The sequence below is a fragment of the Lemur catta genome, chromosome 8, assembly GCF_020740605.2.
Source record: "Lemur catta isolate mLemCat1 chromosome 8, mLemCat1.pri, whole genome shotgun sequence".
NCBI classification, from domain to species: Eukaryota; Metazoa; Chordata; class Mammalia; order Primates; family Lemuridae; genus Lemur; species Lemur catta.
The window spans coordinates 57,904,650-58,048,828 of NC_059135.1; the positions used below are offsets into that span (position 1 = coordinate 57,904,650).

Sequence of the window (144,179 nt, forward strand, 5' to 3'; positions counted from 1 at the left end):
AAAATTATTTCCTGTCTTTAGTAGACTTGATTTCTAGAGGATTGAGGCCCAGTACTTCTCAGCACTTCTCATATGTTTTCATGGCTCTTGTTTTGAATATGAGTATCACACCTGTGGCTTATTTCTGATCTCCATTAAATTTGATTTTGCTAAGATTTCATATTATCGTTAATACCTGCAGATTTCAAAACTTTTACATGAGATTTGGAAATCACCCTTGGTTCTCAGTAACATTTCCAGAGAGGAAAAAAAAATGCATTGCACTTCTCTTTTACTTTAACATCTGTCTCTATTTTTCTGTAAGTTCATTTTCTTGGCAATGGGGAAACTTTTCTACTCAATTGGACAGTAACCAGTAACTATCAAAACACCACAGAGAAGGCATTTTTTTCCCCTATCTTTCAGTTTCTTAAAAAATTAATGTGCCTTTAGAAATTACTCTAGAGATGTTTGTAGAAAATTGTTAGTTTGGGAGGGAATATGCCAGATGCATACACAATGGTTGCACATTAGGGAATGGGTGGTAAGTTTGCATTATTCAGTTTTACTGCAATGTGGGAAAGCCATTGTCCCAATACAAAGAATGTGTTGCTCAGGGCCCCAAATCTGTCACAAGGATTGATTGTGTGGAAGCTGCAAAAGGAGACAATTCAGCACAATTTTCTGGGGAATAGAACATTTTTACAAGATTTGTTGGGAGCCCCAATCTTAAATAAATAATGCCAAACCCCTTATATGCCAAGCTCAGCCATCACACAGCCTCCTCTGGAATGGTGTTTGTTCTATCACGGGCCCATTTCATTCCTTTGTAAGAGAATTTTTTGCATGGAAATATTAATTTTTACAGTACAAGTCTATACATTATATAGTTTCTGTGATATAAGTCTCAAGTGAAAAATTATTGGGAAGTTATTTAATAATATTAATAGCCATGAATTAAAACTAAGCCTTAAAGATTAAATGTGGTTACTACTACTTATGGGCTGAATTGTGTCCTTCCAAAATTAACATGTTGAAATCCTAACCCACAGTAACTCAGAATGTGATGTCTTTTGACACAGGGTCTTTAAGGAAATAATTAAGGTAAAATGAACTCATTAGGGTGGGCTCTATTCTAATATGTGTAGAGTCAGCAGAAGAAGAAATGTGAACACAGACACATAGAGACTGAAGACCATGTGAAGACACAGGGAGAAGGTGGCCATCTACAAGCCGAGTGAAGAAGCCTCAGAAGAAACCAATCCTGTCAACACTTTGGTATTGGACTTTTCTAGCCTACACAATCATGAGCAAACAAATTCTTGTTGTTTTAGTCACTTAGCCTGTGGTACTTTGTTATGGCTGCCTTAGAAGAATAATTTACTTCTCGTAACAATAAGAAAACTTAGTGAATTTTTGATTTGTGTGTTTAACTATATTTTAGTTCCTAAAGCTTGCTCTTTAGCTGGAAAATTTTGTCATAATTAGAGTAAACCTACTGCTAAATAAAACTGTATTTGGATTTCTTAAGCATATTTGAAATTTTGCAAACTCCTACATGCCATTCAAAAAAGTGATGCAGGCAACAATTATGATACAATACTCTTTCTAAGAAGATTTCAAAAAATAATTTGTTGAATAAATGAAAGGTAAACAGAAGAAAAATCAATATGTTCATTGTTTTTCCTGATATGGGCATTAGCTAATTTTAGTCCTACATTTTACCATAATTGACAGAGAACAGGGCTACCAAGATTAAATAGACAGAGTCACAAGAGAGGATTTTTATAAAGCAAGGGCCACTTTTTAAAAAAGGGATCACTGACTTAAGAAACTATGCATTAAGATATTATGTCATTGAGATTTCATCATTTTTATCTATGGAAACTTTTGTGTTATCTTAGCATAAATGATTTTAGAAATAATGCTGTGTCATTAAGAATTCATGAAGAATATTGCAAAGTGTAATAATTTAATTTAAAGAAAAAATTTTCTGTTGTAGCCCCACAGTTTGCTAGACTTTCATAGTACTCAGTTGTGTAAAAATTTATGTTATGAACTGAACTGTGTCCCCACAAAACTTGTGTGTGGAAGCCCTTAACCCCCAATGAGACTGGATTTGGAGATAGGACTTTTAGAAAGGAAACTAAGGTCACATGAAGTTACATGGGTGGTCTCTAATCAGAAAGGAGTGGCATCCTTATGTAAAGAGGAAGAGACACCAGGGGTTTGAGTGCACAGAGGAAAGATCACATTAGGACCACAAAGAGAAGGTGGCCATTAGCAAGCCAAGGAGACAGGTCTCAGGAGAAATCAACCCTGCCTTCACCTTGACCTTGTACTGCCAGCTTCCAGAATTGTGAGAAAATATATTTTTGTTGTGTAAGTCACTCTGACTGTGGTATTTTGTTTTGGCAGCCCTAGTGAACTAACACAATGTAGTTCTTAGATATCTGTTGGGAACACACCAGCAGGAGGGAATTTGGTATACTTTCTAAAACAAATAGTTTCCAACACTGCATTTTGGTTTTATATTTATAGAATGTCAATGGTTTGTGTTTATGTAGGAGAATATATGTACATTCCAAATTTATGCAAAGCCACCCATTTGTATTCATGTTATTTTTTTCTTTCAGAATCACCAAGCTTATTTGAGGAAAGGCAAAATCAGCAGAAAATCCAGAAGCCAAATTTTCAAAAGAATATGTTTTTGTAACAGGAAAACTTAATATTTATGAAATACAATAATAAGAAAACCTGAAAAACTGTGGTGATATGACTATTATATTTATCATTTGCATAGAGTAAGCAATAAAATGTAATGTGCATAATTTATGTAAGTAAATTATAAAATCTTTCTAGTTCAGTTGATTTCTGAGAGACTGTATTTGGAGATAGGTAGATAGATAATGTGCACATTATTCTGGAAGAAGATTGACATTTTTCATTAAATGTTGATAGACACATCCCATGGTAGTTTAATAAAGGTAATCATTTAAAGAACCATAAAAACCCTCATATCTTTAAAATATAGGGTTAAAAAGAGAATGAAAATTTTATATTTTCCATTAATACTGTGGCTTCAGTTTAGTATTTTTTTCCAGGATTATTTTTGTGTGTGTATAGAAAATACTTGCCCCAAGACAAATAGTTCTTAAATCATAAAAAAGATATCTACTTAGAATGACAATACATATGTGGAAAAAGTTTACAGAAGTATTTTTGTTGCACCCCAGGTGATTCAATTTTATTTCAGCAAAATTATAGAGAAGGTATAAGAATTGCAATAAATATCAGCAGTATACCCATGCTGTTACACAAGAAAACAGAGTGATATAAAGTGCTATTTGACAGGAAAACCTAGCCATGTTGTTTCATCTCTTCTTTTCATTCAGAACAAAATTAAATTTAAATAAATTATGAAAAAATGACAAAGTGTAATACAAGAAATATCCCATTGTGATAGACATGAGATTTCTGAACATTATGTTTACAATAAGTTCAACAAAAAGTTATCAAAATCCATAAAGTTTTATTTCACGACATCATTATCTCTCAGTGCCTGAGTATGGACTGCAGGTGGCCAGAGATGTGTCACTCAGTGTCACTGTAGCACCTATTTCTTTTAATCTGCTCTTCCACAGTGAGTTGTTCAGACTGGACCTCCACTCTGGGAAATGAAGGCTTAGCTGCACATTCACGGCTTGGAGCCTCAGAACTTGTGTTTCCGTTCCTGCAGGCTACTCCTATTGTTTCACCAGGCCAATGTTTAATGTCCTTTCCGAATTCGCTTAAATGCAAACATGACACATTTTTTATTTGATCTACAGAATCTGTGAAATCACACTCAAAAATGTTCTCATTTTTCTTGGAAAAAGCGGTGATTTTCACAGTGTTAGAAAAGAAAAAGTGTAAATTTTTGTTATTTGAATGGTTTCCTTTAACGTTTAAGAGATCTGTATCAGAAGAGGCGATTGAACTTCTCCCCTTTCCCATGAAGCCCCCGTTGAGGCCTGGTTTCACAGCAGACTGCACAGGGCTGCCAGCAGCCGCTCTGCCAGTCTGTTTCTTGAGAGCTGTAGCTAGAACATTCCTTGAATAAGTCTGTTCAGATTCAAATATATCAAGTAACTCTGAGATTTTAGAGGCATTTTCTAACTTTCCAATTTGATATTCATTTGCAGTGTCATTTGCTTCATTTGACAGGGGCAATAGCTTAGGAAATTCTAAAATAGATGTCTTCTGCCTGCAATTATTTAGAAATGAGACTGCTACATAATTGTTATTATTATTCTTATTCAAATTCTCCTTATGATTTTCTGGCACCACCTCATCATCAGTGTTATTAACCTGTAAAACTTCTGCACCATCAGGTTCATTAGTTGTTTCATTTTTCTCCTTGTCAGCACTCTGCACAACCACATTGTTGTTGTTGTTAAGATCCATTTCACTTTTTCTCTTATTCTTTGTATCTTCACCCTCACTTACCTTATCTTGCACATTCTTATTTCCTTCCCTCTTTTCATCTTCGTTTTCTTCATATTTTTTCATTTCTTTGATTCCTGTAGCATCCTCTTTCTGACACACATGGGTGGACTGCAGATATGGTTGCAAGAAAGGAAGGTGATCTTGTTCCTGTCCTTTATTTTCCAGAGTTTTAATGTGTTCTAGCAGTGATTCACTTTTAAATTCAGGGGATGTAGGGGTTGTCATTTCAGGTGGCCATTTAGGTTTAACCATTTTGAGCTCATCCTCAAGGGGGAAGGTTTTCTTAGGCATCTCCCTGGAAGGAGGCCAAACAATTTTTAATTTTCCTCTTTCCCCTAATTTTCTCAAATCATCCCTTTGCCTTTCATTGTTACCAGCATCTAAACGTTTATTAAGATCACCAAGTATGAGGGTGTTTGCTACAGTGTTTTTACACAGATGTTGCTCTTCATTGGGAACAAAGTCCACCGAGTTGCTTTGGTTTTTGCAATTCCATCGATCTTTATGTCGTTTGTGTCCAAAACCTTCATCATAATTTCCTTTAGATTTGAAAAGTTGTCTAAAGTGAGGTTTACAATATATTTGTCCATGAAGTGATGCATAATTTCCCAAACTGCCAAAAAAAAAACATTTAGCATTTTGTTTATTTACTGTAAATTCACAGGGAATTAGGGGATTGATTATTTCAATAATGAGTTATAAACTAAATTAACTTAACTTAGTAGCAATAGGAATGACCCTATTAACTGAATATTCCTGTTAGATAACAGTCACCCACATGATATCTGTCTTGCTGTGTTTATAATTTCATAATGTAAGTCAGGTATTGGTATAATAGGCATTAGAGTGTAATGCACATGTAGTTATAAATGGTGTAGAATGATAAGACTAACTAAACCTGTGCTAATTAAATGATTTATATGACAGGTTGCAATTTTTAATAAATCCTGAATAGCACACACACACAAATCAATTATGCGAACTTCCTGGTTAGCTGGATTTTGAATGAATTGGAAAGCTTGCCATGCAATTGCTTATCTGACCTCTTTAGGGAGATCAACAAATAGTGTGCCTGTTAAAATTAAAATCAAATTTAGTCAGAGGCAGCAGCATAGATTTTGAATATCTTTTCATCTATGCATAAAAACAGATAGATCAATTAGATAGTGAAACTTCAAACTCATGGGTAACATTTATAAGAAAACTAAGCAACCAGGTAGCCTCACTGATGTCAAAATACAGTGCGGTAGGGACGAACCCCCAACAGGCACAAGCCCAGCATGGTAGTATCGCCTGTATGGGTGAGAGCAGAGGGAGCAAGGAAGGTGCCTGACGGACCTGAAAATATGAGACCACAACATAACCAGCCAATATTTTTTGGAAAGTATCAAATGCCAATCAGACAATGGTGGCTGAAACTGGGAGAAGTTTTGTCCTCTCCCATAGCCAGTGAGCACAAGGGACCTGTGGTAAGAAAGACTAAGAGACTAGATAGGCTGAACCCTCAAAACTGACCCAGTGGGGTTCCCTCTTAGAACAAAACCCCAAACTGAGAAAAAAATATGAGTGGGATCAAAATTGATCAGGTAATGACAACAGAAGTGAAAAAGAAGGTACTGACCAACATAGGGGAGAGGAACCAAGTCAGGAAGTCCCAGAAATAAAGCGGCCTTATCTTTTTGAACAGTGTGTGAAAACTAGAAGCGGTAGCGCTATGCAATTAGAAAGGTCATCTCGAATTTTCATCCTTCTGAGATTTTGGAAAACTAATTTTATGTAAAAATGAGCAACACAAATGTACCAACGTAAAATCTTATACAGTTATTATAAGAAAATAGAAGAATAATGGGTGTTATCCCTGCAGATAATGAAAACATGCCAGAAAAATATACCTTAAAAAATACCAAATATTTAACCAACTATTTCAAAATGAGCTAAAATACATTTAGAACATAATAAAAGATCTGAAAAAACAACATGAATCAGAATTTCAAAAACTTATAAATGAGGTGCCGGAAATCAGGGAAAAAAAATAGAAATAAAGAAAAAGAATCTCAGCAATAAAAACTAAACTAAAAGCACAAGAGCAAATAAACACAATAAAAGTGACTTAAAAAGAGAAAGAAAAGAATAAAAAGATAAAATTTTAAACAATCAAAAGAAATAAAGATAAAAGGAATTGGAAAGAGACAAATATTAATGATAGGCAAAAATATCCAAGGTATGGATGATGGGAGTTCCTGAGGAAGAAAACTACAGTAATGAAACAGGTTAAATATTAAAAAGCTATAATTAAAAGAAACTTTCTTGACATAAAGAAATATGCAACAATATATTGAAAGAGCACACTGAATAATTAACATCATTGATCCAGAATGACAAATGCTAAGAACTAATCTAGTAAAATTACTGGACTTTAAATAACAATAAAAAGAAGAAAAAATCCTTACGTATCTTTTAAAAACGTGTATATCTTATAAGGAAAAGAAAATTAGATCATTATCAGACTATTCCAACATTTTATGCCAGAAGAAAATAAAATTATGCATTTAAGATACTCAATGAAAAAAAGGTTAAGCCAAGCGTTTAATTTCAGAAACACCTACTTTCTACTATAAAGGTCACAAACAAATTGTTATCAGTATGTAAGAACTCAGGGACTACAGTTTCCATGAGCTTTTTCTATAGAATCTACTAAAAACTAAGCTTTAATAAACAGAATGACTGCAGAAACATCAACGTAATGATTGGCGGTGGCCATTAATATCTTACAACCTGTAAACTAAGATGGAATCAGGGCAAAGAGGAAGATGATATGGTACATAGTGGCTAGTGGCTGTATGATCTGAAACTGAAGATACAGCACAACATTATAAAAAATGGGCCATGGGAATGAGGAGAGCAAATGTAATTTTTTTAATGTTTTGATAATCGAATTAGTGGTGCTAATAGTTTTGTTATTCCAAGACTGTTGTACAAATGAATATGGTCTATCCTAATTCTATTATCTCCTTTGTCTTTGAGGACCAGAGGTCTTAAAATGGACGAAAGGAGATACAGATGTAGTAAAACAATGGCTAAGTAGAAGCAATGCAGTTTTGAATTTGACTTGGAAATATCACTATGAATATATAGCATATTTTTTTCTTTACATGCAAAGATTTACTAGCTCTTTCCACTAAAGCTTAGAAATAATGGCCAACCCAGTAGGAAAAAAATCAAGATTGTTATGTTAGACATATCACTTCTTACTAAAAGAAACCAGGGCTTAGAGAAATGACTGATTCTAGATCTGGGGCAGAAAATGTATAAGATGGCCTGAAACATCTGGTCCTATCAAATAATGAGAAAGTTTTCAAAGACTAGTGTCATATCATAGGACTCAGGAGACAACTTGAAGAGGTGCTCACTGGCCAGGGACAGGGAAATCTGAGCTGCAATAATGATAATCATATTTGATTGAAACTAGTTAAATGTATATAAATCCACGAGTCTGTAAAGATATTATTTTTAATAGGAAATTGGTTACCCAGAGGGAATAATAAGGAACAATTCTATTATGCTGTTAAATAAATAACAAATATGTTGGCAAAGTTGGTAAATAAAGGCTAAAACATTGTGAATGTATTCTTTCCTCAATCGACCACATTGTATAACCAAATAGTAGACGAAAGGAAGCATTTTCTTATAAAAATATTCTAACTAATAAATGAAAAAGAAATAACAGAATTAGAATATCAATATTTTGCAGACATCTATGAATGGATATAGGTATTCAGCCTCAATATTTGCTATGTTCACAAAATGAGAGACAACCAGACATTATGTGCTTACTTATACTGTTGGTAACACTATCTATATTCTTGCGAAAAGTATCAAATCTGGACCTTGGTCCAGCTGACAACTTGTAGGAAATGCAGGGGACAAAAGTGCATGTTGAACTGCATTATGAGTGAGCTATAAGCAGGTCCAGACTGTGGAAATCTCTACAGCTCAAACATCTGGGTTCTTCACAAATACACTGAAAGGAATGAAAGAAATGGAGGGGAAACCTATAGATTAAAGAAGACTTACCAGACATATTGAAGTTTTTTAAAAAATGGACAAGACTAAAGTATAGTGTTAAGGAAGGTACATTTGGATAACAAAACAATAAAAATGTAAGAGAGTGATCATTGAAAAGGATACCATTTCATCGTGGGAGAGAAATAGTGGGTTGTGTAGGATGGAGGTACGTGAAAGGGACTTCTAAAGTGGCTGGCAAAGTTATATTTCTTTACCTTGTAGTGGATACAAAGTGTTTATAATAATTTATCGAGCCATGCATTTGGCTTGTTTGATTTTTTATGTCTGTTTTGATAAAATATATAATTTTAAAATTATGTCATTCATATTTTTGAGTTCTTCTTACATGTCAGCTTTTACTAGGTGTTGGCAAGGAGAACCTTAAGACAATGCCTATATTGGGGACAATTACATCAGAATGTATTAGATGTGGGGCAAGCACAGAGGATGCTATGTGAGCATATGGGAAGCACACCTGACCCATACCCGGGATTCAAAGCAAGTTTCTTGGAAGATACAGTTTCAGTCGAGGTCTGAAGAATGAATGGACATTAGCATGGTAGAGAGCTGGTGGAGGAGCATGGGAAACTTCTAAGGAGTGGGGATAACATTTGGGACCAGCTAGATGTGAGAGAGGAAAATAATGCTTTTGAAGAACTTAAAGTTCAGTTTGCATGCAAAGTTACATAGAAATGGGAAGGAGTAGGAATGGCAAGAGTGTTGAGAGAGGAGCAGGGACCAGATCCTGAATTGCCTTTAAATTCATGCTGCCATGTTAGATGATTTTTTTCTTTTAAATAAGGGAAGCCATTATATGTTTTAAACAGCGACTGCATTTTAGAGAGATCATTCTCATTACATAATGGAGCACAGCATTGGGGCAGACTGTTGGTGGTGGTGGTGGTAAGAAATACTGGAGGTAGGGAGATCAACCAGTTAGAAAGGCATTAGTTCAGGTGAGAGATGATACTTGCTATGAAAATGGAGAAAAGTGTATAGCTGAAGAGATATTTATGGGGCAGAAATTACAAAACATGGTGATGGCTTGGATATAGGGAATGAAAGACAGGAAAGAGCTACAGATAACTTTTGGTTTTGGTCATTGAGTTAATGTTAATGTCATTTACTAGACAGTGGCATACAGACTGTATCATGGAAGAAGGAATTTTGGTAGAGAGAAGAAAATGGGGCATATTGAGTTTACTGTACTTATGGAGAAGTCTCATTGGAGAAATAAACTAGACATTAAGATATAAGCATCTTATGCACAGAGGAGAGACCTGGGCTAGTGGAAGAATAAATTCCTCTGAGGGACTCTAACATCTCGGTAATGGATAAAGAGTCACCCACACGGGTGCCTGAGAAGGAGCACCCAAAAAGTACTGGGAGAAACCAAAATACTGTGTTGTCATGAAAACCAAAGGAAAAGAATATTGCAATGAGAGGTGTTTGATATTGTCAATTAAAGTCAGGAAAAATATAGTCTGAGAGATGCACATTAGATTTAGGAAAAAGGAATCCATTTCAGCATCTCAGACTACAGTCATACCAAATGTCACATTCACATTAAATGTGTTTACTTCAAGAATTTTAGAAAATGAGAGTGTTTGTAACTGTGTGTATAGCGTGCTTCTATTTCTCTGGACAAAATAAATAAATAAATAAAGACACGAGTTTTTCCCAGACCTGTCAGTGATATTATCCTAAATTCCATAGTCTAGCTTGAATATAGGCAAATTCTGATGCACCACCTGTTTTGGTATATGAAGTTTTATTGGAACACAGCCAAGATGATTCATTTACAGCCATTCTCATTTGTTTAGTCATCTGTGGCTGATCTTGTATCCTAGTGGAAATTGAATAGTGAGTGACACAGGCAGTATGGCCCTCAAAGCCTATTATTTGGTCCTTTATAGAAAAAGTTTGCTGACTCCTGATCTAAGTCTAGCTGTTAAAGTACTAACTTAAAAATCCTGATTTGTACACTATCTCTTGATTTTTCTTATCCATGTGATTTCCACATGAGGTTGTGTTAACCGAGGGCAGCAATAAGATCTGGAAAAATCTGTACCTTCCTAGAGACATGATGTTATACATATATTGCAGGCTCTTTGAATATTTGTGTCACAGACCACAAAACACTTTACCTTAGTTTACTGTTACAGTGGTGGCATCGGAAGCAGGACTTATGAAAACTCTGCTTGTCTGCTACTAGGCACTCCATTGGATAAACTGTCTTTTGACAAAGTATACATATTTCCTTGTCTTGAAGCAGCAGTTTCTAAAAATAAAAATTCACAAAGGTTTATGTAGTGTTATTTTCAATCACACTGTAAACACATAACAAAACAATAGAACCACATATTAACCGGCCATGCAGTTAAAGCGGAAAACTCTTAAACTATTGTCCTTATATTAAGTCTCTGCGCGTGGGCTATCCCCTTGTCAGTTTTAAGGCTCAGCTAGGATGATCAACATTACCCTAGTGCCTATACTATTTATACATTATACAAGTAGAATTTTATTATTTAAGAAAATATACATGAGTCAAATATGTTCATTAACTTTAATATATTAAACAATATGTATAGCAAACTCAGCCATGGAGAACCCTGAGAGAACTTATCATTCTAGATAGCTGAACTTTCCATGTATATAAAGATTTAAACCTAACTTGGCCTACAGTTTTAATTTTTTTAAACCATTCTGGATAGATCTTTACAAAATGTATATATATCTTTTTAAGTCAAACACATTCAACCTGTTTAAATACTTTCTTGATGACTTAGGGGGATGACTATAAGACACCAACTCTTGCCTATAATATAATGAGACTCCTGAATACACTGATATGTTCAGGGCCATTTGTCCTAATCTAAAAGGCTTTATGTTTTAGAGCCTTTTGGGTTCTTTTCATAGTTTTCCCACTTTTCTTGCTCCAAGGTTCCCACAGTCACGTCCTGCTGCTTCAGCCCCTATGAATAACAGTAATTAGATTACTAACCAGTGTTTGAATAGTGGTTTAAAACTAACTCAGACTTTTCTTTCACTTCAGCATGCTTTTGATCGTCACAATGATCCTGTGAGAATAACTATGCTTTGATATTAGTTTTATATAAGAGAAAATATGTTCAAGGTTCTTTATAAAAATAAATATATATACTTTAGCACCTAGATGTTCCATCTGGGCCTCTGAGAGGACTCCTTTGCTTATTTGGTTCTAGTAGAGGACACATTCTTATATTTGACAATAGTATCTTTGTATTTTCTGTGTGTTTTTCAGCTATCTTAACAGAAATTGAGCATTTGAAATTAGGCAGCTTTGCTTAATTATGCCAGAAGCAATCACATTAAGAAACATATTAACCTGATAAACTGGACACATGTTGCAAATATGATAGAGGCATAATTATTAGTTTCAGTGGTTTTTATTTTGAAGCTTGCTATTTCTTTCAATCTGCCTAAAAGGATGGAGTACACTAATGATGCACATTAATTATGCTAAACTTTTTTATCGTGAAGCCTCATTAATTGTAAAAAGTAGAGAAAATATAAAGAAATGATATGTTCTCTAATGTTAAAAAATATGTACCAAGTTCATATGATTTAAATCTCCCTCCTTTCAAATACAATAAAATTTTTAAAATGTTGTTCATGTTCATCTGTGAATGAGGTCAATTGAGCTATCATTAGGGGTTTATTTTCAGAAAGGTGAAAAAAATCAGCTATAGTAAAAAAATGTGGCATCAGAGGAAGCTAACTCTATTCAACTCAATTAAATACATAAAAGGTCTAATTCCACACCTATACTTTAGTCGGAGATACAGATCAATAAAAATCCTTAAAGAACATATGAAGAGCGTAAATTTTTTCTTGGATTATTAACAGTCTACATCGAATTCAATGCAAAGACCACTTAAGTCTAGCAGTTAAAAACATGCCAATAGTAGGTAAAGGGGTATTAACTAATATTGTCTAAAACAATTGTATCAAGTAATAACTTTTAATAAGAAATAATAATGTGATATGTTCTATAATTAACAAACATAACTATATGTTAATAGAATTGTTACTACTATTACAACAATTATTGCTATATCTGATGCTTTATCCAAAACCTTGTTTACCTTGTTTACCTTGACAAATTTGTGTCAATAATTTATATAATAGTATTTGTTATTCTCGCACAGTGCAGGTAAATCATACTGGATGCTTTTGTAAAGGGAAAGTAATAAAAGCAAACATATGAAGAAGATACAAGCATACGGGGAAGCTGTTAGTTTTAGGTTATATTGTTTGGTTATTTCCACACACTGTTTTAACTGCAAATCATCTTGGATATGGAACACATGCCTTTAAATAGTCAATCTTCTTTCACACTTTGCAAGCTCATTTACCACTTATAAATGCAGATTCCTCTTGGAAGGTGGTTCTCATTTCAGCTGCAGAAGAATCTGAGGCTGCATATCCCAGATTTTTAAAAACACTTTCACTCTCCTGCCATGTCTTTTGAAAATTTTTTCTGAGTGCTTCCGGTGAATCAGAGATATCTAAAATATGGCCAGCAATGACATCTTCATAGGTTGGTGGGGCATGCTTGAAGTCAAAGCCAGATTTGCCAGCTTCTGAGTTATATGATGAAGAGGTTTTCATCTTTGACTCAACAATCTGACTGTCAAATGCATCCATGCCTGAGAAACGTTCAGTTAGAGACCTTGTTTCAGTGCAGACCCGGGGCTGCTTAACAGAAATTTTTTCTTGCACCTCTCTAGGATGTTTGCAAGAAAAGCCTGTAAAACTAGTGTTTCCTGAAGATGTTAATCCAAATTCCTCTTTACAAAATGTACGACTTTCTTGTTTTATATTATGGTTGGCTTCTCCGTTTGCATAAACTCTATTTGACTTTGCTTCAAAAACTGGGCCGTCTTCGAATTCTCTGAACCATCTGTTTATTTCATTTTCACGGTCATTCACAAAATTTTCAGCCATTTGCACAGTTCGGTTGGCTGCTTCATATCTGTGTATGTGCTCTGACAGGTGAGGCACCTCAACCTTGCGGATGATTTCCACTGCATCGTAACTTTCCGTATCCGGCACCGTACGGGCAGCGGGATTTCCCCCATCCTTGTGAACGTAGGTGGCTCTTTTCTCTACTTGCCTAACTTTCTCTTGAGCCTCCATGGATTCCCTGAAAGAGCCACTAGCTGCATGATTTACACTCACAGGTATTGTGATTGTAGGAGAGTCCCTACCACGAGTTTCTATCTTAATTTGACGACGCAGCGTTGCAGGAGACACGATGATTTCAGACCTCTTCTCTACAATCGGAACCGGGGTGACAGACCGAGATGGGATGGTCCCTCGGGATAACTTTGCAGTGGTGTCTTTCAGTTTGACAAGTTGTTCCGAGCGACTCCTGGGCGGAGAAGGGGAGGTGTTTGCTCTGTGAATTCTCGATGTTTGTGACGTGGGCCTTCTAGGTGGGGGTTCAATGCAACCGTCCTTCTTAGGGGACTGAGAGAGCTCATCCTTAGCAGAAGTTTCTGTTCGTCTGGCAGTGGATTCGATTGTTATAAAAGTAGGCGATGGTGGGCGTGTTTTTATAGAGGGAGGAGAAATCTTGCTGTCCTCGAGTTTAATTTCCTGATGGGTTTTTGCATGAGTTTGAGCAGTTGCTTCCTGATGAGTTGCTACTTGGTGGTGTACTGTTTTTTCTTCTGCTGTTATATTTTCTTTCTGTTCAGTGTTTTTATTATAGCTGACATTAGCATTAGATACTTTCCAAGATGTTTCATTAAGACTGGTAGGTTTATTTCCTTGCTTTCCTGTTTTGGAGGATCTCATGGCTGTTTGAATTATATTTTCACAGGACACAAGCATATCCTCTGCTTGAGTTTTAATATGTGTTATTTCTTCTTTCACTTTTTCTAAATTATTCTCCATAGCAAGGCGAGCTCCATAGTCTCTTTTCTCTTCACTTATCAGCCATACGGGGATAATATTTAACAGTGTCTGAAATGTTTTAAGGCCATTTTTATTTGGCTCTGCTTCAAACTGTTTTACTCTAGACAAAATCTCTTGTAGTTCTTCACGTTTTCTCAAGAATTCCAATATATTTACGGCACATTTTCCATCAGGCTGCTGGGATTCTTTCACAGATGAAAATAAAGATTTGTTCTGTGTAATCTCTTGCTTTGAATCTTTAGTATTAGAGAAGACTTGTTTCTGTTGTATGCCCTGGACTTCAAGACATTTTTCTTCCTGCAGACTATTACATGGCTGGGGCAATTTTTTATGTTCAACTTTACTTTCAGAAGTCTGTGTTTGCTGAAAATTCTGAGTCTGTGAATCAAGATATGCATCAATAACCTTTTGCTTGACGACCTTTGGTGCTGACTTAGTCTTCGAATGTTCTTGTTTTCTTTCAACTATTAATCTCTCTTCTTTTAAACCAATCACTGATAATCTCTGATTTTTTTCTTCACTTCCTGGAAGTTTCCCTTTCTCAGATTCCCTAAATTCTCTCTGCTTCTCAGGGACCATCTTGAGCTTACTTTCGTGGTTCATTTCTGTGGATTCTGTAGGCACTTTTATTGTCACTCTTTTCTCCTTCTTAGGTAACTGATGATATTTTTCAGCCACAGATTGTTTATTACTATATTCGGTGCTTGCTTCAATTTTCTTGGTTTCCTGATTCTGTTGTTTGGTAATGGTTTGAACCTCAACTTTGGATTGCTTCTTATGACATTCATGGCTGTGGTCTGTTTCATTTAACGTATGATCTTGAGTTGGAAGCTTGATAGTTTTAACTTTGAAACTTGGGGAAACTGGTTTGTTTGGGGGCATGTGCAACTGCTCCAGGTATTTCTTCTGTTCTGTTTGTTGTGTGCTACATTCTTGGTGAGTCTGCTTAATTTCACAAGCTGCTTTAGATTGCATAGTGTCCCTTGAACTCTGTAAAACTTCGTTTTTCATGTTTTCTTTGTCTTCTGAGGTAGCTAGAACATGTTGGAGGCTCTTGGCAGCAACCGTCACTGCTGATGTGGAGACCTGGTTACCAGAACACACTCCTAGTGCCTGAGCACTACTTTGAGAGTTTGGGATGGGTTGGACCACAGTGCCTTCTGAGTCAATTCCAGATAGGGGAACCTCCTTATTTGTTTTTTGTAATGGAATTTCCTTTTCTAACTCTGCTGTGTTTCGATGTCGGCTTTGTGTTTTGACAATGTTGTAGTAAGAGCTCTCCTGTTTCTGTTTTTCAAGCTCTTCTCTTTGTTGTCTGTATTTCTCTTCAGCAATCATTAAAGGCGTCTTAAATTTTCTCATATAAGGTTTTGGACTTTGTGGTCCTGAACTTACTGGAAATGAGTGAGATTTTATGAGAGGTGCTACCTGTTTCTTCTTGGCTCCTGAAGTCCCTGGAATTGTTTCTGAGAGAGATTGTGCAGAGTCAATAGATAATTGTTTTCTTTCATCAAGACTCTTTCTAAATATGTTCTGCTTTATCTCTGTGTGTTCACTGCCGGTCGCTATTGTGACTCCTTTCTGGTCATTTGAGGGAGTAATTTTACATTCCATATCTGACAGGGAATTTTCCAATTGAACTTTTAGGGAGAGATCATTCCTTTTATCTTCTAAATGCTTGGGAAGTTTGGGTTTGGGCAATGTGGGAGGTGGCACCACACCTGATTTTCCTTTTATGATTTTAGCCTGAGAATGAATTTGCTGAGAGCTTGAGGCTTCTTTTTGGGAATATTGGTGTGTGAATGTTCCACTGTGCTTTTCTGGAACAGAGGAAGAAAGGATAGGTGCTGATTTTTGAGATGGAGTTAAAGGGGGAGGAGGTGGCGGTAGAAACATTGATAGACATTCTTTTTCAGATTTCTCATCTACTGGAGGTGGAGGAAGAGGGAGGCTTGGGAAGCTTTCAAATTCAGCCTTTATCTTCTCTGCGGACAGTGTGGGAGGAAACCCATTTTTTTCAGGCAACATCATTAAAGGCGGTGGAGGAGGAAGAGGAAATTCAATTTCAGATGATGCGTTGGAAGGTGGTGGAGGAGGTGGAGATGGAGGGGGAAAGGGATACTCAGTATCTTTCACATCATTCTGAGGGTTAAAGTTGGTTGGATTATAGGACCTTTCCATTGCCATTTTTAAGTCTGTGGAAGTATTTGTCTTCATTAGAAAGTCCTGGCTTTTCAAATAAACATCAGTCTCCTCCTTTTTGTCGGTCACCTTAAATTTATTGTGGCTCTTTTCGGAGACTTTTGCTTCTGTTACATTGGATATGTCTTGATCTACAGGCAAAGGCTGCCACACTGGTTGAAGGTTCATATCCTTTTTCTTTATATCCTTATTAGAATATTGCATTTCTTGCTTTAACAAAGTTTTCTTCTGAAAGTCCCCTGCAACTTCATAAGTTTCTCCAACTGGCATGTTGATTGGACGCTGGGAGGGGTTGGGCTTGGAGCTTTGTGTATCTGCTGATATTTTAATGGTTTTCGTCTTTTTGGGATTCTTTACATGGAAAGCCTCAGTTGTCTGGTGGTCATTCCTCAGATCACAGGTTTGGGTCTGTTGCTTTCCAACTGTTTTGTTGATAAATTGGGTGGAGTTAAAGGCATCATCTTTCTTCAGCTCCCTCACTGTGTCTGATTCTTTAGTTTTTAGATTTTCCTTAACTGACGCAGTTGAAGTTAATTGGCTGCTCATATGTTCATCTCTAAGATTCTGTTCTCTTGTGGTATCAGTCCAGACACCCATTCTGTCTCCTGCTTCCAGTACACTTTTAATAGCTTTGTGATGTGAATTAGACAGTCTTCTAAGGCTTTTCTCAAGAGCATCATTGTTTTGTTCACGATCTATGACAATCTTTACAGTGCCTTTGGGGCCTTTTGGAAGATTATCCTCAGTTCTTTTTTCTACTAAGTTCTCATGACAAGATTTTCCTGAAGTTTGACTGAGAGTGTCTGCTCCGCCTTGCCACCTGGCTGCTGGCTCAAATGGTCCCGGCCTTGGCTGAAGAAGACTTTTTTTGTCCCTCTGGACAGCCACTTGACGCATCTCTGTTTTCTGCTCTTCCGAAGATCCTGCCATCACAGCTTGCACATCATCTTTGATTACACCTTCTTTACCTACCTCTTTGAAAGCGCCTTGTGCTTCTTTCAAAGACCTTAATGATGTTTCAAGGTCATCTCGGATAAGCTCCTTTTTCAGGATTTCTGTCCTTGTATTTGCAGCCTTTTCAAGGCATTCAATAGCTTGCTCAATATCACCAGGGATGACATCAGGCTGTTTAGGTTCTTTCCATTGGTGGCTTGATTCTTTAAGTGACTTGAGTGTGGCCAGCATGTTACCTTTTATAGTTTCTTCTGTTTTAGTCACTGTTTTCTGATTTATGGCCTGTCTGAGAGAATTTAGGGTTGATGTCAAATCACCTTTTATAATTTCTTCTTTGGGTGTCTTACCAGATGTACTCTGAGGTTCTGTCATAAAAACCTTAACTTTATTATGCACATCTCCTGGGATGATGTCAGTTTCATTCACAGTACGTTCAAACTGAGACTGTCTTTGCTTTAGTAACAGTTTTGTGCCTTCAACATCACCACCAATTATTTCTTCCTCTTTTTCTTGTTTCCCAGCTGTTACTGTTTCATTTGACCCTGTCTGAAGTTGTTTGAGGTAATCCAAAGCTCCAGTTTCTATGCATGTTGTGAAAAACTGAACATTTCCCCTCTCAGAGGCATCAATTTTAGCCCTTTCAGATATTCTGTTGTTTGATGTAGAAGACAATAAATTATGAATGGTACCTCTTACATCACCCCCTGTTATTTCTTCACGCTCAATTGTGTCACCATCATTTTCATGAAGAAGACAATAGATAGTCATATTAATATCTCCTCTTTCATCTTCCTGAATTAAAATGCCTTTCTTTACAGATCTTTCCTCAGAGAACAGACTTTTTATTGCTTGTTGTACATCACCTCTCACTATCTCTTCTTTTTCAGTATGAAATTCGGTAGATCTGCTTAATAATTGAGTTTTAGTCAAACTAACATTTCCCTTCTCTTCTTCACTAACCAATATCTCTCTTTTTGTACAGTCTCTTTTGGAAAGTAGGTTCACCATTATATTTCTGAGATCAGCCCTGATAATTTCTTCTTTTTGTATCTCAGGAGATGCTTGGTTCATTAGCTTGTATTTTGCCATTCGGACATCCCCAACTTCATCAGCTTCAATGATGATTCCAGGAGCCTGGATAAATTTTTGAGAGTACAGATCTTCTAAGGTTTCTTTAATGCTCTTGCCAATAATCTCTACCTTTTCTACTCTAGTTTCATTAAATTCATGAAGGGGTGTTGTTTCAAAGAGCCAGGTAGTCGTTTTGACATCAGAAGGAGGGATTTCTTCCTTGGTCATTTTTGAGATGCTTTCATCTTCTTTCTTAATGGAATCCAAAGTTTGATTTTCAAAAAGCCACACTGCCTGCTTAACATCACCTTTCTGCACATCTTCCTGGGTGACTGTCCTGATACTGTCATCTAACTCTTCTCCTCTAAGCTCTTCTACAGTGTGGGTTTCAAATAGCCAAGTAGATGTTTTGACATTGCCCTTTTGTATTTCATTGACACTTACTGTTCTTACATAATTACTCTTATCAAAATTTTCAGATTCAAAAAGTTGTTTACTTGTCTTTACATCGCCACCTTGAATATTGTCAACAGTGGGCATAATATTACATGATTCTCTTGAAATCTGATCCAGTGGCTGGGTTTCAAATCTGTATCTGACAGAACTAACATCTCCCTTCTGAATGTCTTCTTGTGTGACGGATTTAATAACATACACAGTTTCTGATTTATTAATCGAGTCTAATGGCTTTGTTTCAAAAAGCCACCTTGTTCCTCGCACATCTCCATGAATCACCTCTTCCTTTTTAACTGTTGTCACTTCATGATAGTACCCTTCTCGGTCTTGAATTGCATAGAGTGGCTGGGTTTCAAAGAGCATTCTGTAGCTTTTTACATCACCCTTTATTACTTCTTCAGTAATTGTTTTCTTGGTGCTGATATAGTCATATTCTTCTTTAATCTCATCTAAAGAAAACGTTTCAAAAATAAAGCACCTCTTTCTCACATCCCCACCTTGTATGTCTGTCACTGTCTTAACCAATTCATCAACTTCTTGGCTTTCTTTTATCATATCGATTGGTTTATTTTCAAAAAGCCACCTACAATTTAAAACATTGCCTTTCTGAATATCTTCAGTTTTTAGGGTTTTGATCTTTTTCAAAACTTCCTCTGAACTGGAACTTATAGAATCTAAGGACTGATTTTCAAATTTATATCTCATGCTGGAAACATCTCCTGCTTGTATATCCATTTCCACCAGCTTGATTTCCTTCCCTTCTTCTCCTTGTATACTGTCCAGATTTTCTGTCTCAAAAAGAAAACATGCTGTACGAACATCCCCACCCTGGATCTCCTCCTGTTTTACAGTTTGCAATTTGACTGTTGTTTCAGCATCATCTTTGATGGCATCAAGTGGCTGAGTTTCAAAAAGCCAAGTGCAGGTTTTGACATCTCCCTTGTGAATTTCTTCACTGCCAGTCATTAATGAAACTTTTTCATAAAGAGACTCCATTGGCTGGGTTTCAAAAAGCCATTTGCAGGTTTTGACATCCCCTTTAACAATATCTGTAGCTTGTTCAGTTTTACTTTCTGTTTCTTCCACGTTACTAAAATATTTAATTGAATCAAGAGGTTGGGTTTCAAACAACCATTTAGCAGATTTCACATTTCCGGCCTGAATTTCTTGAGCAGATATGCCTCTAATTATCTGAAATTTATGAATGCTTTCATCAAACTGGTCCATGGGCCTTGTTTCAAAAAGCCACCTGCAGCTTCTTACATCACCTCTTAGGATTTCTTCCTGCTGGACTGTCTTCACTTGATGGTACTTTCCAAGGTGATCTTGAATGGCATACAGTGGTGTCGTCTCAAAGAGAGATTTATTTAGCTCTACAGCACCTCTTGTGAATCCTTCCACCTCTATTTTATGTGATGCATCAAATTTAATTAAATTGTTTGATTCAAAGAGATGTGTGTAATTCCTGACATCTCCTCTGTCTACTTCTTCAAGTTTCACTGTTCGTGTGTACTCTTTTTTATCTTCTCTAATCTCTTCTAGAGGTTGAGTTTCAAAAATCCATTTTTGGTGTCTAACATCCCCTTTTTCTTCTTCAGAAGCAGTGATTTTTTGAAGCTTTCCTACATCAGGACTATCTTTTAAAGCCTCTATTGGAAGTGTTTCAAATAGATGCTTAGTAGTTTGTACATCACCCCCGATTATCTCCTCAGGTGGTAAAGGATCTGCATCAGGCACTTCTTTTAGAATGTCTAATGGCTGTGTTTCAAACATCCAGCACTTTCTGGAGACATCTGTACCTATTATTGTTTCCTTTTCAACAATGACTTCTTCTGACTCTTCTTTGATTTTTTCCAAAGGTTGGGTTTCAAATAACCACTTTGCCCTACTTACCCCACCTTTGACATTTTCTTCCATGGATATTCCTCGAACAACTTTAATTTCTGTAATATCTTTGTTAATTGTGTCTAATGGCTGTGTTTCAAACATCCAACGTGCTGTTCTCACATCCCCCTTTTCAACGTCTTCTCTGTGTACAGTTTTAATTTCTAGCATTTGACCTAAACCATCTCTAATGACATATAATGGTTGAGTTTCAAAACATTTTATACTTCTCTTAACATTTCCCTTAATTTCTTTGAGCTCAGACCTAAGTTGCAGTAAGTGAACCTCATCCACTGAATGAAGCTGTCCAATTTGATCAAGATGTTGAGTTTCAAACATGTATCTCACAGTCTTGACGTCTCCCCCAGTTATATCTTTAATGACAGTTACTGCTGATTCTTCTTGACTTTGATACATTTTATTCAGTGAGTCTAATGGCCTTGTTTCAAACATCCACCGGGCTGTGCGGACATCTCCTCTGGCTAGCTCAGGAATTTTCTCTGCATTTTCTTCAGTGCCAGCAGAATGAGCCCCCAGTATATCTATGGGCTGGGTTTCAAACATCCAGGTGGTATATTTCACATCACCACCAGCAATGATTTCTTGGTCAGCAATGCCCTTGGAAATGTTATCTTCGTCAGGAGAGCCATTGTTGATGGAATCCAATGGCTGATTCTCAAAGACCCATCTAATGGACTGCACCTCCCCCTTCAGAATTTCATCCCACTCCAAGTGGTCTCTTCCTGAGCTCAGATCTTTTTGAGAACTGTCATTTGTATTTTCAAAAACATACCGGGCTTGCTGCACATCTGCTGAAACTGAGCTTCCAGAGTTCATTTGACTGGAAACAATGTCAGAAACTTCACTGATATAATCTTTTTCTAAGTTTTTTCTTAACTCTGGATGAATGTGTTTATATAAACGGTTTAATTCATACAAATTTCTTTGCTTAGAATATAAATCTTTGGGGACTGGTAGTCTTCTAGGAGGGATAGGGAATTCAGGGGACTGGGAAAATGCTGTCACGTCTATTGGAGTTTGAAGTACATCAGGTGGGGGAGGAGGAAATTCTTCTGTCTTTCCTGAAGAAGTACCATTAGCTTGTGCCAGAGTTGAGGAAGTGACACTGTGATCATGGTGTCTTGTGGTTGATGTTTCCTTCCTCTGGCTGGTTGCAGTGCAAGAAGTGGAAGAGCTAGCCACAACTGAGGATGGCTGTAAAGTCTCTCCATATGCACTGTCAATCTTTAGGGGAGAGAAAATCAAATCTTATAAAGATGGGGGTAGTTCCTAGGTTTTGCCCTTTACCTGTCCACAACCAAGACTGATACATCTCCATTAAGAAAAAAAAAAAGTCATATACTTCCATTTAAGGACCCACTTAGGAGTCATATTTAATATTTGTTACTATCTTTCTGTAATCAATTTTTACTTGTAAAATTATATCCCCCATTCAATGCATTAATGACTCAGTATTTTAACATTCATACATAATCTCGATTTATCCCCCTTAATGTGGCATGCAGAATAATCCAGAGGGAAACAGTAAAAGTCTTAAAGTACTTCTGAGGGTTGTTTTGTTTTCCTTGGAATTTTAAACAGAACAGAATAAGCATCTGACATTTAAAATTGACTTAATTACTTTATGTAATGTTAGTTATTTGACTTCAGAGTATACATCATTTTTCCTTCCCTCATTTTCTCCAGTGAGATGAGTTTTTACTTTACCTCTTTTCTCCTGCAGGTCAATATTCTTACAGAACTGAATAAGTTCTGGTTCAGGATATTTTTTTTTGTTGAAAAGCCACCTCAAATATGCAGTAATTTGAAAGTGTTATGCAGTTAAGCTTGGCTTTACACTTAATATGTTTCTGTATAAAGAAATTACCTTACCTTAATCTGCTTGGCTGGGGTCGTCGTCGTCTCTTTGTCAGAATAAACAATCTTTTCCTGGGCAGACTTTTCAAATTGCTCTTTTAACAACTTAGTTGAAACCTTTGGAATCTCTTCATCCTCAGGTGTATCAATGACTACAAACAGAAAAAAAGCCCCAGTTATATTAGGTAACTAATAAAAGTTACGATTGAGAAGAAATTACAATGCTATGGGAATGTTTTCACTATGTAAGTTAAATAAAATGATTCAAAGTGCAAAAATATATATGGTATTGTTTCATTATGTAATTTAGGAATATAGCAAGAAATATAGGAAGAAAAATGTTTGTGGTTTGTTGGTCATTCGATTAATATTACTACATTAGAGACAGAAATGATTTCAGAAGCATAGCTAACTCCTGGCAGTGATTATCTCTGGATGAGAATATTTTCTAAATTTTCTACACGCATGTTCTACTTTTATGCTCAGGAAAAATTAATAAAAGTTATAAAATAAGAAAACAATAGCAGAAGATCTACTTTCGTAATCAGTAAAACCAAATTAAAGGTATAGTCATATTTTCAAGTGATGTTTTGGTCACGGTTGGTTTAAATCTCCTCTTTGAGCTCTTTGAGGAAGCGAAACTTATTTCCTTTTTATAGGGGAGACTAAATGTGCCTTGTCTTATGAAAACTTGCACAAATTTGCCTAGTCTAATCTCATATTTGTAGGCTGGAGAACTGGACTTAATAGTGCTTAAATCTGTTATTAAAATTAATTCAATCTTGACAACAATTCTATTCTCAGGGAGCTTGATAAACATCAGGTTTTATTGTAGGTCCCTGAGGCAAAAAGGAATTCAGAGGTAGCTAGCATATCACCCTTTAGGCTTTGGGATAAGTATATCATAGGGCTGATGGACAATCAACTATTTTAGAAACTTATTGAATCTATTACCACAGGCAAAAATCTAATTATACTTGGAAACAGTACCTAGCTCCTTTTTGGGACCATGATTCATGGTTACTGAAGTTACTCAGTAGGGAGGATTATGCTTTGGAAATCCTCCATTCAAACTCAGACACATCAATAGGAAAAAGGTGTATTGGGGCCAATAATACCAGACTCTTACCAGTTTCTTTAACATATTGATGAAACTGAGAAGCTTGGTCTATTTCCTCGGTGTGCTTTTCAAGGTGAGAAACCTATGTTTAAAGATAATTTGGAAAATATAATTTTTTTTGCAAAGTCAATTATTTCAGTGCTACACATAATATGCTTCATTTTACAATGGTTTTCATCCAAGACTTCAATGCACATTGAGAATTGCTAATTAAACCTTTATCATTTTAACACACAGACTTACGCTATAACGGAACATATTTGAATTGACATCTAAAGTGCAATCACATTTTTTGGGTACCTGTTTTGCTTTTAAAAGAATTCCAGCTGGAAAGTGGGGAAAGAGACATTGATATGTATTGATACTAAATACATAAAGGACAATAAAAACAAATGCTTACAACAAAGTCAGAATTTCCATAGAGTTCTAGAAACTGTTTGGAAAGTATTGTCTTTCTAAGTAGTTACCATTTCTGTTCCAAGAACATCAGTTTTGTGTTCTTTGGACACTTCTTGTTCATTTCTTGCCATTTCTTGGCTGCTTCTTGAAATGTTGACCTGGCTGCTCCGGATTACCTCCTGCAAACAGATGGGCAATGCATTAAGAAAAGTCTGAAAATTTTAACTTTTTTGTATTAGTGCAAGTTCAGTGACAGAGGTTCCTGAAAAAAAAAATCAAGTTCCTCAGTATATTAGTTTGTTTGGCTGCTGCAACAAATACCACAAATTTAGTGGCTTTAAACTGCATAATGGTGTTATGTTACACTTCTGTAGGTCAGAATTCCTGAGTGAGTCTCACTTGATACGGGCAGGTGTTAAAAGGTGTGCATTTCTTTCTGCAGGTTAGAGGAGAGAATCCATTCCCTTGCCTCTTGCAGCTTTTAGAGGCTACCCACTTTCCTGGACACATGGCCCCCTCCTCTGTCAGGCTGAGACCTTCACACACAGCCATCTCTCTGATCTTCTCTTCCACTTTTAAGGGCCCTTGTGATCACATTGGACCAACTCAGATAATCCAGGATTATCCCCCTGTCATAAAATCAGCTAATTAGCAGCTTTAACTCCATGTGCAATTGTAATTCCCCTCTGCTGTGTAATGTAACATATTCACAAATCCTGGGAATTAGGACATACATATCTTTGGAGGCTATTATTCTGTCTACTACCCTTAGTAAGCAACAAATATTAATGATGCATCTTGTACCCAGTATGAAAAAGATGAACCTCGAAAGAAAAACAAATATATTCTGTTGTTTATAAGGCGTATTTTCATATTATGAAAAGACATTCTAGTCTTCAAATTGACCATCCAGTATGCTGACATATCCAGAGTTCAGATGAAGAATATAACCATTAAATGTAACCAACATAAATAAACCACATTATACTAGTGTGTATCTCCCTATCTTCACACATGGGGCTACTTTTGATTTTGGTTAAGCTAGCACAGATGACCCTGAATGAATTCAAAATCTGGAGCGCCTGTTAATTTTGAAGATCCAGCCCTACATTTACCACAGAATATGATTCTGACACAAGTATATGATTGATTGATTGATATGCTGAAGCAGTTGGCATACCACTAAAAATGTTAACATCAAAAAATAAGGATATAGACAGATGACTCTTTATGAGAACACATGTATTTGAACGTGCTTGAAGTTGGGATTTCACTTTTATTTTGATATTTAAGTGACTATCAAATACTATTTTAGAGATTTGATTTTTAAAAATTTGTCTTAGAGAATAGTCAGATGAACAATGGTATATTATCATTATTAACCAAATAGGATTACTGATGGTCTTTTTTATAGTGAGTTAAATAGTTTTAAACTACCAAATCCTAATCCCTTAAACCAAGAAGAAGTGTAAAATTAATTCATGAGATTTTGACTTGTAACTTTTTTTAAGAGTAGACTTACAAGATGTTACTTGCCCCCTTCCCCGAGGATATTTGGTATACAGGGTTCAAGATCTGATTAACCAAGCATCATTCAGTCATTTATTTACAGATGTATAGTATAATATGATTTTATTATACTTTTCTAGAAAAGAGAATTAAGAAAAAAAAGTTGAGACTTTTCCCGAAGTCCTACAAATAACTAAAGGTGAAATGTCGGCTTATACTTTAAAAGGTGGGTTATGTCTCATTACATTGAAGACCACTGTATTTTTTTTTCCAAGCAGAATGCTTTCCTCACCCTAGTTAATGATCCATATATTTGTGCTAAGGAAATGTTCACATAATTAATGAGTGAGGAATGAATGAACAAATAAAATAGCAAACTTCCATCAAATTACTTCTATTCAAACTTTAGAATATTCTGGAACCTGAAGAGAAAACAATGAACAGAACACTTTGCTTTCTCAAGAAGGAGTATAGAAAATAAATAATCCATGTTCTTTTCTTTAAGTTCAAAGAATCAGAATTCCATATCACAAGATGCCTTGCATAATCAAGTTTTATTTAGGGATATCAATGGCACTGTGCTGCAGGGAATAATGACAATCATTGAAGACTACAGATAGAAAAAATGCACGGGCACAAGTGACAATTTTTTATATTTGTGACAAGCCTTTTCATATAATATCCTATGGCTTTAATTGCACACAGCTTAAACAGACAGTGAAATAGCAAAAGAGAGTGGGAATGTGACCAGAACTGAGGTCCTTACTGAGGGTCACCATGATCATTTCTGTGGAATTGTGACTCTCCCTAGAGGCCTACATGCCAACTGTGGCCTAGAGACATGCTTTATTTAGTCAACACAGTGAATTTAAAGTTTTGAATTAGGTAACACTTAGGAAAGTCAAGATTTCTTTCTGTTTTTGAAAACTCTGTAGTTCTGGTAACACTGGGTTCAGGTTCCAACATGGCAGTATCTGGCTGGGACAAAGTAGTGGCTGGTCTTTTTAGTTGAGCCATACACCTTTCAGTTGGCCATCATCCCTATCACTTGCTAATATTTAACACCAACTTGACATTTTTAAATAACCTGTCCATATCCATGAAAATTTGAGTTTCTATTACTGGCTGACAATCTGAAAGAGTAGAGTTAGTGACATGACATGAATCTTTGTGTTAAGAAAAACAAATGCAAAATATTTGGAGTAGAAAAACTATAAATGAATGTATTTTTGACACATATTTTAAAAGTTATTTTCTGGGACACTTTATCATTAAGTGTATCTCCTTGAGTAAAAACAATCCACTGTCAACTCTAAACATATTTTCTTGTAGGAGATGACACAACATAAATTTTGTTTAGAGTTGTAAGTTCCTACTTCAGCATTTATGTGCTATTACTAAATAGAACTGTAATTGCTACACTAGTTTGGTAGGTTAGCATAAATGCATCAATTTCACTGCCTCCTAGTTGCTATAACTTACATAAAACCTGTCTTAAAATATCCCAAGATTTCATTTCTACCATTTACTCGGTTTCATATTTTGCAACTTGTTGAGTTTGGATTTTAAATCTGACTTTCTTTCTTTCCAGTTGTTGTTGTCTATAGAGTGTAGGGTTAGGTAAAAGGATGGATCATCATAATGCTCAGGCAGAAATCAAATTACACAAATAAAACATAATACAGAATTTTGGTCAGAGCGCTATACATAAATTCACACAAAATGATTCATGAAGTTGGTTTCTGAAAAATTAAATTTAAATGTAGACCAGGCTGAAAGAAACAAATGCTGTTTTTTTTTTTTTTTTTCTTTTCCTCATGTGGATTAACCAGTAGCCAGGAATGGGAGATTAGTCCTAACTCCCACCTCTACTAAATATGCTGTAATCTTAGGTATATCACTAAATCACACTGAAACTCAGTTTTTTTTTCATGCCATGCAGCCACTAAAAGAAAGAAAAAGAGATAATATATATGCTCTAACTTTGGGATCTAAAGGAGAAAATGTAGCACAATTGCAAAACAATGTTACAATATTTGCATAGCTCACATCAATCTAGTGCCAGCTCATATATAATATTAACCAACTATATTACAAAAATCCATCATTCATATACACATCTTCTAAGATTTCTTCACACAGGAAAGTGTTCACATTCTGCTTATCCAGCTTTTCATTATTATTATCATTATAAGGAAAGTCATTGTAATATTGTAATTTCTACTAATCAAATTGTAGCTCATTCTAGCACAATGAGTAAGGAAAAAGGAGAGACTTTTTATGGTGATGCATTATTATTGTGACTCTTAGATGTATAAAAAATAGTATGAGGAAAGACTGGCAGAATATTAGATGATAGCTGCCTCACCAGAGTGTAAAAAACAGAAGTTTATGCTCAATGCCAGTAATTCAGCAATTTTACCCATCACTAATCTCATCTTTAATACAACTAGAAAGGGTTATGATGTATTAAAGTTATTTGTGTATTTGTCAAACAGACATAAACAATAATAAGAACATGCTGTTTATCTTAGCAAAAGTGTCAATGGATTCAAGTTTTGAAGGAATAATCAGTTTTTTCTAAGTAATTAGCATAAAAGTTTGTGGTTCATACTTTGTGTTTGTTTGGGTTTGGATATCTTCAAATTTAAACCTGTTTTCTTTTGCCTTGAATTTTCTCTCTTTATTTCTTTTTCAAATTTACCTGTCCAAATTACAATATATAATCTGACATCCTAGGCTTTTCCACATTCACTATACCTTTTTGAAAGCTTATCTCAAAAATTGTTTTCCTTTTCAAATCTTTTCTTATTTCCTATTGGATTTTTCCATTCTTGCTTCTTTTTTTTTTTCTAGTCCCATCACTGTCATTACATATCTCTACTATCTACATATCACATTTCACAGTCATCATTTGCTGATAGGACCCTCTCCTTTCATTGAACTGTGAGTCTGTTGCAAACATCCTCAAATCCCAATGTTTATCTTCCAAGTACACAGTAGATTCCAATAAAATGTCAAGGAGTAAATACATGGGCCAATACAGTAGTCACTTTTTTTTTCCTTAGGAGTATAATAGTTTTACGATTTTCAACCTGCTTTAAAATTTGAGACTCTAGATTTTTCCACATAGCTCTATGATTTTATATTTTGGTAATTTGACTGACAGTCTTTGATACTGAATATTTTCACAATTGGTAGGTGGAGTTACATAAGCTGATGTGTATAAAAATTACACATCAACTACTTTACAAAGTGCACTCAGAGGGCTCAATAATATTGCAAGTGATCAGAACATTTATGGAAAAATGTGGGCAGTGCTGCAATGCTGTACAGGGTAGTTGGCATCATCAGAGAGAGGCGGAGGCTGTACCAAAGAAAGCAATAAATATGCGAGGCAGCAAATGCATATACAATGGTAAAGAACCTTTCAAAAAAGGAAAAAAAATCAAATAGCTTTTTTATAAAAAGATATTCAAGGTGCTAACCAAACTAGTTTGTATGTTCTCCTTTTTTTTAGTGAATTGTTATCATTCATTGAGTAGATGAAGCTGGCATGTCGTCAGGCACCATGCAGGAACAGCAGCAGAACACATTAGAAGCACTAGGACAGTGAAAAACTAAGTTGAGATATTTATGATGACACTGAAAGACAATGATTTATCTGCACTTTTAACTTATACAAATAGGAAAAAATCATTAAGGGGAAAGGTGAGTCAAGGCAACTGCAAGTCCTAATTCTTTCTGTGACTCAGTACACCCAGTGAAGCCCTAGTTTTACTTGGTTTAATAGTAGTTCTGCCTAAAGTTATGGGAGTATACTAACTGTGTTATTGGATTTTAAAAGACAGATAATGTGAAAACGTTCAGCAGAAATTTTAAGGTAGTAACTTTTTTATTTGAAAGCACTGAAGTCTTAAATGTGGGTGACTTTATAGAACTTCACTCAGGCATTTATTTATTCAGACAACAGTCATTGAACATTGGCTATCTCCATGGCATTGTGCTAGGCATTTTCAGTATTGTTTTAATAAATTTCTGTGATCAAATCACTGTCTGTGCAATATATATAAATATATATATATTTAATGGAATAAAAAGGCTCAGTTAGCTTGAAGTTCCCTTGAGACAACAATTCTAAATATATACGGATGTATCAATTATGCAGATTTATTGCATAAATTTCTGAGAGAAGTGTTATCATTCAATTAATTTTAACTCTTTCTTGCCTCAAAACAATTATGCTTTGACCATATTTAGTTATAAAGGAAAAAGGCACCATTTTTAATAAAGAAAATAGTTTATTTGATTTATTATTTATTTATTTTGTTGAGACAGAGTCTTGCTCTGTTCCCTGGGCTAGAATGCCATGGCTTCAGCCTAGCTCACAGCAACCTCAAATTCCTGGGGTCAAGCAATCCTTCTGCCTCAGCCTTCTGACTAGCTGGGACTATAGGCATGAACCACCATGCCTGGCTAATTTTTTCCATATATTTTTAGTTGTCTGGATAATTTCTTCCTATTTTTAGTAGAGATGGGGTCTCACGCTTGCTCAGGTTGGTCTTGAACACCTGACCTCAAGCGATCCTCCCACCTCGGCCTCTCAGAGTCCTAGGATTACAGGAAAGAAAATAGTTTAAATGTAAAAATGTTTTCCTTCAAAAAGGAAGGATTCTGAATAAGCAATGCCAGCTTTAACTGCTAGAACTCTGCCTTTTTCTTCTCTAAAAGTATTATTTATAGAGCCATATACCAGAGTCCAAAAATGCTGAAGATTCATAAAAAGAACATATAAAAGATGCACTCTCAACTGGATCATCAAACATATTAGTTATATAAATAATATTTATTCGACAAACTAAAAATGTATCTTACATAAAAACATTCAATTCCCAATAAAGGATGCCTCCTAGAAGTTTTATATGGATATATGTTAAAGATATATATGTATATAATATTTCAATCCAACACAGATGCAAAGCCTCTTAAAACCAAAGAGGCACTCAGATATAAATAAACACAAAAATACAACAAAAGAGGCTGAGACTTAGAGTCTTACAGAGTAGTGAAATTACAGACAAAAAGTTTGCAAAAAGAAGGAAAATATTCTAAGGAAAAAGAAAACCAGAGGTAACATGTATCTTACATTAATTAATACAAACCAAAATTGAGAAACAGAAGAATTTTACCTCTCCATTACCATCACTTCTTCACTGATATCCAATTGATTTCTAAATCCCTCCAATGCCATCTTTTGCTAGTTAAATACTTCTTGAATCAGTCCCCTCTTTACCCTAGAACTTCTGACCCATTTAAGTCCTTATATATTTAATCTGAACTATTTAAGTAGTCTCCTAATTTTTCTTTTTCTATCTAAACTTAATATCTTTTATATCAATCCTATAAAGCCAGAATAATCTTTCCTAAAGGCATTCATCTTATTTCTCTGTTTAAATATCTTTGATGGCTTTTGAGTGCCTTAGAATAACTGGAAAATTCTTTAATGTGGCATAACATTTTCTTTATTATCTGAACTTTGCCTACATCTCCAGCTTTGTGCCTCAATTATTGCTCACTATATTCACAGATATATCATGCTATTTTACCTTTTGCATAAGTTGTCCCTTTGCCTAGAATACATTTCTGTAGGCATGAAAAATTATTTCAAGTCTTAGCTGAAGCATTCTCCACCCTCAGATGTCCTACTTGACCATCTCTCACCCAGGCTGAAGTTTATCACAACTTCCTTGGGTCCCAGGGAGTCTTGTTTATATTTTCTAGCATAGAATCTGCCATCTTACACTTGTATCTGTTACATATCTGTCTTTTTGATAGAGTGAGCTCTATGAGGACAAAATAATGTAATACTCATCATTGAATCTTTCATGCCTAACATATGGTGGGTGCTTAATGATTACCAGCTGAATTAAAAAAAATAAATAAATATAAGGCACAGGTTCCAGAACCAACCTTCCTGGGTTAGTATCACATTTGCTCACTTTCCTTGGGAAAGTTACTTAGACCTTTCATGGATCTGCTTCTTGTTCAGAAAACAGAATAATAACAGTGAGTATTTCAGAAGGTTATTGTGAGGAGGAAATAGTATATGTAAAAACATGGCTCATAAGTGCTACATTGGTGTTTGGTATCGTTACTTAACAAGTATTTATTGCACACTTATTTGTGTCAGACATTTTCCTAATAAATCAGGATTGAGTAATACTCAACTCCCTCCCCCCTCCCAAAAAAAAACATCAAATGAAAGTAGGTTATGGCTATATCAATGAATTTTACCAGAGAATTTCATTGTAGAATTAAGTCCAGAACTAAAGAAGAAGCAAGTCTCAATATGTACATTTTTTCTCTACCAGAGAAGTAGTATATTTGGGGGATTTAGTCAAAGAGAGAAAAGCAAAAAGAGCCATGTATATTATGACTCTTCCAAACCATTCTGGCCCCCAGGGAATGGAGATATTCTGCAGAGAGTGGGTTTGTGATCACCTGCCCATTTTTTCTTTTCTTTTCTTTTTTTTTTTTACAATTCACCTTTCTTGAACTGAAGAAACATCTTTCTGTTCACAAGGTAGTGAACAATCAGTTCATAGTAATTTAATCTACTAGTACACAATTCTTTGCACACTTACTGTCTTCCTGAAAGGTACTGTTGTATGACTCCCATCTTGACAGTAAAAAACATTAAGATTTGTAGATTATTTATACTTTTATCAGTCACAGCTCCCAGTTTCAAGCATTTGGGTCTGATAAGTCAGAACTGGAACTTATTAAAGGGACATTGAGTGGCAGGGGTGGGGAGCATACACAAGGACACCAGGGAATAAGACTTGGAGGGTTTGTATCCAGTCACAGTGCAGAATATAGTTGCAGAACCATCTGGTGAGTGCACCCTGGCTGCTGTCACTGGGCACCAGACACGTGCACTGCTGATGCCATCAGTGGTGTGGACCGGATGTTGTTTCTGGAATAGTTATTTCCTGAGATTGGATGCAGCTAATCTCTTGCCATCAGCCATTACCAAAATTGATTCTGTGTGGTCCATACTGCTTATGGCACTAACTGCTTATCTAGAGCCTGAGATGGTGGTGTGTGATGAGTACAGTCTAGTTCACAGGCCTGGGGCCTAGATACCAGGAAGACTGAGGGTGAGTGTATGATACTTGCAGCTTCTCCTACTGGCAGCTGGTTCTGCCTCATTGGGTGGTGAATAGGAGGTTCAGATGTCAAAAAAAAAAAAAAAAATTAAAACTGCCCATTACCCTTGCTAAGAAAATATTCTTTATGAACACTGAGATCTTCTTAACCAAATGGAAACCAGTTAAAAACACAAGAAAATGAGTGCCACCCATTTTTGACAGTAGATAACACAGTAGAAAGCACTATCCAAGTCTGCTAATGGAACTGATTTGGGCTTATTTCTTGGCAACGTGTGTTCCATGTGACATTACAAGAACATGTAAGAAGACTTTGAGATAACGTAATTTTCCTGCTAAGAGTGTCAAGGAGTTCCTGTTACACAACCTGCCTCCCTCTTTCACTTTCCCTCTGAGTTTATGGCTATCAGTCTTTTTCACTGGGAGGAGTGACATTATAAAATCCTTATATAAAATACCAGCAAAAAGGAAGAAGTATAATAAAACACATTTGGCTCTGATCTAAGCATTGCAAGTTTATTTGTATAAACAAGGTATTTCAGAGCAAATATTAATTATGAGTAAAAATGAATTAATCTAATCACTTAGATTTTCTTTAAGGAAAATTGGGAAAGCTACGAAGGTAATTTGTTAGAGTGGCACTGATGAATGTATCTACAAGCAACTTGGGGAGTGGAAAGAGATTGGAGTGTCAGACAAGACTGTTGGGTTATGGCTGAAATTTGTCATCAATTCGAGTGAGAAATCGGGTAAATAAGTCATAACTAATTTCAGTCTCACTTAGTATCTTCACTGGTAACCTGCTGGGACAGAGGTTTGGGCAGTACTGGAGGAAATAGGAAGGACTACCATGGATTGAGTGTTAGTAAGTGTCAGGAAAAGTACAAGGCCATTTATGCTGGAATAACATCAAATTTCTGCAAGGTTCCACCACTTTTGTATTCCACATATTGATTACAAATGAATTTAACCAGTAAAGAGAGTTTAAGGAAGAATGCTATACACAATTTAAAAAATACCAACGATATACCATGAATACAGTATATTAACTAGAATCCCATCAACCAGATAATTTGAAGCAATATTTTTAACACCTAAAAGCAATATGTAATGCATTCAGCATGCATTTGTGATGATGTCCTTAGAGTACAAACTTGATAGCATACTTTCTTATTATCATAATCTTCTATGTAGTAATGAAGGCTACATTTTGAGGAAAGGAAGGAAACGGAGTTCAGGGAAGAAAGGAAAACTTTCTTGATCCTCAGAAAAAAAAAAAAGAAAGAAAGAAAAGAAAAGATATATATGATTTGTTTGGGGGAGATTTTATTTACAGTGTTAAAATGATGATGCAAAATGTGTATGATAAAAGGCTTACAAATTGAACTAAAGAAGCAACTTCTTGAAGCCCTCGACATCTTCCCCAACTGTTTCTAAATACTGTGATATGTTGAATTGCTGTGTTAGATTATTGTAATTTGTACTCTGACACACAGGAACGAATTTCAAATGCCATGGCAGGGTGTACTGATATCTCTGGAGGCCACTGGTATTTACCCAAGGATAAGAAGTTTGACTGAGCTCCTGGCTCCCCCTTGGTATTGATCCAGTGCCAGGTATATGATGTGCCCTGTCCTTCTGGTGGGGTGGGAAATGAAGTAGCCTCCACTCATTCCTAAAATGGTGGACAACATGCTCCTTACCACGCCCAGGTAGATTACTCGGGAAAGAAGCATAGACAACAAGTTCAAGAAAAGGCTGTTAGAAAAAGATGTAATTTTACTCCTTGTTCTATAATGTTGAAATTTGTGAAGAAGCTAGAAAAAATGAAGAATGACCCAAACGCATCTCTATAACAGCATGGTTCTAAGGACAGAACCTCTTAATGCTTCTTGCTTTTCTCAGGCCTTGTGTTCTTTGAGGGTTTTTTTTTTAGCATGATAATTTGTATGGATTTATGCAAATTAACAACTAAATGAACATCCCAAAGAATTGAGAAGCTTGACTCAATTCAATCATTTTCAAAGACCTATTAGGATGGGTTTATTTTGAGAAATATAGACCCAGAAGAAGCAGAAAGAGCTAACAATATCCTCTGATGTCAAGAACTAACAGAAAACATCCATTTTCATAAAAATAACTATGTGGAAAAACCATTTTGCAGATTTCACTAAGTTCTATGAGCATAATGACTCTATAATGTTAATGGTTCCTTTTGTTGTTATATTTTTCCTTGCTCCTCGCAAACTAGCAAAATCTAGGAACTTAAAATTTTGTAGTTTACCATTCCATTACAGCAATTTGAAAATAAAGTAAATTTAATTAGCATATTAGAATATATTGTCTACACACTTGAGAATTCTATTCAATGTAATTATACAAACAATGCTTTTATATGTTTAAGCTAATATGAGCGCTTAGGTAGAAGAAAGGGCAATATAAAATGTTTCTTCTATTTCAACTTTCCCTAAATGTTCACCCCCCACTCATAAAAGAAGACATAAAATTCCATTATGTCAAAAGATCTGTATTTTACATTTTTATCAATGTCAAATACTTTTTGAGATCACCTGTTCAAGTATGGAGGCATCTTTCTGTTGTGAGCTTGTGTCTTGGGGAAAAGGTCAAGGCGTCATTTCCTCAACGACTCGGGGCCTTGTGATAAGAACAGCTCCACTCCATTTTTCCTAAAGCAATTCCAGTTTATTTTACTTTAAAGGAGTGAAGGATATATTTGTAAGTGTACTTGCTTTCTTTAAATGAAATTGAAAATGGGTTCTATAAGAATGAATAGGTTTATAGAAACAGAAGACCCATGATACCATTCAGAAGAAAAGTTGTGGTAGTGGTACTGCAATAATTAGGGTAAACATAGCTCCTACGAATTCTATTTGCAGAATGAGCAAAATGAATCATAGAAAGAAAAGCCACCAATTCATGATGTTTTTGAAAGTGTTTGAATCTGTGCTTGAAACTCATTCTTACAGAGTATTTGTACTATCCACTGAGGCCCTGACTCCCTAAGAAAAAGGGCCCGGGTACCCTCCATAGATTAATATTTCTAAACCCCTCAAAGTCACCAGGAACATTGGTTCACTTAGTTTTTCTCACCACAGTAATGAAACCAAGCCGAACGGACATGCTGTGCAGACTGAACTATTTCACCAAGAAGATGGAGTTTCCACAAAATACCCAGGCAAACATTCTGCCTGTGTCTTCACAGGGTGGTGTGGGAATGAGTTTCCCTTTATAATGATGTACTGGAATGGCTGCCATTTTCCCACCAGAGAGGGAGGAGTGAATGAGCTAGCAGGATAGCTCATATACCAACAGGTTCTGCAAAAAGAAGCTGAAATAGCAAGTTGCAAAGGGACCATGACTGAGGCTTTATGGTCACGCCTCAGCAGACAGTTAGCAATTACCATCAACTACATTTGGGGACGGCAAAGGTTGAGACCTTTAGTTTGTGGCTATAAAATAATGTGATTGATGTTAGATCACAGAAGGTGGTCTTATTATATTTTATGGGCACACTTTGAATTTCAGGGAAAGTCTCCACATTGATTTAGTTATATAAAGAACAAAATGACGATATGCATTTTTACTACATTATTTAATAAGCTTTTTTACTTTATAATTAAGTAAAGCACCATGTTTTTCACAAAATAATATTATTGGTATAGAAATATCAAAGGTACAGACCCAAGAGATATTAGGTATACAGATTGCATAATCCTATGAAAATATGTTTTAGTGAAAGATTGCAATAATTATAAAGCAGTAAAGTTTCATTTTAATTATTGGCGTATCAATTTAATATACTAATAAATTCTTTAATTTCCTTAGTTTATTTTTGCTCTGATTTTTAGTTTATTTTTTAATGTTTTAATATATTTTTCTTTAGTTATTTTATATAATTTTATTATTTACTTTATTTTTAATATTCCATTATATCATATATGTTCAAAATACTACTATTTCAATATGGTTTACCATTCACAAAGAAATTATGGTTGCGGTATCAGTAAATTGGTTGTTTGGCTGATTGATATTTATTGTTTTCACCATGATTTCTTTAAGCTCTTACTTTCTCTATATTCTCCACAGTCCCATGTTCTATTCTTTGACTGCAGTAAGCATCTCAAGAGAAATATCAACATAGCAGAAAACCCAGCTATCAGAGAGTGGACAGACTGAGGTAGGCAGGCGACAAGCCTCATATCAGAAACAAAGAGGGGAGTGGTCAACTCCGGGCTAATAAATCCTGGCTCAGGTTTGCACTGTCGTGTTCATTATAATGTAGCATGAGAATTACCTGGAAAGCTATTAATAAAAAATTCCCTGATTCCTGACCATTCTCCAGAATAATTAAATTGGAATTACCTGGGCTGCCTGGGGAATTCCAGTATATAGCCCTGGTTGAAAAGAGCTTAGATGCTCAGAGCTTCCACTGAATTCCATGCCCCAGCGTAACAGGAAGGATGATTCAATTCTAAATCCTTGCACAGTCAGCGTAAGGGTAGGAGGTGATATGTCAGGGGCTCTGAAAGGATGCCCGGCTTCAGGCTCAGAGAGATGTGGGGACCCATAGACAGAGGAATTACTGAAACTCACTGCCACTACATCCCTGTAGCTTCACCGAAGGGAGCCTGGAGTAGAGGAGGTAGTAGGGCTGTGTGACGAGGGTGCATTTCTAGACAGGTTAGTCTCATGCAGACCTTCATGGAGCCAGGGGAGAAATTAGTGGTTTATTGGAGCCTTTCTACTTTTAATCCTGAGACATACAAGTCCTCATGTGGTTTTGTTTCTATTTTTGCTTTTGTTTTCCCTGTAGTTGGTGTAGGCAGTGCTAAATGCAGGATAATTTACTTCAAATTTTGAGCAATGAACTTCTTCACAAAATATCATTCTACTGATTCAATTTCTATTAAGAAAAAACCCATGGGATCTTGCCACTACCTACAGAGATATAGGAAGGTGGGCATGGGTAGGAAGAAAAGAGACAGGGACAGAGATTAAGTAGCAGGAGATAACCAGCCGCAAAGTGGCAAGGAGCAATGTCAAGGGACATGGACTTGCAAAGCAGTAATTAAATGGGCAATCATGAGTGTGGCAAAGATAGTTTTGAATGCAAGAGTTGAGGAAAAGAGTCAATTCATAAAATATGCATCTACAAACCCACAATTGGATCAGAGTTTGCATTTCCACCTCTTGCTGAATTGAAAGTTTACTGTGTGGCATAGTTAGGAATTGGGATGTTCCATTAATACGTAACTTCAGCGGTGGCTCGCGCCTGTAATCCTAGCACTCTGGGAGGCTGAGGTGGGAGGATCATTTGAGGTCAGGAGTTCGAGACCAGCCTGAGCAAGACTGAGACCCCATCTCTACTAAAAATAGAAAAATTAGCCAGGCGTGGTGGCACGGGCCTGTGTCCCAGCTACTCAGGAGGGAGGCTGAGGCAGGAGGATTGCTTGAGCCCAGCAGTTTCAGGTTGCTGTGAGCTAGGCTGATGCCACTGCACTCTAGCCCAGATGACAGAGCGAGACTCCATTTCAAAAAAATAAAAAAAAAAAATAGATAACATCAGTCAACTGAACTGTGCATAAACCAGTTCATGTGGATCTGGCCGCGTGTGTATTACAGATGATAATTGGTGGAGGCCATTGTGCTCTTTATAGCAAACTCTTGGTCTTTGATCCTGTGTCAGCATTAAAAAGTTAATCTTACTGTGTTCTTTTCATCACCAAAGCCCAATCGGCCACAGGCACTAAGAGCCGTAGAGGATAAACAGATTAGAGGGCCTGGCTTTGCAGGGAAAGAAACAGTGAAATATTTGTTACTAGAGTTTTAATTTTTAACAGAGTGAGACTGTTATATCTAATCTATCTATGAGTCTTATTTCTGTGCCTCTTGAGCACAGGATTTGTGCTGCTGCTGTGCTTTGTTTCCCTGAGATCAAGCTGGGGTCCTTGTAGGATCACTCAGCCTGTGGGAGGTTCAAGGGTATTCACCGGCCTTTCTAGAGAACCGTCGGGGCTGTTCCCTCAGCTGTGTCAAATGAAAAGCAACAGTTCTCTGGCAAATAGGCAACCTTGTTTCTTAGTATTTCTACATGATAACATTGTATATTGAACAAACACTTGCTATATTCTATTAAGACTACTGTAGAAATATATTTATCTCCATTGTTCCAACTGCACAAACCAGAAAATGTCACAAGGTAGTTTCTTTCCCTTCTACACATCAACTAAAATGTGCTGAGAAACTACAATACATAACATACACGCTCGTACAAATGGAAAAAATCAACACTCCTTCAACCTTGCTCTTGTATTCAAATAGCATAGCCTTTTCTCTCCTGCCAGATTCAATTTATAAATTAATTATATTTTTTCCTCTCTACATTTTGTCACAATACTATGAATAAAGTAGTCTTAAAGAGCAAATGGTATGTTACTCAATTGCTCCCACTTACAAAACAAATTTTTATCCATAGTGGCATTTAGGGGATCTAACGTACCTGTAAAGAGTATGTTTTGTGTATATTTATTTCTCTCCTTGGCCTTCTGATAGGTCCAGCTCTTCTTGTCATTTCCTACAACTTGGGTTAAGCACTTTTTCCTCAAAAGAAGAGCTGCCATTATAATTTTTAATATATGCACTGGAGTTACTGACTACTCCAGAACAACATATGCACAAAGCATATACTCATACAGGTATGATCGTGTTAAACTAACCTTTAATTGCCTGGAGAGCTCCTAAGAAATTATTGTCTCCTGGGGTTAAAGGACTGAAAAGAAAGCTAAGGTATGAGGCACTGAACAATATAGTCCTTCTTTGTCTTTTTACATATATGAAGCGTTTATGAATCATATTCTATTTTGAGAATAATTGCCATTTGATTATGTCCATCTTGGCTTTAGTGTCAATAGTACTGATGATAATAGCCAGGGTTTATTGAACAATTAATATATGCCAGGAGATACACTAAGAGTTTTACATGGACCATATCATTTTTTTCTTAACGTGACCTGTTACATTATCCTCATTTTATAGAAGAGGTTAAGTGATGCTGTGGTTTGAATGTTTGTCCCCTCCATAACTCATGCTGAAATTTAGTTGCCATTGTTATGGTATTGGGAGGTGGGACCCTTAAGAGGTGCTTAGGTCATGAGGGCTCCATGCTCATGAATGAACTAAATGCCATTATGGTTGGAGGAGTGGGTTCATCCCTTTTTCTTTGCTCTCTTCCTCTTCAACCTTCTGCCAAGTTACAATGTAGCAAGAAGGCCCTCACCAGATGCTGGCACCTTCATATTGGACTTCCCAGCCTCCAGAACTGTGAGCCAAAAAATTTCTGTTCATTATAAGTTACCCAGTCACAGGCATTTGTTATTGCAGCATGAAGTGGACAAAGACCAGTGGCTGACTCAGGGAATTATAACCCAGCCGTCTGACTCTGGAAATAACACTCCAGACTGCCTCATTTTGAGTAGCATTACTTGAAGTTATATTAGTTATTTAAAAACAGTGCACATAATTAAAAGACACTGTGAGACATATTCTTGGTTACAACCTGGCGTGTTGATAGAGAGCTAGGTTATGTTGGGGCTGTTAATAGCAATCCATGACCTTGAAAAATTATGTTTGTGGTGGAAAGTGAAAAGCCATTTTAAAGCACTGCTATGAAAAATGCTTTGCAATGTGGATATTTAGCTGTTAAAAATATATTTAGTTAGCTAGAAAATAATTATAGGTCACCTTTAAAGAGTCTAAAACACACAGATGTCAGATTATATCTGTCACAAGCTGTCAAAAATGCTTTCTATCGACCTAAAATTGCCCGGGGATCATTCTAAATCCACATAATCTTACAGAGTACTAATGTTTACATTCAGCTTTTGCCACAGCAGATGTATGGGGAAAGATATATATGGTCACCCAGTGCATCAGAGTTGGCAGCAGGGCAAAGGGTAGGAATGTTTTCTCCTCCTGACATGGATTCGGCGCAGTGATTTCACATGAAAGCAATTACCTAAGCGCTGGATTGTCCTGATTACTTCCAAAATTTCTGGAGCTCCATCTGCTCTTTCTTACTTACACCACTTAAGAAGAAAAAAAAAAATAATCAACTCCAGAAAAGAAGAGGCTTACAGGGCTTCACAGTTAATACGCAAAGTGCTCCCCAGTACTGCATACATGTGGGGGAAAGAAATGAAGAAATTCACGTGAAAAGATGAAAGTCAAACCCTGAGTGTGAGAATATGACACAAAGAAAGTCCTAGACTGCTAATGGGTACAAGATTTCTTTCTGGGGGTGTGGAGATGTTTTAAAATTAGATTGTGGTGACAATGTACAACTCTGTAAATATGCTAAACAGTTGCTGAATTGTATTCATAAAATGGGTGAAATTGATGGTATGCAAAATAGGGAGAAAGAAGAAAAATAGGAAGAAAGTCCTAAACAAAATGAGACAGAAATGAATGAGGAGGTGAAAAGGAATTTGGGAGAGAGGCCATGGTAATTTCACACCGATAATACATTTATTCTAAATCTTCTCCAGAATATTTAAGACACCCTTTTAAGGTCAATTGGATGGATTGTTCAGAATGTTCTTCCCAAATGGAGTCTGTTGTAGTGAGTGGATAAAAAGACATCTCTCTCAAGTATTTTTTTTCCATTCTAGGATTAATGACCTACTAATTTTCACTGGCATAGAATACTGAGAACGCAATCCTAAAACAAAATAAAAACCAATGCTGATACAATATTTCTTACCTAAATATCAGCAGGAGGTATGCTGAATGGCTCATAATCCCTTAAAGAGGGTCGTGTTTCATTCATATCTATTAGAAATAGTAATGGTTTTTTTTAAAAGCTGAATCCAAATGGGTGATGTCAAAAATGTTTAGAACTAACTACTAGGACAACTTAATCGATTTCTTAACCTGTTTTTTGAAGAAGCTGAACCCACCCCACCACCTACCTCTCTCCCTTAGGGACCCAGAGTGGCTCCTTTTTCTAATTTTCATAAGGATGCTCTGCAGGCTAGCAGTGACACTGCCGATAAACAGTGCACGGCAAGTCTAGAATATATGAGTGGAACATCACCCTAATGAATGTCATTATATCTTGTACTCCATTTTTTCTATTTCAGAAACCACTTTTCAGTAGATATAAAACAGTCTGATCTGTTAGCAAACAGAAGGAATCTTTAATCTCATAGATAGTTTAATTTTGAAAACTTGTTTAGGCCAATTACTGATCTCCTGAACAAACTTTTACCAAATAGTCAGCTAATTACCCTGAAACATCTGAGTTTAATACATTAGAAAGCTAAGAGGCAGATTGGACTTAATTATTACACCTTTTGAAATGATTACTAATTGTGACATTAAATATTGTCAGAAATCCAAAATATTCTTTCTTTTAACTCTAATTAAACTTGATTTCCAAATTAATATTAATTACTGTATGTCAACAAAATAAATATTTTTTTGGCCAGGGGCAGACTTAGCAGAGATATAAATCTCAAGTACTTTCAATAGCAAAGAAATCAAAATCACTATCAGAATTGACAACAACTTAGGTAAAGATAGAATTAACTACCTGTTTTTATTAGCAAACATCTTGTCCATAATCCCTGCTGATAAAACAAATGACTTCTTAGAATGCGTTTAGATAGCTTTAAAAGTTTTAAGACATAATTTTCCTACATTTCCCCCTCTAAAACCAAATTTGACATTTATTTCAAATTTCCGGTAAAGATTATAAATTAAAGTTATTTATTTTTTAAGGTACAAATGACTTTTTCTTTTTTTTTCCCACAGACTTCTGCATGCAGTGGGTATTTAATAGACAGGGTTTACCAGTTTATTCTTACCTCTGTTCCCTTTGTATTGTAATTATATTGCATTGCATTATGGCTTAGGTTTATTCATTCCTCATGGAATTATTGGTTATTATTAACATGTCTAAAGGTAAATAATGAAACTGAAGTTTAGAGAGGTCACTGCAGTTCCAGAGTCATACAAATATTGACTTCTAGTGCATGGTTTTTATTACTTTCACACACATTAGTATTTCACGTTCACAGAGTAGGGACTACATCTTATAATAATAAACTACATTTGCAAGGAGCTTATAGCGGGTATATATTTCTATTTGGTTTTATTTTTACCCAGCATATATTCTTCGTTGATAACCATATGCTGAGAACGTGTACTTCGGTAAACAAGGTGCAGAAGTCTATGCCAGTCAGCATCCTCTGGCTATAGCAGTTAGTCCCACAAGGAGCGTGTGTGCTCCATTCAGAGCGATTAGATGCTGTAAGGCTTTTCCCTGAGACTTCTGGAAAAGGATTTTCACTCTTTCTCTGCATCCCTTTTACTACTATCTAGGGTAAACCTGGGTGAGAATGCAGCCAACTCAGAGAAAGCGAGGCTGAGAGGTTAAGAAAAACAAATCTGATTAAGGGGATAAGTATTTTTTTTTTTTTAAACAAACACTTGTGTAGTGCTTACAATGGGCCGCGCAATGTTTTAAGCACTTTACAAATATTACCTCATTTATTCCTCTAAACAAACCCATGAGGTGGATACGATTATAATCTTGAATTTATAATTGAGGAAACTGAGGCACAGAGAAGTTAAGGAACTTGTCTAAAGTCACACAGTTAATATGTGAAGTAGCAGGAATTTGGACCCAAATAATCTGGCTTCAATATCTGTGCCCTTGGCCACTATGCTAGGACCATACTTTGAGACCTTACATCAATGATAAGGTGATACATATTTAACAGTGGGTTCTTGAAAGAAAAGGGGAGGGGAAGAAGAAAGGAAGGAAGGAATGAATGAATGAAGGAATCCTTGATTTGTTGCATTTGCCAATTTCCCCAGTGTAAATATTCTTGCTGTGGCTGATTCCAAGCTGTTAGCATGATGTCATCTGGTTTGCAAAATTCCTCCAAATTTAATTATTAGACAGTTTCCCTTCTAGCATGAGACCCCGTGCAACTGCACAGGTCACATATCCATGAAGGTGACTCTGGGTCTATGTCACTCAGCTGGTAAGTGGCAGAAAAGGCTTGTGAACTCAGATCTACATGTGCCATAGCCTGCAATCCCATACTCTATCACACTGCTTCCCTGCAAAGCAAAGGATCTGTAAGTACATTACTGACACCTCTATGTAGAATTTATTTAAATTATTGATAGTAATATTTTGTATTGTTGACCAATTTCAAGCAAATACACACACATACATCTACACTTGATTCACTCAACAACTCCTATTTTGCAATAAGTATATATAATACTAGATCACAAGCATGCTCATTCTAAATTTCTTATTTATATTATGTTTTCTTTAGGTAACATTAGAAAGAAATCTTGCCATAAATTTATTGAGCTACCTATATTGCACATTTTTCACTTTTCAAACAGAGCCAGAAAAAGGAAACAAATAATATTTCATTATTAGACTTTTAATCATTCTACCTGATACACTCCCCAGTCCCCTGCCACACATAACACCCAATTGCTTCATTTTTTAAACTTTAGGTGACTCTATATACCCTGGGGATTTTAAAAAATAAAACATGTCCACTTTTATTTCTTACTAAAAAATTTCAGAAATACTCCAGTTACTTCCTTTCTCATAGAGAACATGGGCCTAAGTATAGCTGTTTACAGTGCAATTACTATTTTTCAAAGTGCAGAGCTCAGTCTAATGAGTTTTATCACTTAGAGTCTCACATTCAAAAATCATTATATCCCATGACATTATTTTGTGATATATGATAATGAAGTAATGAAATGGAAAATAACTTTTATATAAGATAATATTTAGAAGTTGTATTATGTGGTTTTATGTAACATCTGGGTTCTACTACTCAATTTTTGATGATTTATAAAAAGTAGAACACTCCCTATCACAATAAACAGCTGAATAATGCTTCAAATTTAATCTATGCAAACAACCAGCAGATAGTTTATCATGAATTATAACCTAGAAGCGGAGGCCTAATATAAACATTGCTCTCAACATTTCTATTTACTTGTTGACTAACTTAGGCTATTTAATTTTCATTTATTTCTGAAACATTAGAAGATCAAAGGAAGAATATTCTGGCATGGTTCTCTAGAAATGTGGTAAAATGCTCCAAGTAAATAAATCAATACAATCAATATCGAAGATGATATTCTGAAAATATTTTAGAATTACAGTTTTTGTTAATGAATAATGAAAACAAACGTACCACCAAAGAAGACAGATGTCTACACTGGCATGGAAATGAGAGCATTTGAACCATATATGACTTATCCATCACCCAGAGTAGTATTACCTGCTCAGATCTGTTCTGCTGTTGGTATTGGTGCTGAGCAAACGCATTACGAGAAGAAGTAACTTCATCTTCAAAGTGTTTCTTCACCTTGGCCAAACCACCGGGCACTGTGCACATTTCCGATTCTTCCATCATCTAGGATGATTTAAGAAAAGGGAAAATCCAGCTTTATGCTACACAGCATGGGATGCTCAAAGCTATTTTTAAAAACAGCCAACAATTATTGAGGGGCAGTATATTAAAAAATAATAATATACACAATTATTTCAGTAGGCCTTTACTGAAAACCTTAATAAAAATAGTCTCTCCTTGTTGTTTTATCATTTATCAGTCTTTTGGTATAAAATCAGAAGAATCTTCTAAATATTGAGTTAATTAATCTTATCTCAGATAAATTTTGATGTTTGGAGATTAGAGCTATTAGGGCAATTAGAACATTAGATTGTTCTTTAGTAACACAGAGACTAGTGGATATTAGAGTAATGCATTCAATTTTAACCCTCAATAATGTTGTCACTAAAATCCTAAACATCAGTATAGGTGAACACATTATTAAGGATAATTATTGAAATAATTTTGACTTACTCTAAAATTTTTTAAAATTATTAAAGATGAGCAAATTGAAGAGCCTCATAATATCCCCTATGCAAAAATACTAATAAAAGTAATAATATCAGCTACTTAAGCCATAGCTAAGCCATTTTGTAAGCCATACATATTCTGTCATTTAATGCTTCTCCATATTCTGTGAGATATGGACATCTATTAGCCACATTTTAAAATAAGGAAACTGATGTTAAGAGAAGTAAGACAGATGTTAGGTTCTCACAGCTAGGACGGAAGTGTTGGCATTGGAATCTGAATTCATATCTATCTTGTCTTAATGACGAGCCTCAAACAGGCAGAAAAACGGCAGCTCCTCTACTGCAGGATAGGCACATACTGGACCTCAGCCCTGAGCACTGGGATGGCAAAATCCAGGGGCTTTAATGGTAGAAGGGTTCTAGTCTATCCTTGACTTATTATAGATGGGAAAACTGATTTCAATATGTATCACTGGAAGCAATTTGAAAAGCACCCAAGGAATCCCATCAGACCTTATGCCCCCTCCAGAAACCCAGAAGTAGTTGAGGGCATTGGTTTTGATGATTCAGCCCACTCCAGAGCCCAGCAGGCACTCAAGCCCAGATGGAATGACAACTCACAACCAAACACGGCCCACACCAGCTTTCCCTCCTCCAGGAAGCTGCTAGGTCTGCTTGCAACTGGGAGGAGACTCAGCCACGTTTCAAACCAGAGCAGGTCTCCTGAGGTCTGGTCCAGTCCTGACATAACCCTCGAAGCCTCAAGACCTTGAAAGTAACTGGAGACCTGGGAGCGGAGGTTCCCACACCGTGGACTGGGACTCCTGGGGTCCTGGAATCTTTACCCAAATATGTAGTTTTTCAAACAGATACTAAAAATACAATGACTGTGTTGTGGTTTGGATTTCTCATATTCCAGAATATTGTAGACTCACTTAATACTCAGGATTATCTGAATTACTTACTAGCAAATACTCAAGTGGCTGCTTTATCAAGTTAAGAACGTTTCCCCACTTCCATGGACTATCATATATTTCAGGATATGCACATTGGCTCTCCTGGAAGAAGAGATACAATTGTGCACTTCTATGTACTAGCTACATATTTTAAAGGTAAATCCTAATGACTGCCATTTGATGTGTGTTAACATCACGAAAAAGTACAGCATACCTTTTGAAATTTAAGATAGAGTGAAAAAGCAAAAGAGTAACTTAAGGCCACAATATTTCTTTTTCCACATCTGCCATTTAATTTACATAAGTGGCCTTCCTGGATAGATCATATGTAGATAATAAATAAGTAGTAAATTATGAATAATAGTAATAATTCTTAAGATGAACCTTATTGTTTTGAGCAACTATACACAATGTCTAAACCATGTGAAAATTAATCTGATAAGCTTCAGTAATTATGCTAATGATTGGATACTCTCCTAGTAAGTGCATTTTCACCAAAAGATTAGTTCCTGTTATGGACAGGTTGCCTCTCATCTACCAAATGGAGTAAAAAACAGATATAGCCATCCCTCATTGTGCTTTGGAATCAGACCATGTTACACATGTAAAAATACATGCAGTTTACTATTTTTAATAGCAGTACTAACACTGCCCCTCCCCACCTGCAGCACTACTATTACACTACTGCCACTGCTCACCCACCTAAGTGAGGCAAATGCTCTGAGATACAGTTTAGTGGTGGTGATAAGGCATCTTTGCTCAGCTCAGCTTGAAGATGAAAGTTTCTACATGTGATGTGGCAGGACTTGTGCAGGAAGCAGCCTGTGGCCCCCATGCTCGAGTGATGCTTCCCTGCTCAGATGGGGATCACTCCTGTGACTTTTGCCTTATTCAGCACCATGTTCTAAATATCCTATCTAATTCATGTTATTATAAGTGACCACATAGCTGAGGTTGCTTTGTGTTGAACCTTTTTATGTTTATTATTATTCTGTGTTTCTTATTTATTTTTGGGCTTGGAAATAAGATTTGAAATCTAATGCATATGCCAATGATAATAAGTTAATTTGAATGCCTAACACTTAAACCTTGGTAAATATATTAGATAGTCATCAATTTCCTTTACAAAGAACTGTCTTTGGGTTATAAGGCATAATAGAAATAACAAAATTTTGGGAGTTGGACAGATGGAGATTTTAATCCCAATCCTAACTATTAAAACCTTGGGCTAGAGCTCCTGAACCTCAATGTTCTTATAAACTGGACACAGCAATATATTTCTTACAGATTTATTGTGTTAAAAAAGATAAATGGAATAAGATTGCACAGCCAAAATCTGGCATTTTAATGTATTGCCCAACAAATGTTATTGCTACCCTCTCTTCTAGGGGGCTTCTACAGACCACTACTTTTTTCATGGGCATGACCAAATGTCGTCTCACTGAGCCTAAGACAAAGAGAAACAGACCATTGCTAGCTATGTAAATGTGATTAAATATAGTGGATTCAGGTTGGGTCTGGATCTGTGACTTCTAGTCTTCCAGATTTTGCACATAAAAAATATTTGGGCTAATTGGGTAAATAGAGATTTAGTCAGTTTCCATGATATATATATATATATATATACACACACATATATATGTGTGTATATATACAAGAATTGAACAAGCATTTAATGCAACTGACCACACAAGGGATTTATTTTGCTTTACTTTAGATATTTACCAGGATTTTGCTGAGATAATATATAGGCTTTTCTTTCTCTCAGTATTTGTCAGGGCCAAATCAAATAGTAGGGTATTTGGAGGCCAAAAATACTTTTTTATATATGAGGATGAAGTTAAATCCAGTTAAAAGAGTTCTAGGGTTAAGAGACTAGCATGGCTCCCTTACTACCTAATTTTATAATGTCCTATAAATCACTTTCTCTCAGAGTTCTTGTCTGTAAAATGGACATGAAAGAAAAGGATTACTAAATTCCTTATATGTAAATTATTTTCAGATTAAGTTTAGATTAAAATTAGAAAAAATTTAATCAAAATTAAAATTTTTGATTTTAGTATTAAATTGTAGGATAATTTAGCTTACCTATGCACCCAATGGAAAATTCTCTTTTTAATAGATTCTATTTAAATAAATACAAATCATATCCTGACACCAATTTCTTTTATGATATACTCTCCTAGTGTCTGGAAAGATCAAAGGCTTCTTAAATAAAAGCTTATTTGCTAAATAACCAGTCTTTAACTAGGTATTTTCAAAATCAACGGTTTCCTCAAGAATCATTTCTCTAATTTAGAACACTAATTTGTAGTAAAGTTCCTGAATGATCCAGCAGGGGGTGCTTTCTAAGAAGACTGGCAGGAGGCACTGTAGTGCTACTACTTGTTTTGGAAGTGATCTAGCTACTTATGCCACTTCTGTACATTCATTCCAAGTCTATGCTGTGTCTAAAATGTATTTTAATGACTATGTAAAAACTTAAATGTCATGTAGAATTGCAATATTGTTAATGAGTTTGGCACAGGCAGCCTTGTCTCTAAATAATTTGTAAAGAAGAATGTTAAGAGTGGCTATTTTAATATACCACCCTCTTTGGCTAATCTCTCTCTCTCTTTCACAACTTGACTAATTTGGAGATTATAATTATAAAAGAATATTCTTATATTCCATTACTCTGAAGGCCACAAAATACGGAACCCAGCAAATTCTTTTGAATATGACTTTATTATGCATTTGGCTCTAAAAATTGGTGGTCTTACTGAATCCTGCAGTTTCCTATAATCATAATTGGTTTAGCAGAGAGCCTACATTGCTAATCTCTCTCATTTTTATGTTGATTAAGCCTACCCTAATGGATTTAGTGCATACAGAGAAATGAGAAAAGCAAAAGAAATTATACTGCCAGTGAATTTAAATGAACCATATATGAGACCAAGGAGGGTGGCATGCAAGCCCACATTATTAAAGTTTGAAATTAATTCCCAACCTTCCTGAGGAGAATAGCTATAGGTTAAGTGATAATGATGACAATAATAACACATTTATACAGTGCCTTATGGCTTACACACAAATTATCTCTCTGATTCCTCTCCAAGACACTGTGCGGTAAATGATTATTCCCATTTTTCAGTTAAGGAAACTGAAGCTCAGAGCAGGGTTAAGATAGCTTCAGTTCACATAACTAATAAGGAGCATAGCTGAAGCTTAAATTCAGATGGTCTGAATTTGTTTCACGTAATTTTTGGGCTCTTATCTACTTGAACTTCTTGTCCAGTAGTGTCCTTGCATTTTAAATGTAAGGAGAGAGTGTGGTCAGACAGTGAGCATATTGCTAATATCCGACCATTAGGAGCAGCTTACATTAGCAGAGAAGCTGCGGCAGTCACCCCTGGAAACAGCTGCTTGGTACCGTGCCATCCGCTCCTTCAGGGAGGCCACCTCCTGGAGGTCTGATACACCCTCGCTCCAAGCAGCGCTGTCTTCTGCAAATCCACTCGCAGGTGTATTAGGGCCAACCGTTGCTGAAAACAAACGTAGAATATTCAGATACGTATCGGGCTTTGAAAACAAAATAACAACACCTTATGAACAGTGAAGACATTTAAAATATTTGATCTCGTAAAACTGACTGTAACATTTCACAGTATTTTCAATGTTTCATGGTCACTCTCTTTTCTTCAAACTTTCAAGCAAAGTTGAAAATGTGTGTATAGGAGCATATGTTTATGTAAACATCAAAAAAATTGTCTTCCCTCCTACTTCTGCAATTATTCTGATGAGAAATAGGTATTTATTGATAGATTTGTAATGTTAATGATTAACATTCCTCAAGCACTATGTGTTGGATTTATGCTAAATGCTGTAAGAGCTTTATCTCATTGACTTCTCTAACAACCTTGTGAGGTAGTTGCTATTATTTTCTAAAATTTATATGTAAGAAAACAAAGATTCATGGCAGTTAGAAAACTCTCCCAGGATCACACAAATAATAAGTGGCATCTTTGAATATTGTTTGACTAAATCTTTACCAAATCTAAGTAAGAATTGCTCCTTGCTTCTCTCCTCACACCCTCACCCTCAAGAAGATACGTCTAGCTAAAATATGCTATGAGAATTATAGACTGGATTTTTCTTTATTCATAGAGGCATGCATTACATAAGAAAAAAATAGTAATATCATTAGAAACAGCTTTGTCAGTCACCCATTTCAAGGATCCTATATTTTCCTATTTAAGCCATCTACCTGGCAATAATGCAGGGTAGTAGAAATCGCATAACTGGAGACAGAGTGAAAGACTGATTACATGATCACAGAATAACAGTTGCTAGAAATAGAAAGATTTTAGAGATCATCTGGTCTAATCCACTCTAACCAACTCCTTTTAGATATAAGAAAACATATGTCTAAATATTTTTTATGTGCAAGGAACATAAGGACTTTCCATGGTTATGTGATTCTCCATGGTTATTTAGCTTATATATGCCAGAGCTTGTCTCAAAACTAGTTTTTCTTTTTCAATCTAGTGGTCTTTGCTATGTTATCAGTTTTCTTGATGGTTTACTATTCATTTGTCGGTGATTTTGATTCCAAAATCATTTCAAAGACTCTTTCTGGGACCAATCAATGCATGGTATAGGTGTGTGTGTGTGTGTGTGTGTGTGTGTGTGTTGAAGTATATTCATTGCTCATTCATGCACCCCTTGCCTTTCACTCTTAGGGGTGGTAGTTTCAAAGAGTACCTTATTATTCAGGTGGGTTTGATTTATCACTGTGAACCAAGGCCCAAACAACCTCAGGTAACAGACAGCCAAGCCATTTCCCACCCCTTCCGTGTTCTTCCTCCCACCTCCCTCCACTTTCAGCCCTGACATCGAACCATCTTACTGAATTGTTTGCTTTTTCTATTATTGTCTTCAAGGTTTATGTACACAACAGGAATGGAGAGCAACTTCTGTGGCCCAGAAAACATAAAAAAAGCATTTGCATTTTGACTTTCTCCCTGAGTATTTGGTTTGCCTAGAGACTTCTTATTCAGGTAAACATTTTCATGTGTTTTCATTAAAATTGCAAAAATATTTTATTTAACATATTATCAAAAAGATACAAAATATGAAGGAATAAGACATTGCATTCTATGAACACTGTGATTGTACAATACTGATGTGTTCACAACAAATGTCAATTATCTTTGAAATTCACCTGTCATCCAAAACCCATATCCATATAAAAATCTACACCTCCAGTTGATTCTGATAAAAATAGATTTCCACAAATCACTGAAAGTCTTTCACATGCTGAAGAAAAGATATCTTCATTTTCCCCTGTGGATTATCTATCTACATGGATGAATTCAGTTTATATTCAGCTGTACTGTTCTTACTTGGTTGTGAATGAACACCATATAGATTTTATTGAACATGATGCCCTGAAGTTTTTCCACATTAAAATATAAATTTCATTTGTGTATTATCCATAAAAGATGTCATGCTTTTATTAATCTTATGGAAAGTCAGACTATTTTTGCTAACATTTACAGATAATGTTTACTTTTCAAATATTTGATTTTTATCATTTTTCATGAAAAAAATGCCCAAAATTATTGGTCAAGAAATCAGTGGCCTGAGTATTAAGAGATTTGGATTACATTGCCTCATGGCCTTTTAGGCTAGTCACAGAAAAGACGTTAGATTTCTTCTCTCTCTCTCTCCCTGTTTTTTGCCTCATCAGTAACTGCATACCCAAGTAGGGTCATGGAGTAGAAAAATTATTTTGAGCCAACAGCCATATTGTTTCTTAACCTTCTAAGTCAATGACTATCAATTTCTCCATCTGAAAAACAAGATGATGCTTCCTGCCCAGTCTACAATAATGCAGTGCACCTCTCTGCTTCTATCTTGGTGTTGATAACACCTGATGTAAATTTTTAGGGTTAATAAGACAGCCCCTTCTTCAGGGATACGTGAGGAGGAAGAAGAAGGGAACATGAGGTGGCTAACCTCATAATACCATATTTCAAAGCATGTGGATGTCTCTACAAGGCTATAGTAACCAAAACAGCATGGTACAGGTATAAAAATAGACAGATAGGTCAATGGAAAAGAACAGAGAACCCAGAAATAAGGCCATATACCTATAACCAACTCTACTGATCTTCAGCATAGCAAAAAAGAACATTCACTGGGGAAAGGACACTTTATTCAATAAATTGTGCTGGGAATATAGAATAGCCATATCTAGAGGAATGAAACTGGATCCCTATCTCTCACTATACACAAAAATTAACTCAAGATGGATTAAAGATTTATGTGTAAGATCTGAAACCATAAAAATTCTAGAGAAAAACTGGGAAAAACTCTCTGGGCATTGGCCTAGGCAAAGAATTTATGACTAAGACCTCAAAAGCAAATGAAACAAAGATAAAAATAAACAAATGGAACTTAATTAAACTAAAAATCTTCTTCATAGCCAAAGAAATAATCAACACAGTAAATAGACATCCGACAGTATGGGAGACAATATTTACAAACTATGTGTGTGACAAAGGACTAATATCCAGAATCTATGAGGAGGAATTCAAACAACTCAACAAGAAAAAAACAACCCCATTAAAAAATGGGCAAATGACAAGAGCAGGCATTTTCAAAAGAAGATATGCAAATGACCAATAAGCATATGAAAAAATGTGCAATATCATTAATTGTCAGGGAAATGCAAATTAAAACCATGAGATACCATCTTACTCTGGTTAGAATGGTCATTATTAAAAAGTCAAAAAGCAATAGATGTTGATATGGATATGGTTAAAAGAGTACACTTTTATACTGTTAGTGGCAAGGTAAATTAGTACAATCTCGATGGAAATCAGTGGGTGATTTCTCAAAGAACTCAACGTAGACCTACCATTTGATTCAGTAATCCTATTACTGGGTATCTACCCAAAGGAAAGGTAATAATTAATCAAAAAGATACCTTCACTTGTATGTTGATTGTAGTACAATTCATAATCACAATGATATGGAATCAACCTAAGTGCCCATCAACTGATGAGTGGATAAAGAAAATGTGGGGTAGATATATATTATGTAATCCTACTTAGCCATTAAAAAGAATGAAATAATGCTTTCTGCAGTAATTTGAATGCAACTTCAGGCCATTATCCTAAGTGAAGCAAATCAGGAACAGAAAAAAAAAAATATTGCATGTTCTCACTCGGGTGGGAGCCATCCTATGGCTATGCATGGCCACACAGAGTAGCATAATGGACATTTAAGACTCAAAAGGGGGGAAGGTGAGAGAGGAGGGAGGGATGAAAAGTTTCCTATTGGGTACAATATGTACTATTTGGTTGATGGGTACACTAAAAGCCCAGACTTCACCATATATGATTTATATGTGTAATGAAACAAACAAAAAGACCCAGGCAGACTGTGCTGGCGAGTCACAAGGATGCCTGCAAAACTGAAGCAATCACAGATACCATCTTCAAGAAGGCAAGCACACTTCAGGTGACACATCGATAGGCTTGCTATTTTATTCTGGATGGATTATAAAGAAGTCAACTGCTTCATTCTCAGAAGATTGATTTAGAACTAAATTGGGAAAGTGATGAACTAAATTCTATCAAAGCTAAATATATGATCTATAACCCAGCTTGGATGTGTGCAGGATATCATACTGATACATATATCATAGGCTCAGAGCCATTAGCGTGAATAAATTTTTCTATAATTCTTAATATTTGCAAATCCCTCAGCTAATAATAAAATTCATCTCTTTTAAACATTCAGAATGCTGCTGCCAAGTCAAATTTGTAATCAATTTGAGTTTTATGTATTCTTAGCCTCATTTGAATATTATAAAACCAAGAAATAGATAGAGAATAAAATGAAAGAGCAAGTGTACAGCACAGTCCTGCATTAATTCACAGTTCTTAAAAATACATGAAGAGGAAGGGCAGAGGAATAAAATTAATGGAAGTATATGTCATGACAGCACAAAAACCATCTGTGGCATCCTTCCAGCATATGAACACAGTGACTCCATTTCTGCTTCTGAAACTAACCTCCCTATGATCTTATTTACCCAAAACGCATTGTGTTATTGCATGTACTCGTGTAATTGTCCCCAGATCAATCCATTCATCTGATTACCATGCTTTATACATTAACAAAAGCATAAATAAATTTAAATAAAAAAAACAAAAGCAGATCTGTCATGATAATACAAAGGGTTAGTTCTTGCTTTTTGACTAACTCTTTCTGAAAACTGGTATTCTCCTAGTACATCAGATACTGAAAGAATCCTTTAAATCCAGTTGCCTGTTAGACGAAGAAGACAAGATTCAGCATTGAGGTAGGCAAAATACTGGTCTCTCAAAGATGTTCATATTCTGATTCCCAGAACCTGTGAATATATTACCTTACATGGAAAAAGGGATTTTTCAGATTTATAAAGTTAAGGAGCTTGAGATGGAAGATTAACCTAGATTATCCAGGTAGGTTCAAGGTACTTACAAGGGTCCTCTTAAGTGAAAGAGGCAGGCAGGAGAGTTAGAGTCAGAAAGGAAAAACAATGACAGAAACAGGAAAGAAAGAAAGAGAAAGAAAGAAGGGAGACAGAGAGAGAGAGAGGGAGAGAGAGAGGGTTATTTGCAGATTGTGCACTGCTGGCTTTGAAGGTGGACGTAAATTCTATGAATGAAGGAATTCCAGTTTATGGAAGCTGGAAAAGGCAATGAAACAGATTCTCCACTAGACCTTCTTGAGGAGGCTTGGCCCAGTTAACACCTTAATTTCCTCCCAGTGAAACCTGTTTTGGACTTTGGATCTCCAGAACTATAGTATAATAGATTAGTGCTTTTGTAATCCATTGTATTTGTGGTAATTTTTTACAGCAGCAATGAGAAACTAATAAGCATTCATGACAAGTACACCTATCTGTCCAGGTCAGAAATTGCTATATACCAGATACTTTTTAAAGTATGTTTCAGTTCCAGCTCCCCCCAATTGCACAAATGTATATATACAAATCACTGTATGATGGAGCCATCTTTGAAGTTACCTTTCATGCCCCAAAGAAGAAATGTCTGCCTACCTATGGGTAAAACCCAGTTTAAATGTCCATTTAGATTCTAATCTCTTTTGAGTAACAGGACTGCCATTTCTAATTATAGTCACTTCTTGTTCCTCTGTTTTCTGCACCCATCACCTCACAGGAAGTACTTTTGATACTACAGCAGTTATGAATGAACAGAATTTAATCAGAAATTAGATAATCATTAATCTAAAAATATTGCTAGTTTGGGCATATTTGAAAATCTAATCATACTTGCTATTAAACATTTTTTAATTAATTGCTTAGCTTAGAGAATTGGCCAGTTAAAAAAAATCAATAATTGAATAAAATGAATTAAATTTCAATGAAATGGTCAAATAAATTAGAACCATTAAAAGCCTGTAGATGATGCATATTTTTACAGCATAAGTCTCTTGTTGGACATTTCCCTAGCACAATCAGACTTATGTTACATTGTAATAATGATAGTTATCAGTTAATGAATACCTATTGCATATTAATCATTTCACATGTATTACCCCGTTAATTCTCATAACAACCATATCTGATGGGTGGTTTAGTCCCATTTTACTGATGAGGAAGTAATGCTCCAAAAATAATATCATATAGTAAGTGGCTGATCCTGAAATTGAGTTCAAGTATTTCTGTATACAAGGTTTTCAACTTTATACAATCTCTTATGTAAATATATTTTCATTAAAATTTAACGTTTTTATTTCAAGGTAAATTTTTAATTAAGGGTATGAATCGTCCTTTCTGCTTCCTGAATATCTGCACAAAAATACTTTTTAGACATTGATTTCAGTGTACTCCAGGGATAAATCAAAGGGAAACCAATAAGCTGAATTTCCACAGCTATAAGTGGCTGCTTTTTCATTCTTATAAGCTTGAGTTTAGAATTAGAAATCCCATTCTTTAGCTATATTGCTTTGTTCATTATAGAGATCAAGTTTGAGAAGGGTTAGGTATAGACCCAAGTGAACAGGGAAAGGAGTGAACTTAACTGTAATGGAAGGAAAACACAAAGCAGGGCCTCTAGTCTTTCTTCCCAGTGATCTGCTGGGGCATGGGAGGTGGTGTCATGCTTTCATCCAGCGTCCCCTTGTTTAAATATGCATCCCAGGTATACCTTGAGGGTGTCTAGTACACTTTCCTCTTAGGGCTTTAGTCATACATTCAGTAAACATCTGCTTCCAATCTGCTGTTGGCCTGGCACAGTAGTCAGGGCTGGGGACAAATTATTCACCATTATATTTGTTCATATACCCCTTGAAAAGAGAGGAAAAAAGAAAAACACCAGAGGCGTCTTCAGAAAATACGGGTTGTTCTGACCTTATCTCTAAAAAGAGAAATACAACAGGTTGAATCATTTCAATGCTGACTTCTGGAAGACACACGTTCCCAGATGGCTGGCCCTGCTGCGGGATCTGGCTTGTCTGCAGACACTTCGAGTGGGGCCCTGCTTATGCAGGGCATCTTGAGGGACTTGGGGGCACACGCTTCACATACCACCCCCAACCACATTTATTTGTGGAGAGATGAAAATAGATTAAAATGGATAAAGTGCAATCAGACTTGAAGGGGTAAAAATGTCACTTACATGTAGTTGCATAGTGGCTCCATTTCTCTTGATTTTCCCCATGAACCCAGGCAGAGAGTGGCTTCCTCTGCTGGCTCCCCCAACATTTTGAAATTAGACTTCTATTTGTATTACATTATCACTCTTTACTGTATCTGTGTGTCCCTCTGTTCTCCCCACTTCCCTCATGTTCCACCAGGATGCAAGTTCCTCCAGGACAGGTTTGTAAACCTGTTTTCCATCGACCTCTGTCCTGGGCACTTTCTGCTTGAGGAGGCAGACCCACGAGGGGTCTAACCACCAGCTCTGGACACGAACAGCCTAATCTCTGTTCTGTCTCTGACACTTACTATTTGACTTTAAGCACCTTGCTTAACCTCTCTTACCTGTTTAATGAGAATGATAAGAGAACACACCTAAATGGATGCCTATAAAGACTGAATGAGATCTTATAAAAGTATAGAGGTTTGCACATAGTAAATAATAAATGCTCACTAGCTTCCAACTACCCTAGCTGTCATTATATACCCCAGGTCTTACTATCCAATAAGAGTTCATAGATGGAGAGTGTGAAAAGTGATGACATTTTCCCAAATCTCAAAACTAGTAAGTAGCTTAGAGGGGACTTGACTGGCCCATCTGAACCTAAAGCCTTCTCCCAGGATATCTAGTTCCCCTTTTAAGGCAGGTGTCCACCATGTTGCCTGAAACAAGGAGAACACAACACGTCATGAAAGAACAGATAATTACTAGAGGGGATTGTGACAAGGCAGGTGGCACAGTCCTACTCATATGTTCATAGTGACAGAGAAAAGAATATGAAAGAGGAAAAATTACTAAGTCAGTGTCTATGATACTCGGAGTGTTGATTGATCTGGGTTTTTGGCACTGGGTAATGAACCACCAAGTTTTCACCAGTTACCAACATGACAGTCCTCTGGAAATGTAAAGTTTATGAAAACCATCCTGGTATATCACACTTTGGGGAGAGGTCTGCTTTCTTTTCAACCTACCTCCTCAAATGGTTCCTACTGTTGTTCGCTGTTTTATGTATTTTAGCTAAAAATCACACAATCATCATGCAAAATTACTCACTTTCGAAATTTCCTATGAGGCCTCTGAGCAGTGGGCCTGGCACAGCGACCCCTGGCGTGGACCAGCCCAGGTGATGATGGCGAGGCCACTCTGTAAGTTCCTGCTGCCCTTGAGGCTACCTAAAGGTATAGCAAGGGAACCTGTGTCCCTCATCTACGATTCCTTCTACTGTTGCTCTACTAAGTACAAACATGTTGCAAAACTTTATATTGTGAAGAAAACCCATAAACAAAAAGGTATTGTTATATTTGTTTTGTTTGAATATAGACATTCTTTCTATTTGAGTGTTCCTTCTCTTAAATTAATTTCCATCTCATTCTTCCTAAAGGCTCTGTTCTAGAAAATCTCAAAATTTCACATTCTACATTATTTTATCTCTTACTGAGTTGCTGCCTCTTTGATGTAACTTCTTTTCCTCACCCTTTATTTCCTAATGTATTCCCTTTTCATTCCTATCACTTCATTTCTGCTTTTCCTTTTCCCAAACCCTGTGATTCTCAGCTCTCCAAATCCTCCTTTATGTGTGGCTAAGTTAGTGGTGCCAGTGCCCTTGTGAGGAGAATTTCATCTTCTTTCCAGTTTTCTAGGCTAGAAATGCAAACTTGAGAAACAGTAAGCAAGCAGCTCAACCCCTCAGCCCTGGAGAGACAGCGATTAAGCTCAGTCTGAGTCACAGCAAATGTGCATGTCTCCGCAACACTGGTTAAAACATCCACCAGTACCCCTAAAACCATCATCAGGGGCTCCAGAAAACACAGAAAGTGATTTCATTCTAGGGTCGAAGCAGTTCATTGGTAGCTGAATGACTCATGCATACTAGCTTAAATAAAATCTGTCTTTTCCTAAAATGATCAACATTTGTCTCTGGTAGGCTTTGAAAAATTCCATATGAAGCTAGTTTATGTGTAGTGAACTGTTTTGTTTAGCTCAAATTATGCTGTTGGCATTCAACAGAACAAGAAACTAGCAGCAGTAATGTTATCAGATGAATCTCTAATAATTTGCAGCTTTGAAACACATCTTCCTGGCATGCCCATCTTTAAGTTGTTTCAGTGTAGACAGGTAGAAAAGTTAATTATTTATGGACTAAATAATTTTTGTGCTAAAAGCATTCTGGAGGACCCAGAGACTTTTGGATCTGTTTTTAGGAATTTCCTGATTTTTCACCCTCCTGCTAACTTCCACCTCTCTGTTAAGGTCAGCATCTGAAATTTATTTTGAAAAATGATATTAAAAGAAAGCCCAAATCATCAAATTCTAACTCTCACCAGCTTGGAAATAGATGGTGTGGCAGCTTTTATTCTACTAATCACACTTTTTCTTTAAATAATAAAATGTATTTAATTCAATCCAACTTTTGTCTTAGAGAAATCAGTCCCTGAATTTACAGAAACTCTTTTCAATGATCTTAAGTAAGTCTTTGTTTAAAATGCTTTCTATGCCTAAGTCCACAAACAGCAGCATACTTTGATGTTTTTTTACTTTTGAACTTTAATGACTGATAGAATTGATCAAAGCAAGAAAACCTCATTAATTCCACATGCTTTCTTTACTGAGCATTATTTGGAAAGCTAAGCAATCAGGGAGAAAAGTGAAAATGCTTAAATAATGCAACATTGCTTGTTGAAAAACCTACTCTTCTGGAAGTAAATTCACTCTTTCAGAGCAGCGATGTACTTCGAAAAATTCTACATAAAGCCTTTAAGAGTTTCAAGACAATGTGATCTTTAATCACTTAATCTTGGGTAGGAAGATAAAACTGCGAATGTTACAGAGAAATGTTAAGACACCATGTAGAATACCTTTTTTTTTTTTTTAACCAGGCTTGAGGTTCTTCTCATGTGCTCTAAATTAAGAGATAACTGGCATCTTGTTCAAATATTTGTACTGTCACAACTTCTTTCTGATTACTCTTCCCCCATAATTGTAGGGGACACTAGATAATCCTATACACATTTTAAACAAGTTTTTTTTTTTTTAATTTAGAACAGGGATGTTTATAAATTAAAGCTATACTAGTTTTATTGTATCAAAACTCTGAATCAATGAATTTGGCTGCTTTCTATTGAGATATCCTCAACTGAGGGATACTTTCCTTAGCTGTGTCCAGTCTTTCAATAAGCCCATCAAAGGCATTCCTCATTTTTGTTATAGTGCTTTTAATCTCTAGCATTCCTTTTGGGTTCTCTGTCAGAATTTTCATCTCTCTGCTTACATTGCCCATCTGTTCTTGCACACTTTCTACTTTATCCATTAGGAACTTTAGCATATTAATCATAGTTGTTTTAACTTTCTGGGTTACTTTCCCTTGTAACCAATAACATGACCCAAATATCCTTTGCATATAAACGAAGCATGTAATTTCAAAAGAAAGAGATGATGTCATATTCCTAATGATATGCTAGTGCTAGGGACAGTCCAAAGAGTGGAAGTAATTTAATAGTCTTCACTGCTTATGATGCACATGGAGCGCATAGTTAGTCAGTATCATCATCTCTTAATTTATTCACAGTTATTTATCTTTAAAAATTTGGCACTGGCCTTTGTTCCTTTTCCCTCAGATTCAAAACCTAAACACTTAAGTGCACCATAAGTGGGGGAACTCAGTTTATAATGCTTATTTTACATCTGTTTTTAAAGGGCAAAGTATAAAAATCAGCTGTTAAATGTTATTCAGATTGGAGCCTGCTCTTTTCCATGTACTCTATGACAATAACATCTGTGAACAACAAAGAATCTATACTTGCAAACAAGTTTTCCTCAACCGATGGTATTTAAATTCAAGTGCAATAGAAGTTAGGGGTGATGAATATAAAAAGAAATTTAAAAATCATTATACATTGGGCTTCCTTGTAAAATTCCTTATGAAACTAGGCTTTTGCAGCTTTAAAGGAGTTTGAATTACTTTCCTAAACTTTATTCCTTTTAGGCAACAAAATCTTGGGCAGATGGACAGGTCATTTCAACTTAGTGGGATCTCCCATGGCGTTAAGACAACTCACCTGAAAAGAAACTCAAGCTGAAAAGTTAAGCATTTATTTGCTTTAAAAGCTATTTTTAAAATTTCAGACACCTAAATATAATTATAGGTTATTAACCACTTGCCAGCCACTCAGCATCAGTTTCTGTCTCTAAATCTTCCAATACTCTGCATAACTGTATCTATCATGATTTCAGTCAAAGACTCTCCTACTTTCACCATTTTACAAACTGTCAACAAACACATTGTGAATACGGAAGGTAGACCACTACACAGTGGCCAGAAATGCTCCTTACGGCCTCCTTACCTGTGGGCCTGGGGAAAATATAAAGCACTTCCAAGGATGATATGCTCGTGCTTTCCCTCATAGTGGGTGGCATAGCCTTCCCTACCATTTTTGCAAAACTGGTTATTAAATTTTTATTATTACTTGGAACTAAAATTTCTAGATCTCCAAGACACAAGCTGATGGTTGAGATTAAAACAGCCAGCTTCACAAGTATTTAACATTTAACATAATGACATAAACAGTGGGTGCCCCATTAAGCATTTATTGAATGAATTTGTCTTGAAATAATACTGCAAAATTCAATGCACATCTTTTCATGGTTTCTGTTGATGGAGTTGGTTACCGTCTCTCTTCTACTTTTTTTTTTGAAGAGTAGAAAACAAGTTTTAAATTCTGCAACAGCAGTTATTAAGCAACACTGAGAAGTTATGTGAAAGTTGGGATTAGAGCTTCCAGGAAAGAGCAAAAATAAACACCTTGCCTGTGAACCTGTAAGTCTCCCACGAGATTCAGTTCTTCACCCAAAATGCTCAGCAGGGCACCACATAAGCAGGTAAAAATTAGAACTGTGCAAAATGTTTGCTTGGAAAGTGAAACCAGTCAAATTTGGGCTTCCTTCCAAATTTAATTTCTGCCAGAATTTCTCCAGTTATTACATAGATGCAGAAAGCAATTAGAAAAACACTTAGCTAAAAATTTCCAGATACATTTATGTCTCCATCATATTTTACTCCAGAAGAGAATAACTAGCCTTCCCAGCCCAGTGAGCCAAGTACAGACAGAATGTGCAAACACCCTCACACACACATACACACACACACACACACACACACACACACACACACACACACACACACACTCTTTTTCTTTGGAGGACGGATTAATCAGGAGGAATATCTGCCTTGCTTTGCGGGATCTAGGAAGAAGACCTCAGCAGGTTCAGGGTGTCCCAGTACACTCTTGAGTTGGAAGCCTGCTAAGCAAAGCAGATGTGGCACTGAGCCCTAGGTCCCATTCACCAGCAGTACAGGGACTCAGGATAAACCTCACCAAGCCTGACACTTGGTTATCATTGCAAAAAAACATAGAAGGAGGAATTGAAAATGCTGATGTCTTCCATTACTCTTTGCATCATCTTTTACAAAATCTCAAACCTGAGCATGGAATTGGTGAGTGGCTTGGACTGGACACAGAAATAACACTCCTCTATTGTGATCAATCTCCTGAAAAACACACACACATACAAACACACACACACACACACACACACACACACACACATACACAGATCCTGACATCCAACCATGTATAGTTTTCAGGATTTCATCCCAGTCTTCCTTTTTCGTCTTCCCACAGACACTCCACCCAGCTCTCAGATTCATCCATACTACACCCAAGGTACATCTCTAGTTAACTGTTTAATTGCTAATCTTATGTTGCCAAAACCTTTAAAATTCAACCTGGCTTTAAAAAAATGCTACCCACAAACTTATTCCATCCTCAAATTTTTCAGTTGCGTATCAGAATAGAGAGCATCTGGGATTATCAGGAATTAATGATGACTCTAATGATAAGGAGTAATAAGGAGTCAGTTAAAAGTGAATAAAATGATGAGTATTAGCATATGTACAAATCCACCAACCTTTATCTCTCTCTCACACACCCACACACATGCAAACACATACACATACACACACATGGCAGCCTGGAAATTGGAGCAGAATAGCAGATTATGGAAAAATGTTGAATTGGCTTTCAGCAAAGTGGATTTAGCCCACAATGTGGGAACACATGAACCGGGGGCCATGGAAGGGCTTGCTGCTCAAACTGAGAGCAGGGCCAGGACGAGTGGGCATTAGGTCTACGTCAGCTCCTCTAAGTTCTCAAACCTGCCCCTGAAAGCCCAGAGTCAGAAGCTTTCAACACACCCAAATCATTCTTGGCCTTTGTGCTGAAATGCATGCCCTAGTCTCACAGGGTCCATCCTATCTTGCTCCTAGAGCTCCTTACTTCTGATCTTGTGATTTGATTTTCTGTTTATGGCTTAATTTCATCCCTTGAACCTGATGCATTGCACCCTTCCACAGACTTATATTATTTTTTTATTTCTGTTCAACTGTTTCTTCATTGCCTTCTCTACTTTGAGACTCTCTGATAAACAGTCTGGTCCCCACAGATCCACCTTCCAGTGCTTTCCTCCTGGCTGAGAGCTCTTCTTCTATCCTTTCTCAGACACTACAAGTGGCTACAGGACACTGAGAGTTGAAGCCAGTAGGGCAGAAGGGGCTGCTGAGTGGGACATGCTGAGAACGTGGAGAATGTGCTGAAGGTCAAGATCAGTTTCAGTTGAAAAGGAAGAATGGAAGACATATTAAGAAAGAAAACTCTGCTCAGAGAGAATATTTCAAGAGTCTAAGAGCTAGGTCAAAGTGGTGTCTTTGTCCACAGTGTGGTGAGCTGCTACATCACAAAAGAGACTGGGATAGTTAGGGTGGAGGTGGTTGAAAAATCTGTTCTTTTGAAGTCATGTGATGTTGACATCTCCAAGGATAACAGAAAGTTTATCTGTTTCAAATGTCGGAATGACTATAATAGAAAGGGGCACTCAATGCCTTTTTAGGACACCAGAGAGGACAGAATCTAATTTCAGCTGTAGAGTGGATCTGTGAAAGGGAAGGGCACCTTTAACAAGAGAACAACCTGTTAAATCAGGTGGACAACTTTCTCTCTTAAGCAGTTTCTATTTATTTATTTATTTATTTTTTTGAGACAGAGTCTCACTCTGTTGCCTGGGCTAGAGTGAGTGCCATGGAGTCAGCCTAGCTCACAGCAACCTCAAACTCCTGGGCTCAAGCGATCCTCCTGCCTCAGCCTCTCGATAAAGTTTTCAGTGTGTTGCTATTTTTAATGTTCAGCATGTAGGGTAACTTGGTACTTTATATTTCTGTCTTGCTTCCTGAAATTTTTTAATAATGGTTATTATGTTATATTAGTCTCATATTTTAATAATGATAATAGTGATGTTAATAACAAAAGTTTATATGGCACTTACTGTATGCCTGGCACTGTTTTAGTTAATTTATGAATATATTTATTTAATCTACAAAACAACCTTATGAGATAGCTACTCTTAGTATCTCTATTTTCAGATGAAGAAATGAGTCACAGAGTTGTTAATTTGCCCACGGCCAACAAGTAGGTAGGTGTCAGAGACAGAATTCAGACCAAGGCAGTCTGTTTCCAATGTCTGTGTTCAAACAATTAGTGTTAAGCTGACAGCATTTTCTGACTTTCCAGTAAAGTGTTAGGTGGAGCTCATCTGGAGCCTCTTCTGGCTCTAGGAGATGATGTTTTTGTGATTCTAGTAAACTGAGGACACTTCACACATTTCAAGCATGATTATAATGCTGAGGTTAAGGAAAATATTCCAGAGGCCTTTAATAGAAATGAAATGAAAAATAAGGAAGGTGAAAGGGAGAGAGAGAGAGAACATGGCACATCATTTGGGAAATTTTTATAATTTCAAGGTTGGATCAAAGTTTAAAGATGGTATCAATAATGGAATTTTATATATAAACCCTTGTAACTCCTTTTCTATATCTACCCCTAGAAGAATAATCCTATGGAAAACTTTTACTATTGTTATTACTATTTAGCTTGAAACTTTCTTAATACAAAAATTATATTTACAAAATTCTGGGTAAGGTTCTCTACTCAAGGTTATACAAAGAATAGAAAGAGGCGTCATTATGGATGCTATTGTGGTTATTGGTTGTTATGTGAGCACTAGCCTCATTCTTTGAGCATCCAAATGGACTTTGAGAGTATGAAAGAAATGGAGAACAATATAAAAGCACAGACAGCACAACGCTTTACAGAAAAGAATATATATATGCACATACACATTCATATACATATGTATCTGTGTATATATATGAAGATAATTGAGCATAATTGAAAGAAATGATAATAATATAATGACAAAGTCAAGAAGCTGTGACTAGGTGAATTGAAATGGTGAAGTAAACCAAAGAGGGGAACACTGAAGCCTGAGGTTACTTATTGCTTCTATTTAAAAGGTAAAGTATTAGGAACTCAAAATAGTAGTTTTGAGTTGACAGCTTCAATAGCTAAACTAGATCTTTTGAGAAACAAAAGGGCATAAAAACTTAAATAAAAACATGACTTCCAAATATCATGTCTCTGAAATTTTGCAGAGTAAAAGTTGTGGCTGTTGTCCAGCCCTGGATGACAAAGTGAGGATGAATCTTGAAGCTATTTCCGTTCCAGAATGAGTCAGTGACTGAAAGTGGACATGCACTAGTACAGTTCCATTCCTAAAAATAAATATTTTTGAGGCCTCCAGGACTCAGATGACTAGCATATTTTCTGCTAAAGAGGTCAAGAATTTAATGAAGTTCTGTTCTCACTCTGAGCTCCCTGAGATGGTACAGAGAAAGGAAGGAGGTGACCAAGGTGTTGATTGATACCAGTTGCTTTTCCTCTGCGTGTCCCTTGTCCTATTTCCTGTGTTCCAATTGGAAACTACTGCTGGACTTTACCCTAGTAGCTGACTTCTACCCTAAAAAGTATCCAGGAAAATGGCTCTGGATGCAACAGAAGCAGAGACAGTGAATTTTAAATAAAACTTGTAGCTGGAATTGACAAACCTTTAATAACATGAACACATTAACTATATCTTGTCCCTTTCCTGGAATATTCCAACTTGATAATGTGACCTTTGAGTCCATATTCAAAAATTTCAACTTACAAAAAGGGCAAATCAAAGGGTGATCCTTAACTTTACAACAAAAGATTTTTCATTATTTTCCTGGAGCACTTGATTGCTATAATTGTTTACAAACTTCTAATTTTTTGTCAAAATGGCTTACTGGTTAGATGATCTAAAGCTCAGTACTTATTATGACAGAGCCTACTAAAAACAAAACAAAAAAAGCAACAGAGATATTAATAAATTACCCGTGAAGTTATAATGCAATTAAATGGGGGAAATGTTCAAAATTTAATGTTCATAAGTGTCAAAAACCCAGTAACTTTATAATGTGAGGTCTATCTACATTTTATTTCAATGCAGTTAAGTTCCCATGAATTAAAAGATGAAATAGTATAATACCATTGTTATTTAAACATTATTTTATATTCAATTCATATTTATTAAACTTTACATGGAAAGCACTGAAAGCATGTTTTGAAACCATTTATGATAATGCCAGAATGTGCTTTTTCAAATCAGTGGTGATACATGCGTCTTTTCCTTTTTCCTCTTTTTTTTTTTTTTAGCTTTTCTATGTTGGTAACTACTAACTTAATTCGTTTAATAATATACATGCTGATATATTCAGATTTTTGGGGAAGATGCCATTGGATCTTTGACTAACACAGAAACTTCCCAAAATAAACTCTTTCAATATTATATTTAAGGCATATATATGCCAGGAGCAATTTGGCAATTATTTACTTTTGAACAACCAGACATTTCTAAAGCATTCAGTTCACTAAGCAACAAGGATATAGTCTGTGTACAACTAGAAAAACATGAAAGACAAAGATCAACTTGAAGGCTTGCCAAAAAGAGCAGCAAAAAGTAATGTATCCAATGACAAGTTGGGGGGGTTGGTGAGAATCTTATCTAGCAAAGATGAACAAATTTAAATGTTTAGTAAAATTAAAACGTAAATCAATCATCATCTTTTGAGTTTCAGCAGAATATGTGGATCAGGTCTTCTTTTCCACAATTTGTCCTAATTTAAGAGTAACATGAAATGCAAAATGAAAAATAACAAAAGGCTACTGCTGGAAGAATAAGGCTTTACAGATATACCTGGAATTGTATCCTAAGGGGTGGGGGTGGGGTGGGGTGGGCTTGATGGTGTACGGCACAAAGATTTGCAGAATGACGTGTTGCACAGAAATGTAAATCAAGAGAGTTGGTTTCTAGTTCTCTGTGCCTTATGTGAATTACTAGGCAGTGTTACCGTGCCTCAGTTTTCTTAATCTACAATTTAAAGGAGTTAAACCAAATAGTTACTGAGGTTCTTTGTGTTATCTATGTAATAAATTCCTTTCATCCTGAGAACATTTAAAAAAGTACAAATGTGCATTCCCTACTGTACTGCTCACTGGCAGATTATTTTTATGCCACTATTTAGGCCCACAAATTCCTAAGAGTCATTAAATACGGCCACATTTTTGCTTGATGTACCAAAACTGATACAAATAATGGATTGGATTTGTCGATTTTTAACATTTTTAAAGAAATCAAAACCTTTGCTCTTTTCATTGCCTAACTGTCTAATTGCCATTATTCTTTGTGCTCTTACTGATTATATTGTACAAATGGAGAAATAGGTTAGTTAAATTTGCAAGGGGTGGATTCCAATCATTAGTAAAACTCATAGTATGCAATTTTTACTCTGGAATTCATAGGTGGCATTTCAAATAAGGAGAAAGCCACATTATGAACATATGTGATATAATAAAAAAAAAATAAATAGTTTGGTCTTTGTCCCCAGTTTCTGACACAGAAATCCTTGGAGTTCTCCCGAGTGACAGTGTCTTTTGTATGCTAGTGACATGACTCAGGACAGTTTGGGGTGTGGTAGTGGGTGGGGGAGTAGCTTCAGAATGGGGGTTGGTTGCCAGATAAATCAATCAAGTGATTAGAAGGTTAGAACTTTCAGCCCCACCTTCGACCTCTGAGGATAGGAGAGGGGCTGGAGATTGAATTCAATAGGCAATGGTCAGTGATTTAGTCAATCATGCCTTGTATAATGAAACCTTCATAAATACTCTAAATGACAGGATTTAGTGACCTTCCAGACTGGTGAACATAGGAAGTGCTGGAAGGGTGGCATGTTCCGTTAAGGCAAGGTGGCTGTGCACCTCCCCTGCACCTCTCAATACCTTGCCCTGTGCCTCTCTTCCATTTGTCTGTTCCTGAATTGCACCCTTTACACTACACCAGTAATAGTAAATAGAATACTTTTCTGAGTACTATGGGCCACTCCAGTGAATTATTGAACTGAGGAGGTGTCATGGCGACACCTTAATCACCAGAAATATTGGTAGAAATGTTGGTAGTCTGGGCATCCCATTTGGGCTGCCATCTGAAGAGGGGGTTAATTTTGTGGGACTTAACCTGTAGGATTTTTGCTAAGCCCTGGAGTTAGTGTCAGAATTGAATTGAATCATAGGACACCCCGTTTGGTGTTAGAGAATTGAAGAATTGGTTGGTGTTGGAAAAAACACATTTGATGTCACAAGTAGTGTCAGGAAACTGACAAAGCAACAAACATATCACACAGTCTTATAAAGAATATATGGAATAAATCAGTGTTCTAAAAAAGTCATTAATGAATCAGAAAAGGCTGAAGTTACCACTCTGTGAGGGATGGACCTGTGATTTGAATGAGCAAGTGTTCACTTCAGAAGCAGGAAAAAACAAATTACAATTTAATTAAATTTCAAAGTGTATCTTGAATGCTTTCAAAAGAAGGAGTGGGAAGCAAATAAAAATGACAATGCAATGTCAATTAAGTTCATCCCCCACAGATTATTCAATCAATAATTTTGGAATTATGCTGTCAGGGACTTATTAAGTGTCTGCCCTGCCCTATAAATTCCCCAATCTAGACATGACTCCCAGCTATCACACAGGCCTTGCAAAATGGTCTCTTTTAATACCCAAAGTTGTGTGTGTGTGTGTGTGTGTGTATGAGAGAGAGAGAGAGAAAGAGAGAAGAGAGACTGGGAGACAGAGACAAAGTATCAGTTCCTAGTACTGAAGTTACCAAAAGAGTCCAACTGCAAATTACTTCATCATAAGTATTATTTTACCAAGTAAGTAAAAAGAATACTAATGTGCAGAAGTTTTTCAAATGTGGTGAGAGGCTGGAAGTGATAGAATAGCGGACAGCTTTAAACTATAGACAACAGTACATCATCCATGAATTTTCTGAGCTTTTTATCAGAAGTAAACCTGCAGAAAGGCAACACTCTCCTCTTCTATAATCACAAAAGACATGGGGCCTGAGCTGACATTTTTGACATGAACATTTTCTGAAATAAAGCCCTCTGTCGTCATTAAAGAAGGCCTAATTTTATTTTTTCAGGTGGTTGAGGTAAGCCGTGTCTTAAAGATGCCCAACACCAGATGAAAGCATAAACATTTAGTCCAAACTCCAGACTGCATTTTTCCCAGACAGCTGGCACTTTGCGATATTGCAGACATCTGAAATGCTGATTGACTTTTAAGAATGGATCTAGTTGTTAGTTTACATGTTGATAGCAAGAAGGAAAAATATTCAAAGATTAGGCAGAGGAGCAGAGAAATATTTCAGCATAAAATTCAGGACTTTCTAATTTCTGACCCAATATTTTTGCCACTCCATAATATCTTCTAAAACTCAAAACAGGTGCTCTTTCATATTAAAATTCATGGCTCCGAATGTTGGCGAGGTAAATATTTCACTTGTCCTTTGGCATCTTGCACTTGAAATTTTAAAATAATTCAGACTACACATAGCTCATCAGTGACCAAATAGAGCTCCGGTAAAAAATAAAATATCTTTTGGTTCAGCACCAGCTGGCTAAATATATACCCTGTATTATGTAATCTTAAAATGTCCTTGCTTTTAGTTGGTATCTTAAGACATTCTGTTATAATGCCTCTCCCAAGTCACTTCAGTCTCTAACATCTTAATACTTAAGGCACAAGAGGACCAAATTAAGGTGTTTACAGGCAATCGAAGGCAGAAAAAATCCATTTGAAGCACTATGTAGGGCATGATACCTTTAAAGTAAAATCTCAGTCCTCTCTGTTTAAGGTTGTAGTTACTATAATTAGGGCTGGCAGATCCAACTGGCAGTGCTTTTCTTAATTCTGCAAAACATGTAAGAACCTGATTCTTTAATCTCACTCCAGTAATACTCCCAGAGGAGATGAAGCTACGGCTGGAGCAAGAACTACAAAATCAAACTAAGGCTGGAAAAGCATAATTTTTATACATTTCTCACTGTAAGCTGCAACAGTTGGAAATATTTTAAACTCTTCCTTTCCCTCATCAAATTCCAAGAAGTACAGTTTATGTTTTTTTTAATATATTCGTTCAATTTCTGCTCATAAATGACAAACTAATTTTTTCCCAGTTTTCCCTTTTAGTTGTAAGTTGTTGAATTTTAACTCATATGTATTTATGAAGTTGGTTTATTATATTAATACTTCAATATTAAATACAAAAATGCTATTTTGCAAAGAGACTAATATATGAAGCCCTAAATGTTATAATATAAAGCAATGCTAAATATTACCATAAAAGCAAAATCCAAATGAATATTTTCTTTTATGCTGATTACGATTTGACCTATGGTCCTCATTGACATTAAGTAACCAGCAAGAGCATTTTATAACCCTGGAAGCAGACATGTATCGATGACTATATTATACATACCTTTTGCAATGTTTGGATTTAACACCAAGTTCGTGGAGATAGTATATGTCTTTATAGTTCTTCGTAGATTAGTTTCCTCCTTTGTTTTGTGTACAGCAAATTTCCCAGTCCCCTGAAAGCAATTGGTGGAGTGGAGGCCGGCTCCACTGAAGGGTCTATGAAGCGAGTAGATGGGACGGCTGAATTTATTTTAGCTGTGAGTCTAAAGGATGTAACTTGGCACCTATTTTTAGGAACTGAACTCTGTATAGGTGGGGCCTGAGTCAACCACTCTTTTCAGAAGAGTGACTCTGAGGGCACCCTGCCTCATAGGGTCCCGGGGAATGTATGCATGGCTCTAACACATGTGCAGTCAATCAAACTCCCTTCTGCCACTGTGACCACCAAGCCAAGTCTGTCTGCACTTTTGAACAGCCTACAAAATAACCGGCACAGATGAGGAAAAGGGAGGAGGATTAAATCCCTTGAATTACTTGCATTTGTTTTAATACTTTCAATCTTTTAAGAGTCAAGCATGTGAAAATAAAGCAGTTAGAATAAGTTCCAATTTATTCTGATGGCATAATTAACGTGGGTTCTAGGGAGGGGAAACATTGTTTTTATTTCACAAAATGATCTTAGATATGTAAAACATTAGTTTGCTTTTTCAGGCTTCACATATAAAGCAAAACATGACTCTAGTGCTTATATAAGTAAAGGAAGTGTTCACTCTGTTAAAAAAAAAATGAAGAAGAGTGGGAAGGCATTCTAGAGAGAGTAAAGATCACACTTACCCTACCATTCCTGCCCATTAATATTAGCTTTAAATCATTTGGCATAAGCAAGAGCAGGCATGGAAAAGGAGTCACCTCGCATGCTCCTGAGAGTCATATTAAATGTCCTTTGCTGCCACCCTACTTACTCAGCACACCCTGCCGACCTGGCCTGGCAGAAAGTAGGAGAACTGACCTAGGATTGCCATTTAGCTCCATAATGCCAGCATCTAATACATTCTAAGTACATGTAAAATAATGACCTTCCTCTATCTTTCCTCTCTTCTATTATTTTCCTAGTGTGTTGTTAAGTGTGCATCCAAATGAAGAAAGAGGAAATTGGCCTTTGACTTAAAGAATGTATCTGACCTGTATATACTTTATTTCATACAAATTTCTTAGAAGTAAGCTATTTGCTGCATTTACTAATAAAGATCTATCTATATACATATAAACATTTTCCCTTATACAATATTGGTTTCTATCAAAATTCGGTCCAAGAATGATATTCTAGTTTATTAATTCTGAGAAAAAAATTCTAAAATTGTGTTCCTGTATATTCCACAGAGTTTTCAGGCCAGGGGCCAGTATAGTCTAATTATTTAGAGTTGTGCTGTCCAGAATTGTAGCTATTGTAGCTATTAGTCGTGCTGTCCAGAATTGTGGCAATATTGTAGCATATTGCCATTTAAATTCTAATTGATTAAAATTAGGTAAAATTACAAATTAGTTCCTCAGTTGCATTAGCCACATTTCAAGTTCTCAGTCTCCACATGTGGATAGTGGCTCTGTATTAGTGCAGATAGAGAGTGTTTCCATCATTGCTGAACGTTCTATTGGATAATGCTGATTTAGAGCACAGGATGTCAACACAGCTTTGACACCAATATACTCTGCAATCTGGACAAGTTTCATAAGTTGTCTAAGCTTCACTTTTCTTATTTGTGACTAAATGGGACTGAGTTTGCCAACTTTAAATTGTTGTGAAGATTAAATGAGACAACATAGAAAAAAATAATTATTATAGCTATGACATTCTTACTCTAACATAATACTTACCTAATACATTATTGTTTTACTTTGCTATGTTCAAAAGGAAATGGCACTAACCCTAAAATCACAATAGTTCAATTTAAGTTATGAGGAAAAGGATCCTACAATGTAAATGTAGTCAACTTTATTCTTGTATTTGCATATAGTTGCTAATGCTGCTTAAGGTGGTCTTACTCTTTTGAAATATTGTTATTCAAAGATCTGACTTCTAACTTCTTCATCTTCTCTCCTTATTCTAAAACCCCTTGCTTTTTCTTTCCATTTTAGTGATTTATGTCTTCACTTGTTCCTTGTGTTTCACTCATGATAAACTTTCTTCAAACTTTCTGTTTCTGCCTTTTCAGGAACAAAATGTATTTGATTTAAATATACAAACATTAAAATTATTCTTTCACATTTTTATTATTAATTTTCAAATGTATGTAGTAGTACAAAAACCCAATGATTATACGTTAATAAAAGAAAAAAATGGTTAGGAAAAGAAACTTTGGTGGAACATTTTAAAATAATTGTTACTAGATTAAGAGCAATAAATGTTACATCTATAGGAGCACACAGAAATTAACTTACGTTCAAGCAAAAAGTCAGTTATAAAATTAATTAGTTATATAATTTGGTTTATTCATTTTAGTCATGAAGACAATGAGAAAATCAGCACCTTGATTCTGATCATTCATTATTTCAGTGGTTTCAGACACTGAATTTTATTCTTCACTTAATAGCAATTTAATCAATTATTGTGAAATTATTGTGAAAGCAAGATAGATAGATGGATAAATAGTTAGATGGATGGGTGATAGACAAATAGATAGGTTTAAAGGTTGAAAGAGTCATGAAGTGATTCCTTATAATAAAAATCTTACCTCCTATCCAATCCATAAATATGCTTCAATGTTTACAGGGCCTAGATACCTCTACCTATTAAAACCTAATTTGTACTCAGCTGAAACCCACATAAGTTCTTCTGCTGTCACAGATGACTATTAGAAAAACTGGACCAATTACAAAGATAACATATGTAAGGCATCAGAGATCAGCCAAGCCAATAAGACCCAGAAAGTGTACAATGCAAGACAAGAACCTTACAGATATGAGAATATTTCTGGGGGTCTTTGTCAATTCTGGATACAGACAGAGCCTGAGAATCTGGGCTTGGTCAGGAAGAACACTGCTGCTGGTGAACAGAAAAACAGCAGGACCCTTGGCAGTTCCATGGGACTGGAGTGACAAACCTTGAGAGAAAGGGGACCTCAAATTCTGTTTTCTCCCCAAGATGGTTGTGAAGTTCCAAAATTTCACAGGCTAGCAGGATAAAACTGTAAGTAAGCTCAAACACAGAGAAGTAAAGTGAAATAGCCCACATTTTCATGATACTTAACAGACAAATATATTTGAAGAGGACTGGTGACAGTTGAAAGCCCTCAAATGGAAAAGGATATTAACTCTAAAATAATTTGCAACAACTGCTTTGTCCTTGGAGGTGCTTGATAGTTTTGGCTTAGTTGGAATCTGAGAATTCAGTCTTGGCCCTGGCAGATGGGAGACAGATGAACCACCAAAGCTTTTGGCACATGATCAGGCTTGGAGTGATAAAATTGGTGACTTGAGTAGATTCAAACACAGCCAATATCCCTCTCAAGATATTTGCCAAATTCGGAAGCTTTACAGGGTGTGAGGCTAAATATCCAAGCTGAAGACCTCAGAAAAGTAAAGCAGAGATTCTTGTAGTCTCCGTGCTGAGGAGAAAAGGATATATCTCAGGCATTGCCAATGAAACTCTAAATTAAGGTGGTCAGCCCATCTCTGCCCTCCACTCTGGCTAGCAGAGAAAATATCAGACCTCTCAGGTGAAGGTAACATCATCTGAAGTTTTGGTTTTGAATACACAATGATTGACTTTTCATGCAAAGAGACAGAACATTGTCACTGATAACCAGAAATATTCAGAAAGGAAGCAAGTGTTGTAGATATTTGAACTAGCAGACAAGGACTCTAAAATCATCACATTTGGCATATTTAAGAAAATACAAGAAATAACATACAAATATATGAAAAGATGGAGAATTTTATGAGAAGATTAAAATTACAAAATAACAATGAAAGGGACATTCTGGAATTGAAAAATACAGTATCAGAAATTAAGAAATCAATGGAAGATTTAATAGCAGATGGGAGACAGCAAAAGATAAGATTAATAATCTGGAAGACAGATAAATGGTGGAAAATTTCATTCTGGATATCTTGTATTAAATATCAAAAAGTACCCACTAGATTTTCGGCAGCACTGCAACACTGTTGCATCACATAGCTACGGCCCATTAAAATCTATGCCTTTTTTGAATATGTTACACAAGCCACGTCTACATTTTTATATTTGTTCAGTTTATGCCTTAAATGAATGACAATAGTGCCACCCCATTATTACAGCATGCTTTTGGGATCTAGTATAGTTGCTCTCTTCACAACTTGCAATCTATATCTTATCTAAGTCTATAATAAAGAATACTTAAGGGAAGAGAGCCCCCTAACACATATAAAGCCACGCTATTGCTAAAGATTTCCTTCTGAGGTTGAATGGGATGTATGAGTTTAGATTCACTTATAAATCCACATTTGTAGGTGTTCTTGATAACCTGAAATAAAGTTTATCCGGATAGGGGATTTCAGAATTCTACGTGCTTCGGCACTAGGTTATCAGACGTTTTGACTTTATTCCCTTTTCTGATTTTGCTGGTGCTACCATTTTGGGGGGCGGGGGTGAAGACTATTCTTGACATAAAAGATCAACATCACTTAGGAATTCATTTGGTTCACTTTCATTTTCTTGTTCATTAATATAAACAGTTTCCAAGAAAAGCAATGAATCTTTCTTTTTCCTTTAATTTTCCTTTAATAATGACATATACATTTTATATAGGGTTTATGCCAGGGATTTAATTAGGAGATTTACATTTATTTTCTTTTATTCTCTCAGAAACCCCAAGATATTGATATTTTTACCATTTTATAGAAAAGAAATCAAGGATGAATAAGGAAATGTAACTTCTCCAAAGACAAAAGTTAATAATCAGCAAAAGTGGGGATTGGATTCAATTCTGTTCACTCTCTAGGTTTGGATTATTTGGGATATTATTTGTTCTGAGTATACCCTAAAAGTTCCACCCAATCACTATTATGTGCACTGGGAGATATGCTTTGAGAGGAATCACCTTTTCCCCATAATAAATTCTGTGATTAAAGGATCATGTAGGCCTGCAAGAGGTAGACTCAGCGAGGCCTCGCCTATGCATGGTGGCAAGGTGAACTCTTAGGGAGGAGTGGGAACTTTAAATCTGGGACAACAACATTTCAGTCATCTTAAAAGATGGGCTCCACTGATCCAGTTTTTAGAATTAAAGAACAAACATATAAATATAAAAGTTTTACATTATTAGCTAGCCTACATCACATATTAACTGATCGTTTAGGGTTTAGCAATCCACTTTGAACACTGTAGGTGGCATGATCCATTCAGGTGTCATGCAAGCAGAATTAGGGTCATAGTAATTGAATTGTAGCTGAATTTAATTAACTATAATTTTCATATATTCAATTTCAATTCCATTAAAATTATATCATGTTATTAATAAAGTATGAATAAGGTCTTTGTGCATGTATGACTCATATTTAAATCATATGTCATAGTCTTAAGTACAGTGACCATGACAAATTCATCAGGGAAGCCAGGGAACTTTTGAGAATGAACAATGCACCATTAATAACTATGGCAACACAACAACATAAACTGGGATGGTCTGGGGCACATAAAAGTCTATAAACACCCAACTAATAAGCCAAATGTGGACCATCTTGACTCACTATTGGCATACACATTGAGGATGATTTCTAGTGATCGGACTACTGGTATAAAAAATAAAAACAGAAACATTCTTTACTAGTAATGTCAGAGTTTAAAGGAACAGCTCTAAACTTTAAATATAATTTGGATTAGACATGTCCCTTGTACCAAAGGCTGGAATGAATGAGCGAACTTTAGAAAATCTGTGAAATTTGGTCTGGAAAAAAATAGGTAAGGTATAATTAGAGAGCTTTCTGGTTAAAAAATGGCAAAGGACTAGAGATTCCTGATAGGCTTCTTACCAACTTTCAATTAATATAGTTAAAAAATTACAAAATAGCATTAATTGCTAATTGTGTGTGTGTGTGTGTGTGTGTGTGAGTGCGTGCGTGTGTGGATGAAGAAGGTGACGAACATGAAGAAGAAGAAGAGGAAGAGGAGTGAGAGCAGATATGCTGAGGTTTATACAGAATTCCCGATAGTGGTTCTCAATGGGAGCAAACAATGTAAGTCACAGTTTGGAATGATATACTGCATAGGAAACACTCCGAATGCATGGTGGAACTCTATAATATTTCATGTTTTGCACCACACAAAGTGAAGTTTGCACATTGTATCTGAAAACTCCAGTTAGGATTGTAAGGTATGGGGTAGAACTTGTGACTTCTATTCAGCAAATTTGCACAATGTCAATAGTTACAGATTTTAGGTGTAGTTCAGAGGTAAAAGAAAAAAAAAATTGGGAAAAATTATAAGACCCAAGTGTTTAGTGATGTCAGAATAAGAAAAATACAGTCACCATATTTGAAGGAAATTCCAGGCCTCAATCAGTCTTAACTCAATGCAAGTAAAGTAAATAAATCAAGATGCATAAAGAGGCACCACCAGAGGATGGTAAGGGGACACTGACCTGATGAAGCACATGGCTTGTCAGAGTTAGTTTATTCTGAAATACCTGAGAAAATTACAAGTTATATTCTTGATGTGCTCAAAGAGATTCAGAAGAGGAAGAGAAGCATCTATGAAAGTGGAGTAGCTATTAATAAGAGAATAGAATGAAATACAAGAATAGAAACCGTGAAGACTAAAATAGGTTGCAAGAAAATGCAAAATTCAACACAAAAATTAAAAGGGCATTTGAGATAATAGAGAACACGTATAAAGAAATTGAATTCAATCAATGTAATGTGGAAAATTTGAGAAATTTTTTCCATAATGAAGGAGCAAAATCAAAGAGATGAAATGATGGCCTATAAAATGATGAATATGAAGGAAGAGATATGATCAAAGAAACATAACTGTTTCAGAGGAAGAGAGTAAAATAGCACAGAAATAAATATTAAATTTAAAAGAAAAGAAAAGGGTTTTGAGCTGAAGAAAGATCTCTGATGACAAAACCAAAGGCCCATCAAGAGACCTGGATATGCCCTTATAAATTTTTGAATTTTAAAGATGAAAAGTAATGAACAAGGAAAAAAAAGACAAACTGATCTCAGAATTCTTTACTAAGATATTATGTGCTATGATACAGTGGAATAAGGTATTTTGGTTGTGTTTGTTTTTATGATGGACATAGATTTAAATGAAGAACTTTATTTATAGATAAGATTCTGTTATTTATGTATGAGGAATATAAAGACATACTTTTGCAATATGTAAAAAATTTCTCAGATAAAGAAAATGATTAATATATGATTACTGGGGAAACAACTAAAATATACTTGCAACCCTACCAAAGACAATTCAAAATTAAGAGTAAGAGAATGGGACATATATTATATGAAAAGGCTTATTATGTGAACGTAAAACAAATATTGTAAATGCAGTCACAAAATTAAATGTAAAATTTAAGAAAAATCTTTGAAAAATATATATGAAATATAAAACATTTTTAGTATATAAACATTATTATGTTATATTAAAGATATAATAATTCAGGGCTCCAATCATAGATTTAAATACATTCTAACACATTAAATGCCAAGAGTGGAGAAGGGCAAATACAATCAAGTTGGATTTTCTTTGGAGTTTGATGAATTTGTTCAATTACACAGTCATGCATTCTTTCATTTAGAAAGTTACCAAATATTTATTGAGCACCTGTGTATAACATGCTGCACTAGGTACAATGTTTACAGGATAAATGAAATATCCCTGGGCCCTAGTAAACACAAAGAAATATATTTATATAAAATGAGATATGTTTATGATGGAGAAGAAATGAGTGGTATGAGGAAGAGAAGAAAATAATTTAATTTAAGTGGTCAGAGAAAGTACTTTAGGTGGTCATTAAATTTTAAATTTTATATGAAGAATAAATACAAAAAGAAAAAAAGAGTGAGGTACAAAAATCTGATAAACCAACATGACTCACTAGCCCCAATAAAAATTACGATTTACAAAGTTATATTAATTCAAATGCTGCGAAAGTAGCAGAAAAATCAGCATTAATTTTAGTGGAATGAAAAAGAACCATTCTGAGTCTATTAACAGTGTTCAATAAAGGTGAAAAAATGGAAGAAATTTCCCAAATGGCTTTTGGAAACCCAAATAAAGAACTGAATTTTTTTTTCCAAAAGCTGGCATTAGACTTTACTTTAAAATATATTTCAAGCTAATTAAATACTTAAATCTAAATGCAATTAATAAGTATAGGAAATAGAGGTATATATTTTTTCAAAGTTATATGTATATTCAACATTTTATGCAGCATAAGATAGTATGCATAATATAGAATATTTCTTCTAACTCAAACACTCAGCCCTTTATGTAGGGATCTCATTGCTGTAAGTTTTTCATGTATCTTGAAATGTTCTCTGTATATATAAGCACATATATGTGTTTATGTATGCATATAACACATATATGTATATATATGAAACAATACTTATCATTTTTATACAAACGAGACAATTACATACCCAATGCTCCACATTTTTTTAAAATTAACAGTGTTGCAAAGTAATCCCACCTGTACATGAACATCTAGTTAATTTTCTTAATGGTTGCATGGTATTTCTTTGAACAGATACATCATATTCCGTTTAGTTAGTCTCCTACTTATGGTTGTTTAGGTTGCTTCCAGAATTCTTATATTAGAAAAATGATGCAATAAATAACCTCAGACATGTGTGTTCTTGACCTATGAAAGGGTATAAGACTTCAATAAATATGATAGGTATTGCCAAATTTTTATGTAAAGGTCAAAATTGCAGTTATTGCCAATTTAATCTTCTACCACTGGTATAAGGGAGTACTGTCAAACACTTGGATATTTTGCAAATCTGATAGATAAATGTAGTGTCTCACTATTTAAATTTATATTAATATATTAATTTGGATTGAGGTTAAGCAACACATGAATATTTAACTGATTTAAAAAATATAAACTGAGCATTTTCATAAGGGCAAAAACCTAAACTAAATGCCTACAAATTGAGAATTTGTTAAGCAAATTAATACACATCTAAAGAATGGATTTTTGAGCAGTCATTCTTTTAAAAAAAATGTATTTTTGAAAAATACTTAAGAAAGTGTTCACATTAAATGTCAGTGTTATTTCAGATTCCCCTTAGGATACAGGAAACTGTAAGAACACACCCTAACAATAACAAGATGAATATTGTACAAAATTATAGTATTGTTTTAAGTTCATCTGAAAACTAAGGTTAGAAAAAAATCTAAAGAATTAAAATGAAAAAAGTCACAAGCTGACAAGCTCTGGCTATGAGAGAAGCAACCACTACGGCTTTCAGCTTTAGCATATCAGTGGGAGAAGTAAGCTACCACTGATGTAGGTAGAATGGAAATAGCTGAGCTTTCATTATTCTTAAAAGTAGAGTTTGGGTTGGTGTGGCATTTTAAAACCCCTATAAAATTCCCATCGTCTATTTCCCACAGAAGTTCCCTGAGTTGCAATGAGATCTATTGGGGGCAGGATTGAAGAGAGAAGCCTCACAATCACTGTGGGTACGCGGCAGTGACCAGGTACAAATGAATATGGGACAGAGGAGCAAATAGACACATCCACCCCCAGCCCCCCAACATAAGCACAGGTGAGTGGCTTCTACTGATATCTGAAGGGAGTACAGACTAACTGAGACACAGCTAACAGGCCCTCCTATAAAAAGGTTCTAATCCCACTCACTAGTTTGCAGTCCCACCAGCAGTGTATGAGTGTTCCAATCTCTCTGCATCCATGCCAATGTTTACTGTTTTGGGACTTCTTGATAAAAGCCATTCTCACTGGAGTTAAGTGATATCTCATTGTGGTTTTGATTTGCATTTCCCTGATGATTAGAGATGTTGAGCATTTTTTCATATGTCTGTTAGCCATTAGTCTGTCTTCTTTTGAAAAGTTTCTGTTCATGTCCTTTGCCCAGTTTTTAATGGGGTTGTTTGATTTTTTTCTTGCTGATTTTCCTGAGTTCTATATAGATTTTGTTATCAGCCCTTTATCAGATGTGTAGCATGGAAATATTTTCTCCCATTGTGTAGATTGTCTATTTGCTCTCATGATAGTTTCCCTGCCTGTGCAGAAGCTTTTTAATTTAATCAGGTCCCATTTATTTTTTTATTTATTATTGTTGCTGTGATTGCCTTTGGGTTCTTCTTCACAAATTCTTTGCCTAAGCCATTGTCTTATAAGAGTTTTCCAACATGTTTTTCTAGAATTCTTATAGTCTCATGCCTTAGGTTTAAGTCTGTTATCTGCTGTGAGTTGATTTTTGTGAGAGGTGAGAGGTATGGATCCTGTTTTAGTCTTCTACATGTGGCTATCCAATTTTCCCAGCACCATTTATTGAACAGGAATTCTTTTCCCCAGTGTATGTTTTTGTCTGCTTTGCTAAAGATTAGATAGCTATATGAGGATGGTTTTATATAGCCATTGGTCTATATCTCTGTTCTTGTGGCAGTACCATGCTGTTTTAGTTACTATAGCCTTGTAGTATACCTTGAAGTCTGGTAAATTGATGCCTCCCAATTTGTTCTTTTTCGCTTAAGATTGCTTTTGCTATACGGTGTCTTCTCTGGTTCCATAAGAAGGATAAGATTATTTTTTCTAGATCTGTGAAAATGATGTGGATATTTTAATAGGGATTGCATTGAATCTGTAGATCATTTTGGGTAGTACAGACATTTTAACAATGTTGATTCTGCCAACCCATGAGCATGGTATGGTTTTCCACCTGTTTACATCCTCTGCTATTTCCTTTCTCAGTGTTTCATAGTTTTCTCTGTAGAGGTCTTTCACCTCCTTAGTAAATATATTCCTAGGTATTTTATTTACAGTCTCTGTGGAAAGTTATATGGAGATACCTCAAACAGCTAAAAGCAGAACTACCATTTGATCCAGCAATCCCATTACTGGGCATCTACCCAAAAGAACAAAAGACATTCTATAAAAAAGACATCTGTACCCGAATGTTTATAGCAGCACAATTCACAATCGCAAAGATGTGGAAACAACCCAAATGCCCATCAAAACATCAGTGGATTAGTAAAATGTGGTGTATGTATACCATGGATAATTACTCAGCTATAAGAAATAATGGTGATATAGAATCTCTTATGTTCTCCTGGATAAAGTTGGAACCCATTCTACTAAGTGAAGTATCCCAAGAATGGAAAAATAAGCACCACATGTACTCACCAGCAAATTGGTTTCCCTGATTATCACCTAAGTGCACATTTGGGAATAACACCAATTGAGTGTCGGGCAGATGTTGGGGGGGGGAGGGAATGGGTGTATACTTACATAATGAGCGCGAGGCACATTGTCTGGGGAATGGACACGCTTGAAGCTCTGACTCAGGAGGTGGGGGGGCATGGGCAATATACATAACCTAAACTTTTGTACCTCCATAATATGCTGAAATCTAAAAAAAAGTCCATATGGGTTAGATTTCAAAATGCTAGATAAAAAATTGAGTGCTTTCAACTTTGCAAAATATAAATATTATATTATAAAAATACACTTAATATCCTTCACCTGCATCCCCAAATATTCTAGAATCTTGCCTCAAACACATTTGTAGTTATAGATGAAAAATAATAGAAAATATAAATAAAACCATATGGTCTCAGAAACTAAAACTTTAGTGTACTATTAAAATTGACTATTTTCAGTTGCATTTTGTGAGAATATTTACTCTTTGTAAGCTGAGAAGACACATATAATTGATGCCAATCCATCTTTTGTTATCTTTAGGTGCAAAGTATAGGTTCTCATGGCAAACTCTCTTTATGTTACAGCATAACTAGAATACTGTTTTAAAGGGCTTTTAAAGCAGATAAATTACATTTGATGCTTTTTAGAGAAGAAAAGCAGTTTTCATAGATTTTTTTCACTCTTAATAATCTCTCCTGCAATATATTCACCAAAAATCCTAGACACATATCAAGCTACAATGTGTCACTCTGGCCAAGAAGAAGATGTATAATATTTTCTTCTTTCATCAGTACATCAGCTTGGGTACTCATGTAATGTTTTTTCCTCCTATTGCAACATTTTTCATAATGGTACCCAGCAACTCTGGCAAGGAACTTCATTGTTCTCTTTCTAAGTGCATGAAATTGATAACACTACACAAGCTGTTTTGATTGTAGGGGGGCAAAGAAAGGCAAGGATTCTGAATTTCTGATATTTTTCTAAAAGTAATGAAAAATCATCTATTTTTAGTGGACTTTGTGTGTGTGTGTGTGTGTGTGTGTGTGTGTGTGTGCATGCGTGCACAGGCATGCTTCTGGAAAAAATGGAGGCAAAGGGTAGCCTCAAAGCTATTACACATGTATACTTAAAACAGTATAGTAGATGCATAGGCTTCTCCCCTCTGTTTCATGTAAATGAAGAATAGTATCTGTGTAAAGCAGATACTGATTTTGCAATCCGAGGACATCCCAGGGAACAATCCTTGGATCAAATGCTATTCTAAGCAAGAATAATTAATTATGTCAAAAGCACACCTGAAGCATGTCTTTGTTTTATGGAATACAGAATAAATAATAGATAGATCAATAAGTAAATAAATGAATGAATAATTGAATGAATGACTTCCTGAAGGTTAAGAGGATATGGACAGATAATTGTATCTGTATCCCTGCATAACTAGGAACACTGGGCTCTTTCATGAGTCTACTACTTTTTCAAGAATGTCATTAGCTGCCTTGCATGCCTATCGACAATGCTTGTTTCTGTACTTTCAGTGCACTCAATGAGTTTTATTTCTGTAAATAAAAAAGCATAGTAAATATTTCTAAGCAACATTTCACTGGTTTATATTGGGAATTGAGAAAATGTGTAATAATGGTTTAAGATGGGTATTTTTAGACTGAATGAGAAAAAAGCAAGAAAAAACAAAAATCTAAAGAGATGCAATGAGGCTGGGGAAAGGGAAATCAAGAACAATCACCTTCATTATCTTTGAAGTGTTAGCTGAGAAATGCCTATTTTCTCACCTGTTTTTATTAACTGACTAAAGAACCATTCATATTTTGCTTTAATTGTCATTTTAGGTTGATAGGTGAGTTCCTCATATGCTCTTCAAGCCTCAGTCATTTAAAAAATCATTCTGTTGACAGGTCATAAAACTATGGATATGGCAGACTCTATTTGATACAGTGTTTTGCAGTGCATATCATTTAAATTTATGCTTGTGAGGCAGAATCCATACCCAGCCACCTTGTTGTCAAAACTGGGAAATCATATTTGCATTCATATGATATTCACTGAATGTCTACCAGGCACTGAGTGTGCGAGTACAATTTGCCTCTCCCATCTGATGAACTTACAGCTGTTTGTCAATTCAAAGAACTTGGAAACATGTTAGAGAGATATTTTAAAATAGTTCACCCTAATTATAGATATATTTTATAGAACTTTTCTGAGAATGCACTTTCCATAGCTTGCAAACTAAATATGTGTTTTAAATTGCCCTTAAAAATAGTGCCATTTTGAGTGCTCTGTAGTGTGATAAGTTATTTTTATGCAATATTCCAGGTAATACCCACAATATGCCTAAGGAGGTAGCTATTATTAACTTTATTATTTTAAAGAGTAGGACACTGAAGCTTACAGTGGTTAAACAACTTTTCAAGGTTACACAACCTGTAAGCGTCCAATACAGGATTTCACCTGGGCTTGCCTGTGTTTATGTTCAACTATTTTATCACATTGAGTCTATATATGAATGACCATACTCCCATATACTTACAAATTATAACCATATTTAATGATTCATAGTATCTTTCTCTCTTGGGGTAAAATTCATTCATTCATTTACTCTTTCAACAAGTATTTTGAAATACACTCCATAGAGGACACACATTGCTATGTAATTATGAATAAGGCAAACAAATAAATCATAACACAATGTGAAACACCCCAGAATCATCATATAGACACATGCAGAGGGTGCCTGTGAAGTACAGGGAGGGGTTGCATTGGGGGGGTGTCTGAAGAAGACACTCTGCGATAATTGTATCTGTTACTCTAGTGCCAGTGGTCCAGAACACCAACTTCCTTTTTAGACATGTAAGCATTTTCTATTTTGCAGAATCTTGTACTTCTCAAAGTGATTACAAGGGAGGGGGGTGTTAAGGTGGTGAACAATTCTCTGCAGGCTTCTTTTCTCTTACTGCAATAGCTATTCACATATCTAGAGCTGATATTTCTATTATACAGTTTCTGATCCTGACTAATTATTATTTGATTTGTCTTCTTGCTCTTCAAGTCCTGGTAATGTTGGGTATAGAAGATATCAAAACTATTGCTTTGAGGAAGTAAAAGATAGTGCGATATAAGGAAGGAAAACTATCTTTTTGTTTTACCCATCATAGGATCATGGTTGAGGCCCCTGCTAAAAAAGACAGATTAACGAGAGAAAAGTATATAAATTGACTTACTATAAATTTTATGTGACCCAGGGGACTTCATAAGAAAACAAAGACCCAAAGAATTGGTTAAACTCCAGTGTTTTTATTCTTGGTATGATGAAGAGTAGAACATTTTAGAGAACTGGTCATGACTAAGTGTAGTAAACCGTGGTGGTGCAAGGAGGAGGTAGGAACTTGGTGTCTCTGTGTCTCTTTGTCTTGGAGATAAAGAATGCTCTTTTCCTTTGGGTATAGGGGGGACACTCCTCACATGCAGGTCTTATGACCTATTTCAGGATCAGATCAGAACATTCTTCTTACACATGCTGTATCTCAAATTCCTTCAGCTTGAAATATTCAATATGCTGAGGTGCCGTATTTTGGGGGTAGCGTGTCCTGGCCCATCAGAGACAAAAGTACACAGTTGGACCATTTCTGTCACAGAAAGAATGGTCAGCCACATGTAGCTTACTTCAGGAATTGATGAAGTTAATTTACAAATACGACATCAGGAAAAGTGAGTTGATATCACCTTTGTAATCACTTGACAGCCTATTAACACATGAACTGCTCCAAGAATATCTTGCCAGACTCAAGAACTAACTCCTTTGAAATTTAGCTAGATACTGAATTTTAAAATTTAGGGTAAAATGGTTCCTTTGTCCCTAGTAATCCCATATCAACCTCCACACACTTAAGTTTTCTTTCTTTACTCTTACAATTTTTCAATTGTCAATTTTGTTATGGGTTTATGTGCTTATTGTCTTCATTTCCCACCAGAACATAAGCCCATTATATGGGGGACAGGAACCACATCTTTAAAGCAAGCTTCAGTTTGCCTTAAACTGCAGGTTGTATTGAGAAATGTGAATTTTAATAATCATGCTAAGAGGGTGGCTTGAGAAACTCTGGGCCAGACCATAAGACTTAAGAGTTCAGAGAGTGCAGAGTTTATGCATTGCCAATGCCTATGCCTGACACACAACTGGTATTAGCTTCCTCCCTTAAAATGGAAATCTCTGTGTTTCTTAGAGAATGTTTTCCTATTATCTTTACACTTCTGTTAACCTTTCTCTGCCCCAGAATTTGCTTCCTATTATTTCTTATCGTATTGCATGACCTGGCCTCAGTAGGAATTCAACACATTAATTAACATTTAATAAGAGCCTTCTTTATTAACAACTTCCAATGTCACTTAAAGTATCTGAATTGTTTATTATGAGCCAATTAAAATGCAAACAACTTAGGCAAAGTCCTATGGCCACTGGGACCCAATCCAGGTGGCTTAGTAGTAATGTGAACAAACATTGAATTCACCCCTTTGCAAATCTATAAAAGAATCTAGACTCTGTTCTTCAGATGGGGATTTGTGATAAATAGAGCTGTGTCCTAAAATAGGGGTTTTTCCAAGTTATGTGGTTTTATATTAACCTCTCCATTGATACTTTATTCAGTAATATTTTTTAAACTTGCAAATCTCTAAAAAACTTTCACCAAATTAAAAAGAAACAGTAATTTCTTCAGCACATGGAGTCAAATAACCAAAAGAAGGCCAATTTCACTGCCCATATGACTGTATTTTAATATGGTGGTTTATATTGCTGTTACAAAATTTAAACCTAACTTTTTACAGATTAATAATTCTTATGCACATAGGTGTGCCAATCACCATACTATGAAAATTTCAATATCTTTACTTAATCAAAAAGTTGCCCATTTTCTTAGGGATTTTCCTCTATTTTTAAAAATCACACAAGTAATACATGTACAGAGCTTTCTTCCTGTAAAATATTTTAAAAACCCACAACCAACTTAGTAACATATCTGAGAAACTTCCAATGTCATCTAACGGAACTACCTCATTCTTTTCAATTCTACGTAATATTTCACTATTGTTGAATCACAATTTATTCAACCATTCCCTTATATGATAGGCATATATGTTATACCCAATTTTTTCTAATAAAATCAATACTGCAATAAATATTCTCCATCACTGATGATTGTACACGAGGAGTATTTCTTTTAGATGAATAGATAAATGTTGATGTGAAACTGTTTGGCTGACATTTTGAACTTTAATTAACACTACTATTAATAAATTGTCTCAAGTGATCATACTATTTATGTGCCAACAACATATGAGAAGATCTATTTCTTTATACATTCCACAAATGCAAACTGCTACACAATTTTTTTTGCCATACTGATGAAAAAACAATCATACCTAATTATCATGTTATTTTTATTTACTCAATTATTAGTAGTGCTGTTCATGTTTTCATATAATTATTATGCATTTCTAGTTCCTCTTTGGGGGCTGGCTTTAGCTCAGCAGTTCCTTCACCAATATTTTGTCAATCTCTAGTTCCTCTTTGGTTATATACTTTGTCCAATTTTGAATTTGGTATCTCTTTCTTAGTAGATATTTTCCTACATATTCTGAATATTAATATGTTGTTGGCTATATGTACTATAAATGTTTTATTTCTATTTTCTAGTCTTTTAACATTAGTTAATATATTATTCAGGGAATAGAAGTTTAAATATTTTTATGATATTTAATCTGCTATATTTTCTTTCTGGCTTCTGTGTCTAGTGTTTCTTATGAATTTCTTTCCCTCTCTGAAGTCATAAATATTCCCTATATTTTTAAAATACTTTTTATGGTTTTCAATTTTGGGTTTTTACATTTAGCTTTTAAAACAATCTGGAATAAATTTTGTGTATAATGAAAGACAAGGTCTAATTTTTTTTCATAAGGACAGACAATTGTTCAAATACTAGTTCACTGACTAGTCCATCTGTTTCCAACTGATTTGAAATGCCACGTTTCATTAACTAAATCCCCATAGTGTACAGAGTTCACCTTCTAATTTATCCCTGATGTCTATGTGGGTAAAGTTCTGCTTTCCTATACTTGTTGATTCTTTTATAGCCTTGTGATTTTTGAGCCTAAGTTCATGTTCATTGGAACTTATCTCTAGAACTGTTTTGAGACCCTAATTGAAAGAGTGTATTCCTCCAGAGAGGACTTGTATGTTGCTTCTGCCATCTGTTTAGTGAATCCAATGTGTTCAGGATCTCACCAATTTGTGAATTTGGGCCTCAAACCTGAGTGAGTTTGGGTTGGGAGCCACTAATTCTTGAGTTAGGAATTCCTGTGAGATAAAATTCTTTTCCATTCCTCTAGACCAAATGTTGAGGTAAACACATTTTTAGTTTATTCATTCAGTCCCATATGTGTAGCCCATTGTGGTATTCAGCTTTATGAGGCATCAGTGATCCAACTCTCTATCCTATATGAGCCCAGGCCTGGGATCCTGAATTAATTGCATGCTTACAGCTTCTAAATCAAAGTTCTAGTCATTGCAGATTAATAGGGAAACTCACAGTTTCTGCGATTGCTTAACTCCCTAAAATTGTATTTTTAATTGGTTCCCAGTCTCAGTGGTTTCCTTTACTTTTCTAGAAGATTACTCTTTATTTTATTGTTGCATGGCAAATTTTCTTTTGCTTTGGTTTAAGTCTATTGTTTTCTGATAATAAGATGGCCTATTGACTTTGCTTTGGTTAATATTTGCTTGCTAATCTTTCCGCCTCCATACTGTGCTCCAATATTTTATGCATGTCTCTTGCATGCTATACATACCTAGCTTTTTCCAAAAATCCAATCTGACAACCTTATCTTTCCACTGGAGAGTTGGGTCATTCACATTTATAAAGATTAATATAATATTTGGATTTATTTCAACCATCTAGTTACTATAACTATTCTATGCTTTTCTTTTTCTCTTTTCCTGCTGTCTTTTGAATTGTTCAAGGTTTCTCCTTTTCCTCTAGTGATTTAAAAAATTATTCAGTCCATTTGTACTTTTTTTTGTTGCTCTTAAAACTTTAATATAAATACTTAAATGATGAAAGGTTAAGGGTTACCCTTTTCTTTTAGCTCTTAAAGAGCAATATCAGTACTTGAGAATGGTGTGACTGATCATCTGCCTTCTGCATTACATGTTAATATCATTTGGCATTTGAGTTCTAACTTGTTTTAAACTCCCTGTGCCCACCCTCAGATCACTTATTCACTAGAACCCACGGAACTTAGTAAAACTGTTATACTCGGTTATGGTTTATTAAAGCAAAAGCATACCAATTAAGATTAGCACACAAAAAATAATGCATGGGGTAAAATCCAGGAGAAACCAGGCAGGAGCTTCTAGTTGTCCTCTCCTGGTGGAGCCTTATGAACAGTATTAGGTTAATTTTTTCACCAACAGTGTGTGACAAAATGCATGAACTGTTCCCAACCAGGGAAGCTCACTCAAGCCTTGCTGTCCATGATTTTTATTGGGGGTTGGTCACATAAGTATGGGGCATCTATGTGGCTGACCTTAGTTACTCAGTCTCCATCCCCACTTCCAGAGATCAAACTGATACAGCACAGCCCAAGGCCCACACCATAAATCACATTGTTGGCATAAACCATCTGGCCTGGATCAATGCCCCAGGTACACAAAGACATTCCGATCAGGCCTGATATTGCAAGGGATTACAGAGTGTTTCCCAGGGGCTCATCAAAGATTAGTTTTTTCTTTGTAATGAGGGGTTTGCACATCCCAAGCCTGCTGAGTTAACCCTTTCCTCCACATCCCCTAAGTTATTACCATTTTATACAGGCAGTGTTTGTCAGATTTATCCACAAGTTCAACAATTTTATTAGTCAATATTTTTCTTGTATCTCAAACCATTCTTCTGTTTATATTATTTATTTATGAAGCATATTTCTAAAATTTTAAATGAGGGTTTATTAATAGTGAGCTCTCTCTGCTTTGACTTATTTAAAACTGTGTTTATTTTGTTCTCATTCTTAAATTAAAATTTAGTTGGACATAAAATTTGAAGTAAAAAATTATTCCTCTGTCACTGTATTAAAGATATAACTTCAGACTCTTCCAGAGTTTATGTTTACTATCAAGTAGTCGGTTACCAGTTTAGTTGTCAATTTTCCAAGTTAACTTCCCTTCTTTCTCTGTTTGCTTTGACGCTTCTCTTCTTTCTGTAATTCTGCAGTGTTTGGTAGTTTCACTATCATTTTTTAGGTATGGAGTCTTTTTATCTTGATATTTCTTCATTGTGCATCTTGAACCTGAGATTCAGGGCCTTTATCAATTCTATAAAATTCTCAGTCATTATCTCCTTGAATATTTCTTTTCTTCCATTCTCTTATTTTGGGATTTCAATTAAATATACATTAGGCTATTTATTGTATCCTTCATGTCTCTTAATCTCTCTTTCATGTTTTCATATCTTTATTACTTTGCTTTATATTTCCTACAATTTCTTCAAATTTATCATTTAGGTAATGAAGTCTCTCTTCAGCAATATATAATTAGTTGTATAAAATATATTTTGAATTTTTAAAAGCATATTTTTCAAATTGCATTTATTTCTTTCTCAAATCTCACTTTTTTGTTTTTATAATATATTCTTCCATTCTGGTCTTTTTCATGGTATCCTTTACTTTATAAACATTTTAATCACTGCCTTAATATTCTATTACTGATAATTCCATTATCTGAATTTCTTGACAGCTTACTTCTGTGTTTGTATTTTGCATTGACTCTCACGCTGTCATGCATAATGAATTGTTTTCCTGTGTGTTTGTTTTTTAATTTGTAAATTTGACTCACTTTCCACCCTTGCTCACGGTGGTCCTTCGCCATTGCAATCTTGAGAGATGTGAAGACAATTTGACTTTACTTCTGCCATGTAATCTGGTCCACAAGGAATTTGCAACAACTTTAAGTTAATTTCTCAGGTTGGAGTTTCCTAATTATTTCTGGCAGTGTAATTTTGTGTGTAATTCTGCAGATATTCAGTCTCAAGGATAACTTTTTGCTCTGCTTTATTCTAGCATCCAGAGTTGCCAGTACAAAGTTTGACACCAATCTGATACTCATTTCTTTTATGGAAACATGCTCTTTTCCCATATCTGGAAGTTTCTGAGATTTTATGAGTGGATTAATGTAGAATTTCATTCTACAATCTCACTATCTTGTGTCTACATGTGTTGCTACCCAACCCATTGGAAAACTGTGGTCCTTTTAATTTAAAGGCTCCTACTGTATTCTTTTAGCCCTGGAGGATATTTTTTTCTCAATTACTTCTTTGATCATTCCACCCTTCTTTTTCTTTTCATTTATTCTCTGTGGAATTTCTATTGATTTATATCTTTCAGTAATTTTTCAAAAGTTCTGTTCTGCTAATAGTACTTTTTCATGAATTTAATAACCATCTGTCCACCATTTTGATGAAGGGAGGTTTTTTTTAACTTTCATTTTGATCAATTCTGTCTTCTACATTTTTTTTGAATTTTTTTTATTTTTGCATATTATGGGGGTACAAATGTTTAGGTTACATATATTGATTGCCCTTGCCCCCTCCCCACCCCTGAGTCAGAGCTTCAAGTGTGTCCATCCCCCAGACAGTGCACATTACACTCATTATGCATGTGTATACCCATACCTTCCTCCCCCCTCCCATCTGCCTGACACCTGATGAATATTATTCCTATATGTGGACTTAGGTGTTGATCAGTGAAACTAATTTGTTGGTGAGTACCTGTGGTGCCTATTTTTCCATTCTTGGGATACTTCACTTGGTAGAATGGGTTCCAGCTCTATCCAGGAAAATACAAGAGGTGCTACATCACCATTATTTCTTATAGCTGAGTAGTACTCCATGGTATACATATGCCACATTTTATTAATCCACTTATGTATTGATGGGAACTTGTGTTGTTTCCACATCTTCGCAATTGTGAATTGTGCTGCTATAAACATTTGTATGGAGATGTCTTTTTTTATAGAATGTCTTTTGTTCTTTTGGATAGATGCCCAGTAATGGGATTGCTGGATCAAATGGTAGATCTACTTGTATCTCTTTAAGGTATCCCCATATTGCTTTCCACAGAGGTTGCACTAGTTTGCAGTCCCACCATCAATGTATGAGTGTTCCTATCTCTGTGCATCCACACCAATATTTGTTGTTTTGGGACTTTTTGATAAAGGCCATTCTCACTGGAGATAAGTGATATCTTATTGTGGTTTTAATTTGCATTTCCCTGATGATTAGAAATGTTGAGCATTTTTTCATATGTTTGTTGGCCATTGTTCTGTCTTCTTTTGAAAAGTTTCTGTTCATGTCCTTTTCCCACTTTTTGATAGGGTTGTTTGCTTTTTTCTTGCTGATTTTCCTGAGTTCTAAATAGATTCTAGTTATCAGCCCTTTATTGGATGTGTAGCATGTGAATATTTTCTCCATTCTGTACATTGTCTGTTTGCTCTCATGACGGTTTCTTTGGCTGTGCAGAAGCTTTTTAATTTGAGCAGGTCCCATTTATTTATTTTTGTTGTCACTGTGATTGCCTTTGGGGTCTTCTTCATAAATTCTTTGCCAAGGCCAGTGACTAGAGGAGGATTTCCAATGTTTTCCTCTAGAATTCTTATAGTTTCATGCCTTAGGTTTAAGTCTGTTATCCACTGTGAGTTGATTTTTGTGAGAGGTGAGAGGTGTGGATCCTGTTTCAGTCTTCTACATGTGGCTATCCAATTTTCCCAGCACCATTTATTGAATTAGGATTCTTTTCCCCAGTGTATGTTTTTGTCTGCTTTGTCAAAGATTAGATGGCTATTTGAGGCTGGTTTTATATCTGGATTCTCAGTTCTGTTCCATAGGTCTTTGTCCCTGTTCTTGTGCCAGTACCATGCTGTTTTAATTAGTATAGCCTCGTAATATAGTTTGAAGTCTGGTAAATTGATGCCTCCCATTTGTTCTTTTTTCGTAGGATTGCTTTTGCTATACAGAGTCTTCTCTGGTTCCATAAGAAGGGTAAGATTATTTTTTCTAGATTTGTGAAAATGATGTTGGTATTTTAATAGGGATTGCATTGAATCTGTAGATTACTTTGGGTAGTACAGACATTTTAACAATGTTGATTCTGCTGACCCACGAGCATGGTATTGTTTTCCACCTGTTTACATCCTCTGCTATTTCCTTCCTCAGTGTTTCATAGCTCTCCCTGCAGAGGTCTTTTACCTCCTTAGTTAAATATATTCCTGGGAACTTTATTTTCTTTGTTGCTATTGTGAAGGGTATTGAGTCTTTGATTTGGTTCTCAGTTTGACTGTTATTGGCGAATATGAATGCCTCTGATTTGTGTGTATTGATTTTGTATCCTGAGACTTTACTGAATTTATTTATCAATTGCAGGAGTCTCTTGGTTGAATCCTTGGGGTTTTCTAGGTATGATATCATATCATCAGCAAGAGTGAGAGTTTGATCTATTCTGCCCCCATTTGGACACCCTGAATTCCTCTCTTGTCTAATTGCTCTAGTCAGGACTTCCAGCACTATGTTGACTAGAAATGGAGACAGTGGGCAACCTTCTCTGGTTCCAGTTCTATGTGGGAATGCTTTCAATTTTTCCCCATTCAGTATGATGTTGGCTGTGGGTTTGTCATATACGGCTTGTATCATTTTTAGGTAAGCCCCGTCTATGCCTATTTTGTTAGGCGTTCTTATCATAAAAGGGTGTTGAATTTTGTCAAATGCTTTTTCTGCATCTATGAGGATCATATGATTCTCTGCTGATTCACAACACTGTTCTTGCAGGGGAGTGATCCACTCATGTGTAGCAGACCAAGATCTATGCCTCTTTCTCTGGGAGCAGGAATCCAGAAGGTCATCTTTACTGCGCCATTTTTGCCTCTCCCACATTTTTAAAAGAAACTTTCCATTACTTACAAAAAGATGGGGATAGTAGGTATGAAAATTGTAGGCAATAAGATAAAGAAATGATAGGCTATATGCACTTCATGTTTTACTCTTTTAATTACAGAAAACACAGTTGTATACAGGATCCTTCATTATTTTTCTGAGAGGAAATGGGATTATTTTAAAGTGTGTAGATGTAATAAATCTATGGCATGGTAAAATTAAAAATATCAGGAATTGGCCGGGCGCGGTGGCTCACGCCTGTAATCCTAGCTCTGGGAGGCCGAGGCGGGTGGATCGCTCGAGGTCAGGAGTTCGAGACCAGCCTGAGCAAGAGTGAGACCCCGTCTCTACTAAAAATAGAAAGAAATTATCTGGCCAACTAAAAATATATATAGAAAAATTAGCCGGGCATGGTGGCTCATGCCTGTAGTCCCAGCTACTCGGGAGGCTGAGGCAGTAGGATCGCTTAAGCCCAGGAGTCTGAGGTTGCTGTGAGCTAGGCTGATGCCACGGCACTCACTGTAGCCCGGGCAAGAAAGTGAGACTCTGTCTCAAAAAAAAAAAAAAAAAAAAAATATCAGGAATTAGCCAAGATAAGTTTATCTGTTGATGCCGTGCAGGGATGGGGATTAAAATAGTCACACAAAAAAGTTAAGAAAAACAGTTTCTAATTCTTAATGAAATATTTATTTAGGATCACCAGAATTCTCCATTTCATTGATTAAAAAGTATGATCACATGAACTTCCACTCATTTTCTAAGTTTTTAAACTATTCCAAGCAAAATCTAGGGATGTTAAAATTCCTTATGGTATCCCATCTACAATATAACTAAAAGCAATGGCCTCATGTTCTGACACCATCTTCCCATAGAGCAGGGTGTCATCACTAGGGATGGAGAGTGAAGATGCTCAAGCAATGAGTCAGAAGTATTGTGAAGTAATGATATAAAATAGGTTTAGAGGTGGTGTATCAAGTTCTTCCCTGATGTTTATGAAAAGCAACAGTCTTACCAAATCACAGAGAGTGATTACATACCCCATAATAAATCAGAAACTATCTAGAATGTTAAGTGTTGAAATATTAGACTAAATAAACTATTAACAGAATGAGTTTCCTCATTCTGTTTTTGGCAAGATCTGATTTTTTATTTTTAAAGATGATCTTCAAAAAATAGAACAACTGGCTTTTCATCTTAGCCAACACAAAGTTATTTGCTATTCTTCAAGAATTCCTGAGACCCTCTGGCTAGGACTTTGTGTACTCTTCTGAGTGCTCATATACTATTTCCTCAGTTTAGAAGTTGCAAATAAAGAATAATAACTGTGACATGCAGAATTTATTCATAGAGCATTATTTTAGCCCCATATCCATATTTATAGCTCTAGGAAAGGAGCCAAATATAGAAACATGTATCTCTTTGTAATAATGACACAAAGAGAAAGGTTAACGGGCTATTATTATTTGTATTTTCACATTTATTATTAATAATTCATTTTACTGTAATGCATTATAGACCCTATATACTTTAAAGGGCATGTGAAGCTGCATTAAACACAAATTAAAATTATGTATAAGAGTTAAAAATTTATAATTGATTTTGATTTTAAATAAGTGAGCTATTCCTAATGTGAAACGTTCATAACAAATAGTGTGGAGACAAAAGACAATTTTAATAAAAGTATTTGGCTTAACTCTTGAAAATACAAATAAATTAAAACTTTAAATATTATTCTTTTTAAACTTTAAATATTTTGAAAATTAAATTTAAAAAGGGAACATTGCTAAACTGCCAATTTATGTGGGGGCTTTTTCCTACTCCCCATATCTGAAATATCTAGAGCTTATGATTGACTCTAGAATATTATATTTTTACCATGGAGAAAAATAGCAAAATACTCCACTCTTTCAATTTGTAAAAATTCTTAAAACATGTCAATGAACATTTTAATCAACTCTGAGAGCATGACAATCAAGTCCTCCCTTTTCATTCAAACCAGTCTTTTTAACCTGGCAGCTAAGTCTAATTAACCTAAACTGGAATTGTTTCACTCACAGCTTAGAATCTAGAACTTACCTTGGCTGCAGCTCATGGGAGTATAAGGACGTTTATTGAAATGAGCTGCTATGGATCAAACATATGGAAGTGTCCCTGTTGCATCCAAATTCCTTACTTTTGATGCTAGTTCATGATTTTGCTGGATCTACCTGGAATTTCCACCCTTCTGCCTACCTCCCACCCCGCAAATCCCTTCTTGCTCTTCTTAGTCAACTCCCACTCAAACTTCAAAACACCTAAAAAATAAAATCAGTATTTCTATGAAGTATCTCTGGGCCCAGAGACAGAGGTTGTTGCTTCCTGTGTGTCATTCTACTACAGCATTGTTCATCATCTGATGTTGATATTTGCTTACGTGCCTGCCACCTTTCTTAAACTCTAAGCCACTGAGGAACAGAGTCTGTGTCTTCAGATACCTGATTCCCCAACACCAAACACGGGGCAGTTCACAGTATGTGTTCGGTAAACATCTGCTGAATTTATGGATGTTGTTATTGCTCCCATTCCGTGCTTTGTCTCTGGCATCAAAAACAATTCTTTAGTAACTGAATTCGAGCTACTTCTAGAAAGCTTCACAGAACCGATTTATTTTTACCCTTCTCTTCCTGCCTTTCTTCCTCCATTCCTGTTTCTGTCTCTTTCTGTCTCTTTTTATCCCTCTCTTCCTCTTACCCTCCCACCTTTCCTTCTTTCCATTCTTTCAAAATCACTGCCTCAGAGTACTGGGCTTTCTCAGCCATGCCCTAATCCTTAGTGACTGGATTGTGTATTCTTAAACCCAGCCTTTCTAATATTGCATGATTGTCATCAGACTTCTCTGGTGTAGACCTACCCCACTTGTGAACCTCTAACCTTGTCTTTATTTTGGATCACTGATAGTCACATGAGCCATGCAACCTGAATAGACACATGGAGTCATGGACTCAGTTTAAGATGTGTGTTTCTTGTGTTTCACCTTTGTACTGACATTCTAATTTCAAACCTGTTAGGTAACACAATTCCTGTGTACCTTACCCTAAAATAACCAATTCTTGGTTTGGCTCCCATATGTGGCTCCAAGTCTTCAGCCAACACTCTGCCCTCCTGTTTGGGTCTGTTCTTTGCAGAACAGAATAGAACAGTACCCCAAATCCACATGGTGCAGTAGAGAGACCAAGGGAGGAGTAGTTCCACACACTTCGCATTGGCGACACTGGGCAGGTATAAGGATTTTACTGCTGTGTGTGTTTTCTCTGTCCTTGGGTGACTGCATAAAACCTGCATTACAGTCACTCCAATCTCGGGGCCTAGGATCACCAAGAGAGGATTCTGCCTCAAATCTTATTTGATATATTTGTCTTTCACAAAATACGACTTTGTATATTTACTTTTTAAAATGAAAAAAATCAGAAAACATTTTATTCAAGTCTTTGCTTATATGTCACCTTGCTATTATGGCTGATCCTCACCACCCTAATTAAAATGACAAACCTCCACCGCATGCCCTATTCCCTGTCTGTATTTTCTATAGTACTTATTACCTTCTGATATATAATTTACTTCTTCATTATTTTTATTCTCTATCTCCCTGTTGGAGTTCAAGCTGCACAAGGGAAGATTTTTTTTATTCTTTTTTGTCTTTTATTCATTGATGTCCCCAAGGACCTAGAATAGTACCTGGCACATATGGGTATTCAATAAATGTTTGCTGGAGGAATGAATAGATGAATGGGCAAATGGCAACAGCACATCAAAAATATTCTGTGGAAATAGGTACACATTTGATGTTCTACAATCAGAATATTTAAAAATAATATCTAGTTCTTTCCAGTTTCAAGAAGGTAAAATGAATGAATGGTTTTAAAGAGGGATATTTATATATGTTGTTATCTTTCTTTGATGGCATCATGTTTTAAAATTAAGTATGACCATGCACAAGCTCAAAATGAATTCCTGGGATTTTGTTTATTAATCAAGGGCAATTTTCCAGCATTCCAAGGAGCTGATTTATAGTTACCATGTGAATGACCTCATGAATAGACCTATCATCACATATTCCTCAGAATAGCAAACTCTCAGCTGCCCCTTCCTACTCGGCCCATGATTTAACTCTGGAATTTGTTTTGACTCACCGACGATTATAGCAATGAAAAGGAACATGTGGGAGTCATTCCCTTTTAAGAAAGAGGGAAAAAAAACTTTAGGTAAACAGATCAATTAGAGGTAATTACTAATATGAAAAATGATTCTTTACTTTGCAAAGGGCATCACCACAGGATTGTTTTAAATGGTGATCCACTGACAATAAGAATATTTTTCCTAATGAAATGTCTCCTGTGGATTACAAGAACATATCTGCTTTACTAGAGATGGTCTGGAGCATGAAATAAGGTACAGTGGGCGAGAAAGCAAGTCTGAGGGCAGAAGCCAGTGTTGGGAGTCTTGGGTCCACTGCAGTGTGTCCAGAGATAGGTCTAAAATCCTATCCTCCGAGTCTCATTAGAGGGGACAGATCAGTCAAGCAGAACAAATGGTGTTGATGGTCTTTGCTGGAGCTGCTCTGTGACTAAATGTCTGATTTATTTATAAGTTTCCCAGTGAAGCCCTGTTTTATGAAAGGAATCGTGCTGTTAATTTAAAAGTATCCTGTTACTCCATTTTGTTTAACTTTGTTAACCTTAGGTATTTAGAGAATGGCTTGCTTCCTGACCTGAGAGGATACATATTCCCACAACAATGAAGCTCTAGAAAAGATGTTATGAAAAAAATGATAATTTTACATTTATTTCTTGGAGTAATCCCCCTACTACATTCCACAGAAGTTGTACTAATTTGCAGTCCCACCAAGAGTGTATGAGCCCTCCTTTCTCTCTGCATACATAACAGCATTTATTGTTTTTAGACTTTTTAATAATGGCCATTGTGATAGGCACAAGGTGGTACCTCATTGTCATTTTAATTTGCATTTCCCTGATGATTAGTAATGTTGAGTATTTTTGCATGTTTCTTGGCCATTTGTCTACCTTCTCTTTTTATTTCAAAGTGTTATGGGGGTACAAATATTTTGGTTACATGGATCAATTTTGTAATGCTCAAGTCACATTTAAAACTGTGCCTGTCACCCAGATAGTGTTCATTGTTCCTGTTAGGTAGGTTTTTGCTCATCCCCTCCTCCCCACTCCCCGCTGCTTAATTTTATTTAAGTTTTGCTTTCCTCTGTGCACATGTGTGCTCATCGGTTAGTTCTAATTTAATAGCAAGTACATGTGGTGTTTATTTTTCAATTCTTTAGATACCACACTTAGGATAATGGTCTCCAGTTCTATCTGAATTGTTGCAAAAGGCATTAAGTCATCCTTCTTTATGGCTAAGTAGTATTCTATGGTACACATATACCACATTTTGTTAATCCACTCATGAATTGTTGGGCATGTGGTTGATTCCACATCTTTGCAATTGTGAATTGTGTTGCAATAAATATCTGTGTGCAGGTGTTTTTTTTGATAAAAATGACTTCTTTTCTTTTAGGTAAATAGCAAGGAGTGGGATTGCTGGATCCGATGGTATTTTGACTTTTAGTTGTTTGAGGAATCTCCATACTGTTTTCCATAGAGATTGTACTAATTTGCAGGCCCACCAACAGTGTATGTGTTCCTTCCTTTTAGCATCTATTGTTCTTGCACTTTTTAATAAAAGCTATTCTAATGGGGTAAGGTGATATATCATTGTGGTTTTAATTTGCATTTCCCTGATGATTAGTGTCATTGAACATTTTTTCATATGTGTATTGGCCGTCTGTCCATCTTCTTTTGAGAAGCTTCTGTTCATGTCTTTTGCTCACTTTTTAATGGGGCTGTTTGATTTTTTCTTGCTGATATTATTGAGTTCTTTGTAGATTCTGGTTATTATCCCTTATTGGATGTATAGCTTCAGAATATTTTCTCACATTCTGTAGGCTGTCTATTTGCTCTGCTAATTATTTCCTTGGTTGTGCAGAAGCTTTTTAATTTAATCAAGTTCCATTTATTTATTTCTGTTGTTGATTTCATTGCCATTGGTGTTTTCTTCAAAAATTATTTGCCTAGGTGAATATCTAGAAGAGTTTTCTAACATTTTCTTCCAGAATTCTTATGGTTTCATGCCTTACATTTAAGCCCTTTATCCATCCTGAATTAATTTTGTGAGTGGTGAGAGATATGGATCCTGTTTTATTCTTCTGCATGTGGTTATCCAATTTTTCCCAGCACCATTTATTAAATATGGCTTCTTTTCTGCAGTGTGTATTGTTGTCTACTTTGTCAAAGATCAGTTGGCTGTATGTGAATGGTTTTATATCTGAGTTTTCTAATCTGTTCTATTGATCTGTGTCTCTATTTTTGTGTCAATACCATGTTGTTTTGGTTACTATTGCAGTGCAGTATAATTTGAAGTCAGGTAATGTGATACCTCCAGATCTGTTCTTTTTGCTTAATATTGCTTTGGCTATTCAGGCTCCTTTTTTATTCCAAATGAAGTTTAAGATCATTTTTTTAGAACTGTGAAATATGATGTTGGTATTTTGATGGGGATGGTATTGAATCTGTAAATCACTTTGGACAGTATGGACATTTTAATGATGTTGACCTTACTAATGCATAAGCAAGTGATGTTTTTCCATTTGTTTGTGTCATCTACAATTTTTTTCATTAGTTTTTTTGTAGTTCTCCTTATAGAGATTTTTCACCTCTTTGGTTAACTATATTCTTAGGTATTTTATTTTCTTTGTAGCTATTGTGAATAGTATTGATTCCTTTACTTGACTCTCATCTTGACTGTTTTTAGTATATAGAAATGCTACTGATTTGTGTGCATTGACTTTGCAACCTGAGACTTTGCTGAATTTACTTACCTGTTGGAATCTTTAGGGTTTTCGAGATACAAGATCATATTGTCAGCAAACAGGGATAGTTTGAACTTTCCTGATTTAGATGCCCTTTTATTTCTTTCTCTTGCCTGATTGCTCTGGCTATGACTTCAAATACTGTGTTGAGTATAAGTGGTGACAGTGGGAACCCTTGTCATGTTTCCGTTCTTAGAGGAAATGCTTTTAACTTTTTCCCATTCAATATGATGTTGGCTGTGGGTTTGTCATATATGGCTTTTATAATTTTGAGGTATGTTCCTACTATGCCTAGTCAGTTAAGGGGTTTTATCACAAAAGGGTACTAGATTTTATTGAATGCTTTTTCTGCATCTATTGAGATGATCATATTGTCTTTGTTTTTCTTTCTGTTTATATGGTCAATCACGTTTATTTATTTGCATATGTTAAACCATCCTTATGTTCCTGGGATGAAACCCACTTCATCATGTTGGATTATCCTTTTGATGTGCCGTTGAATTCAGTTTGCTAGAATTTTCTTGAGAATTTTTTGCATCCATGTTCATAAAGGATATTGGTCTGGAGTTTTCTTTTTTGTTACATCATTTCCTGTCTTTGGTATCAGGGTGATACTGCTTCAATCTTGCTGCTTGTTATTGGTCTGTTTAGGATTTCTATTTCTTCCTGAAGAAAGGGAGGTTGTGTGTTTCCTGAAATTTGTCCATTTCCCTTAGGTTTTCTAGTTTGTTTGTGTAGAGGTTTTCATAGTATTCACAGATGATATTTTGTATTTTTGCCACATACATTTTAATAAAGGTAAATTTGCAGATAAAGCATAACTTAAATTGAATAACTAGCATCTGGATCACTTCCTATGAAAAGGGTGAACAATGAGTTCTTTGAACAAATGTCATCTTCTAAAACTTTTTTGTCGAATACAGTGACTAATTACATGTACATTAATAATAATTTAATGAACTTAACAAGTAAGTTGGTCAGTAGCACTAGCTACTTTTTAATTGCTTAATAGCCACATGTGGCTTATGGTTACCATATTGGACAACACAGATGTCGGACGCTTGTATTATTATCACAGAAAGCTCTATTGGACAGCATTACTCTAAAATGTCTGATTTTAAACAAAAATATGTTATGTAAATAACAATCACTTACACAAATATATGTACTACACCCATTTTAACATTTTAGAAACATTAATAACTGGAAGGATCCCACCACTTAAAGAGTAGTAGAAAATTGAAAACAATAGAACCCTCAGTTTGTTTTGTAAAATCTGTCAGAAGAGATGAATGGCCAATATAAGAATAAGGAATGAATTTAGCTTTAATGGAGCAGAATAAAAAGAGAAATACAGCAGGTAATTTCCAAGGTTTATTACAAAGGCCTTGAAAAAGTGACTTTGAATATATATTTTCTCTGTTAGAATTTTACATGTTGATGACTTAGAAGATTAAAATTAAAATTATGGTTTAGAGAATAAAATTGAAAAGCAGGCAATTGTCACATAATTCCAACTAACATAAATTTGATGAACATTACCTTACCCACTCACCCTGTGCTATTTGAAGCATTTCTTGCTCCAGTGTTTTTCAGTAGAAAAAATAGATTTTTTACTCTGTATACATGTAGATCAAATGTCAGTACCTAAGTCTCCCACTATTCACTTTCCAACTAAATGCTTTTAAATATCTAAAGGAAATTTCCCAAATTGGATTTTTATATTAGTATAATAGACATAATTAGTCAAAATAATTTGTACTCAATCATCAGGGAAATGCAAATTAAAACCACAATGAGATATCACCTAACTCCAGTGAGAATGGCTTTCATCAAAAAGTTCCAAAACAACAGATGCTGGCATGGATGCAGAGAGAAAGGAACATTTATACACTGTTGGTAGGACTGAAAACTATTACAACCTCTATGGAAAGTAGTATGGAGATACCTTGTAGAAGTAAAAGTAGACTTACCATTTGATCCAGCAATCCTATTACTGGGTATTTATCCAAAGCAAAAAAAAGACATTTTATAAAAAAGACACCTGCTATCAAATGTTTATAGCAGCACAATTCGCAATCACAAAGATGTATAGACAACCCAAGTTCCCATCTATACATGAGTGGATTGATAAAATGTGGTATATATACACCATGGAGTATCATGCAGTCATAAAAAATGGGAAAGTGATACCCTTTGTAACAACCTCGATGGAAATGGAGGCTGTTCTTCTAAGTGAAGTACCACAATAATGGAAAAACAAACACCACATGCCTTTACTAATAAATTGGAACTAATGGATCAACACTTTTGTGCACATATGGAAGTAAAACTTAATGGAAATCAAACAGCTTGGGGGGGGGGAGGGAATGGGTAAATTCATACCTAATGAGTACAATGCACACTATCTGGGTGATGGATATACTTACAACTTTGACTCAAACTGTACAAGAGCAAATTATGTAACCAAAACATTTGTACCCCCATAATATTCTGAATTTTAAAGAAACAAAATCATTTGTACTGATTGCATTATTTTTCTCATATCTATTATATCACCCAAATTTGCAAAACTGTGTATTTGCTATGATTGACATTTAATTTCATATAAGCCAAGTCCTCTTAAAATCTTTGGAACAACTAACCATATTAGTATATCTCAAAGGAAATGTGAATGGAATGCACCAACGTACACATTGCAGCATTCTGCTTTATTTGACACCGATAAATAAGTGAGGAAATGGACCAAACAAAATAGAGGTGGTGAGAGCAATTGAACACACCCTGGGAGTGGGAGTGGATCATCAGGCATAGAAGAGAAGGCTGGGGAAAATCATAAAGCCTTTCTGTGCTGTCCTGGACCTTCAGTTGAGGACAAGGGGTGGGAACTAATCAAACAGGCATTGCTAGTCCTGATTCCTTGGGTGGACTTATCAATATACACTGATTACTAAATCTTAAAAATGCAGGACGTTAGGTAGCTGCACTTTAATGATTTATTGCAAGTGTAAATTTAAAAATCTACTGTTTATGAAAGAGCTGTAAATTAATACTACACAAATATGAAACTGTTGTGACTAGTTAAGAAGTTTAACTAGTATATGAGTCCATCACAGTCACTCATATAATCGTATAAACTCTGAAATCAAGGGTGTCATAGTGAAAGGATTCTCTTTCTTTTAAAAGTAGTGATACATACAAATTAGAGTTCTTGTGCAATGTACAGATAAAATGAAATAAAAATAAAATGAGCTGCTACGTTCATCTCATCCAGTGTTTTTAAGTTTAGCTCTTGATATTTTCAATGTACCTGTAAATCTGAGGTTGTTGTTAAATTTAAGTCATATCTTGATAGTAAATAATGGTTATATTCCAGATTAACTTTTCTAAGCTTTTAAAAAAAAGAGGTCTTTGAAAGCCTTTGCATGGAAACCAAAGAAAACACAGATAAAGAGAAGAAAGGTGTGATGAGTGGAGTTTGTTATCTCATGTAAGTCTGATAAGTTTGCCAACCTCATTTTTGCCTCCCTGTGCTAAGATCTCCACAGGCCAGCATCATCAGAACATAAATCATTCCTAAAGCTTCCCTTTTTTTTGGCCTCTGCTAATCTAATTCTTTTGCATTCAGCCCACTGCACATAAAGTTTAATCACAGTCAAGAAATATGTGGAGTAAATTCCTCAAGATTGATACTAATCATATTAGGATATCAATTGTGCACACCAAAATGAATTGAAAATGAAAAAGAGATTGAAATCCCAATTTACATATATTTAGAAATCCATGCCCAGTCCATCATTAGCGAACTCCTCTACACATTTCCTACACCCACCTCCCACTCCAAATTGCATACTTAAATGGAGTCAGAATGGGCTGAACCACATGTAAACTACTCAGAGGATCAGTCTGTTCTGTTATAGAATATAGCTTCTCAAACTTTAATGTGTGCATGAATCATTTGAGGATCTTGTTAAAATGCAGATTCTGATTCAGTGGGACTGATGAGGGGCCCAAGGTTCCGTATTTCTAATAAGCCTCCAGGTGATGCTAGTGTTTGGATTCACAGACAGCACTTTGAATAGCAAAGTTTTACAGCACAGTACGATTTGCTTTTTAAATTGTGAACTGCAATATTCCATAGACTATTCCACATTGCTCAAGATGACAGGCAACTTAATAGCTTGCTACACATATTCTAAATGACGTTAGAAAAGTTGTACTAATTATGAACTTTAATAAACATTACAATACTCTAATAGGCATTACCTGCCTAAGATGGAAAAATCTAGCATGTGCTTAATCAGAAATGATAAACAATATCTGTATTGCTCAATAAATTATTTATATTTTACATTTCTTTTATTGTTGACAATTATATTAATAATGTGGTTTCTCACATATGAGCTATTAATTTTTTAATGACATTTGTCAAACATTAATCAAATATATGAAGTTTCCCCTTAAAATATGACACTTTCATGCCACTTTTTTTTCCAAATTCATTAAATGCATTTAGTTTAATTGTCTGAAAAAGAGATGCTTAAGACATTTTATTTATTTTTTTATTCTAGTACTGATAGTTATTCATATCCTATCCCTTTATTACCCACAAACAGAAAGACAGATATGTTTTCATTTTTTTTTCCACAAAGGGAAAAGTCAGATTAGGTCAAATGTATTGTTTCAAAAGCCTAATACTGAAAAAGCTTGGGGTACTGGTTTATAGTCAATTGAAATGTTTTATTTAGTTTTAAAAATCCAACTCATGTATAATATAAATAAAAGCATTTTATGTATACCTCTGTTTTTCCTGAATTGTGTTTCATAAACTATATAAACCATCATGATTCTCTCTATTAATTTTTAAACAAAACCCTTATATATTTTATTTATTAACCACTCATGTTGTACAAGATATGATCTCAAGAAATCACATTAAAATGTTATGCTAACCTTCAGAGATGTGGCTGTGACCGCTTTTAGGTGACATCTTGTCAAAAGATGCTTCCTCTCCTTTCTTGTCTGAATCTTTCACAGAATCCTCCAACTGGCTTCCAGGATGACTTTTAAATGTTGGTGAACACAAATTTCGCTCAATTTCCACTTCCTGTTAGAAGACATTAAAATGATGTGTGTTAAAAGCTATCAGTGGGAAACAGATGTGGTTTTCAGGGGGTTTAGAAGGCAGGAGTAAGAGAGGGAAGGAACTTCTATCATAAGTGATATTTTCCAATATGCTTCGGGTAAAATTTTGATAACTTTGCCAAGAACTGCAAACCTATATCTGATGCTTAGTTTACTTTTCTGCCACTGGTTCCACTTCTGAATTAGCTTTTCTTTCCTTGTGCATGTGTTTTTTCCCCCGCTTTTAAAAGAAAGAGTAGAAATAAGGGTCACAACACAACATAATACATGTTAATAGATGCAACTTCTAGGCCTGGGAAATGTCGATCAGGGACTTTCAAAAAATAGCAATATATCAACATTATATGCTAAAGACAGAAGGAAATGAGTTTTTTTAATGTCATGCTCTGCTCACCCTATAATGATAATCTTAGCAATTTTAGAGCTCCCAAATTACAAAGCCATTCAGCCACCATACAGTGAGTACAGTTTGTCAACTCATAAAGATTGTGAAATTACTTCATTAGATAGTAATTCAAAAGTGGAGAGAGAAAAGATTCCCAAAGAAAGGAAGTACAAAGCATATTTCAAATATAGGGAGTCTAGCATTTCTTTTTTTATAGATTAATATAATCAAATAAAGCAAACCAAGTTTAACAGAATAAATATTTTGAATAAAAAATTGTAAAAAGCAAGTAAATGAGCCCAGACAGCTTGAGAAGCAAAAACGTAATTTAAAAAATATCAAGTGATAGGTTCAAAATATTTTCAACAGCTACTCATAAGTTTCAGATTTTTGTATAGGAAGGTATATAGTAGTCTCCCATTATCGGCAGTTTTACTTTCTGCTGTTTCATTTACCTGCAGTCCAAAAATATGAAACGGGAAATTCCAGAAACAATTCATATGTTTTAAATTGCATGTTGTTCTGAGTGTGGCTCCTTCCCACCTGGGACGTGAAGCATCCCTTTGTCCCGTACAGCCTGGCTGCCCACACCACCCACCCGTGATTCTCTTAGTGGCTGCCTCAGTTACCAAATCTACTGTCATCGTATCGCAGTGCTTGTGTTTCAGTCACCCTCATTTAACTTTTATGACAATATATTGCTACATTTATTCTATTTTATTATTAGTCATTGTTGTTAATCTCTTACTGTGCCTAATTTATAAATTAGACTTTATTATAGGTATATATGCATAGGAAAAAGTATAGTAAATATATGGGGCTTAGTACTGTCGGGGGTTTTAGGCATCGATTGGGGATCTTAGAATATATTGATTGCAGGTAAGGGGGACTACTGTTTTCTAATTTATACACACACATTCATACTCATATATGTAAATATGTGTCATTATGTATATATAATATTTGTTGTGTATATGTATATATTCATTATTACATGTAGTATGTATATACACATATATGTATATACAATTACTAGATATTCTTGGTATTTGTTTAATCATGTCATCTTTAAATACTCCCAAAATATATAATGTATACTGCCTTCATTACTGTGACTGTTAGCTGAAACTAAAAACGTTTAGAGGATAAAACAGAGAAAAAGAAGTTTCCATTTTTTTCAGGGTATTGACTTTAAGATTTGTGTTTCCAACTATTATAAAAAACCCAGAAGTTCATAACATGCAGTGGTGTTTCATGCTGCTAATACACACTGTCAGCCATGCCCTGGCATGTGGGTATGTTCTCCTTAGCTAGTAAATGAGCGTAGCATCCTCATCTCAGTTCACTGTGGTGCCCTCTCCCACTGTCATGGAAAGTCACTGCAAGGATACGGATGCAGTCTGTTTTTATTTCAGCAATGCAATCCAACTACTAACACTAGCAAAACTAAAGTAAGATAAAGAGAAGATGCAGATGCCTAAAATGCTGTGATTATTGTTCAGAAAATTTATGTTTTGATAAATGGTGGAATGTTAAACATGGTCCATGCACTCAGACTGATGACTTGAAAGATTAATCTCTGTTTTAGATAGAAACGTGTAGATGTGATTTGGTGAAATTGCTTAAACAAATATTTCAACCAGTGATGACAGTAACATTGCCATTCTCAATTTGCAATTCACAGACATCAGGAGTGCATGATATATGAGGCTATAATGGACATCACAGGCAATCCACATGTGAATGTAGTGGACCTATTTCTAACCCTCCATCCGTAGATTCAAGTCATTCTTCAGGGCTCTGGCAAGGGGTCCGGAGGACCTGTGTAGAGATGTAAACAAGCTTCTTAGTTGAGACTGAATTGAGCTGTCTCCAATCAAAGCAGTGATCCTCTTTAATCTCTCTTAATCTGTTTTATGCACTGTGCTTCTACGAAAGATTTACTTTGAGAAAAATCTACAGGCTTATGCAAATGCATAAAATACCAATTTTGAAGGAACAAATGCAATGCTTGATAATGAGAAACTTGGATTCCAGCCCTCCCTTGGCTACTAGTCAGCTGTGTGGTCTTGATTGAGTCACTTGACATTTCTCAGACTAAGTTTTCTCATACAGTATGTGAAGAGATTTAGTCTTTCAACATCTAATGTTGAACAACTAGCCATTTATAGTGTAATTTCATTTGAAATAAAACAAAACAATATAAAGAAATATTATTTGCCCTTTGTGGTTTCCAGTCTGGTGAGGGAGTAAAATAAAAGTAAAGCACAAAAGGCAGCATAAATATGCAACGGTCTACAGCCCAGAAAGGAGAGATACACAAACTCTGGGTGTCTAAAATGGAAGAATTAGCCCAGCAAGGAAGTCATGCAATGCTCCCCTGAGGAAAAGATCTTCAAGTGATATCTGAAGAATTAATGGGACTTAACTAGGTGAGGAAATTTCCAGGTGAGGACAACAACCTGAGCAAATTTCCTGCACTGGGAGGAAGCACAGGGGATAGAAATGTGGCTGGAGCAGGGAGCCCTGCAGGGGCAGGTAGAGAAAATGCATCCACAGTGATGTCACAGAGGGGAGAGGATGGGGGTTAACATTAATGTCGGTAGAGATGATTTGTGTGCTTGGTAGTTTGAAGAGAAGAATGTTCCGGTCAGAAGTTCCTATTTTCCCTGTTAGGATGCAAAGTCTGATAAAAGTGTGAGGAGTATTTGAGGAGAATAAAGAAACTTCAATTTCAATGATGTAAGAGATGGAGGAAGTGAGAATAATAAACAGAGATGACCTTGGTTTTGTAGCACTGGGGCCCATTTGAGGTTGGTCACGTTAAATCTGCAGGGATACCAAAGTCACTGCTGAGTGACTTAGTCTGAGCATTTTCCACAGTACTAGTTCAGGCAATGAGAAAGCAGATAGCTGACTTCAGCCTGGGAGAGGTTTTATGAGGAAAAAAAGAAAAAGAAAATATGTGTTTCAGTGCAAGCTAAGGTGAGGGAGGAAAGAGGTGCAAGGGAATTTAGGTTACCAGCGAGAGAACTAAGAGAGTGATTGAAATGATACACCATGGAATGCAAGATGAATTGAAAGGGAAGAAAAAAAGGAGGAGTGGTTTGGAAGACAGAAAAAGGATCAACAGACTGGAGATCTTGGTGAGTTTAAAAAATCCTTGTAGTGTGAAGACTTGGCAAAGAAAATTGGAATGACAGATGACTGAGATGTTTGCTTTAGTTCTTAGGGAGTTGGACACTTACACTTGTTAGGGTCCAGTTGTGACCATAAAAATGAAAAATAAAGGAGAGTAGAGAAGAAAGTCATAAATAGGAGGCAATCTAGGAACTTAGGGGCTATCACGGTGTCCCAGGATAATGGAAGGACTTGGAAGGCAGAGAAAGGCTGTAAATGTAAGTATCAAAGGTAAGTGTCAACATCCCTGGTAAATAAGGAAAGCAATTGAAATTTAATAAATAACAGTGGTGATGGAGCGGCAGGGATACAAGAGACTGCACCTTACTGTAATAAGCCTAAAACGAGCAGGGTTTTCAACAGGCAAGTAGGAGAGGAGTGGTCAGGAACAAAAGTGGAATCCAGGTAGGTGTGGAGGCATTAGGGACGGTAGTGTTTGTAGGAGAGAGCCATGTTTCTGTTAAGCAAGAAGGTGGCATGGAGGAAGCATTTGGAGAAGAGTTTGCAGGTAACAGAAGAGGTTGCTAATTATGGAGAGGCAGTTCCAGAGGTGCTGGTGGAAGCTCTGGCTTAAGTAGCATGGAACTAAATAATGTCTCTCAGTGATGTCTACAATCTTTTCTAGTTTTAAGTCATCTGCAAACCAGGAAAGCAATAAAAAATAAGAGAAAGTTAAAAGAGAATATGGTAATTTTTCTTTGTTATTTACATACATTTTTTCTTTAACATAATGTATAATTACAATCTTAGAAGATAAAATAGATGTTTTTTAAAATGTGAGAATGCAAAACGCCAGTCTTTAATACAACCAAATGTTTATTTCACAAGACACATGGAGCTGTAGGATCACTTGAAATTGTCAGAACACCTTACTAAGCATTTCCAAAGAAAGTGGGTTGCCTTATTGCTTTATATTTTTTTCCTCTTGGTGGGGAAGAGGTCACCAGAAAAAAAAATAAAATGTGCATGGACTGATAAAAATACGATGTTTGGATTTTTCCATATTTAAAATGCTGAGCTAGCTCATGTATACTCCGAGACCCTAAGGGTTCTTGCCTTTAGAGAAATAAAAATATTGAAATAAACATAAAGAAGTTTTATACAGACATGAAGAGGACAGAAATAAAGGAAAATTATCAAAGTATAAAAGACAAGAAACCTCATATGAATTCTGCTATATTACTGTCTCATCTTGTATTAACAAATCCTCTTGCTCATTCATGCCTTTGGAATTTTATCATCCCATTTTAGAACCCCTTTCCTGGAAGTGTTCACCGCCCCGCTCTGTGTATTAAAAGTATTTCTTCCCTCATAAACTAACTCAGGGACACCTCCTCTCTGAAGGCCCTTCATCTAATACATTGTAAACTCGTATTGCATTCATTCAAAATATTTTTGAATAATTAATATATTGCAAGAACTGTTCTGGGCACCATGAATACAAACATGATTATGATGCAGGTCGAGTCCTCTAGGAGCTCATAGTCCAGTGGCAGGGAAAGATACATCAAGTGAGTATTGTAACATAAAAAGGAGTGTGCAATAATATAGTGAGGAAATACAGGCATCTGGGAACACAGGGGGAGGATTCTTGGAAGGTGTGGCTAGAGAAAGCTTCCTGAACAAGGCTGTTAGAGCTGAATCAGAGGCAGCAGCTGAATTCAATGCTGTAGGTAACAAAAATCTTTGAAAATGAATTAAATAGGGGTGACAGGGTTAGATTTGTATGGCAGTCCCTGGGTTACAGATGACCAGACTTATGGCATTCCATACTGATAAACGGCTCCCAAGTCTCCCCATAAGGATAATTTATAATTAAGTAATTAAATTAATTCGGGAACTAGTTTCTTCCACATAAAGCCACATGGCTCAAGTGGTTGGTTGGTGCAGCATCTTTAGACTAGTGGCTAGTCTCACTGTTTATATGATCACATACGCCCAGCATCACTTTCATCTTAACTTTTTTATTCAATTTTGTGAGCCTGTGTTTACCCTGCTGACCATGCCTCCAAAGTGAAAGTTCACTGCAAGTCCAGGTGATTCTGCAGCCAAGAGAAAGGTGATAATAATGGAAACAAAAGTAGGAATAACTAAGTGTTCCGAGAAAGGCCAGATGCCATCATTCATTGGGAAAATGTTAGGCTTTAGTTGCTCGACTGTCAGAACAATTATAGAGTGAGAATAATGGAACATGTGAAAGGCAGTTCTCCAATGAAAGCATCAATTATTACTAAGCAGCGTAGTGTATTAATTATTTAAATGGAAAGGTTATTATTGATTTGGTCAGAAGATCAAAATAAGCCTAACATCCCTGTTATCCTATTGTTGATCCAACATTGGGTGAGTGTTAACCCTTAATATTATTTTTTGAAATTTCTCCTATCTTCTCTCTAAACATTTAGTGTGAGTTTGTTTTTATGTTCTGTTTGCTCGAATTAAAAGAAAGAACACAAGAATTTCTATAACTTCTTATGGTACAAGAGTATTACTACAGCATTACACTGTATTATTATTACCACATATGAACCATTATGGTATTATTATTATTATTACCGTATATGTGCTATTCATCAAGGATCCAAGTTACACAAAAATTGGACCTAAAAACATTTTCAGGAACGTATCTCGTCTATAACCCAGGGACTGGCTGTACTTTAGATGAATATATCTTTCATCTGTGTGAATAACAGGTGATAAAAGATAATCCTCCTAGTAACTGCGGGGGTGGGAGATTGGTTCTAGGACTGCCTGCTGATATCAAAGCCTGCACATACGCAAGTCCGACAGTGGGTTCTGTGGAACCTGCAGACAGGAGAAGCTGGCCCTCTGTATACGCAGGTTTCACATCCCGTGAATGCTGTTTTCTTCTACTGGTGTCTGGTTGAGGATGCCCAATACAGCAATACAGGGGGCTGACTGTAGTTATTGGAAAAAAAGTCACATATAAGTGGAGCTCCGAAGTTCAAACCAGTGTTGTTCCAGGGTCAACTGTAATGGGATAAGATGGCAACATCCTATATAGTAAGTGTAGAAAGGAATTTATTAAAATTTCCAATTGAGGGATAGAAAAAGCCTATACTAGTATAGTGAGAAGGGTAGTAGAGAGAAGAGAACACATTGAAAAATGTTTAAGCATAGAATTAGTAATTGTTAGAATAAAGGTAGTGGAGAAGTAGAAGTCTGGCATAACTTTTAGATATTGTAATTTAATAGCTCTATTAAGTTGATAAAAGGATCAATCTCTTCCCCAAGCTAATTGGTGCCTCAGAGAAGTGAAGGAAGGCCAATCTTGGGTTCACTTCTGGACCCACCACAAAAAGCGAGGTGATCTAGGATAAAGCCTGGGGGAAAGAGCATATGTCACAGCCTGAGTTCTGAGGGCAACACTCCTTTGGATGGAAGCCACAAGGGATCACACAAACATATACTTCTTTGTCCCTCCCAATATACAATTCATACATAACAGTGAAACAATTTTTTCCATGAAAATATTGATCCAGAACAACAGAGCTATCTGGCTTTAAAAACGATGCCCACGTTTCTTTTTAAGGGGCAGAGGTGAATTAAGTTTTGACATGTTGAATCTGAGTTTTCCAAGAGATATCCTGGCGAAGATGTCCAGGACGCAGCTAGATACAGAAACACAAAGAAGTGTGTGCTGGAGTAAAGATTTAGGACTCATTAGCAAGAAGATAGTAGTTATAAGAGTAAGAATCAACTTAAATTACCCACTTAGAGTATGTAGAATACATGCAGACAGCTGTCCAAAAACTTCACTGGCATTTAAAGGACAAAGGAAGATTATGTGGTGAGGGTGGGTGTGGAAAAACAGTTCAACCACTACCAGTCCACACATTGCCTTTGTGTCAATTGGAAAAAGGTGCCTCCTTCTAAAGACATTTGTTGGAAAGTTGTCGCAATCACCAGAACCTGTTACTGCCATCTGCTGGAAAACCATCATCATAACTATACTACTGTGCCTGATTTCTGACGGGGGTCCCTTTCGCTGAGATGTGTGCCCTTGAGTAGTCTCCAACCTGCACAACTATACGGGGCTTCCAAAGGCAGCCAGGGAAGAGTGCAAAGTTGTAGACTGAGGAAGTAGGGCATTTTGAATGCAGCAGGGAGTTTAGGAAAACAAATAAGCAATGAAAAATACCACCAGGTTTGGGCAATTAGGAGCTAACCTAGGAAAACAAAACAAAACAAAACAAAACTGTTTTTATAGAAGAGAGTTGGCTTAGAAAGGACAATGAGGAAAAACAGATGGAGATATAGAATAAATTTCTATACTGAGGAATTTAAATAGTAATAGTAATAACAACAATAGGTGGAAAGATAACAAACATTATATATTAGGCACAGTTTTAAGCACTTTGCCATGGAAAGTGGCACCCATGGAAAGGTGCTATTCTCATCATTTTATAGACAATAAAACTGAGGCTTATAGTAGGAAATGGGGTCAAAGGCACAGGCACAGAAGGAGAGGGTGTAGGTGCAGAGATGTAGACAGGTAGGGGATTGTGGGGAGGTCACTTCTGCCAGCCCCCATGGCTTTTCCCATCTCTGAAGGGAGCTCATGATGAGTTATGTGAGTTTGAATTTAGAAGGCTAGAGTTTCATGTGAAGCTCTTCCATTTAATAGAAAAGTTACCTTGAATAACTTATAATATCCTGAGCCTTAGGTTTCTCATCAGAAAAATAAAGATATTAATAGCTAATGTCTATCCTGCCTATATTTACAGTACTTTTATAAGGACTGCTGCAAAGTGACAACAGTATTGTCATCCCGAATGCTTATGCGCCATGTCACCTTCCACTCCCCACATCAAGAAGTCAGGTCTATTTTCCTCCTTGAATCAGGGTAGATTTGTGACAACTCTTCCCAGGGCATACAGCAAAAATGATGCTTTCCAAGTCCTGCCAGTCTTGGCTTAGCCCCTCTCTGGACTGGCAGATTTTGCTTTCTGCTTCTTGGAAGCCAGCTCCCATGTAAGAAATGTGCTTATACCTGACAGTACCATGGAGTGAGAATCCCGGGCCATGTGGAAAGGCCCTGGAAAATGAGATGCCAGAGAGAGTGAGAGAGAGAGAGTGCACGAGGAGCACCAGGTAGCTAGATGTGCGAACGAAGAAGCCTTGCACCTTCACCCAGTCTCTCAGGATACCAGCTTTTGGGAGATTCCTTCTCAGAAACCATCACCATGCTTTGAGAAGCTCAAGCCACTGGAAGGGATCATTTGGGGGTGCTTCATTCCACAGTCCCAAATGAGGTCCCAGGTGACAGAAGCATCAACTGCCTGTAGTATGTGGGAGACATCCGGGATGTTCAGTCCTATAGAGTCTTCAAATAACCATAACCTTAGCTCACATTAGATGGAAACACAATGCGAGATTCTAAGACTCCTCAGCTGAGTCAAGTCAACCCACAGAACCATGAGAGAGAAAAATTAATTTTTTATGTTGCCACTGCCCTCTAGCCAGGGCAACAGAATGAGACTCTATCTCAAACAAAACAAAACAAAACAAAACAAATTTTATTAATTCACCAAATTTTGCTTGTTATGTAGCAATAAATAACAAGAAAATATTATCTTCATGCCCTGTATCTCCTGTTGTTCAGCTTCTGGACTCTCATTTTTCTACTCAGAAATAAGAAAACTGGAGAAAAATACTCCTTAAAGAAATCATAAAGGCCAGCATTTCTTGAATATCACTTTGTGTCAAGTGCCCTACTCTACATGCATACTTTTTATTTTACACATTTAACACTAGTAAGGAGGTGGTTACCGTTTATTTTACAGTGAGGAAACTAAGGTTAGAGAGCTTAAGGAACTGAAGTAACTTTCCCATCGCCACATACTTAGACAGTGGTAGATCTATTTCGGTCTGATTCTCAGCTGACATTTTTAACTGCTATATCATCCTTTCTCCCTAGTGTGATGTATTTATTAATCCCAGGAACCAAAATAATGCAGGTTAGAATGGGATGACAGGTACAACATCAACTCCTTACCAGCTATGTATCTTATTCCCCTTATACCTCTCCTAGCATTGTGCCTTATACATGGCAGGCACTTAATAAACATTGAGCTGAATTTTCAAAGTCTCATAACATTTTTTATTCACATAGCATCCTGGAACGGAAGCAAGAAAAACAGGCAAACACAATAATTAGATGGAGAAATCATAGTGATTGTCACAACATTATCACATTCTACCGCATGTATCATTCTAGAAGGGTCAAAAGAAACCATGTGGCATTCTGCCTCATTTAACCAGCTTGAAAAAGGATTTAGAAGACAGGTATAGCAGCTAACTGGGCTGCCTGATTTCCTAGTGACTTCTCAGTACTTGGCATTTAGAACCTTTTAACATGGCTCCACTGGGTCCCAGCACCCTGTGCCAGGCCATCCCTCTGCTATTCTCAGAGGGACAGCACTTGGTGTCTCCTGACTCATCTCTGCTCTTCTCCACCTGTATTTGCACATTCATATTTTCTGCTTCTCCACCCATAAAGTACATCCTCCCGTGTGTCCCCACCTGTCATCCTTTTTCTATTAAATTTTAACTGTTCTTTCACATGAGGTCCAAGTGCCACTTGCTTCAAGAATCTTTCCCCAAATGCCCCAGCTAAAAACAATCACTTCCAATCAGAGCTCCTCCAATATTTAATAACTCTTTCATTCTGTTTTGCACCCTAGTCATTTTCAACACATCTTGTTTCTGCCATTACACTGGCAGATCATTACAAACATGCTTTATTCATTTTTATGGCCACATAGAATCAGACACACTGCTTTCCTTGAACTTGCGGGTACTTACTAAATGTTTGTTGCATGGACTCGAATAGCTTGTGAATTTTATATTCACTAAAGCATTCAGAGGAAAATGCAATCTAGAAAGTCCAAAGATGGTGAAGATATGTCTTACAGAGTGAAAGGGCAGATATGAAGAAAATAGGCTAAGTCCCTTGGGGAGAGGAGGAAAAATAAAATTTATATCTCTATAAATGATGAACCAAAACTTTATTGCCAATACTTTTAAAATGTACTTTTAGATAAAACTCAGCACCTAAAGTTTTCTAAAAATCCACCACACATGAGAGAAACAATAGGAGTACTAGTTATTGTCAATAAACAGCAAGACATATATTACCTTCTGGAATACTATAAAGCAATTTCCTTTTTTTAATGGGTCATGTTCTCATGATATTTCTATTACTCCTTCCAGAATGGGTTTAAATATTAAATAACAAGCCAGGTATGGTCCTCATGCCTGTAATCTTAGCACTTTGGGAGGCCAAGGCGGAAGGATGGCTTGAGCCCAGGAGTTGAAGACCAGCCTGAGCAAGAAAGAGACCCCGACTCTACAAAAAATTGAAAAATTAGCTGGGCAGGATGCACACACTCGTAGTCTCAGCTAATTGGGAGGTTGAGGCAGGAGGATTGCTCGAGCCCAGGAGTTTGAGGTTGCACTAAGCTATGATGACACCACTGCACTCTAGCTTGGGTGAAAAAGCAAGACATTTTCTCAAAAAATAACATAACATCACAACATCACATCACATAACATAACATTACATAACATAACATAACATAACAAAGCAGAAGCTACCATTTCCAGGAACAAAATGCATCAATATCTTTTTATGATTTTATCAGTCCTTACTGACTATATAGGCATAAAATCAGCACCACCCTTGTCACTCTTATAGGAATTCTTTGTCCAAGTTCTACAGACTCCTGTTTTAACCTTGTTCATTCAGACAGCACATCTATCCCCATTAATTAATTCATTTCACTCATTACTGTTATGGGGTGAATTGTGTATCCCACCCCCCAAATTACTAACCCCCAGTACCTGAGAATGCAACTATATTTGTAGATAGGGCCCTTAAAGGGGTGATTCAGTTAAAGTGAGGCCACTAGGGTGGCCTGTTTGATTTCCTTCTAGGAAGAATAAGTCTCACTGGGGCCCTTATAAGAAGTTGGGACACACAAAGAGACACTAGGGACACACGTGCACAGAGGAACACCCATGTGAAGGCACAGCAAGAAGGCTGCCATCTGCAAGGCACAGAGTGATGCCTGGAACAGATTCTTTCCTTGTGGCTCTCAGAGAAAACGACCCTACTGGTACCTTGATCTTGGATGCCCAGCCTCCAGAACTGTGAGGAAATAAATTCTTATGGTTTAAGCCACCCAGTCTGTCACATTTTGTTATTGAAGCCCTAGCCCTATATAACTAATACTTTATACTTATACTTAGGGGAATAAAACTATAACTGGTCATTGAACATATCTATTAAAGTAAGTTCCTTAGTAGCTTTAAAAATAATACATTTATTTCACTGGTTGTAGCTCTATAGTCAGAGAATTCCTCAATAGCTCTGCACCACCCTATTGGATGAAGTAAACATAGAAGCTGTCAAAATAGTTGTGTACTCAGTAATGCTTAGTTTTTGAATGCGTATTTACCTCTGTACATTTACTCTGCTTCAGGTGTAAAGCTCTCATGTGATACCAGGTAGGCAGGCCCTAGATCCTGAGACAAGCCACACGCAAAGTTTCCAGGGCTATCTTATAATCCCCCGATCAATGTGAGATACACCTTGAAATGATGAATTCTTCAGGTATATTCCCACCACAACTCTGCTTGCATTCTGATCAATTTTATTAAATTCTAACAGATTTTTAGGTGCCCAGGTGAAATGAATGCAAACCCTGCCTGGCCCTTGACAAGCCAGCACAAATGAAGGCATAAAGTTCCACAGAACTCCCCGGCACAAAGACCTAAGGCAAAAAACTATGAACATGTAAATTGACCTTCAAGTTCATTCTCTCTATATTTTATGTGGTTAAATGTTATACATATGATTTCTTTTCATTTAATTCTAGATTCACCACTTAAGATCATTCTGTACCTTGACTTTAGTTCCGTGATTATATAAAGAGATCCTAATATTAGATCACTCTGGCATATTGTCCCTAAACCTGAGATATACACTAAACTTCTTTCCAACATCAGCCTTTAAAATTCCTGAAATGGATGCTGAGATCCTTAAGAGCAAGGCTCAGTCTCCTCTGTCTTGCACCTTTTCCTCTTAGGAATGGAGAAAGCATGCACTAAGAAATGTTCCCCAAATAAAAGTCTCTTGAATATCTGTAAATCGTTCAATGTGATGAACCTATTTGTCCATACAGTATTATCAATGTGAGAGATATACTATGACCTTGATAGATGTACTCATTCAAAAAAGGAGCCTCTCACTCACAAATACAGTGAGTGGGCAGCCATGAGGCTCCATTCCTCAGGAGAGCTCAGTCACAGGGAATTCTGCTCTCCCAGGAGGCAGAATCAGGTCCCTCAGATGATGCCATCAGGAGCCTTTGCTCTGCCCGAGCAGCCAGGTTGCCTGGACATCCACATGAACACTGTCACACATTTTTCTTCTGGGGCTGGGAACAATGTCACTACTAATGTTGGGGAGGTCTTCAACCTTTCCAGCACCTGTTATTTCTCTGCAGGATGAGCTTTTTCATCCTTCTTTCTCCTAAAATGTGAAAACGACTAGAAAACAATTGCCACACATTCACCTTCTGGGTGTAAAAGCTTGTACCATGCCCTATATGGTTAATTAGATATTATAATTCCCATTTTATAGGTGGAGGAAAATAAGCACAGAGAAGGTACAATTCTAGTCCTGGTTCCTACTCCACTTTTGATTGCATCTAATATTAAAACTCATATGTCTCATCATTTTAAAGAAAAATATTCTGCCTATATGTGTGCACCATTATTTAATATTCTCAGAAGAAAGACTTCAGGAAAAGGAAAAGCTGATTCAGGATTGTGAGTATGCTACCTAATTTCTTTAGATTAATTGATCTCATTTAGAAGCTGGGCATGTACATGATTATTTTGCTATTTGCTACTGATCTAACAGAAAGAATGCTGTGAAATTGGAAAAGGTATGTTTCTAAGTTCACTGAGGTTCTGCCATGTGCAAAAACACAACATGCTGCTATTTGAGCTTTCAGTGGCAGAGCACATCATTATGTCCCTTTGTTTCTCACCTCTAGCCATGTTCATTTGACTTGCTGTGTGCCTAAGAAAACCTGTGGCATTTTATGCTCAAAAAGCACTGAACACAAATTCCCCATGAGATAAAGATTTTAATGCCATGCAACCTTATTTTCATTCTGGCATCACATTTAGGCAGTTAATTTTCCATATAAAGCAGAAATACTGCCTTCTTTCCCTTCTCAGTCAAGAATAAAATTCTGCAACTTGCCGCAGTCACTCTCATTTTCTTAAATAGGACCCTAAAGTATTTTATGATTATCTTTATTAGTTGGAGACTATATCCAGTCTTACAAGAATTCTAATGAAAAGAAAGCTTCTATTAAAATATTTTAACTAGTTTCAATTGACCATATTACTGGCAATGGAAAAATCCCTAATGGCTAAACCTTTTAAAGCTAATCTACTTTAGCACATTTTAAAACTGATGTGCCATTTGAGACTTAGGTGTTAGTATGCAAAGTGTTTTCTTTCTCTCTTCTTACATCTATTTTTTTTATTTCATTTCCTTTAACTTTTTGAAAATGAGATAACCCAATGATATTCCCTAGAGTTGCATGAATAAGCTAAAAACAAATTTCTGTATTCAAAACTATCATACTAAAAATATGCAAAAGATTGAAGGGAAAATATGAATATTTGTGTGGATAGTGATTTAATGACGCTTATACTGAAAGGATTATGTCTATGTGAAGAGCATAAAGTTTATGCGAGATAAAAAATTCACATATTTGTGTTGAGTTGGGATGACAAGTTGGAAAGTGATTGGAAGCTAGTCAGACTTAGGTTTAAATTTCAACTTCACCATTTCCTGGCTTAGTGAACATGACACAGTTATTTAATCTCTATTGGCTCCTATTGCCTCACCTGTAAATCATGATAATATTGCTCACTTTTGGTGAATACTAGATACCACATTTAATAGAGTAGATATTCAATACTGAATAGCTACCCTGTGGATATTTCAATACACAATTACAGCAATCAATGAAATGATAAGAAGGAAACATAGTTTTCCAAATTCAAAGAAACACTTCTGAGATTTCTTGAATAGTGTATTAGATTTCTGGTTGGGAACTTTCTTCTAGACACTAAATTGAATATTTGGGCAAAATATGAACCTCATAGGGTATGAATATTTATATTTGTGGGCTAATTATGCTATGCTGTGATTTCATTAAAATAAGAGCCTGAGATATATGATCTTATAAAGCTTCTGGCTGTCCATGTTTCATAGAAGTCAGACCCTTCTAATTATCAAAAAAGATAGACTTTTATCTTCTCTCATCTCTGATGAGCTATGGGGACTTGGATATCTCATAAATTCCGTATAACTCTTTTTCTTTACCATAAATTGGGGTAATAATTCAGACCTACTGTAGTGATAATTAGAATAATTATTTAAAACAACACTCATACAATGACTTAAATTCCTTGGAGGCTGCGTGCTATCATTCAAAGTTAGAAATGTTCTGAATCAAGAGGTAGAAATACTGAGACTTGTGAAGGTATTACACACTCTAATATAGTTTTCTCTGTTTGTAGGTGACATAACTCTCAATGCCAGGGAGGAACAGATGGCAAAGAGTGCTTGTTCAAGCCCTTCCCTCCTTGGGGACCGTGCTCTCTGCTAGAAATAACAATGTGGGGCTCTAGAAAGCCAGATACAGCCCCCAAGAGAAGAAGTTCATTGGGTAGCACTGAAGAATTGCAGAAAAGGCCTCATCATTTTCTAAAGCTTTTCCTGAGAGAGTTCCCGTTTTTACATTAGTAGAATACAGACGGACAAAAAATACCAACGAAATCAGTCCCACTGTGACTGAGGTAAAATCTTTTAAAGGTTCAGTGAAAAGTGGAAGTAGTAGCACTCTGTGGTATTTCATCTTTAGAAACTCACATTATAAATCCCCATGAACAACACAACAGCTATTTTAAATATAGTAGCACAGAAGGGGAACCTCTAAGTGGATTATCCATATAACATCTTTACGATGCTGAAAGGGAGAATGAGGGCTCTTATAGGCCAATTAGATCAGCACTTTGCATGCGTTACAGACTGATGTTTAACATTTGCTGCAATGAGGGAGAGAGGCAGAAACAAAATCGTCCTATAAATAAACTGCTGAACTTTAGCATGTGCTATATTAAGAAAATTTCAATCTTCTTAACTCTGAAACTGTGTGCTTTGAATTGTTAATTATTTCTTCAGCCTTTGGAACAATTGCGGGCATCATGCATGATCTATTTATTCATTTAGCAGACATTGTTGAGCACCTGTCAAATGCCAGAAACTTTCAAATTTCTTTGAAATTTCAGTATTTGACGAAGATGAACAATCAAGAGCTTGTCCTTCAAGAGCTCACAGTCTGGTATTCATATTTATAGGCTAGCGCGGTGGTTCTCAGAGGCTAGTGAGCCATGAGATCGTATTGAAGTGCTAAACTTTGCAAGTGAGTCACATATACTTTCTTTGCTCTGTTTCACGGTGATTCCTATAGAATTTTATTCTTGTTTGCATTTCAAAGCATTATCTTAATTGAGAAAGGGATGCAAATCCAACTACTGCAACAGAAAACCACGAGTTTTCTCAAAACGTATTGTTCCTGTGGCTGTCATCTATAACGTGCATTTAGAAATTAGGCCACGGAAACTAATCAGTTTCACGTAAAAAAGTTGCAGCAGTCATTTGTCAGTGGGCATTTGACTATCAAAACTGGCTATTATTTAAGAATTTACATTTTCAAAATGGGGAGCACTTAAGTTAAACCGAAGAGGGTGAATTTCACAACTAAAATTCTGTGAAGACAATTAGATTTATCTTTCAGTCCATGAACATGAGGAAACTAAAAAAAGGAGGTGAATAGGTGACTATCTTCAACTCAATCAAGTATAAGTCCAATGCAAAGAAATTGCATCTGCTTTCTCCCTGAATTCTCACCACCAGACAGAGTGGGACAGGCAAACATTATTATTTTTTGTCTTCCAAATCTATGCACTTGCATCTATGGTCCTTTTTTTCCTCCTTTTCTACAGATCAAGAATACTCCTTTCTCATTCTCTCATTTAGTACTGTGATTCCCACATTCCCTGCTGTGGTTCTCATCTCTGGCCCTTGCTGCTGTCCCACCCTGCACTAATTAAATTTTGAATTCCTCCGTGTAAGGCTGGGGTTTAAGTGCTTTTTGAAACTTTCCCAGCTGATTCCATTGTGCAGCTAGGGTGAAAACGTGGTTCTCTTTTCTTCTTGGGCACCTTACGCTACAGTTATCCACTGTCTCTAATGTTCCTTGTGAGAAAAAATATCCAAAACTAGGAAATAAGGCAAAAAGGAGGGTGACACATCTTTTCAATATCATATGGGAGCTAAAGCCACATAAGGATTACCTTGGGGACTGTGTTCTTCATTCACTTCATATGTTTATTATTGATCAAAAGTGCAAAGTACAAGGCTTAGTAAAGGTACAACTTAATGTGTAGATTTTTGTGTAGCGGAGATGCAAATGATTTATGACTGGTAGAACTGATAAGCCCAGTGATTTATGGCTTGTTGGACATTAACAAGTTTTATGTCTAACCCAGTAATCTTATTCTAACATATCTTTGTTAAATTGACTGTAAATATCTTACCTTCTCAGATGCTACAGGAGCAGGTCATAATATCCCTCATTAATTAATGAGCTAAATAAAATCTTTGGCTTTGAGAGACATGATTTTATGTTTTTAAATACTATATTTTAAATACTTTTAACAACTTCTCAGTTTCTAGATTCTTCCCAAAGAACATTCCAAGATGCCACTGTTTATCCAATGTGCAAAATAAGAAAAAAAATCCCCCTCCTCGTTTGTTTTAGGAGCTTTCTACCTTCCTCCTCCTTTTCACAAACACTTGCAAGAATTGTCTATTGTCACTGGCTCCACTTCATCACTCTCATTTGCTGCTCAACCCATCTCAACCAAGCTTCTGCTTCCACTGAATCACCCACATTGATCTTGCCACAGTGACAATCTCATCAATATACTCCTTGCTGCTTAAATCAATGAACATATCTCAGTCTTCAACTCATATAACACTCTAGGCTCTTCCTCCCCTTGGAATTGTCTCTTTCCCTGGGCTTCTATGACAATGCACTCTCCTGGTTTCCTTCCTATCTTTTTGAAAATTATTTGGCTTTGTTGTTCTTCTCTCTTAGTTCTCTTGTCTCTCTATATACATATTTTCTAGGTTATCTCAACTTTCATCTACATATTTGTAACACACATCTTTCTTTGTGATGCTATAATAGAATACCTGAGGCTAAGTAATTTATAAAGATCAGAAATTGATTTACCACAGTTCTGGAGGCTGGCGGAGTCCAAGATCAAGGTGCTGGCAGGTTCGGTGTCTAATGAGGGTCTGGTCTCTGCTTCCAAGATGGTACCTTGAATGCTGCATCCTCCAGAGGGGAGGAATGCTGTGTACTCACATAGCAGAAGGCAGAAGGGTAAAAAGAAGCCAAATTCTCTCCATCAATCTCTTTTATAATGTCATTAATCTATTCACAAGGGTTGACCTTCATGATTCAAACATCTTCCAAAAGGCCTTACCTCTCAAAACTGTTGAATTAGGGATTAAATTTCAACATGTATTTTTGGAGGGGAAAAAATTCAAACCGTATAATCTCCTAAGTTTATCTTTAAGCCAGACATTGACTTCTAAATTTTATGTCCACATGGGATAGAATATTAAGTGTGTTTTTTTCTGTTGTCTCAGAATTTTAGACAGAATCCCAACACTGAGAACAAAAGGTATAAAAGACAACACATCATATAGGAAAGTACCATATCATTTATGCACAACTTGCTAAAGGGTAACACAAAACATTTGCGAAAACTTAACTCATGACATAGCTAGAGTGAAATGAAAAAAAAAGCAGATTTTTAATGATAAAATATTAGAAGTCTAGAATTCTTTGGGGAGGTTTTCTGGAGTACTGTATTGCAAAACCATTTACATGAGGAGTAGATGGGTGCTTCTGTCATCACCTTAAGCTGTATGAGAAAGTCTGCAATAGAATCAGCTCAGCTGGGTGTGGGCTAGACTGCAGAAGATCGCAGTCCCATGTGGTGCTAAGGCACAAGAACAGAGTTTAGGGAGATTTGGGAAGAAGCTGAAATTATCACCTTGGATTTACAAAGCATAGGAGCTGGTGAGTTAGCCTTGCTTGAAGAATTTTGAAGGTAAGAGGTTTTACAGTGGGTACAAGCTTGAGATTCCCTGAAGGGAAGATAAGGATGGATGATTTTTCCTGTGCATAAAAAGAAGGCTGTATCTGAGTCATCTTTAAATGGACCCTGTCCTAAATGGCTTTCTGCAAGGAGTAATGTGATTCATGGAAAAAGAGGGTGAAATACACAACCTGATGTAGAATCTTATGTGTATATGCACTGTGTGTATATATGGGAGTCGGGGAAGGGGAGTCATAGTTGGCCAGGTAGAGATTTCAATGTCAGCATTAGGGAATAAAAAAGTGAAAGATGTCCAATTACCCTTTAAAACAAAGAGTCAGAATTTAGCCATCTGCTGTGCCCAGAGATCACTAACATCAGACTACAACATTATCAATCAAGTAATAACTTTTATGCTCCTTACTATTGTCCAGGTTTCCTTAATTGGAACCCAGATCATGTCCAGGTGCATTCTCACATATCCTTCAATGGATGAATGGTTAACTGGGACATCTATACCAAGGAATATTATATAGCAATAAAAAAGAATGAACTATACATATAATCAACTACTTGGATGGATCACCAACAGAATGAAAAAAGCCAATTCTAAAAGTTTACATACCATATGATTTCACATATTGTATGGTTCCATTGATAGAACATTCTTAAAATGAAAAAATTATAGAAATGGAAAACAGATTAATAGTAGCCAACATTAAAGAGATGGTGGTACTAGCATAGAAGTGGGTGTGACTATGAAAGAGAATAGGAAGAATTTATGGATTTATGGAAATATGTACCTTGATTGTATCAATGTGAACATTCTGGTTGTAATATTGTACTATAGTTTTGTAAGATGTTATCATTGGGGAAAACTGAGTAAAGGGTGCATGGAATCTCTATTATTTGTTACAACTCTGTGAATCTATAATTATCTCAAAATAAAAAATTGAATTAAAAAAACAAGCTTACTAATTCATTTATAAATTATTAATCACATTTTACTGTTCAATACATTAATTCAACTCAATTCATATATCAATTTAGCAGAAAAGCAAATTTGTTTAAGAACTTAGTTTTACTTTTAGTAAACATTTATCAAATCCAGTGATGATTTGACCATCTAGACTAGTAGCTCATATGAGCTAAAAGGTATGTACAGAATAAGGATAATTGAACATTATTGCACATAGATATTGTGAATGATCAAGAAATTAAATTGCAAGAAGCTTTGGTGAAATAAATCTGTCATGACTATGGCCATGGATCAACTGATTTCATTCATGCATATGTCTAATACTTCTAACAATGGCAAAAGGCAAAGACCAAACATAACTCAATTTCATGTGGGAAGAAACAAAAAAAGCAAACAACAGAAACAACAACAACAACAAACTAAAAAAGCACAACACTTACCCAGAGTTTGCTTATTTGGCAAATACCACTATCAAGAAATTAGACAGACACACACACAAACAAGTTAATGGTTCTAGGAAGCAAAGAAATGCCACTAAATTCATACAATAAAACACAATCATTCAGTTCAGGTCATTATTAACTAATTTTACTTTAGAAGAAAATTTAATTTAAATATCTTGGTTATTTGATGTGTTAGAAGTGGAATATAAGAATGTTTGAGTGCATGTATATGTAAATCAAGAATATTCTACAAGGATAGGATTATTTGGGGGCATGGGATCAAACTGTTACAAAGGGTTGGTAGAAGTGCTAAAAGGAACTTATAATTTTTATTCTATATACATTGGTATTTTTGAACTTTTTACCAGAATGCATTTCTTTTTGTACTTATTTTAAAAAGAACAAAATGGAAAAATAAAACATAAAAAATACTCAGATAAATTGTGTTGCAAAAATTGACTATTCCAACCAAGTAAAAAAATACTAAAATCCTTCATGAGAGAAACCAAGAGAGTAGAAGACAATATTATCTTGCTAAGGAGAATTAATCATAGAAGAGCATCAGCTCGTATCACACTGATGTGCCAGTAGCTTAGTTATCGTTCTCATACAAAACTTGAGTGAACACTTTGTAAGAGAAATTCTAAAGGAGCCCTAACAATAATTATACATACAAGGCCTCACTAGGAGTGACTGCTGACTCCTTTTTCCAACAGAGGAAATAAAGATGGGGCAGAAAAACAAATCATTGGTCCTGGTAATAAGAATGCAGTAAGTTGATAGAGTCTAGTGATAAGAGTAGCTACATTTAAAATTAACTGCAGTTTGGCCTTGGTATTTTAATTTTTTTTTTCTATAAAGAGAAACCATAAGCATGACTTTTTATAAATCTGGGCAAGGACATACCAGCTAGTGTTTGACTCCATTTAGCAAAAGTGTTTTCTGACAATCGGATTTCTGTATTTCCTTAGGTATAACTATTTTATGAAAGGTTTCTGTAGAAGCAAAATATAAAGAGTAATCTGTTTTTCAACTCTGTAATAACATCTGGTCAAATAACAGCTTTCCTGTAGCCTGGAGCACTGCTGCAATATTGGTTAAGTCTGTTTGCAGAGTTTGGATGACATAAATTCCTGGAAGCAATGGTGACTCCCTAAATCTCAAGATTTGTAGGTTAAGCTGATCTGGGCAAGAAAGAAAGATGTTACTGTGCAAATTCAGAAAAAGCCAAACTCAAAGAGCAGCAACAACAACAAAAATACTAAAGTAAGTTTTTTTCTGTGATAGACCAATATCCTCTTCATAGCTAATGACTTTCAATTTAGAAAAGAAGAAAGCTAATTTTTCAAAAACTTTGCCCAAACAGAAGGAAACAATTTGCTCTTTGTAAGTAATAGTAATAAAAAAGTTAATCTGGTAGAGTTCAGTAGGGAAAATCCAAAAGGTTCTGTTCTTTTTATTTACAGGAGTTAATCTTTTGTCTGACAGGCCAGTTATAGAAAAACCCTATTTTTATAAAATGGCCTAAGAGATAAAGAAAATACCTGAATCTCAATGGGAAAAAATCATTTATTTAGAAACCAAATAGTGGTGAAACTAAAAATCTGCTACCAACAAGTCTGTTATATCCCTGCAAGGAGATAAGAAATCAGGAGAGTAGATATGACACTATGCACTGCTAAGGTCTTACACAGTTGCAGGAGATGTGTGCAGTGAAAACTGAGTTGATGGTCTCTACAACTATTTGATCCTTCTGGATACAGTTATTTTGTGAAGATTAAGTAAATGGTTATACTACAATTTTTATTCTATCTAAAAACAATGGTATAGTCACCACTTTAAATGGTACATTTACAGTGAGACTCCTCATAGCACATACATTGCATGTAGGTTAATGGTATAGTAAGTATTTTTCTCACATAGTGTGTTTCAAACTGTAACTATAATTCTTAGTTGTCTTGAAGTTAATTGCTTCTCTATGATGTTTACTTGTATGTTAAGTTGCATATATCTATGCCAATATGAATATTTTTGCAGTTATTTTTGACAGAAAGTGGCTGGCACATGGCTATATTAAGGAATAGAAAGATGGACAGTGAGAAAGGATGAGATTTAAAAGTTACAATCCCAAACAAGGACTCCTTGTGCAGAGGGGTGGCTTTGCTTTAGGATGTTGATTATTTCATACTAGGGCCTACACTTTGCAGTGCCCCTCCTTGTTTCTGATTCTGACAACCCTCTTTCCACAATCTCTATCTAGTTTGTTCCCTATGAATTGGTGTCCCAGTGAATTCAATTCAAGCAGCCATCGCCAATGTTCAAACAAACTCTCTAGGGCCAACCACTTACTTTCCTACACTGGAGATTAAACACGTCAGCTGGGACCACTAATCTGCTCTTGGAAAACAAGGTGTGACATTTATCTTGGTCAGATGAGAATTCATTTTTACCTTTCAGGAATATTAATACCACCTCCTCTATGACTCACCTACTCCTCATCCCTCTAAACAACAGTGATTCAAGTTTAATAGGTGGCACATTTATGGAGGTTTAATAAATCGTTCTTGGATGAATTACTTAATGAATGAATGAATGCAGATATCCTATCTGATTATATTTTAAGAAATCTTAAATTTGTGTCATTGTAACTTTGTTGATTTGAAATGATTGTAGGCATATCATAAAAATGTCAGATAGTACAAAAGAATGTATAAATAACAAGTAAGTCTCCCTTCTAAAACAGAACTTTCCATTCATAGTAAAGTATATAAAATTATATGTATACATATTTGAATTCTTTACCATTTTATACATATGAGATTATATTCTACCCCCTTTTTATACCTTAATTTTTATTTAACCATAAATCTTGTAAATTATTTATGTCATCACCTATAGATATTACCTATTCTTTTCTACAACTAGATAGTATTTTAATGTATGGAATATATAATAGCACTTGAATTGTACTTAGAATACAGGGAGGAAATATATAAGGTAAATCTCAGGTTTGCAAAATTATAAACTCAGAATGTTCAAAAGGTTTTTTCTGTAGTGTTCAAGTGACCTTGAGAGTCTGGGTAAAGATATTAGAAAAAAGAATTAAACAGAACAACAGTAAAAACAAAAAAAGGAGGTAAAGACAAAAAGATCCTTTTTATATTTGAATCTCTAGAAAGTAAACTTTTGCTTTATCTTTTCCATAATGTATTCTTCAGGCAAGTAATGAGATGTGTTAAAACATGACTGTCTCCACAGATTGGGAGCAGGGAATTACTAATGATGGTAGGTCGGGGGAGGTAGAGGTCAGAAGCACAAAAAACACACACAGACCCGACGAGAGGGAGCAGTTTGATTTCATGTCAACCAGCATTTCCTGAGTAATTACTCAGGCAAGATGCTTACTTGCTTTTAATCTAGAAAGACAAATGACAATTCTACACAACATATGCTCTGTCCCAGGTGAGTGATTATAGACTGTAATTGCTAAAGGAGTATGCTGAAAATATTAACACTGCAGGTAGCTTCCTTCTGAGACCGAGGGAAAGTACTAGTTAGTCTTCAGTGGTGTGCATCTATGGGGGAAAATTTGGTGGTACTAGATGGAAGAACATCTCTTTAGGCTAGTAATCTTAGACAGGCTAATATATAACATATGCTTCAACAATTTCTAAGCAACAGTTACATTATTATTAATATAAATTCTGAGCTTTAGTGATTTTATGCACCTTGGCAAAATGAGAGATTTAAAAGAATTCTAAAGAAGTAAATCTTTCTCAGAGAAAGTTTTACTCACGAACCATTCTAGCCACAAACAGAAGTCTATGCACAATATTTCAAAAATCATATATGTTTGTAAATACCAGTATCATATCTGAATTGCAAGTTAGACTATGTATTCCTGTTAGACTATGGTAAAGTGGGGAGAGCATGATTTTGCATGTAAGATAAATCTGGATTCATCTCTCAATTCTACTGTTCACTGGTTAAGCCATTTCTATAAAATTTTTCTTGGTTTCAGTATTTCTCAGTGTGCTGTGAGGAGTAAATGAGGTAATTTGGATAAGAGTTTTGTTCAAGTTAAAAAAATAAAGCAAACTTATATACATCTTGATATATATATATAAAATACACAAATATATTTGGTACATTATTGATATATGAATCAATTGTTTAATATCATTGATTTAATATTTTAATTAATATTTATTTAATATTATACAGACTATACTATGTTATCCTGTTAATTAAATAACATAATTAATCCTACATCATATATATTTGACATTATTTCTGAAACTTTAAAAATTTTGGCACAAGTTGAAGTTGGCATACTAGAGAATAAAAAAACCAAATTTCAATTTTATACCTATTTACATAAATACGGTTAGCTTTTGCAGCCATTGTACACATGTAGTATTAGAAAAAGCAATAAAGAATTTAATCCTAGTTACCTTTCTAGGTACTATGTATCAGCAGCTGTCTTTGTTAAAAAATTGTTGCTGCAGTCTTTTTATACTTCAGTTAGAGTTCACTAACTCTTTAGTAGTGGTCTTTATCTTTCTAGATCAGTATCTGGCATGTAATCTGCTTAAATCTTTCTCTACAACTCACAAATAACCACCAGTTTCTACCACCAGGCGTCTTTCTTAAAGTCAGTCCCTGAATAAACCACAGAAGAGCCATGCCTTTGGCAGATTTAATTTACAGATATAATCTACACATGATAGATCTAAGAAGCCAAGAAAGTTTTTAAGGTGATTAGCAAGAATTATTATAGTGTTCAAGAAATGATGCTGAGTTGGAAATGGGAATCGTTTTGTTTTGTTTTTAGATTCAACATGAAGACTAAATTCTGCATATAATCCAAAGACAATCACGGTAAACTACAATTCCATCCAGGAAAAAATGCTTTTCTCCTTAAAGGCATATTACTTGGTGGGATGTCTTTTACAAACTGTTTTGTTTGCAGTATTAATGTTGTGTAGCTCTGTGCAATTAAGATCAGGTGTGCCAGAGACATAGGAGTTCAATTCATAAGAGGTTCTGATAAGGAAAACCCCCATCTATTACTTAACATAGCAGTCACCTGAGACCTCTATTTTTCACGGAAGACTTATATTAGTATAATATTAATTTAACACCTGGCACATTAACATATTATTAATCTAACACCTGGCATATCAACATAATATTAAATTTATTACCTGGTGTAGAAACTAATCTAATTTATTACCTGGCGGGCATTAGACACCTGAGACCCCTTTCCCCTTGGATCACCCCAACTTAATAAAAATGGGAAAAATTGGGTAGACGGGGCTCAAAATTTAGTGACAAGACTCTCTCTGAGCCCACCGGCAAATAAACCTTGATTCTCCGACACTCCGTGTGCCGCTCGGTTTGTCCTCGGGACCACTCACTGTAACACTTGCCGTAACATTTTGGTTCCCTGACCGGGAAAACCGACCGCACTGGCCCCTTGAAGCCACCAGTTCGGGGACGGGCGCAGCGACCGGCGGGACCTCAGTGACAGAAGCGAACCGGCGCCAACCGCCTTTTTGAGAAATATCTTCGCTCCTCGGGAGCTCCCGCTGGCCATGCCGGAGGGACGGATGAGTCAAATCAGGTGTGGAGGCATCGGACCAGGTAAGGTCCCGGACCCGTCTGAGTCAGGCCCCTCAGAGGACGGAAGAGGAGCTTGATCACCTCCTGAGTGCAAGAAATTCCCAGGGTGGAAATATATAACCTCTGCCTGTCTGAGTGAGTGTAGAGTAACTACTTGTTGTTCCACGGCTAGGGCCACGGCACCTGAGTGGGTCCTCCCCTGCGGTTCTGGGGCGACGTCATACGACATAAGGGTGATTCACCCTAAAGGGAGCGACCAGGCCCGGGGTTTATACGGACACACCTTTGCCAAGACGCGCCTAAGTTCCCGCGAGGGACGCAGCCAGGCGGACACCTGAGAGAAACCCCCGTTTGTGAAGAGTGACTGTTTATAGTTCCATGGCTACAGCTATAGAATCTAAATAGCTCCTCACCTGCGATTCTGTGGCGGCAGCGTATGGCATAACAGTGATTCACCCCTAAAAGGAGCGACCAGGCCCGGGGTTTATACGGACACACCTTCGCCAAGAAGCGCCTAAGTTCTCGCGAGATTTGCAGCCAGGCGGACACCTGAGAGAACCCCACCCCCTTTGCCTGTTAAACTGTAACGCCGTTCAAGGGTCTAAGATGGGTAATATAAAATCTAAGCCTATAGTCCTTAAATACATGTTAAAAAACTTTAAAAAGAATTTCATGGGAGATTACGAGGTCACACTAAATCCCAGCAGACACCCCGCCACTGTCAGTCTCCCCGCTGCCAGTTCCAGACCAACCAGGTGCCGACACTCCCATCACCCACCGGCTACGGTCAGCTCAGGCCCCCACTTCAGCCCCCCAGATGCCCCTGCATGAGGTGCGAGGTCCGATGCAGGTTACAGACCATGGGTCCTTTCAGCCAGGGCAGACAGTCCTGTACTACCAGCCCTTCTCCACCACTGACCTTCTGAACTGGAAGCACCACACCCCACCTTACTCTGAAAAACCTCAGGCCTTCATTGACCTCCTAGAATCCATCTTTCAGACCCACCATCCCACTTGGGAAGACTGTCACCAGCTCCTTCTGACCCTTTTTAACACAGAAGAACGATGCCAGATTATAGCTGGGACCCGGAGGTGGCTCCAGGACCAGGCTCCAGCAGGGACCTTGGACATGGAGCAATAGCCACTGAAAACAATGCCTGAGACCAACCTGGATAGATATTTCAACTCCCCAAGTAGACAAGAGGCACTCAAAAGATATCGAGAAACTCTCCTCCATGGGGTCCGAGAAGGAGCCAGAAAACCAACCAACATAAACAAAGTCGCTCTAATCACCCAGAAGCCGGAAAAATCACCAAACAAATTCTACAAGTGCCTTTGTGAAGCCTACCAAATCTATACACCCTTCCACCCAGAGATGGCCCAAAATAAACAGATAATAAATACTACATTTATTAGACAGTCCTATACTGACATCTAACAAAAACTCCAAAAACTTGACGAGTTTACAAAAATAAACATCACACAACTAATAAAAGTGGCCCAAAAGGTCTACGTTAATCCAGACCAAACCGCCCAAAACAAAAAAGACCAAAAAATAAAACAAAAAGCCGCTCTCCTAGCCGTTGCCCTCAGAAGACCTGACCCAGCCAAGAAACCTGGCCCACCATGAGAAAAAAGACCCAGAGAGAGACCCTAAAGCCTGACTAGTGCGCCTATTATAAAAAGTTTAGTCACTAAAAACATAAATGCCCCAACAAAAAAAAAACACCCACCGCCAAACACGAACCTGCCCAGGGGCTTCCAACAAAAGCCAAAAACTCAGGACCTCATCAGTCTCACTGGAGTCGACTCAAAATAAGACCAACCGAGTTCCCTAACTCTTGGCCCCTGGGAACCTACGGTCATAATAAAAGTGAGGGGCCAACCAATAACATTCATGGTAAACACTGGGGCAAAACATTCAGTAATAACAACCCCTGTGGCTCCACTTAAAAAACAAAAAATCACCATTGTGGGAGCCACTAAAACTCAAATAACTCGACCCTTCTGTCAATCCCAAATATGCCAGATGGGGGGCCACCAGATAAGACATAAATTCCTATACATACCAGACTGCCCCATGCCCCTCCTAGGTTGAGATCTCCTAAACAAACTAAAAGCCCAAATCACCTTCCACCTGGAAGGGACCACGAGCCTCATGCTCGATACTCCAGAGACTCTCATAATGGCAGTCACCCTGCCTCAAAAATCAAAATAAAAACTATACGATGAGGCCAAAAAGAAAACAAAACCCGCCTGATTTCCAACAGGACTTTCCGTTAATATTGGCGGAAGACAACCCTCCCAGTCTTACACACCAACATACACCCATAATAATTGAGGTAAAACCGAACACCCAACCGACCAGGAGACGACAATATCCCATCCCCAAGGAGGCTCAAAAAAAAAAAAAAATTCAAAAACACATCGATAGACTTAAGCGGGAGGGGATTTTGATGAAGTGCCAATCCCCATAAAACATTCCCCTCCTGCCAGTCAAAAGGTCCAGCAGAGATAAATATCGGCCCATCCAAGACCTGCAACTAATTGATGAGGCTACAATAACTCTCCATCCAGTAATACCAAACCCATACACCCTCCTGGGCCTCGTTCCTCCTGATGCTGCCTGGTTCTCCTGCCTGGACTTAAAAGATACTTTCTTCTACATGCGGCTCACTCCAGAAAGTCAGTACCTGCTTGGGTTTAAGTGAAAAGATCCTCAGACTGGAAAAAAAACCCAGCTCACCTAGACGCAACTACCACAGGGATTTAAAAATTCACCAAACTCTGTTCGGGGAGGCTCTAGCCACTGACCTCATCTCCTTTCCGCGAGAAGAAACCTGCTACACACTTCTACAGTACGTCAACGACCTCCTTCTAACAAGCCCAACCAGGAAAGACTGTCAATGAAAAACCCGGTGCCTACTCCAACTACTCACTGACAAAAGATACAAAGTCTCCTAAAAAAAAACCACAGATCTTCAGACAACAGGTAAAATACCTCAATTTCCACATCACTCAGGGACACCGGACCCTGAGACATAAACATAAACACAGCATCTATACAATTCCCAGGCCGACCAGACAGAGACAACTCAAAAAATTCCTTGGCGCAGCAAGATTCTGCCACAACTAAATCCCAAGTTTCTCCCTAAAGGCTAAGCCTCTATATGAGGTCCTACGTGGACCTAAGAACAAAAAATTAAAATTGGCCAAAAGTCAAAAAAAGACTTTCCAAAAAATAAAAAACTTACTAAAAAAAGCCTCCACACTAAGACTACCAGACCTCACCAAAGACTTTAACCTGTTTATACGCACACACAAAAAAAACAAATGACTTTGGAGGTTTTGACTCAAACTATGAGCCCCTGACAGAGACCAGTGACTTACTTGTCAAAACAATCAAATCCAGTAGTGGCAGGATGGCCACCTTGCCTCCACACACTAGCGGCCACCATCCTACTAGTCAAAAAAACAGACAAACTCACACTGAGACAAAACCTCCATATGCAAATCCCTCATACAGTAATATCTCTAGTAAACACCTCAGGGCACTGGTGACTGGCAAACAGCCAATTAACACAATATCAAAGACTATTATAGAAAAATCCGCGGGTCACCCTAACGACTGTGCACACCCTAAATCCCGCCACCCTCCTACCCACTGAGCCAGGGCCCCCAGACCATGACTACACTGAGACAATAAAAAAGGTCTATGCCAGCTGGTCAGATCTAAAAAATAGTCCTCTATTGACACCAGACTTAAAACTCTACACAGATGACAGTAATTTTATCCAAAATAAAAAAAACAACTGACAGACTTCACTGTCACCACAATAGGTGAGGTCATCATGTCAGCCCCTTTGCCCCAACCAACAGCAATTTAAAAAGCTTGAAAAAATATTTAAAATATGTTTATGGAATTGGAAAATTTTAAAAGTAGTGTTGATGTCTAGGACCAAGATCCAGGAGAAGAGAACCCAGAAAGAGGAGCCTCCCCTTCGGTGTTGTTTTTCTCCTCAGGTTAGTGGCTGATGCCATAAAAATGGGCATAGAGACCAGGAAGTTAAACAAGACTGTTGATAGTCTGTGGAGGCTGGGTGACAAATAATTGGAGTTCCCCAAGAAGGGGGGATCTGGTAAATATCTTAGGCTTTGGAATTGGACCCTGAAGTGCTGAAACCTAAAAGAAAGGTAAACTGACAATTGACTATCCCTGAAAAGGAAGGAGAACCAGCTTCAAATGATTACAGTCCTTGACTGGGTTATGAAAATCTGAGATGTTTACTACCTATTCTAGTCTTTAAGAAGTAATTATTAATTCCTTATTTAGGAAAAAACATCATTAATTATATTTTTACAATTATTCAATGTCTAATACTAATTAGAAATAACCAGGAACATTAGGCTATAAGGCCAGAAGACCAAGAGAGCAGCAAGCAATAAAAACAATAAATACCTTACAATTATCAGATACAGAGTTCAGATTATGGTCTAATATGGTCAAGAAAACAAAAAGACAAAGTTAAACATTTCATCAGAGAAACTGAAATTTTTTAAAAAAGCTAAATTTAAATTATAGAGGAAGAAAAATGCAGTAGCTGTAATTAAGAATTTGATATAATGGGTTAATTCTAGTGGGAATGAAGCAGCTCCCCTGAGAGTGGGTTGTTATCAATATAAAGCTAGGATGCCCCTCAGATTTCCTTCTCTTTGCACGTGTCTGCTTCTCCTTTGACTTTACCCGTCAACTTATGACACAGCACGAATGTCCTCCCCAGAATCCAGGGCCATGACCTTGAACTTCTCAGCCTGCCAAATGTAAGCTAAATAAACCTATTTTCTTTATAAATGACCTAGTCTCAGGTATTTTTTATAGCAACACAAAATGGACTAAGACAAATGTCTTTCCAACATGTAAGTGAAATAAAAATATATTCAGACAAATAAAAACAGAAAGCATATATCACCATCAGACACAAATAAAACAAAAGACCATAAAGTGTTTTTCAGGTGGATGGCAAATGATACTCGACAGAAGTTTGGAGATGCAGGAAGCACTATTTGAAGGGACATTTGGATAATATTAACTGCTTAAAGTAAAAATAATGATGTCTTGTAGGGCTTAAATATAGAGAAAATTTAATTCAATAGCATATCAGTTATGAGTAAGGGTAAATGGAGTTAAAGTATTCTAAAATCTTTGCATTGTCTGATAGAGGCAGAACTAATTTATATTAGTTTTTGGAAGAATACATGTTGTAATCTGGAGAGCTGTTGTCAAAGTATGGTCTACAAGTCTAAGGGGTCCCCAAGACTCTTTCAGGAAGTCCATGACAAAATTATTTGCCCTTTTCCCTGATTAGCATTTGATCTGATATATAGAAAACATGATGAGTAAAACTTCTTGCCTCTTAGCCCAAATCAAGGCAGTGACACCACCAATGTGTACTGGTTTTCACTGTAATTTCTCTATACCAGGGGTCAGCAAAATTTTTTCTATAAAGATTCAGAAAGGAATTGTTTTAGGTTTTACAGTCGATACCGTCTCTGTCTCAACCACTAAGTTCTGTATTTGAAGAGCAAAAACATCTGTAGATAATACATAAATAACTGGACATGGCTATGTTTCAATAAAACTTTATTTTAAAAATGTAGCTGTGGGTTAGGTTTGACTGGAGGGCCATAGTCTGCTAACCTCTTTCTATATCACATATATGCAGTAAAAACAAGTAATACACACACACATACATACATACACAGAGATTTACTTAAGAATGCCCTTGCTGCAGCAGTAGAAATTATGGCTTTTATTAAATCTTGACCCATAACCACACATCTTTTTGGTATTCCTTGTGACATAACAAGAAGTAAGTATGAAGCATTTTGTCTGTCAGCTCAAGTGTGATGATTGTCTGAGGCAATGCACGTATGTGATTGTATCAATTGTGAGTGGAGTAATACACACACACATACATACATACACAGAGATTTACTTAAGAATGCCCTTGCTGCAGCAGTAGAAATTATGGCTTTTATTAAATCTTGACCCATAACCACACATCTTTTTGGTATTCCTTGTGACATAACAAGAAGTAAGTATGAAGCATTTTGTCTGTCAGCTCAAGTGTGATGATTGTCTGAGGCAATGCACGTATGTGATTGTATCAATTGTGAGTGGAGCTAAGCATATTGCTTCTTCATGGAACACCATTGCTACGCAAAGAACAATTAACTGATCAACTATGGTTATTCAGATTTTGAAATTTGGTAGAATAGCCAACAGGCATGTAAGGAACTCTAATAAGGAGTCTTAGAAAAAGTTGTCTTTGCTTTTAAAACAGATATCCTAATAGTTGCTTTTCTTCCACTGGGCAATGTCCTGGCTGCATGTGATCCCTGGAACTGTGACAATTATCTCTTAGGCAGAAAGTGGCTTGCCTGAGGACAAAGCCAGCATTATCCCAAGTAAGACATTGCTGGTATCCTGAGTTGACAGGATTGTTATAACAAGTGTTATCACTCCACTTTTATCAGGTCATTCATTTATCTATTTATTTACCAAACATTTATTGAGTGCTAATAAGATGCCAAGTACAGCAGAAGATGGCAGAGTTCCTCATCTCCTAGAAGTTAAACTCTAACAAGGAAGATGGGGAATAAACTTGTAATGAGATACATGAGGAGAATTCAGGGTGCTATGAATGGTGACCTATTTTTGGGGTGTACTGAATGCTTTTCTGAGAAAATGTAAAGTATATGACAAATCTGAAGGATGAGTAAGAGTGGCTGGGATAAAAACTGAGGAACAGTTTCCAGAAAGAAAACTAATGTGCTTGAAGTATGAGCCAGCAAGTAACACATGCTAGGAAGTTAAGGAAGGCCAGCATGCCTAGGGCACGGAGAACGAGGAGTGGCAGATGGACAAGAGGCTAAAGAAGGAACTTGTCACCCTAGGACTGTAGAGTATTAGGGGCCAAATTAGGAATTTTAAACTTTATGTGAAAAGATACACAAATATGTTGAGGTATTATTCAAGACAGACCTTGACATGTTCCAGTTAGCATTTTACAAAGATCATTCTGACTGTAACATGGAGAATGGGTTAGACTGAAACTGAATCAGAAGCCAGGACCTCAGTAAAGTGGAACACAGCAGTCCAGGAGAGAGAGGAGATGCTTTAAGTGGGTCAGTGGCAGTGGTGTTGAAACATATGGAAATGTAATGTAGGCAGAAGTGCAGTGAAGGGGAGACGTGAGGCTTGAGCAGAGGCCTGAAGGATGCCTGTGAGTTGGCTGGGATCAAACAGGGGGGAATTATTGACAGACTTACTAATTTGGGGGTTGAAGTAGGGATGAGAGCATAGTGAAACATAGTAGAGCAAGTCCCAGATAAAAATTTCTTTGGTTTTTGTGAAATTTCATAATTGATTTGATGCTTTTGTACATCCCAGATTTTGCCCATCTATACTTCCATTTCTTTCCAAAGGAAAAATTTTAAAATTTCCGTTGCCAGAAATGTAATAGTGCCTATTAAATTATTTTCATATGATACATGGTTTACAAACTTGTAACTTTTTATGTGATTAAATTTAATTTGTTAAAATCCACAGATAAAACTTCATGGTTCTACTACTCATAGCTATCTATGCTTTCTCATATAAGGAACCAGAATTGATTAAAAGAAGAATCATTAAATTAGGAATTCTGACATGCTAAGATATCCCTTGAATATTTTTAAGAAATTCAAAGGAAATCATATATCAAAGCCAGTTATACATTTTTGTATGCTTGTTTCTGCTATTTCTTGAACAGCTTTATTCCAATTGTAGATTAAAGGATCTATATTTAAATAATTTCTGACTCCTGGACCAATAATTAGAAATCTCTTGTTCTATTCATCTTAGATAAATAATAAAAGATAGCACTCGGCTTCTGAGAACCTGAAAACACTTTATTGTGAGAACAGTCTTTAATACATATAATTATTTTACCAATAGAAGACAATTTTTTACTGAAAGTAACTATGTAATTTATATGTCAATTCTTTTTAACTGGAAGGAATAAAACTCTCTGGTTTCTCTCTGAAGCTTTAACAGTATTAAGTCATCTAAGTTATATGTAGTTATTTCATTTAGAAATTTAAATATTTCCCCCCGTGTAAATTCAAAAAGTAGATTCAAAAGCAAATTCTACATTATTTCTTGGATAAATTACCTCATTTAAAAATAGCAATTAAATTGAACATTATATTCTCAGATCAAAAAGCTGCTACATATTGTTCCAAAACTTTCAAAATTTTAACATTTTAATGCAATCTTAAACTTGTTTTATTTAAGTTTTAAATAAATCAGGGTTAAATAAAAAACTATGACCATTGAAATGGCTACATTTCTTTCCAGAAACGTTTTTTTCATGTAGGGAAAGATTCCATTATATCCTAACTTAGAGAAAGATATTTCATTTCCAAGACTCCAAAACATAAAGTAATATTCATTAAGTAAACAGAATCATGAGTCAATTCATTTAATAAAAGCTATATATTTATTTTTTAACCCCTCATATGAGATTGGGATGTTTCCACCTTTCTACCTTTTGTCTCTTTTCTTTGCTTAATTCCCCGGGGGGTGAGAGAAATTGAATATACTTCTGGACCATCCTTACCATAATAGGACTCTTTTTCTTCTGGGTTCTACCTTACTTTGTGTGTTATCTCATTATATTCTTGCCCTTTGGTGGCCCTGGCATTAATCTCTGCTGCCTGTCCTTGAGAGCCCATCACAGTAGCAGTTAGTATGGCAGTGACCACACGTGTCCTCTGGGCCAATGCAATTAAAGCTTTCCATTTTATCTCTCTGGGATTTTGCTTCCTCTGTGGGTTTGTTCTGAAATTTCTTGCTATCTGGTCAATTCCTGGAATGTTTCATGGAACAATTTTTACTTTGTTCATTCATACCTTTACTTCACAGTTGATCTAAATAACCAAGGTCACCATTACAACAAACAGCACCATAGCCAAAATCTAACCACTTTTTGCCCTTTTATTTTCATGTTGCCACTTTGGTTCAAGTCACTATCATCTCTTGCCTGGATTATTGCAATAGCCTTGCCCTTTTATTTTCATGTTGCCACTTTGGTTCAAGTCACTATCATCTCTTGCCTGGATTATTACAATAGCCTTCTCGCTGGCCTCTGATTTTATTGCCCTTGGAAACCAACAATCTATTTTCAACAGGACAGCCAAAGTAGTCCTGTGAAAACCTAAAATTGATTATGTTATTTCTCTGCTCAAAACCTTCCACAGCTTTCCATGTCACTATGAGTAAAGTTCAAACCCTTAAAGTGGCCTGCAGGTCTCTTCTCTGACACCTCAGAAACGTGCCCACCTTCAGGCTTTAGCACTTGCTGTCCTGTGTGGCAGAACCATTCTTTCCCCAGATGTCCATACAGCTTATTTCTTCATGGCTTTCAGATATTTACTCAGAGGTATGTCAGTGACTTTTCTCGGTCAAGCTCTATAAAGCTGCCATCCTCCACCATCTCCACAGTCCCTGTTATCCTCTAATCATTAGTCTTTATTTATAGCACTTAGGGAATGCTGTGCATGTAGTTATTTATTTTATGTCTGCCCACCTGAAAATCAGCTGTTAAGTGGAAGTTATTACACCTTTTTTTTTAACTTCTCCATCTTTCGTGTCTAGAATAGCAGCTGACACATATTAAGTTGTCAATAATTATTTATTGAATAAATGACTCAATATGGACATCAATAAATAGTGAAAATTAATGGATATCAAAGAAATACACTTTCATTAATTTGATTGTAATATCAGCTTTTAAATGTAATCTGACAAAGCTCACCTAAATATTCCATTCACTGTCACCAAGGCTTTTTTTTTCATTGAATAATTGTTTTTCTTTCCTCCCAAATAATTTAGAAAAACAAAGCAAAAATAAAGTCATAAATAACCATAATAGCCATTACCTTAACACAGAAAAATATTTCTTAGCATCCCTCTTCTCTGCATTCAATGCTTATAAACACAGGAGATATTGGATTTCAAAATAATTTTCACAATGTGAACATATAATCAACTAACATAGATCAGTCAGCCTTAAGTCTAATAACCTACTGCCAAAAAGCATAGAAAGAATATTTCTAAAGCTTATAAGTGGATTAAGGAAGAAAATGACCTTGTTCATCTTTAATAAAATCTCTTTCTTCTTCACTTTACATTCATTTTTCTGGAGATTAACTGTTTTAATTACTTGATTCATTTTGCAAGTTCATTTTTTTTTCTTCTACAAATTTTCTCTTGCATATAATAATGTTTTCTGAAAATTCATCACGTATTTTGTAACAATAATTTATTCACCTCCCTCTGTTGTGTTATTTTAACTTCAACAGTAACTGAAAGATTTTCAGCTTGAGGCATCAGCATTAAAATAAAAGATTGAGTATATTCTAAGGCAGAAATTGCCTGGATGCCACATAAATCACTTCTAAATTTCTTTGTAAATGTTACCTTAACTTTTACCTATCATTTGAACAATTAATAATTTAAGATCATTTACATTTCAGAAAAATAGATGCTAGAGAAGTGAGCCACTATTTTTATCACACTTAGTAAACACCTGTTGCCGACTCTCATGGTATCATCCTCTGCATATTATGAAGGTTGCATTCCAGGAACCCACCCTCCCTTCAAAGAGAACTCCAATAAAAAATTGTCTGTTCTTCAAGATTGACAAAGTGAATACTCATTAGGTCTTGTTGAAAGACAAAAGAGAAAACAGAATTCTCAAATTTCTTTTCAAATATTGGTCTTGGATGTAAATTATAATGTTTTTTAAAGAACGGACAGAGAAAAGAAAACCCAAAGACACTAAAAAGCAAAACCTTTAGCAATTTAATAGAACTAAGAAGTGACGCCAATACCTCTTAGAAATGATGTGCCTCAATGTGAATGAATGGTTCCAGATGGGAGGGAAAAGGGCTAACGTGTATCAAGCAAATGGCTCATTAAATCTTCCTTTGACATCGTTTGCCCAGGGTGAAAGGTCTACTAAATAGGCAACAGGGTTTTTTTTGTTTGTTTGTTTTTTATGCCACATTTCTAAATACATCTTCCTTTCTTCCTTCCTTCTTTACTTCTTCTGTCCCTTCCTCTCACCTTCCTTTCTGCCTTTTGCTCCTTTCTTCTTTTAGGAAAAAAACCAAAAAAAAAAAAAAAAGAAAAAAATGTATTGCCACTAGGAACCAGGCAATGTTCTAGGTGCTAGGGATAAAAAAATGATTAATGAGATTTATATTAAGTAAACACACACACACATATCACAAATATTAAAGCCGAGAGCAACTTGAAGATAATTCATCTAATTCCCATTTAAAAGCTGGTGATTT

General features: G+C 36.1%; 1 protein-coding gene across 2 annotated transcripts; it reads right to left on the reverse strand.

Moving 5' to 3' along the window:
• Positions 1-3,196: 3,196 nt before the first annotated feature.
• On the reverse strand, positions 3,197-71,706 carry XIRP2 (xin actin binding repeat containing 2). 2 transcript variants are annotated; one of them, XM_045558924.1, is made up of 8 exons: positions 71,518-71,693; positions 50,389-50,549; positions 45,486-45,620; positions 24,529-24,639; positions 24,071-24,143; positions 22,957-23,093; positions 10,680-10,813; positions 3,197-5,080 (listed from the first exon to the last, which is right to left on the reverse strand). In XM_045558924.1, exons 2-8 carry the CDS (start codon positions 50,443-50,445, stop codon positions 3,574-3,576), a joined length of 2,154 nt encoding a protein of 717 aa, XP_045414880.1. In that variant the 5' UTR covers positions 50,446-50,549; positions 71,518-71,693; the 3' UTR covers positions 3,197-3,573. The 2 variants fall into 2 exon arrangements, with proteins under 2 accessions (XP_045414880.1, XP_045414879.1); XM_045558923.1 differs by lacking the exon at positions 3,197-5,080 and adding an exon at positions 12,930-22,308 and having other exon boundaries at positions 10,684-10,813; positions 71,518-71,706.
• Positions 71,707-144,179: the final 72,473 nt, after the last annotated feature.

Excerpts from the sequence above, each read along its gene's own strand:
- XIRP2 (XM_045558923.1), bottom strand. The coding sequence starts at position 50,445 with ATGGCACGGTACCAAGCAGCTGTTTCCAGGGGTGACTGCCGCAGCTTC. Across the intron at positions 24,640-45,485 it reads AGCAGAACAGATCTGAGCAG|GAGGTAATCCGGAGCAGCCA; the intron begins GTAATACTACTC and ends ATCTGTTTGCAG. Across the intron at positions 23,094-24,070 it reads TCAATATGTTAAAGAAACTG|TCATTGATACACCTGAGGAT; the intron begins GTAAGAGTCTGG and ends TTCTGTTTGTAG.